At 43.7% G+C, this 137282-nt stretch overlaps 21 protein-coding genes across 38 annotated transcripts; 12 read left to right on the top strand and 9 right to left on the bottom strand.

Moving 5' to 3' along the window:
- Nucleotides 1–20851: 20851 nt before the first annotated feature.
- On the top strand, nt 20852–40141 carry LOC128254247 (origin recognition complex subunit 4). The gene is made up of 3 exons (XM_052983163.1): nt 20852–20856; nt 38565–38789; nt 38858–40141. Exons 2-3 carry the CDS (start codon nt 38598–38600, stop codon nt 40043–40045), a joined length of 1380 nt encoding a protein of 459 aa, XP_052839123.1. The 5' UTR covers nt 20852–20856; nt 38565–38597; the 3' UTR covers nt 40046–40141.
- LOC128254250 (general odorant-binding protein 56a) lies at nt 25184–25887 on the bottom strand. Of its 2 annotated transcripts, XM_052983167.1 has the most exons (3): nt 25769–25887; nt 25422–25707; nt 25184–25353 (listed from the first exon to the last, which is right to left on the bottom strand). In XM_052983167.1, exons 1-3 carry the CDS (start codon nt 25817–25819, stop codon nt 25280–25282), a joined length of 411 nt encoding a protein of 136 aa, XP_052839127.1. In that variant the 5' UTR covers nt 25820–25887; the 3' UTR covers nt 25184–25279. The 2 variants fall into 2 exon arrangements, with proteins under 2 accessions (XP_052839127.1, XP_052839126.1); XM_052983166.1 differs by having other exon boundaries at nt 25185–25707.
- LOC128254246 (glutamate transporter polyphemus) lies at nt 30688–33319 on the bottom strand. Of its 6 annotated transcripts, XM_052983157.1 has the most exons (8): nt 32949–33319; nt 32820–32885; nt 32399–32549; nt 32106–32335; nt 31856–32039; nt 31619–31797; nt 31060–31232; nt 30688–31000 (listed from the first exon to the last, which is right to left on the bottom strand). In XM_052983157.1, exons 1-8 carry the CDS (start codon nt 33020–33022, stop codon nt 30741–30743), a joined length of 1317 nt encoding a protein of 438 aa, XP_052839117.1. In that variant the 5' UTR covers nt 33023–33319; the 3' UTR covers nt 30688–30740. The 6 variants fall into 6 exon arrangements, with proteins under 6 accessions (XP_052839117.1, XP_052839116.1, XP_052839118.1 ...); XM_052983156.1 differs by having other exon boundaries at nt 31856–32335; nt 32949–33317; XM_052983158.1 differs by lacking the exons at nt 32820–32885; nt 32949–33319 and having other exon boundaries at nt 31856–32335; nt 32395–32529.
- Nucleotides 40142–40656: 515 nt separating the features above from the next.
- LOC128253829 (uncharacterized) lies at nt 40657–42018 on the top strand. The gene is made up of 2 exons (XM_052982514.1): nt 40657–41080; nt 41140–42018. The coding sequence occupies exons 1-2, from the start codon at nt 40898–40900 to the stop codon at nt 41569–41571; spliced, it is 615 nt and encodes a 204-aa protein (XP_052838474.1). The 5' UTR covers nt 40657–40897; the 3' UTR covers nt 41572–42018.
- A 1742-nt stretch (nt 42019–43760) lies between these two features.
- LOC128253828 (rhythmically expressed gene 5 protein) lies at nt 43761–49759 on the top strand. Its single transcript, XM_052982513.1, is given in 4 exon segments — nt 43761–44389; nt 48561–48680; nt 48682–48751; nt 48921–49759. Coding segments are annotated over 4 exon segments (840 nt in total). The 5' UTR covers nt 43761–44275; the 3' UTR covers nt 49457–49759.
- An 824-nt stretch (nt 49760–50583) lies between these two features.
- LOC128254424 (NF-kappa-B essential modulator) lies at nt 50584–52977 on the top strand. Of its 6 annotated transcripts, none has more exons than XM_052983531.1 (7): nt 50584–50668; nt 50909–51389; nt 51454–51556; nt 51616–51923; nt 52078–52236; nt 52301–52663; nt 52723–52977. In XM_052983531.1, exons 2-7 carry the CDS (start codon nt 51063–51065, stop codon nt 52849–52851), a joined length of 1389 nt encoding a protein of 462 aa, XP_052839491.1. In that variant the 5' UTR covers nt 50584–50668; nt 50909–51062; the 3' UTR covers nt 52852–52977. The 6 variants fall into 6 exon arrangements, with proteins under 6 accessions (XP_052839491.1, XP_052839485.1, XP_052839488.1 ...); XM_052983525.1 differs by having other exon boundaries at nt 52301–52669; XM_052983528.1 differs by lacking the exon at nt 50584–50668 and adding an exon at nt 50678–50753 and having other exon boundaries at nt 52301–52669.
- LOC128254423 (uncharacterized) lies at nt 52879–54843 on the bottom strand. Its single transcript, XM_052983524.1, has 5 exons — nt 54035–54843; nt 53818–53981; nt 53649–53758; nt 53129–53588; nt 52879–53069 (listed from the first exon to the last, which is right to left on the bottom strand). The coding sequence occupies exons 1-5, from the start codon at nt 54745–54747 to the stop codon at nt 52981–52983; spliced, it is 1536 nt and encodes a 511-aa protein (XP_052839484.1). The 5' UTR covers nt 54748–54843; the 3' UTR covers nt 52879–52980.
- A 16-nt stretch (nt 54844–54859) lies between these two features.
- On the top strand, nt 54860–56676 carry LOC128254425 (tyrosine--tRNA ligase, mitochondrial). Its single transcript, XM_052983532.1, is given in 6 exon segments — nt 54860–55039; nt 55042–55108; nt 55180–55512; nt 55566–56140; nt 56199–56387; nt 56443–56676. Coding segments are annotated over 6 exon segments (1392 nt in total). The 5' UTR covers nt 54860–54972; the 3' UTR covers nt 56604–56676.
- On the bottom strand, nt 56618–57537 carry LOC128254426 (uncharacterized). The gene has a single exon (XM_052983533.1). The coding sequence runs from the start codon at nt 57450–57452 to the stop codon at nt 56691–56693; it is 762 nt and encodes a 253-aa protein (XP_052839493.1). The 5' UTR covers nt 57453–57537; the 3' UTR covers nt 56618–56690.
- Nucleotides 57538–57958: 421 nt separating this feature from the next.
- On the top strand, nt 57959–58502 carry LOC128254427 (larval cuticle protein 9). The gene is made up of 2 exons (XM_052983534.1): nt 57959–58118; nt 58180–58502. Exons 1-2 carry the CDS (start codon nt 58107–58109, stop codon nt 58444–58446), a joined length of 279 nt encoding a protein of 92 aa, XP_052839494.1. The 5' UTR covers nt 57959–58106; the 3' UTR covers nt 58447–58502.
- Nucleotides 58503–58608: 106 nt separating this feature from the next.
- On the top strand, nt 58609–63165 carry LOC128254422 (histone-lysine N-methyltransferase eggless). Its single transcript, XM_052983523.1, has 8 exons — nt 58609–59818; nt 59879–59996; nt 60050–60339; nt 60398–60653; nt 60716–61221; nt 61276–62046; nt 62101–62802; nt 62880–63165. Exons 1-8 carry the CDS (start codon nt 58721–58723, stop codon nt 63084–63086), a joined length of 3948 nt encoding a protein of 1315 aa, XP_052839483.1. The 5' UTR covers nt 58609–58720; the 3' UTR covers nt 63087–63165.
- A 1203-nt stretch (nt 63166–64368) lies between these two features.
- On the top strand, nt 64369–73464 carry LOC128254099 (transient receptor potential cation channel protein painless). The gene is given in 5 exon segments (XM_052982917.1): nt 64369–64491; nt 70248–70477; nt 70554–72477; nt 72480–72550; nt 72623–73464. Coding segments are annotated over 4 exon segments (2751 nt in total). The 5' UTR covers nt 64369–64491; nt 70248–70258; the 3' UTR covers nt 73160–73464.
- Nucleotides 73465–73514: 50 nt separating this feature from the next.
- LOC128254097 (sodium channel protein 60E) lies at nt 73515–110358 on the bottom strand. Its single transcript, XM_052982915.1, has 28 exons — nt 109375–110358; nt 108883–109185; nt 105815–106328; nt 96772–96983; nt 92182–92801; nt 91906–92125; nt 91434–91568; nt 90627–91377; nt 89847–90061; nt 89614–89784; nt 89364–89557; nt 89199–89301; nt 89004–89132; nt 88060–88074; nt 87475–87717; nt 85272–87415; nt 84310–84637; nt 84142–84242; nt 83488–83662; nt 83118–83414; nt 82693–82847; nt 81794–81927; nt 81061–81730; nt 80598–80957; nt 80372–80480; nt 79720–79901; nt 77551–77814; nt 73515–77477 (listed from the first exon to the last, which is right to left on the bottom strand). Exons 3-27 carry the CDS (start codon nt 105849–105851, stop codon nt 77727–77729), a joined length of 7788 nt encoding a protein of 2595 aa, XP_052838875.1. The 5' UTR covers nt 105852–106328; nt 108883–109185; nt 109375–110358; the 3' UTR covers nt 73515–77477; nt 77551–77726.
- LOC128254106 (mitochondrial thiamine pyrophosphate carrier) lies at nt 93043–99206 on the top strand. 2 transcript variants are annotated; one of them, XR_008267514.1, is made up of 4 exons: nt 93043–93203; nt 93322–93412; nt 93518–94315; nt 99070–99084. XR_008267514.1 is itself a non-coding variant. In XM_052982929.1 (2 exons), the coding sequence occupies exon 1, from the start codon at nt 97639–97641 to the stop codon at nt 98605–98607; it is 969 nt and encodes a 322-aa protein (XP_052838889.1). In that variant the 5' UTR covers nt 97474–97638; the 3' UTR covers nt 98608–98629; nt 99070–99206. The 2 variants fall into 2 exon arrangements, 1 of the variants encoding a protein (XP_052838889.1); XM_052982929.1 differs by lacking the exons at nt 93043–93203; nt 93322–93412; nt 93518–94315 and adding an exon at nt 97474–98629 and having other exon boundaries at nt 99070–99206.
- LOC128254105 (uncharacterized) lies at nt 99027–100591 on the bottom strand. The gene is made up of 2 exons (XM_052982928.1): nt 100251–100591; nt 99027–100183 (listed from the first exon to the last, which is right to left on the bottom strand). The coding sequence occupies exons 1-2, from the start codon at nt 100377–100379 to the stop codon at nt 99215–99217; spliced, it is 1098 nt and encodes a 365-aa protein (XP_052838888.1). The 5' UTR covers nt 100380–100591; the 3' UTR covers nt 99027–99214.
- A 152-nt stretch (nt 110359–110510) lies between the features above and the next one.
- Nucleotides 110511–113696, top strand: LOC128254102 (angiotensin-converting enzyme). Its single transcript, XM_052982925.1, has 4 exons — nt 110511–111603; nt 112248–112814; nt 112882–113195; nt 113256–113696. The coding sequence occupies exons 1-4, from the start codon at nt 110612–110614 to the stop codon at nt 113270–113272; spliced, it is 1890 nt and encodes a 629-aa protein (XP_052838885.1). The 5' UTR covers nt 110511–110611; the 3' UTR covers nt 113273–113696.
- A 76-nt stretch (nt 113697–113772) lies between these two features.
- On the bottom strand, nt 113773–121384 carry LOC128254101 (sodium/potassium-transporting ATPase subunit beta-1-interacting protein). Of its 6 annotated transcripts, XM_052982924.1 has the most exons (8): nt 120720–121114; nt 119756–120174; nt 119550–119687; nt 119403–119483; nt 118899–119090; nt 118777–118837; nt 117910–117964; nt 115049–115196 (listed from the first exon to the last, which is right to left on the bottom strand). In XM_052982924.1, exons 2-8 carry the CDS (start codon nt 119813–119815, stop codon nt 115184–115186), a joined length of 600 nt encoding a protein of 199 aa, XP_052838884.1. In that variant the 5' UTR covers nt 119816–120174; nt 120720–121114; the 3' UTR covers nt 115049–115183. The 6 variants fall into 6 exon arrangements, with proteins under 6 accessions (XP_052838880.1, XP_052838883.1, XP_052838881.1 ...); XM_052982920.1 differs by lacking the exon at nt 117910–117964 and having other exon boundaries at nt 113773–115196; nt 120720–121121; XM_052982919.1 differs by lacking the exons at nt 115049–115196; nt 120720–121114 and adding an exon at nt 121290–121384 and having other exon boundaries at nt 116030–117964.
- A 482-nt stretch (nt 121385–121866) lies between these two features.
- Nucleotides 121867–126423, bottom strand: LOC128254103 (uncharacterized). Its single transcript, XM_052982926.1, has 3 exons — nt 125814–126423; nt 124067–125006; nt 121867–124010 (listed from the first exon to the last, which is right to left on the bottom strand). Exons 1-3 carry the CDS (start codon nt 125905–125907, stop codon nt 123458–123460), a joined length of 1587 nt encoding a protein of 528 aa, XP_052838886.1. The 5' UTR covers nt 125908–126423; the 3' UTR covers nt 121867–123457.
- Nucleotides 126424–127226: 803 nt separating this feature from the next.
- LOC128254108 (leptin receptor gene-related protein) lies at nt 127227–128036 on the top strand. Its single transcript, XM_052982930.1, has 3 exons — nt 127227–127381; nt 127441–127696; nt 127760–128036. The coding sequence occupies exons 1-3, from the start codon at nt 127284–127286 to the stop codon at nt 127865–127867; spliced, it is 462 nt and encodes a 153-aa protein (XP_052838890.1). The 5' UTR covers nt 127227–127283; the 3' UTR covers nt 127868–128036.
- A 55-nt stretch (nt 128037–128091) lies between these two features.
- Nucleotides 128092–131570, top strand: LOC128254098 (TBC1 domain family member 31). Its single transcript, XM_052982916.1, is given in 6 exon segments — nt 128092–128169; nt 128234–128582; nt 128639–128752; nt 128809–130126; nt 130128–131228; nt 131297–131570. Coding segments are annotated over 5 exon segments (2982 nt in total). The 5' UTR covers nt 128092–128169; nt 128234–128292; the 3' UTR covers nt 131456–131570.
- Nucleotides 131425–132831, bottom strand: LOC128254104 (cyclic AMP-dependent transcription factor ATF-7). Its single transcript, XM_052982927.1, has 2 exons — nt 131718–132831; nt 131425–131658 (listed from the first exon to the last, which is right to left on the bottom strand). Exons 1-2 carry the CDS (start codon nt 132736–132738, stop codon nt 131558–131560), a joined length of 1122 nt encoding a protein of 373 aa, XP_052838887.1. The 5' UTR covers nt 132739–132831; the 3' UTR covers nt 131425–131557.
- Nucleotides 132832–137282: the final 4451 nt, after the last annotated feature.

Below are 137282 nucleotides of genomic sequence, written 5' to 3'. Positions count from 1 at the left end.
AAATTATAATACCCTCTGCAAGGGTATAAAAAAACAATTTTACCAAGAATAGGACTAATATTATTGAATATATGTGTAGAAGTAAAATGAATGATTTAAAATATTTTACAACTTAATATGCCACATAGCAATAAACTTGTTAACTGTTAAAATATATACATTTTTGGGACAGAAAATAAAGAAAAATTAAAAAAACGGATTTAAATAAATATAATATTATATTGCAAATTTAAAAAGAAATATCACATGATTTTTGAAATCTAGTGCTTTTTGTAAAATTTCCCGGATTGAATTATATAACAGAATGTCAATGTAAAAATTCATTTAAACTTTTTAAATTATATTATTTCTTCTAACTGTGTATGATTAAAATATGGTGTGTTGCATACTTTTAGACAACCATAAAAGTGAATTAAGAATTTTTGTAGCACTGCCGTAGATTAAATTCCATATATGGAATCCCAATATAAGTAAATTCAAATATGCAATTTAAATACCTACCAATATTTAAGTTTTTCTTGCCGTGTATGATTAAAATATTTTGCTTAAGACTTCACATTTTGTCATTTTATGTGTCCTGCGCCCACGGCTCAGTTTTTGAGTTTTTGGTGTTTAGTTACATGTTTGTCTTTCGAGGAGGCGGAGCTCCGTTGATGAAGTGCCGGCTAGCTTTAATGTGGGCAATATATTTTTATGATTTCCCCGCCGCTTCGAAAATTTTGATGAGATTTGCCTGGGCAAACTTTCTCTGTTTCCTTTGTTTTTTATTTACGCTCATTTCACATAATGCGGGAAGTTTGATGTGTTGTGATTTGCTTTTGATTGTTGGTATATTTCTAGAGGGGGGCGGATAAAGAGACCCAGAGATGGCAATTAGTTGGAAAAGAAAGCGCGGAAGGAAAGAAACAGCGAAAAGTGAGTGTGAATATTTTAGCTAAATTTTGCAGAACGAAACCGCAGCGCAAATAAATGCGAAAATCCCCAACCCCTAGCCCTCCCTTCGGTTCGCCCTCTTTTTCGCCTCGTATGGGACAATGTAACATGCAAATTTTGTGGTGAAAAACTGCACAAAAAGCGGAGCAAGAAGCAGCAGCAACTATTTGCGCAAACAGAACAAGCGAACGAACAGCTTGTCTAATTGTAATCCGAGTTGTAAGTCGTTTAAAACAGACAACGAATGTTGGCAGCAGAAAGGCGGCAGGAGGGGCGGCTGGCGGCAGGGGGCGTGGCAGGAGCTGGACGAACGCTGGAGTACTCGAATTAATTACCCTCGGAAGTTGCTTGGTTAACAACGCGCAGCGAAATGGAACGGCACACGGAAATGCCCAGAGCAGCGAGAACAGAGAGCAGAGTGCACTGGAAAAACAGTCTCCAAAAATGTAAATTCAATTCAATGAAAAAGCATTAGACAAAACTTATCTTCGTACATGTTTTCGATGTAAAAACCATTTTATTATAATCACTTAATATATAAATACAAATTTGTAATTTATTATTATCCAATTTCATTTAAAAAAAAATTTATTAATCATTAGGTAACTAATTAAAAAGACCCTGAACGCGTTCAAAACGGTAATCAATGATTTTAAATCTTCAGACATTTAAAATGCATGGTGGTTTTCTATAGAAATACAAGGAAATAAGGATGACGGAGAATTATTGAGCTTAAGAATACTTTACAATTTCCAATTCTTAAATTTATAGATTAATAATTAAGATCCATCCGTATGGTACTTGCCACTTAATTGACATTCAGTTTTTAACACTTATATTGTGACGCATTCATCTCAGTGCACTTTCCAAATCGGACACTCTGCTGTGTGGACTTTGCGTTCGGGAATGTCATCATCACTGGCACTGGCGATGGCTATGGCACTGGATCTGGGCCTGGTCCTTATAGTACTGGCTCTGTTTCTGGCCAGGACTTGTGGCCGCAATGCAATGAAATTGCGACCACACCGTCGCCATCCACATCCCCATTCCCAGTCTTCCACTCCGAATCTCTTTCGCACGTCGTGCAAATGAATGCAGCGGAAATGAAATGAATTCGTTAGAGCCGCAAAAACGCAGCCAACGAGCTGCAATGAGAGCTGTGAACATTTCACAAACGGTTTGCAATTAATGAGTGCGGACGTTCCAAAAAACAAAAAAAAAAACATACCAGGGAAACATCTATAAAAGCTATGCGTGAAGTGGGCCTTGGATTGTGGGCTGTGGGCGTTGAGATGTGGGCGTGGCTGTCAGGATAGCTTTCGACCTGTCAGAAACATCAATCGGCAACTTATCGCTTTGACATTATGGCAGTGTTATGGCATAAGAAGTCCGAGATGGTCTATTTCACAGTTGCGTATACGGAATAGTTGAGAGCCCATTCAAGCCCAAGTTCTTCTCTTTGAACAGAGCTTAACATAATGAGCTCAAATTAAAATCTTGTTAAAAGTGCAAAAGGCGCAGACACCGAAGACACAAAAAAAGGAGCGAAGGAAAAAAATTATAGAAATTATTCACGACATTTGCACGGCGCTGAGACACTGGAACTTAGACTGAGTCTGAGACTCTCCACTCGCTGCCTGCACTTGACTTCCAGTTAATCCCGGCAAGCTACTTAAAAGTCATTGCAGCAACAAAAGCAGCAACAGGATGAGCACAAAGTGCAGAAGGGGAGATGTGAAGATGCAGCTGCAAAGGAAAACTTAATTAGAAAATTATGCGCGCAAGTCGAAAGAGCAGCATTAGGGATGCGGACGAGCGACACTAAGCCTCACCCTCACCCACCTCCATTTCCATTTTCCAATTCCCATTCCCATCCCAGCTCACTGATTTGCATATTAAATGTCGAGAAGTGATTTTCTAATGAATCAAAAACCATCAAATTCGGCTGCATTCCACTTGACTTCACGGTGAACGAGTATCTCCTGCAGTTTTAATGATGGCTTCGCATTAATGGCTGTCAAAATTGTTGCTCCTTACCCTGCACTTAGACACCAGCACACACACACTATCCCACGACTCGAGAGATGCTGCAAAAGTTGTGCGGATCTACTTATGGAAGTTGTTGGCTTAAGCTTTTTGGCTCGTCCTCGCAGAGCACTCGTGTCTGGGTGTAAGTATATATCTTCTGGCATCTACCACTTTTTTGCCGGCTTTATCAAAGCCAAAGTCATGCGAATGGGACTGATAAACATACACAAGTACAGTGTCTTACAGGTATATATGGACAACTTCCTTAGTAACATTAAAATTGAAAAAATTTTAAGTTAATTGTATATATAAACATATAAAAACAGTGCACTACCCACTACTAAGTAATACTACCCCAACTTAAGGCCTTTTCTTTTATAACTTTAATTTTCAAGCTTGAGCCATATTTATTTAGCTTTAGTTATATTAGTTTCTGGATAATACAAACTTTTGTCAATTGATTTATGGTTTCGTAACAGACTGTTGCTGTGGATACACTTATGTGTATAATCTGAATTTGGCAGGACTAACTTTTCTACCAGTTGGGCGCCGGGAAACGATAATTTCACACACGACAACAACGAATCATAATTTTCTCGCATTGATGTTGATTAAGTTGTGCTTATAGTTTGCCATCAACCTTTTCATCCGCTTTTCACCTGAAAGACAGTTTGCGCGTCAAGCTGACTGACGACATCCTTACGTGCCGAAAAAAAGTGGCGAAAACTTTCCCAAGAGGACGGGTGCGTGAATTTTCCGGAATATAAGGACAGCAAGATAGCGGAGTGCTAGGCCAAAAGACAGTCGCATCAGAAGCCAATGAGGGCAGACATTAAAATTCATTTAATGGTCAATGCACTCGCATGGGGGCGTCATCGTCATCGTCGGGATCAAAACCAGACGAGCAGCTGACTAAGTTTTAATTGAACTTTAGTGAGTTCCAAAGCGCAACTCCAACTTCCAACTTCGCAACAGCAAAGCCACAAAAGCGATGCACAAGCACAGAGACAGAACAAGAATAAAAGAAAGAAAGAGAGCGAGCAGCGCTAAAAAATGGAAATGAAAAAGGGATACAGCCAGGTAACAGGCAATATTACTTTAATGGAATAATTAAGCATGTTTGCCCGGCACAATGGCCAAGTTTGTTTTCTTAGTCTTTGTGAAAGAGCCATTGTTTCGGTTTGTAGAAGAGAGAAGTAAGACGAAGAGGCAGCCAATGGCCCGCAGCAGAAAATCCTGGCATCCTTTTTAGCCATATTCAATATGCAGGCCGCAGCGCAAGTCGCAATCGCAGTCAGCGCCAGATTCTCGGCCATAATCATAGTGAATGACAAATAATTGAGGTTAGTTTAGCCATTGACCTGTGGGATCTACAAGGAGATGGAGCCAACGATGGCTCACTCCCAAGGAGTGAGAACTACTAGGCGATGTCAAACACGTTTCAGGGCTCATGAGCAGGCCAAGTGTTGATGGGCGGTTGGCCAGTGGGTGGAACCACCAGAAACCACACGTGCTGACGTCGCCGACGTTGCCGATGCCACTGGGACACTTGCAAAAATATTTAAGTACACCCCAAAAAATAAAACGGTCCAAAAGGGACCATAACGGATTAGTCCAATAAAAGACCAGCCCCAATTTAAAACTGAACTTATTAAATTAAAAAAGCTATTATAGGAAGGCATTAATATTCCCAATAGTGAAGGCAATGCTTTTTTAGAAATACTTTCAAAACTTAAACATAAATGCATTTAAGGGCAATTAGGTGTATTTTCTTTGAGTGCAGTTTTCCCACCGCAGCTGCTATCGCGTCTTCTTCTTCCACTGCCGCTGATCCAATACAAAGGCGAACAATTTTCTAAAGAAAAACTTTTTGTAACGGAAAAAGCAAAAGTTTTGCCTTCGACACCGCAACGAGGATTGTGCTTAGCAGGCCATACAAAAGTGTGAAGCAGACAGCCCAGAGAGAGAGAGAGAGAGAGAGGGTAAAAAGGATGGAGAAAGAGACGGCACGAAGGATAGAGTGCATCGCACTTCCTGCTCCTCGCCGACTGCTAATCCATAGTCATAGTCACACTTGGCTAGTGATAGTTTTAGGCGTACGTGTGGAACGTTTCAATTTAGTCCGACGGAGTCGCGTGCGCAGCAAAAATTGAATTTATTATCATTGGAATTGATTGTAAGGAGCCGCATCAGCATCAGCTCCAGCTATAGCGTCTATTTCTTTGCCAGCAGCCACTTTTCCCACAAAGCAGGTCTAATAAGTGCGAGAGCTGCGGTCACAAAGTGTCAAATTTACAACTGACTTTGATTTCGGTTAATGAAGGGGAGGTCGTAATCGAAATATCTTCGATTCATCTGCGAGTTTTACACTCTATATGGAGGAAGTTTTCGCTGAAAAGAGGGATTTAAGGGATTTTGAATGAATAAATTAAATGAACACAGCTTGGGAGAAGCAGCATTATGTGTTATTTATTTAATTAAGATTATATGAATGCGGCTTTTTACATATTGAGTTATTACAAATATTATTTAAATCAGTAAGCGTAACGGAAAAGGCGGTTAATGGCGAACTTATTGGTTTTCTTATAACAAACACAAATAATATAAATACAAACTCTATTCCACTAAAATAAATGAACATTTTTATTGGCTTTGATTTATTGTGAATAATTGCATGGTTTACATTAGTATAAATATAAAAGAGATATTACTTTCAAAAAATATATTATTATATATATATATTTTTGGAATCCACCATTTCCACTGTTTATATACAACAAACAAAATATAAAAACTGTATGCAATAACAAACATAAACTATGTGCCTACGATTTAAGGAATGAACACTCTGTTGTGTACACTTTGGCAAAATTGTTTTCATTGGTAAAAATAACAATATTGAAAATATTGAAATGTATATGCAATTGTTATGGTGAAACGAAACCTGTTCAATAAACACCCCGGAATTTATTGGTTCACTGTACACCTACCACTTTGCTGACCCCAGTTCGATTGTTTTAAAAAAATTTATTTTCGTTGAGGTGAGGATCGACTGCCCCTTTTTTGGACTTTCGCTGATTGCACTGAAATCAGACGAGGGGGAGGGAAAAGGGGGGCAGAGAGCGGTTTCCTTTCGGAAGTTGTGTTCACTTTGGCAGCCCGGCCAAAGTCGTTAAAGCTTCATTTCCGGCGCAGTCATGCATGTAACCGAGCATTGACCGTAAAGTGGGCCAGAAATTGGGGGCTAGACAGTGGAGATTCGGGACTGATGAGCATCCATTGTCCTTTCTCGTGCTGCGTGGGCTCCTTTGGATGGCTGTTTGGCCGGTGCTCCGTTCGCCGCCCCTTAAAGTACATAAATTATGCAATTTAAATTAATTAAAAGACTCGTCAATCCGACACGTGCGCATTAGCAGCTTCAGTTGCAGCGCCAATTTCCGTGCGCCAACTGGCGGGGACTAGCCGGAAAATGAGAGCCGGGAAAGTCCCGTGCCGAGTGCGATTACTGCCAACACTTTCATTAAAATTATTACGGCACAAAATGCTTTTTGCTGTTTGCAATTGTTGCCACTCGTCTGCGCTGAACCTGAAGTTGCACCTATAGCCGTAGCCCCCCTCGTTTCTCCCTCGGCATTTACATGCGGCACATTGCGTTGCTTGCATTGTTGTTTTCTTTTTGTTGTTGCTCATGATGTTGTTGTTGTTACTTTCGGCCGAAGGCGGCAAACGGAATATCCATCGATACACTTGGACGAAAGTTGTAACCCAATTGGTAAGAAATTTAATTTGCCGTATGCAATCAAATCGATTTTGAAAGACATTGCTATTCCATAAATAAAAGGTAAGAACATTTACTGTTCTAAGACGCCTTAGGTTTTAATCCCTCAAAAACTTATAAAAGAATGTCTATTACTATTTAACAAGCAAATTTATTGAGATTCATGTGGCAAATGTAATCACATCTACACAATTTAATAAATTGTCAGAAAATTTTAAAATTATAGATAACAAATATTGATAGCTTAAGAGTACCTACAAACACTTTTAAAATCTGTCAAGAAATACAAAAAACTCTTAAAAAACTCAAAAATTAACATTTATTTTGGGAGTACATATCCAGAAAAATAAATAAATAAAATCATAATATTTATATATTAATTAAAAAATTTGTTGGGACTGTGTATTCTACAATTAAGTTTTTTAAATGTGAATTGTTGCTTTTTTATTTAGGTGCATACATTTGGGTACTCAAAAATTAACTTACAATTATTTGACTATCTTAGGACCTTACTATATCATGTACAACAATATGCTTATGACTCATTCTTTTTTAAGAAATACTTTATCGAGTTCTCACTTCTGTGTTTTCTCTCAGTGCAGATGCCAGTGGAGTTTCCAGTGAGAATTGAGGGGAAATTCAGAGTGTGTGTGTGTGTGTGGCTGAGGTGTTTGTCTGCGGTGCTGCGTGTGCTGATTGCTTGGCTCCTGCCAATGCCAACGGCGGTCGGCAAGGGTGCTGGCGTTGGTACTGGCCAAAAGGAAAAGGGAAGGTAGATCGGAGAAGAGGGGAAACTCGGGAAGGGCGCTACATGAAAATGCAATGTGCTCGAAATGAAAACATTAAAAATTTAATTGCGATAATACAAGCGCATAAAATGTTAATGGAGTGTATGTAATCTGACACAGCAGACGACGAGTACTACGAGGACTTTGAGGCAAGGACTCGTCGGGGTAGCGAAGTGGAACGCAATGAAATAGCCAAAAGGAAGCAGCTGTAATGAAGGATAAAAGAAATTAAAATGCTTTGTATGTTTGCTTGTTGGCAACAAGGATCTGTTCTGTGGAGCTGCTGTGGATGCAGCTCCCGTGGAAGCTGGAATCTCCATCAGAAAACGCCACTCGCAATGTCAGCTCGGTTTGTACTTAGTCCGCCCAAAATCGGGCTTCCACCGACTGGACACTGGACCCGCAATCCTGGACTCCGGATGATGTGCTGCTTTCAACGCCAAAAACCAACGAAATGCCAGCTATGCGCATTAAAGTTTCTGCAACCCGAGGATCTCGAAACGGGAAAGAAGCGAAATAAGTCGGTCGAAGATGCTTGCATAAAGAAATACAAATGCAAGCCAAATAAGAAACGTTAAAAACAAGCTGTTCAGAAAAATGTTGACCCACAGGAATTGCGAATTGTCTTAGGAATACCCTGGAAAAGGAGAAAAACTTTTTAATTTCGTTTACTTAAGATCTTAGATTGCAAAAGATTGATGGGAAAAATGGGCATATGATATCAAATTGCTTAAACAACCTATTAATAAAAACAAAGAAAAATGTAATAAGCATTTTATGAAATACCCAGATACTTATATAGAAATTAAAAAAACATGGTACTGTGAGTTATTTTTAAAAGCTACAATTTTGAAAATTAGTTCCAATAAATATTGAACTTATATGGTATATATACTCTAAAAACAACTATAATATTCGAAGAAAATTGCGTTGTAAAATATGGTTTAAAGAACAACGTCCTTTCCAACCTTTGTACCCAATATTCCCCCATTGCAATGGGTTGGCCGACAAGTTGAAGCATTGCAAATTCAACTCGACAGCGTAGTCAAAGGTGCTTCGTCGCTTCTTGTATTGGCAAAACAAAAACAGGAAGTGCTCTGCGTTGCGCTTAAGTACTTCCGCTGCCTCATTGTTGCCGTACACCTGCAAAAGGAGGAGGAGGGGGCGAAGTGAAGTGAAGTGAAAGCTCGCAGGTGGAAATTCCGACTCCGCAGAGAGTGCAAATAGTTCTCGCATTCGCCATAATTGCCGCGGGCTGTTTTCCCTCCATCTTTTGGGGCAGAAGCGGCAGAACAGCAGCAACAATCAAAAAGTTATAGAGCACAAGCGTACACTCCTGGCGGATTCTTGCATATATATGGACTTTTGCATATCGAACGCTGACAGAAAAGGTTTTGTAACCCGCGGCTGGGCAAACAAATTGCAGGGGAGCAGCATTCTATAATCAGTAATGCCCCAAACAGATTCGCAAACGCCAACCGATGTTCTGTATATATAGAATGGAGCCAAACTCTGTGGCAACTTCATTTTAGCCATATGCCAGGACCACCTTTTTAAAATGCAAAACAAAACTTTCGGTTAACAATACTAATCCGGCAATTTATGCAAGGGATTTCGACAGCTGGACCACAGCTGCTTAAACAAACTTAGTGGCCTGGGGCAAACTAAAAGCACACCCCCTGCAGAAGGCAGATAGCAGATAGAGGTACGAAATACGGAATGCGACAAATACAAAGCGCCGGCTCCGGGTGGCTATCATAAATAAATGGCCGTTGTTAGGGTCTGGCCGAAAATGCCGGGGACGTGGACGTGGCTGGCCGAAAGATGCCCCAAATTATGCCAACAGCAGCAGCTAACTAAAAAAAATTATAAAATAAAGAAGAAAGCCGAAAACAAAGCAGCAAAATTATATGAGGCTTACGGAACTTTGCATCGCCCATTTTCCCACCAACGCCCCCAAAAGTCTGGCGGTGATGCATGGCGTATACGCAACTTTTGATGCCGCTCAATGTAAATTTTCCCTCGTTAGCCACGCCCCCCGCGCCCCCGCGTTAGGAAAAACAATTCATTATAGAATTAGAAAGTAATTCGAACGGAAATTTTACTTGTGGACCGTTGCACAGCAAAGTTGCCCCGTCGCGGGGGCCAAAGGAATATCGTTATCTGTGTGGCCAAAAACTGAGAGAGGGTGCGCACCGCGCACCTCAACATAAAATTTAAGGCGATTAAAATGTCAAACACGACAAAGCGTGCGGTATTAAAAATGCCAACAACGTGGCAACAGCCAGTACAGTGAGGATGGAGAGGGGTTGAGGGGATGGCACCCATGATACCCTGTCAAAATACCCTAGGCCATATAGGATATCAACACTTTAGGGATGGGCTCGTATTTGGTGTATTAAAATTTCCACAGTATAATATTATTTTGCTTTCACTTTGCTTACAAATTAAACGAATTTTTTTTTATTTGAAACTTTTTTGGCTTCCTATTCGCATTGTTTACGACTCCACTCTTTCTCTATTTTAACATATTTATTTTATTCATTTCTTATTCTCTTCAGAAATTTAAAAAAATAAGTAAAATATATATTCTTCACTTTATAAAAATAAATATTAAATCTTAAAATTATCTAGTAGCCTTAACTGTCCCAAGATATTTTTGTTAGTATATACTTTTTATGAACTAGATATTTAGGCTACAAGATTTATTCAAGATTTAATTCTTAATTTAGGAAGGTAAACAGAAAATTCTAAAACGTTTCAGATGCCATTTGAAATTTATGTTATTAAATAACAGATACCTAGGGTATTTTAAGCCTCGTTTATAGCTTCTGCTTTCCCCACAATTTCCCAGCTGTTTTTCTTTTCTATTTTCGGTGAATGTGTGTGGGCCGTGGCCACTGGTCCCTTCAATTTTTAGCTCCTGTTTGCCTTTGCATAAAATTCCCTTACTGTTGCCCTCGTTTTTGGCGCCACTGTTGGCTGTTGGTTGTCCGCTGTTTGCGCTCAGTGTTAAGTGCTTAACGGCATGTCAGCACTGCTGGTCAGACAGAAGTCGGAGGGTCTTAAAAATCGAAAGCTCGCTTTCGGTTTTTGCCTGTCAATTAGTTTTCCAGAAAGTGGCGAGACAACTTCAAGCGGAGCTCCGGCACACAGAAAACTGAAAGCAGAGAACTGAAAACGGAAAACACTTTAACTCCGTTGGTGATACGCGGTTTTTGTTGGCCATCCGCTGCTGAATGGCGCGAAAGAAATTTCGCAAATTGTGTGACAGCGTGTAAAGTTGGCACTTTCACACATAACTCATAACTTTGGTGGCAAAACTTTCGCTTGCCAGTGGTACGCGGTACGAAGTAGGGGGGCAATTCGCTGGGAGCCAAAACATTGGCGACTATTTGGACGCTCATGTTCGACTATTTATCTCGACAAGTGTATGTGGCAATGTGAACAGCTAAATTCTGTCTGGTTAGCCATCTCTTTCGCTCAGCGTCCCTCCCTCTCTTTCACACCTTCTCCGGCTTTCTCTGTCTTTTTCCTATGTGGTGGAGTTTTGACAGCGCATATAAAAGACCATAAAGCAAAAGTTTTGCTCAACTTTCAGCGCTGTAACGCTCAACTTTAACGCCTACAAAGCGACGCTGTAACCACTGCATTTGGCTGGATAGATAGAGACGGTTATAGGAGTAAGGAGTGAGACGGTCATAGACGAAAAGAAGGAGACGTGGTGGTCTAAACTATAAACTCTTTGCGGTATTAGAAACGCAGAGCGTAGCGCAGATTTTTTGTCCTCCTCCTTCTACTTTGTTTTTGCCTATTTTTGCGACTTTACTTTGTGTGTATGTGTGTGTGTGTGTGCGTTTGTCCCAAACAAACGTCAAAAGCAGCAGAAAGAGAGAGCACGACAAAGATGGAACGAGAAAGAAGATGGAAGGAACGACCCATGAATTATGAAAATTTAAAACGTTACCAGCATCAACGCAATGAAACTTTTTTGCAGCTTTACCGCTTTTTAGCCGTTGTGACTCTTTACGCTTGAAATTAACTGGCAAATGCCGAGTTTCAATTGGCAGGCACACAAGGCATAAGTGCCTCCACCTCACCTTACCAAAGCCACCCACTAAAGAACGCCCAACCACCCACAGCTGACATCAATCATTGCCTACTTATGGGAATTAGGAATGGCGAACATAAACCTACTTTAAGTCCATTAAAATCACGCTTAAAAATACAAGATTTATTATGCTTTTTTATTTATTTTATTCAATCATATGCTTTAAAATATAACTTTAAACAAAATTTAACTTTAAAATCTCAGAAGATGCTCTTGATTTGTTTGAAGGAACTTCGTTTTATCAAAACATATTAAAGGAAAATAACATTTAGAAAAATAGTATTAAATATTAGTATTTTAGTCATAAGTTCATTGAATGTTTTACTGCGTAAGACTGAGAAAAAATAAGTTAAAGAAGCTGTAACTGCATTTCGTGCCGCCTCTTCTAATGAAGTAATAGAAAATGCAAAGTGCTGCATAAAAAATGATGCACATTTCTCAAAACGCAATTATGTCGGTTGTCTAACAGCAATGGCCATGGCGTAGGAGTAAGAGCGATGGCAATGCTAGGAAACGCGGAAAATGCGGAAAAATGGGTAAAGGAGAAAAAGCCATCATCATCCTGGGGTGCTGCAGCTAATAATAATAACAGCTCATGAGCACTGACATTTGACAAATGGCGAAAAACAAACGAGGAGTGCCCCAGACACAGCCAGTTACGCCCATCCATTTAGCATGCAAATGCAGTAGTGCAGCTGCAACTCCCCTATAAACCATTCCAGTTTGCCATCTTTGCCCATTAACTTAACCAAAAAGGGGAGCAGAGGACGCGGAACGGAGCTCCCGGTGGACACAAAAGACTCAAGTTGATCGGCCATATTGACAATGCCTTGTCGCACAAATTGTTTATTACCGGAATCGTCCGGGCAATGTCTGCCAGTTCAACTTTACAACTTCTGAGCTTCTGGGCCATGCAGCCACCCAAAAACCCACTTCCATCCAGTCTCAGTTTCAAATCAAAATGACAACGAAGCTTCTTTTCATTGTTGTCGCTGTCGATGACACAACACAAACAGAAAACAAACAAAAAAGCTGGCTAACAACTGAAAAGCGTGGAGAACTTCCATCCGCAGTGTTGATTTTTCTTTTTGGCTCCCATTGCTCTGGTTGTGTATTTATTAAAAAACTTTTGTAATTATTGCAATGCGTCTTCTGCCATCGGACACCTGAGCGCCGGACAATTGTCTGTTTGAAGTTAAGTATATATATATTTGATAGCTATACAGGCCAAATTGGATGTTAATATACTTTAAAATAACCTGATCTTTGACTGGGATCTAAAGGGCATTCATATATCAATAATTGTTAAACAACTTTATAAATCATTTCAAAAACCCATTAATTAAATAATATTCTTATAAAGAAATTCACAAGACATCATTACATTCTGTGCATTTAAGACTAACTAAATTCTTTCGACTTAACAGATTTAATTAAAGTTTCGTTATACAGCATTTAGAGAACAGGTGAAAGCACTTTTCATTTGCAAAATTATGACAATTTCCTCAATGAATGATGCTGTGAACTACAAGGAAAATAACTAGTTTAATAGCAACATAAAGTGAAACACAGAGCAGCAACATCTATTGCAACTAGCGCTCATTGCCCATCAAGGCAGCAACTTTCGACACTACATGAGTTTAATTTTTAGCATTTTTTTCCTTGTTCCCTTGGCTCTCTACTAGGGCCAAACTATTGTAATTATTTTGAACAGCCAATAAGGGCAATGAAGCCGCACCAACAGCAAAGTGCAACAGCAACATCGGCTAATGGTGCAACAACGGAGCCTTGTTTGTCCTTGTAGCAAAGAATTTTCCAAACTTGTGCAGCACCATGTCTATATAGTGTCCGTTAGTCTCCCCTTGACATTACATTCTCTCGCCCCACCCTCATATTTTTAGCCTAAGCCTCTCCTTTTGCCCCATCACTGAAATTTGTTTGTTTATTTCCTTTCTGTGCGGAGCATTTTGTGCAACATTTCTGGCCAAATTACTTGAACAAACTTTAAGGATGGGAGTCTCTCGGTATACTATATTCCTGAATGGATTGGCACCCTCTCGCTTTATCGCAAGGCAAACATTCCGGCAGGCAAAAGTTTAGCTTAAGGCTGCCCAAAAATGTAGTTTGATTTTGGGGCTCTCCATTTAAGGTAAATGTATTTATTTAAATATTAAATAATTATTGCCTTTTAAGTGACCTAAAGGCTTGGCTTTCATAAACCATTTGTTATATATTTTTTATGTTTGGCTTTACTATAGTCTTACGTGTATTTTTTGTACCCTCATTATTTTATCATATCATTAAATTTAGGGTCAAAGAACTTTAGAGTCCCACAATATTTACGAAACTATAGTTCTAATAGGATTATATCTCATTTAGGAATACCCCACAAAACTGTCATTATTTAAAAATTTAATATTATTTAAGTATCATTTGAAATGGTTATTTCCACTATTTAAATATTTATGTGAAACAGATTGATTACTTCCATTGCAAATTTATAATTATTGTAACTAAAGTTTCACAAGCATGTGTATTTTGTGGCTTTTCCTGGAAAATTTCCTTTACCGTATATTTGAAATACGCTCAATTTCAGCATCTCATTAACTGCAGAGCCAGAGAAAAATTCCAGCTCGCTAACAGGCGGCTATGGGAAATCGCACACATGTAGCCGTATACGGCAGCTAATTAATTTTAATAAATTGGCCGCGGATTCATCCGCACAGATATGGAAGCCAGATATATAAATATGTATAGCAACTCGATTGTCTCAAGGACTTGCATTATTTTTAGGGATGAGCCTCCATGCCAAACCGAAAATTAAATAAATCTTGTGCCGTCAAATTAGCGCACGCAAGCTGAAAGAGTATGTGTGTGTGTGTGTGTGTGTTTTCTTCTGTATGTGTGTGCTAGCCAAGTTAACTGTGTGCTTTTCTTCTTCCCCATTTTCACCAATTTCCACACGAAAAACACCTCCCCAAAAATCCCAGCGACTGACAAAGTGGCGCATATGAATATTTATGTTGGCGAAATTGATGCCGCTACAATTACCGTTACCGCTAACTACACACATATTCGCACACTGAACAGGCTAAAACACACACACCCTTACACACACACAACTACAAATACAACTGTGAACTGCCAATTTACGGCACTTTGGCCGTAAAGTTTTTGCCTCTGCGCCTATAAATTATTGACAGCTTGTAAATTTCACTAAAGTCACTTGTGGTTCACACTCCCTCTCCACTTTAGCCATTAAATCTGGTAGATATACTACATATATTCTATAGTATACGCCTAAGCAAATGCTGGCACAAAGATTTATCTCCATCGGAATCTTTAATGTCCAGTTCTAGGTTATTTTTCAACCCTTTTGTCTAATGCAAACGAAATTTCCATATAAAGTGTGTAGAAAAAAAAATGAAAACATTGTTGGACCTCGGGAAAATCCCGGAGCGTTAATTTCTTTCGCTTCCGCTCGCTTTTAGTGGACTTAATTCCATTTGGGAGCTGGGAGGATGGAGATGAGGATACCGCTCGCATGAGCAGCGGATGATGTCGCTATTAAGGACACATTAGCTGGACACTTTTCTGGAATTATGTGGCGGTCGGACGTGCATGCTAATGTCCTGTGAGCGAGAGAGATTGCATTAAATGCCAACGCATATGCACACACTATCGCGCCATCTCTTTCCGCTTTTGGCCTGCCATCTCTTTCTATTGGCTGGCGACTATGACGACTTGGCCGGGAACTGGGTTAAGTTTTTAGGCACTTCAAACGTCATCGATGGGGCCTTTTTGGCCCTGTTCAACGCCGCTGAACGCCTGTTCCAATGGCAGCCAAGACAACATGGCGTCGTTTTGCAAAATGCCTCGGAAAAAGAGAGAGGGAAAACGGAAAACCGAAAACCGAAGCTTTCTCTTCGCATATAATTGAAATAATGCTGTCGAGCAAATTGCAGAATTGATTTCGTTTTATGTCGTCTTTAGCCGGCATATTTAAGCGAAATTAATGGTTTTTCCGGCATGACGACACGAACAGGAAAATCGTAGTTGCCGTATAAGAGAAAGCTAAGAGAAAGCATCGGAGAAAAGCTAAGAGAGACCCAGAAAAGCTCTTCATTTTGTGCTATAAACATTCTGTGCTGTCTACGATATCCTTCGGAATATAACACTTTTGCACAGCCAACATTTATGTTAATGTTAAGAAGGAAAATATATTTTTTCCGCTTTTTAGGAAACCCATCATCACCACACACAGACAATACATTTTCAATTTGTTTGCCTGCCTGACTTCCGGCTTGTCCCTGATGTCAAATTTGCATACTCAACGTTAATTAAAAACAACAAACATGCCCAAATCAGATTCGATATATTTTTCGGTTTGTTTTTCTTTCCCCGCCGAACAACTTTAATTTACAACTTGGCAAATGAGCTTGCCAAGTGGCTGGCAAAGTTGCTCCTTTTTTATACGCCTGGCTGGAGCAATCGGGAAACTGGGAAACTTGAAGAAGGCAACGCACAAACCGGAAATAATAATCAACAACAAACATTCACTTGGTGAGTTTGAGATGTCTATGAACTGCCACGACAATGTTTTCATTATATATGAGCGTGCGAGTGGATGTGTGCTGGCGTGGCGTGGCAAACAAACGAATATTGTTGATGAATACTCGACATCACGTACGCCCGAGAAATGTACGTGTTTCCATTGTAAGGAAAGCAGGCAAGACAAGTCTTCTTCCCTTGCCGGTTTTTCCGAATTTTCCACCGACACTTGGGGGGGTGGAGGGGAATGGGTTACCAGGGAGGCAGACAAAAGAGTAGCATAAATTTGAGCGTCTACGAATGTGAACTAAAAATGGGGCTTGGGCCAACAAAAATATGACGAAAAAAAATGAAGACACTCGCGGTTATGCGGATCCAAGTGCCAACAAGCCGAAGAGACAAGTTTCGTGGTACACTTCAAAAAAATAATTTAATAATCTCAAGGAAGGTATAAAAAATATTTAAAGAATTATATGAGCTGAAGGCCTTGTTAGATCTTAGTTTGAACTATTATATCATTTGTTATATAAGTAAATAGATAAATACATTGAAAAAATAAAATAAATTTCATTATAGTCTAAAAATTTAGATTTGATTAAAAAAATATAAGAGTAGCTATTGATTATCATTTACAAAAATTATTTGTTTGACTTAAAATGTATTCACAAACTTGACATATTGTCTAACTTTACTTCAAAGAAAAGTCCAAAAGTAGTAAAGACCAGTTTTAGTAAGAATATTTGTTTGATCTAAGCTATTTATTTAAAAATATTTAAAGTTGTGAAATATTGTAATATTTTGGAACATAATGTTATATAAGATTATTAAATAAAACAAACACTTAACTGATATATACAAATAATGTTGACTATGATAGTTACAAAACTGTGTGTTTTTTAACCCAAATAAATTTAATTCTAGTGCCTTTCCTATTGAACAAATGTTTTCAGTTAGGTTTTATATATTTTCCGTGTAGGGCTTGTGCAAATGTGGGCAATACAAAATGCCATTTATCATATTCGTACGGGCTTTTGCTTCCCCAGTTTCCCAGTTTCTGGATCATGAGCGTTTTATTGCAATTAATCATTGAGCGCACGCACGCACACAGAGCCCCTCAGACAGACACACACGCCCAAATACAGATACGCGCACGCACACATTTACAACTCGTTACAAGTCCGCCGCATTTTCCCCCAAAAAACTCCTTTCCTTTCCACCCATTTCCCATACTTTTCTCTACTTTCCTTTCCCTGCCAACATGTTAAGTTGATAAACTGCGCTTCCCTCTATTAACTGCTCCTGATTGCTGTTGTTGTTGCTGTTTTTATTATTTGTTGTGCACAACATGTCGCAGTTGCCGCAACCACCCACCTCCTCCTGCCATCCATAAAACTCCCCCAAGATCCTTGGCGTGGAGATAGCTTTATCACAATTAAAGGAGCTCAGTCAGGAAGTCGTGAGGGAAGCAGGCCAGGTGTCTACTGCTGTCCCACTCACTCCTCTATCGCCCTCTCTTTCTATGTGTGCTTTTGTTTATTACGCAATTTGTTTAGTTTTACTCAGCATATGGCAACTGGAATCAATATTTATACGGTGTAACAAAGGGGAAATGCGATCTAGATTTAGTTTAGCAGGAAGTGATTTAAATAGCTAAGGCAACATATGATTTTTAAACTTAAATACTTATTTTCATACTCGAATTGGTTTGGTTTCCATTAATCACTTTATTATAAGTGGTAATGATTTAAAATCATGTTAAAATGTGTTATGTGTAGTGTAAAAAGGAATTTGAAATCACTATAGATTTATGTGGTCTCCACAAAGATTTAAATGCGCTAATGATGCTCAAATCGGAGCTAATTAGAATCGTAATTCAATTATTTCCCATCCTTAAAAATAAACACCCAATCAGTGTCAGAGAAGAAAACTCAACCTGAGGTTATTTTAATTAAAATCATATTAGACAAACCTCAATGGCAGCACTTTATGCCCACTCCGGCCATAATTAACCAAGTAAATTCATCTTTTGTTTGGCGAACTGGTCAGGGACAAGTGGCAGCCAACAATAACATTTCATTAAACCCATTAGCAAAGCCAAATATTTGCGCAATTAATTAGTTTTAATTACAATTGCCGGATACTTTGGCCAGCGGCAGTGCATACACGTCGTATGCGCAATATAATTCATACGCCCCCGCGCCAAAGTGGAAGCAAATCAGAATAATTAAATTTAAACACTGCGAAAAGCGAAAAGAATCAGCGAAGCGCATGGCATGGCCCAGGCATTAAATTCAACTTTAAATGGATTTGCGAGCAGCAAATTAAATCCCCAAAGAAGTAAGACAAATGAGAAACTAGAGCTGGAGCTGGAGCTGGAGCTGGAGGGGCAAAAGTTGAAGCGAAAAATAGCAAATAATAGTGACATGACGAAATACAATCATAATCATGGCACAATGCGACCGCACAACAACAAACTGCCGGGGAATAAAAAGCAAAAAAAGCAAAATGAAGGAAAACTTTTGCCATAAACAACCAGCCGAGAGGGAGAGGGCGAATAACAAGCAGAATAATGGAGCTTGGCTGCCAGCTGAAGCTGAAAGAAAAACTAAGATACCATGGCCAAGGAATGATGAAGAAGTGGTAGAAGAAGTAGTAGTGGTACGAGCAGTAGTAGTGCTAGCAGGACGACCACAACACAAATAATAATGGCATATAAATGAAGTAACAAACATTGTTTTCCTTTGACATAACTCATTAACCAGCGGAGACGACGAAAACGGCACAAGGAATGCAGCCAACCGATGCGATGAGATGCGATGATGACGATGGTGCTCCAAATGCCAGGCTACAAGGACTCCCGCATTCCTGCATTCAATGCAGCACATTCCTGTCTGGCTGAAGCTGCTCGAACTGCTCCTGCTGCAGATCACGTGCCGGGCTCAAATTAATGGCAACTGGTGGCCAACTCATTTTAATAGACCTCAAATCCACCAGCCAGAATTCCCAACTAAAATTTCTTAATTAATACAATAAGCAGGAATAAATGCCGGGATGCTGGGCTCTCAACTGCTGGGCCACAAATGTCTGCAATTATTTTTGCATGGCATGCAAAAGGGGGCACAGCAGAGCACAGCAGCTGGCAAAAATCTAAAACCCAACATCGCGACCACAACCGCAACAAGCCGTCAAGCGGAGACTATGCCCCTCTCTTTCCGCCCGTCTCCTGCCAACTCCCTCCCGCTTTTGGTCCCGTCCCTGTTGTCTTTGCCATGTCAGCAACTTTCACCACAAACCGTCTCCTGTAAATGAAGAAATTCCTCGTGTCGCCCTGTTGTCTTCAGCTGTCTTCTTCTCAAACTCAAACTCCGACCAAAACTCAGACTCTCAGCTGGAGCTTCAAGCTGATTGAGGTTTTGGTACACCGAGAAAAAAGAGCACTGCTTAACCAAGTAAGTTTTGAACACTTGCGTTTCAAAATAGCTGCTTATAATCTAAAATATTATGGCGTACATTTAAAGACATTTATAAATTAATTATTATCAAAAAACTTTATTTAACCAAATTTTCCAGCATACTTTTAGATGTGTTTTAATTTTTTGTCTATCACTCTAAAAACAAATTTAAACACCTAAATCTATCCAAAATTTTTAAAAATTAAAAAAAAAAAATAAACAAATATAAGTAAGTTGCATTAATATTTTAGGCAAAGAACATTAATTGTTCGTTGATTTTAATGCAAATAATCAAACGAATTAAAGTTACTCAATGAACTTTAACGCAGATGAATTTATAGAGTAAAATTATAAATAAAAAGAAAACGCTTTTGTAAAATTATGTATTGTTTAAGAGTGCACTAATAAATTATAATTTTTTTAAAAAATGTACACATGTAGTCTGTTATTTTAAGATGCCTACTTCAACACATATTAAACTCTAAATTAAGAAGACACTGCTTTTAAATAACGCTTTCTAGCTTTAGTTTGTACTTATTAATTTTTAATATTATAGGTAATTCACACATGAGTCGTAATTTTATTCCAAAGATACAGAATTTCCGCGAAAATTTCCATTGGCGTGATCTTTTTTCTCCGTGCATCTATCTTATGACAAATGAAACTTCAAGATGGGTAGCTTGAGATGCAGTTCCGTTGATTTGACTGCCATGAAATGGCAGAAAGCGAATCGTTATCCTGGGGGCCACCTAATTAGACCTTAAGCTTTCGGACTCAATCAGCGTGTAAGCAATTGCCAATACGTGATTTGCCAAAACAAAAACTTTCACACACGCGCTCCTGTCAATGTGGGCGCCGAAAATGGGGAGGGGCAGATCACAGCTGCGTAATCGATTTTCAAGTGTGAAAAGCAGGGTCCTACTTTTTTAGCCGAAAGCTATTTGCGGCTATTTTTTAATCTACACTCGAACGCCTTTCTGGCATGCGGCCGTATTTGCACAACGTGATGAGATTTTGCGGTCCATGCCTCACATACCCTAACTCAAGTCAACTTTCTGGCCGCCCGGAGAACTCTATTTACATTTTTTTGTTGGCATATCGATCTTTGGCCAAAATCTTTTACTCCCTTTATGGCTCAAACTCGGGTTTGGTGGTTTCTCTTAACGCCCGAAAGCAGACAACAGCAACTGCCTCTAAGCTCGAGTAATTTTTTGTTGCCCCGTTGATTCTTTTTCTTGCTTTCTATTTTCATTTTTTTTTTGTCGTGATTTTTTGTTTGCTGGGGTGATGCGGATGGGTCTACAACACGCAACAGCTGCCAGCAGCCGGCGGAAGGCGGAAAACTTTTCTCTCTGCCAGCCAACAAACAGCAGGCGGCTGGGAAAATGCAAAGAAACCCAAACAAGTATCGGAAAACCAATTTGGAAAAAAGCATAAGCCTGGAAGTTAAGGATTATTATCAACATCAGATGGGCTACCAGCAATGAGAATATTATGAAGTGATTATTATTACGAAAAGTCTATACAACTAATTTTTGTCTACCTTAAGGTTCTAAAACTCTAGCATGCCTCAATATAATTTAATAATAAGGTTCTTAAAATGCATCTTTTTAATATCAACTGTATCTAAATTGTATACAGGTGTATTACTTTCCTGCTTTTATATAAGAATATTTAATAGAAAACATAGATTTCTAGACTTTCATCACTCAGGGTTTTTCCTAAAGCTTTTGATGATGATTATTATTTCTGAACGATCTTTTGCGAGCCTTGACGGCAAGATTAAAAAATTAAATTATTAGACAAAGCTATAAAATAGTATTATTCATTTTCACTCTAGGTATATTGTTTATGAGAATAGACCCTTCCTGTTTTAATATAATTTATTACATTTTTCAGACAATAAAGACTAAAGACTTTCCTTGGCTGAAATTTTCTTAAAGAACAAAAAACTGTTGGACATGACAGAACTTTTTCTGAGACGTAAGTATAATTGACCCCGTTCCCTTCATTTTTCCCCCTGTGTCACATGCTAACCTAGCTTCATTGCCATATTTTTTGGGGATTTTCTATTAGGACATTGCATATCAAGGCAATGGCAAAGGCAAAGTTTAGTCTAATGCTCTTAACGCTCATGTCTAACCTCCTTCCCACTCCTTCCGGCCATCATTTCTTTGCAGCTGCGGTGTGGATTTGTCGCCTGTCTGTTTGCCATCGTCTTAGCCCACTGCCCCCGCCCACCGATCCCGCCCATCATCTCACAATTCCCTACTTAACACATCCACTAACGACAGACGTCGCGCAACTTTCGACATGTCTCCCCAGTTGTAAGGCGCTGAGAGTGGTTCCATGTCCGAGAGAGAGTGCCTAGTTTTCCCCGCTCCTGTCTCATCACACTGGAAAAAAAAATAATTTTCCAGACTAATGTATCACTTATCAAAATATCACGTAAATTGATGAAATATTAAAAAAAATGATCCTCAAACTATTATGTTTTCAGCGATTTTTATGTTTATATCGAAACTCGAAACACTTTTAAGCACTAAATAACAGCTTTCATTCATTTTCGTCCTCACTCTTTTTTTTTATAAAAAAAACTTGTTATTTTCTTTCAGTGCACTTTCCCAGTTGTCTGACAGATGATACATAATTTGATATAAATGCATTTTATTATGCAACTGCTCATTGGGACTGCCGCCCTTGCTGCGGTGAATTTATGTTTTTGCCGTAAATCAAATGAATAATTTAAGCTCTCTGCATGGCCAGTGTCTGTCACTTAAAAATGTCAGGGCTGCCATCAAAAATTTCCGTCGTTCGTCGTTCATCGTTCATTTTTTCCATATCTGATTTATATCAGCCGCAGCGGGGTGGTCGTAGCCGGGAAAAATGGGCAATGTAAGCTTTGCGTAATTGCATTAAATGGCATGGAACCGAATCCATCATACAACAGAACAAGAAATGGCCTGCCAGAAAGAGAAAGAGTGGTTGGAGAGGGACGGCATAAAATGGGTAAGCAAAAACAAGAAAGAAAATAAGATTTTAAAAGACCGAAGATGAAAACACCCTTCTAAATCCTTCAAAATTCAATTACATTTTTGATGTTATAAAAACTTTTAAGGTTGTAATTTATTATTTAACGTAATTATTTTTAAGGCCTCTTGAAACTGCATAATTTTTATAAATAATATATTTTTCCAGTTAAATTATTTAATTCATTCAATTCAAGAATTATTTTAATTATTTTTAGCAACTGATAAGACTCTTGAAAATGTTTGTTTAAGTTATCTTACTCTTTGCCAGTGAATAAATATTCTCTGTTTGTTTAAGTTATCTTACCCTTTGCCAGTGAATAAATATTCTCTTCATGTTCAACATCAGCGCACAAAATTCCAATTTATTTTAATTGATTTATTAATGATTGAAATGTTGCATAAATGTAGCAATATAAATGTATTTTTCGGCTACACCGAATCTCATTTTGACAGACCCTCGACACTTTTTATCTGTTTCGATGTCTGATGAGTGAAATCAATTTTCAAGATGAGCCGAGGGCTCAGACATAAAACAATGCAAATTACAAATTACCAAAAAGATCAATAGAAAACTAAAAAATAATCATGTGTAAGGAAAAGAAAACTTCAACAGTCATGTGTTTGTTCATCAAATTATTTCGCATGTACATTTACAAGAGTGTAAAAAAGTTTTTCATTTTCTTTTTGAAAAACTATTTGCATACAAGCCCTTTGGAGAGGTTTTTTCTCAATTAAAAAGCCTTCAAAGGATAAGAAATGTAAGCCTGAGGACAAACACAAGGGTAAAAAGAGGAAAGCCCTATCCAATTGCTACTTTTTCCACCACTCTTTGCTCTTAGATTGCACATTTGCGGATTGGCCTCAAGATTGGACATAATTATGCAATTTCCTCTTTAACGCTCAGCCAGACAGACACAAAAAGAGTTAAATTCAATAAAATTTACATTTAACCACAAAAACAGCGCGACTTCGCCAAACTCCAGAAGTCGAGTCGAGTCGCGTCGAGAAACAAAAGTAGGCAAAAGTTAAGATGAAAGTCGAACAAAGAGATGGTAAAGCAGCAGAGACTTATGTAAATTGAAATTCAAGAGCAGAAAAACCAAAAACAACAAAGGCAGGCGGGGAAAAAAAGCGGGAAAAACGAGAGCATCAAAAGCTGAAAAACCGACTGAAAAGACAAAAAGAAATTTTCATTCATTTCGAATTACGCTGTATGAGTGTCAAAATGGCGGTGGCAAATTCTCTTCCCTGGCATAATTGAAGGCTTAAGGGGGGAGGTTGTTGTTGTTTTTTTCTTTTTTTTTTTGGGGGTGGAGGGAGTGGGGTTGGGCGCCTGGAGGTCACCCGACAATTGGCCGGGCTTTTGTCACTTGTCGCTTCTGCTGGCGGGGCAGACCGAAAATTCAATTTCATGCCGCGTGACACAAAGACAAAGCCAAAGCCAAGGCCCGAGCCACCAAAGGCAGACATTTTCCCGGGAAAAATGAGGGAGGGAAAAGCAGCGCTGCAGTCGGGAAGACGACGAAAAGTTGACATTCAAAAATGTGCACACTTCGCTCAAAAGAATTTCAAATTAGCCACTTTTGCTTAACAATTGGCGCAGGCAGCAAATTAAAAGGCAGCCAAGTGGGAGTGGCACCGCAAAATAAATGCAAAAACCGAGAAAGTCGAGAGTTTAGGTGGTCAGAGAGCATCAGGCGACAATTTAAAGTCAAGTGCCGCGTTTCCCAAGTATTGCGCGTAAAAAAAATAAGAGGAAAATAATAATTGCCGCACAAAATGCACTCGAAATCGCAGACAAGTGGGCAAAATGGTCCCTGCCGGTGGTGGTCCTAAATGGTCTGAGGCAAACTCCCAACTTCGATCTGGCATTAGCGTCATTTACACATCTGTGTGCGCCGCGAACTGCGCTTAGTTAAGAATGCTCCACAGCTACACTGCTCCGCCATCGTTTGCGCCCTAAGTGGCTAAATTTCCATGGAAAAGCGAAGTAACCGCAGGAAAAACCCCAATCGAAGCCAAAACGCTAATGGTCACAGTCAAGTCGAGTGCCCGACCTTGGTCATATGGAAATTTAAGCCGCCACATGCATACCAGTATCACAGAAGTCCAAGAACACCATATATTACAAATTTTGGGTGCAGAAAAATATTTATACACCTGTTTCCCAACATTGTATAAATCTGTACTCTAAAAAGATAAATTTATTGTTTGTAATTATAATACAGATCTCTTTAATCTGTCGATAAAAGTATATTAATTGTAATTATTAAAGCAAAGAAAAATGTTGCTGAAAATCATTAAAACCATATAGAAACATCTAACGCATTGAATCTGCGGACTCAGCTGTGGTGGTGACCTCGAAATATTTACTGGCCAAGCAGATTAGAGATAATTTGTATTTAATTCGCTATAACACAAGTCCAGTAAAGAAGAATAATAAATCAACAATTTTCAAAAATTGTTTACAAGTCGCTTCACTCTGAAGATAAAAGTAGATATATTTATTGAAACTTTTTTAAAAGCAAATAAAATAACATGTGTGATTTTAGTAAAGCCCATATACCACCACCAAATGTTATAAGAAAAAGCCCTAAGGCATTGGATCATCGGAATCGGATAGAGTGGTGACCTCCACATCCTTGGTAGCCAAAGAGTTCTGCTGCTGCTGCTTCAGCTCCTGCCGACACAAGTGGATTTTGAAGGCGGTCTCGCATTTGTTACTGCCCCGGATCATGTGGCACTCACGTTCTGGCCAGATGTCCGGATTACTGGCGTCCGAGAGCAGTCCATAGAAATCGCGCTCCACAAAGACACCATCGTGCATGAGACCCATTTGCTCATACAAACAATGAGTGAAACACTGGATGGATTCCGAGGGATCCGAAAAGTCCTCCTGCTGGAGTTTGTGCAAATCCCGTAGAGAGATATCCGTTTGATCGCCACAAAGTCGGATCATATCCTCCGTAAACGGTTTGGGAGATTCATCAGCCACAGTAAGTCCCAAATTAATATTTACCTTGGCAAAACGGGACTGAAAAAAAAATTTTAATTATCAATCAAATCATTTTCCTAAATATCCTGTTTTAACTCACCTCGCTCAGAGCCAAAAATTGAAGAACTACCAGCACCAAACCTCGATTCATTTTGTATTTTCAACTGATTCCATTGAGTTATCACCCAAAACTCACTGCTTTTATAGGCCTTATCTTTCGATCATTAGTGGGTCTGCAAAACTTTTTAATTGCAAATATCAATTCAATGAGCCGAACAGAATTCGCGGTTTTTCGGTGGCCAACAACCTGAACAAGTTGGGGCGCAGTTTGAATAACGCAAGAGTAACAAACCAAGCCAAGCAGAACTCAAATCGAAGCCGCATGCCAATTGGCATAACGAAAGTATCTTGAAAACTGCTTCAACAAATTCCGAGTGCCAGGCAAGTTCTCCTTTCGGCCGAAAACCCAAAAAAATACACAAGTTGCAAAACAAATTTTTAAAAACAAAACAAGAAGAAATCGACAAGGAAATTAAGATGTTGCAAGCCGAAGGCTAAATACTTTAAATTACCGAATAAATTAGGGACACTGGATTTTTATATTTGGGAAACTACAGGAATCTATAGAGATTAAGAAAGTATTTAAGTAAAATTAAGTGAAAAGTAAATTGAGCTTGTTTTATAATATTAATATTTTTAAGTGTTGCAAGGAATGGCAATCTAATGATTTTTTGGCACCACGAATTTAATCTCCAAATCGACAAACTCTTTCCAAACTAAAATACTAATAACCAAAGTACAGTCAACAACTTTGGATATTTATACTCGAGTGTGTGTGTGGGAGTTTTGGGCACTTCCGTTTGGCTGTTGCTCCATTTTGACTGCGACTATTTCCGCTGGTCGCATTAACTGCAGGCGCATAACTTTTCCAATTTGCTTTCGGCAATTATTGATATAAGCCAGCAAAAGCAAAAGCAACAGCAACAGCAACTTCAACGAGCTTCTGTCTGCCACTTCAGTCGACCGGCCGTCTTCCCTCTCTTTCGCACGTCTTTTATCCGTCTCTTTCGGGTGCAGCCTTCCCCGCTTATTGGCCATCTCTTTCCAACACCCAATCACGTTTGCACTGGTCCAAGCATATTTTCCTGCATTCTTGCGCATATTTGTGCAACATTCCAAAAATTCTTGAACAAAGTTTCGTTATTATTGCCGTTTTGCCGACTCTTGGGCTCTCGCAACTCGAAGGCTGCCACTTTGATTACTTTTGCAGTTGCCTTTAGATGCAATTAGTTGGTTCATTAGAAAAACAACAACTCCTCCGCCCGATAGGAATTCACACACTTAATTAGCAGCCTCGAGGGGAAGGAGAACCCAACTCTTTACTCTCACTGATTGCAGTCGGGTGCACTCGGGAAAAGCAATTTCCTTATATGTCCTATGGTCCCCAAAGATTGCTTGTCTTTAAGACTGTTCATAGTTTGACTGATGAATGTCCTAAATAAAAATTTCAATGTGAAAATCTGTAGTTTTTATAGCTCCTTCGCATAATACTATTAATATTTTTTTTAATGTACAAATAGTTTCACTTCAGATTACTTTTTTTTTAATTTAAAAAACCTTTGAAGTATTCTTTAGTATAGTATTATCTTACTTACTTACTTTAAATAGCTTACGGGTCGAAAATTCTTTCGAGTGCAGGCGAGAGCTTGTATCTTTGTATCTTGAAGACAGCCGGACTGCTTGAATATGCAAATCGGTCAGCAAACTCGAGCTGAGTGATTTGGTCAACTCTTTTGGCCCTCTGGGCTAGGACTCGCCAACTCCCTGTTAAAGAATTTAGCATGCAAGTGGTCATGTGACCCGAAGCTATGAGCCAGCTCTGTTGCATATTTGTTGCATAATGCCAACTTATGCACTGGCACATTGTTGACCAGTTGTCCAGAATCTCTTCACTCTCTCTATATATCCTATATCTAACATCCCGAATCCTCCGACCCTCGGCTTACATTATTTGCCGCTGTGTCCACTGGCAAAGCGTTTTGGGTTGAAAAATCTACAAATCGCATGCCGCAAACAAAAGCAAATGCCAGCACAGGGATGTGGATAGTTGGAAGGATGGATGGATGGATGGATGAAAGGATGAATGGATGGATGACTGAACGTTTAGAAGGATAGATTGTTAGAGGGCTGGCATACCGGCATTATTCCACGTCAGTGGCCAGTGCACATTTCAAATTGGAAAGGAACGCTGCAAATACTGGGAGGAACTGGGCTAAAATTCTCAGGCAAACTCTCATTCAATACGAAATAAATAAGTAAATAGTTGAGATGGCCTCGCCGCTGTGACAATTCGGCCTTCTTTCTTTTATCCCAACATCATACCTCCTGCTCTCTTTGCGGTTTAATTTTCCCATCCTGTCGGCATGCAAATCACATACAATCAGAATGAAGTAAACGTGGGCCAAAGGCAAATATGACATTTCAGTCAGCCAAGTAAATAAATGTTAGGCGGCACAAATGGAACGTGCCAAAGCCGCTGGAAGAGTACGAGACCTCAGACACTCGACCCCGAACCAACCTTCCATCTTCATCTCCATCTGGCCCCCAGGATCCCAGTTTATCCTTGCCTTTTGCACCTGTCAATCCTCCGCAAACAACTGTGAGCAGTCATTTCCCAGCCCGAGAAATGTGAAGCTCTTCGGTTGGATTTTTATGCTTGCGAGTGTCTGGTTAAACAAGAATGACCTGTTTTCGAGATTTAATATTGAGAATAGGCAAAAGGTCATTTTCTGCAAAATTGGTTTGAAAGTTTTTAGAAATAGGTTTGCCTAATTGAAGTGGTAAATAATATTAAATGTGGGATTGTGTGTAGTACAACTTTCAAATAATCATATTAAGTTCTTTAAACCATCTTGAATATCATTTTAGATGAGGAAAAAATAGAAAGTAAGTCTTAAATTAAATAGAAATTAAAATCCTCACTTTTCCTCACTTTAGATTACTTTCTATTATTTATTTAACATAGAGATAAAGAAAAAAATGAACAGTAAAAAACAGTATATTAATACGACTATTGCATTTAAAATGGTAACATATAAATTAAACATTAAATCATAATCAACGTGGAAAATACTTGATTTGAAATAGTTCCTATAAATATGGTTCAAATTTAAATACAAATTTAAGATATTTAAATCTATTCTCAAATAAATTAAATGATAAATTTTTAAAATGTTGTATATTTATAATAATTATTAATTATATTTATAATTATTAATTATTAGTATTCATAGCTATTATTGTCTTAATTTATTGTTTTTCTTTATATCTTATAGATAAACAACGCTGATCACAATAAGTTTTGATTGACAATACCATTTTTTAATTATTTTACTTTTTATTGAAGGTCCCATTTTGCTACAATTTTTTAGGCTTATATTCCAGAAATTGTATGTTCCTGCATGCAGTCTTGTAGACTTCCACCATATCTCTTCTTCAGCTGTACATCCTTCCATCCTCAGAGTCGTCTTCTACTACTTCGTTTTCCTTTCTTTTTAGCCTACAAATAATTGTATTAAAATGGGAATTTTTTCAATTTGAGAGTTTGGCCTGACAGGACTCGACTCGACTCGAGTCGACGCTACTCCGAGTCTAGCGGACATGTGACAGGCGAGACAGTCGGGAATGAAGTTGTGGCACGCATTGTCTGGAGACTGCAAGGAGAGGGGCCAGCGACATTTTAGCCACCAACCTAGCCATGTGGGACTTGCTTCGCCAGTTTTTCCGCCCCGCTTTTCCCAGTTTGCAGCGAATTGTTTGATAATGACACTGACATGATGCTGCACTGACAACTAGGCAAGAAACTGGCTGCAGCCGCAGGAGTTCTGGAGTCCTAAAGTCCTGCAATCCACCCAACCAACAAACCAGCAAACCTCCCACTTTCGCGTCCTGTCTGGCCCACGGAATTATATACGAAAATTAGTTGAAGCGGCGCGCCGCTGGCAAATTTTGTATGTGAGCTTTTCCTTTTGCCTGATCTCATTTCGTGTTTCCTTTCTTATTTTTTTGCAGGACGTTTTTTCGTTGATTTGCTTTTCGGTTTTGGGCCTTATTTTTGGGGGCCAGTGCAAGCGGCGCTCTAAATTAAGTTTTAAGCAACATGTCTGCAAAAATCATGCCCCAGGATACTCGTACTCGTCCTTATTCTCCCCATTCCAACATACTGGCTGCTGTCGCTGGCAGTCGCAACGTTTTATTCTCGGCTTGCCTCCTTTTTTCTTGTATTTCTATTTGAAGAATGGAAATTGTGTTTTGTGTGTGATTGCTGCAGTAGTGGTCTTCCTTCTCCTTCGTGCAGTTCCTTGAGGAGCTGCAGGACTATTTTTTCGTATTTATTTTTATTTGCTGTACTTCGCTGGCCGCGCTATTTACACTGGCGCAGTCAACAGTCGCCGTCGTCGGCAGTTGCTTTTCCTGTGCCTATTTATATATAAAAGATACAAACACATATATATATATATATATATGTATATATATATTTGCAGGGATTGTACTTCTTCTTGGCTCGGAATTTGTATTTGTGTATTTGTCTTTTAGTTTATTGTGCGGCAGCTAGGCAACTTTGCCTTTTGTATTTGCGCTCCATTGAGGCAAGGAATTCAATTTTAAAATCCCCCAAACCCAAACCAGGAAACGAAGCAGGGACTTGTGGTCCTGGCTGCATTTGATTACAGCTCCAGCTACCCGTGCCTTGGGCTTCGTTTTAAATGATCGGCGGTTCCTGAGGCACGGCTTAGCTAATTAAACGTGGCGTATACTTGATGTGCGAGTCGAGTATACGCCACGTTGGGCAAACAAGAAGCGGACGCCGGAGCTTAGACAACAGACTTAACAGGGGATAAGCCAGCAGCCGGCAAACACACCAGCAAACACTTGGCTCCCAATTAATTAAAAGACACCGAACAAGCAGCTAAATATTGGGTCCTTAAACGAAAAAAGCTGGAAACTAAGACGGACAACTTGGAAAATCCGATTTTATTGACAGCAATGTGCAGCGGAAGCTGGGAATAACTCTACAAATTGCTGACCGTTGTGCGAAAATCGCGGATCAGTTGAATCATGGCCACTGTGCAGCCCACTGTGCCAAAGATGAGACCAATCAGTATGAGCAGTATATCGCGAATCAGCTTCCACATCAGTGGACCATATCCTACGCCATAGTTGAGAAATAAATCGATCAAGGCCGGGCAAAGAAGGTTCAGGTTACTCAGCGAAAAAGCTCCTTCCAATTCCGTGAGAGCCGCTAGGTTGGGCACACCCACAGCCACTGCACCTGCAGAAGTATGTTAATAAATGTTTTTAAATTATTTATATTTTTAATTATATACTAACCTGTCAGCAACAAAAAGGTTAAGCGCACTATATACTCAATCAAGCTTTGATGCTTGCGTCTCTCAGTGGAATTGCCATAGTCGCTAAATACTACAGTGATCACCACAAAACCATTAAGCGGATAGCTGAGAAAAATTCCCAAGGCTATGCAAACCTTTATGATCTGGGAAAGGCTAAGAGAGGGGAAAAATATATCATGATTAAATATATTGAATTAACATTATTGACTTTGGAAGGAAATTAATAGACAAAGTGATCTAACATAAAACAAAAGCCAAAAAAATATATGAAGAAAATATATAGTTATATAGCTTTCATACACTTAACAAAAAAACTTTTGTTATATTTATATATTAAATATATTTGAGTCGTATGTATAGAGCACAAAATGGAAAATGGTTCAAAAGATAAAGTAATTTAGCATAAAACAAAAGCCCGTAGTTATTGTTTATTGAAAAAACTAAAACACAATAAAAATGTAATTAGCTGAAGAGTTTAGATTAAATTAGGCTCTTAAAGTACCTCCAATGAAATTAAACTTTTAGTTAATAATACTTACACTTCGTTCTTGGGAATATTTAGGGTGATACTGGCCTGGACATTTTCGCCAAACCGCCAATATCCCATTACGCCAAAGAACATGTTAGAGAGCAGGATTAAAAAGACCGCGAGGTTAAGGACTCCAAAAATTCCCAGATAGCTCTGCGGATGAGCCATATGGGCCTCAACGACCAGCATCTAAGTATTACCCTCTTACTAAAATTATAACAATTTATTAAGAATTTATTTAACTTACAGAACCGACGGCTGTTAGGGAAAAGGCGGCAATGGCAAAGAATTCAATCCATTCGACAGGAGGCGTAGCCAATTCACGATCATTAATAACGGGCAAACCACTAAACAAATAGTACATGATCAGTGAAAAACCTGCATAAAGCAGGAAATTGGAAACCAAATTCAAGGGTACCAGGTACTTTAGCCTGCGGATCATGAAAAGCGGCAGAAGTAGCAAAGAGGCGCCCAGAACATAATACCGCTCATTGTACTTATCACCATAATAGTCGCCGATCTCCTTGAAGTTCTTGGCCACGAAAACCAGGTAAACGGTGCACAAGAGAAACTGCCCGAAGACCAGAACGCAGGAGGTCAGGAATCCGGCTGCTCGGCCGAAGCACTGCACCCACTTTGGACCCTCCTCGTAGGCAATTCTCACCGCCTCCGGCATGGAAACCTGCGGAACCTGTCGCCTACGACAGCACTCCGTCATTCCAGATATCTAAGGGATATCTGCAGATATTTAAAACGGGAATCAAGGGTACCGAGGTAGCCACTTACAGACCAGCAAGTGGATGGAGTACGTCAGCAGGATCATCAGCAGGACGGACATCACAGCACCCACCACGAATCCCGAGCAGCGGAATGCCAGCGGCATGGCCAGAATTCCCGTTCCAATCACACATTTTAACAGGGAAATAAACGCATCGCAGTTGCTGGGTTTTAAATTTGAAGAGTAAATGTGTAAGTTATATGTAAACTAAATATTAATAATTTTTAATTTTGCATTCGGAAGATATCAGGAACCCCAAATATAACGTTTTATCAGGATTATAAACCCAAGGTAGATAAGTACAAAACTTTATGCATTGATTTAAATTAAGACAAATAATGTATGTTCTTGATATAAAATGGTGACCAAATAAAAATCAATCAAAATTTTATGATTTGCTTCCTTTCCTTGTTAAAGGTATAATAATACTCACGTCAATGGCACCTCCACGCTTCGCTTCTCGTAGGGATTGTAGATGTAAAATGAGGTCATGGACTGGCTGCAATGTACCCAAGGATTACCCTCGAGGAAAGGATCAACATACTTGCAAGACTCAACTCACACTATGGTCAGCGGCTCATTGTGATGGCCAGAATCGTCTCGTTTTTTGGCCTGATTCTGCTGCTTCGGCTCCATTGCCAGATTTCAGCGGCGTCCAGCAGGAGCGGCCACATCAGCGACAATGGCGTCCAAGGACAAAGGGCTACAAAAACACAAAAAGGCAAGGAAAATTGTCTCGCACTTTTGACAACAATTCCAAATTAGTAAAGTTCATTGCGTAGCCCCATTTTCCATTCACATTTCCTTTTTCCGTTTCTGCATTTTAGCTGTGCAGCTGCGCACATTCAATTCACTTACGCTGCAACTTAGATTGCCGCAGCCCAATCAAAATGGTTGCACATGCGCGCCCATTATCATAATAAGCGCAACTTATTGCCCGATTCACGGTCCTGCAGCGCATAAACTTCCTTAACAAACGGCAGATTGGTCCTGCGGTCGCAGGACAAAGATTCCTGAGGCAAGGAGGGAGTAGAACTTGCGGTCCCGGTGACAGTTTTCCATGGCTTACTACGGTTAGCCTTTGTTATGATGAAAACAGCAAGCTAATTAATAACTTCTGTTTGGGAATTTCACTGTGTTTACCAAATGCTTGTGTTTCTACCAAAAAATAACATTATTATCAAATGACAAGAAATACACAATTTTTTTAAAAGAATTTCTTACAATATTTCAAAATATTTTTCAATAATATACAATTTAACAAAAGTGACCAAAAAAATTTTTTTTATAAATGGCTAAAACTTACAACGTACCTTAAATGTTTTATCAAATCTTAACTGTAAATGAGCGTAAATTAATTTAATTGAGCAAAAACTTCGGCATTGAATATGTTTGTATTTCGGCACTGAATATTTTGTTATTGGAATTTCCAGAAAATTGTGTATGTGTACTAAATATATAATTATGTTAGCAATAGCATTAAAATTGTTTGGAACTTACATTTTTGTTATTCTTAGAATTTGGTGAAATATCTTATAAATACATTTTATACATATTTTTGTTTTGTAGGTTATATACCGCTTATACTTTCTAATTAAGCATTTCAATTAAAGCACGTTTTATGCATATTATAAGCTTAATTAATATATTTGTAAATTGCATGAGAGCTTTGCTAATAAGAGACTATTTAAGAATGTGTTATAAGCATTAGATACTCATTCTATAACAGGCTCCTTCCTTAACAAAATAGATATAAGATCTTAAAATCCCAATTAGCCTTTTCAGGCGTATTCCCCCTTGGCCAGGCTTCACTGTAGCCCTTCGGCTGATGGTAATCTCCGGCTGCATCGCCCTTGCCTCCTGGCTGAATATCCTGCGATTCTCGCCGGAGGACGATTGTCAAGCCAGAATGCGCACTTCCGCGTCCGCATTTAGTTGGTTGTTGTGTCTCTGGGTGAGTTTAACAGTAAATTGAATTAAAATTTATTGTGCAAATTGCAGAATTCCGAAATCGCGCTGCGCTGCACACAGCGAACTCTTGCCGAGACAGCGGCGCAAATCCAATACAAATAAAATTAAGTAAAAATGCACAGAGCTCGGGTTGTAAAGGGGCTACCAGGGGGATATAAATATATATACATATATATATATATATTTATATATATATGTATGTGGAGCGTCTCTGTGTTGGCACAGTAATATGCAAATGCGATATTGTCGCTGGGCGACATTTACAACAATTACAATAACAACGAAGGCACCTAACTGCGTGCGACATGTGACACGATATTCAAATAAAGGCGGACGGGGGCGGGGCCATTTATAGCATATATTTTGCATAAAGGGAAATATGCAGCAGGAGCTGTAACTGCTGGAAAAGCTGGTTGGGAAACGAAGAAGAAAGAAAAACGGGAAACGACCGAGAGCAGAGCGCAGCGCAGAAATCAAATAAAACAAATTTGGAATTTTACAGCAGACAAGGAACCGAGCGGCACCATCGAAGGAACCAAAGAACTGCTTATGTGCGACAATGTCCTGCTCCTGTTACCCATCCTTCGTCCATAGTTTCCCTTTCGTCCTGGATTCTAGAGCCCGGATCCTGCCTCCACATCCACATGTTTCTTAAACTGTCAGCAATGTGCGAGTACGAGTGCGACTACTGCCAGTGTGTATGTTATGGAAACAAACAGACTGACATTCAATTTAAATTCCTATACAAATAATTGCATGGCATTGGCGTGGGTCAGAGTGGTGCAATAAAAGGAATCGTTTTGCATTCGGGCTTGGGCTTGGGTTTGAACAGGGGGTTAACTGTGATTGCTGCCGCCTGCTAACGATAGATTGCAGCTCCCGGATAAACCCCTAACCTGAACTAAGCTCGATTTTTCACAATATTTATGCACAAAGCGAAACCAGGACACTAGGGATCCAAACATCCAAGTGACTGAGCGTAATGTTGTTATTGCTGGAGGCAAAAATTAACTTTTTCCTGCACGGGAAGAAATCTTATTACGATTGGTCGCTGAATAAATATTAATGCAATTAAAATTTTTTTTTAGATTGACAATATTTTTTGCTTGATAAATTAATTAGTTGCCATTAATCTTAACCAGTCGCTAATATATTTTAGATAATCTACTTAGACAGATCATGTTTTCTAAACTTTTATATATGTATAATTATATTTAATAATACTATACCTTAAAAACGGGTTCCATTTTTAATTAATCATATTACTTACATTTTGATAAACAATACTTTGTAGACTTCTATGATAGGCACATAACAAGCACTCTTGAATGATCTATTAATTACACAAACGACTACTCAATAAGTATTTATTTAGTTTTAAGTATTATTAAATCTGCTTATTTAACTCGCGTTCTTTTATTAAATAATCTTAAATCATGTAAATTCCCTTGCTTTCTAAGAAACTGCGCCTATATTCTTTTAATAATGTTATAGTTAAATCATAATCTTGGAGCTCCCTGGATTTGCCTTGCTCAATGTCAATGGCCAGACTCGACTTGGGTTCTGATGTAGCAGAAAGTCATCTGGCAAATAATTATAAATTCCCGGCGCTACTTGTCTGCCTGGCTACTCGCTGGATTTTATACCCCGCGCCATTATCCGTGGCTCATCATCAGCTAAACCGAAAATAAATGCCATTTCGAACGAATTTCTCAATGCAGCGCACGCACAGGACGACAAGCCGGGACCACGGCCACAAGGATGTGCTGGCTTTTGTCCTTGCCAATTGCCGCCCACCTGAATCACGTCAAGTGATGGGATAGGTACTATTTGTAACAGCTACAATAAAATAAACTACACTATTTAATCTTTAAAAAAAATTGCTGCGAAAAATAAATTAAAGTTTTTATATTTTTATATTTTAAATTATGTTGATTTTTACTTACCTAAAGACGCACTGATTTTGGGTAACTAAAATGTACACAAAAAAAATATATTGAACTTGCAATAACCTATAAGTCATAATTCTGTACGCAGCTTCGTTGTCTTCGGTAAATTATTTTACGTTGATTTTATCCATCTAAAGAGGTACTGAAATAAGGTACCTCCAAGTGTACCCAGATAAAGCAGCCAGAAATTGTGTCATCACTGCTGCCCTTACTCCTAACTCACCTGTCGTGGGGGTGGCATCCGAAAACATTATCGCCGCGCTTATCGCGTCGTCATCATCGGCGTTATCAACAGCTTAGCATCGCCGCAAAAACTTTGCAAATGCGCCACGTTCCCTTGCAGCGACTGCCACGCCCCCTAGCCCGCTCCACCGCTTCACCGCCCCCCGTTCACCATTCCGTGCGCCTCAATAATTTTGATCAGATTTTCTGACGCGCTTGTCCGACGCTGGTGTCGTGCTTCCTACAATATTTTTGCATTTATAATGCAATTCATCGTTCATTTTTCATACTTGCACAAAGTGGATTTTTATTAGATTCCCTTTATTCTCCGCTCTGCTCTGCTATTTTTTTTTAGCTTCTTTTGTTTTTGCCCCTTGGTTGCTTTGTGAACTTTGTTTTTGCTATGCGTAGCCTGCACTTTGCCCGGTTTTAATGTGGTCTGGCCATATGGAGCGTTGGGCAGCTTGAAATTTCAATATCATCGAACTGGGGATGAGCAACAGAAACCAATAAATTTTCAAAAACGATAAGAATGCACTCGCATGGGAAACTATTGTCAGTGGAGTTTTGGGGGGGTGGAGATGGGGGGAAACTACCCATTTGCTAAATTTAAAATATAGTTTTCTTCCAAGCATTTCAAATGGAATTGAATTCCTTATGAGAAGTCGCCATTGGCGACTTGGGATTATATAAACTAAACTAAATTCTGTAATATTATTATTTACTTTCAATAAATTTGATCAATTGTTTTTAGGTTTTTTTTTTAATCGGCATCCCCATTTTACTGTCATTCCTTCGAAAGGAATTTACATGCTCTCCGTTTTTAATAACTGCACAAGTTCAAAGTGCGTGGCTTCATTTATTATGCATATTTTCCGCATAATTTGTCAATGCTGTTCGCTGGTTGTACGGGGCCGTCGAGGAAAAACTATTTGGAAAACAAACGCAAAACAGCCCGCCACTCCACTCCACTCCACACACATTTCGAATTTTCTATTAAATAAACTGTCAGTCATTGACGTTGGTGCGTTGCCGACGTGCGGATGCGAAAGTCATACCCGATGATGTTCCAAATAATTGCACTTGCGAGTGGTGGGGTCGGTTCGTACTATTTGTTCATAGAACACAGCTTTCTTTGGGATGGGAAATATTAACGGCATTTTTAGTGAGCGGCATGCAGACAAAGGATAAGAATAGCGGCCATGCCACCGCAGCATACAGCATATTATTTGCCCGTCTGGGTCGTAATTGAATGTTACACGTAAAATATTGCAAGGAAAGTGAGTTGGGTTCATTACGGGGTCACACAACGTGAGCTGCGGAGCCACATACCGCATTTTCAACGCATTGACAATGAGTGGCAGGAAAAAATATTAGGAAGAAGGAGGTTTTAGGAAACCCGTTGAATTTTTTTCAATTTTTTAGCACATTGAAGGCAACAAACAATCCAATAACAAATTCGCGTTATTGGGGTATCGCCTTTTTGATAAGTTGAAAATAGGCTTTAAGAGAAAACTAAGCTTATGGTTATATCATAAATACAATAACTTAAAATTATACATTTTGTAATTTTAAATTTGATTATTTTTACACATGAAATATTAAAAAAAACAAAAAGTATTTCTGCCTATTTGATTTATGAATTTCGTTTTCGAAATCAAATTTCTTTGAGAAGAATTATTTCCTTAAAAGTGCTGGTTTTGAAAATTCGCACTTCACTAAAATTACATGAAAACCGGATACTGTGAGAAAAGTTATGGCTTCATAAATTGTAACATAGTTCTGTAAACTGAATATAATTGTTTTTAAAGTTGGTTTTCATTTGAATCTGCTATCATAACTTCTAGGTTTAGTATATTTATTGGTATATTAAAACTGAAGTGTCTCGACTAGCAAAGTTTGTAACCCCGCCGTTAGTCACCACTACTTTCTTTCGGAGTTTTTCACATACTTTTATACATTTAGAGCAAATTGAGCGACGGTCACACTATTCTTAATGTTTACATTTGTCCAATTTGGCGCGTTTTAATTTTTTGATTACTTTTAAACTTAAGAGACCAACGAAAAAGATGCCAGAGGCGGATCAGGATCTGGCCAAGACTCGGCGCTTCCTGAAGGAGCGCCTGCAGCGGGACTACACCACACTGAGGGGCTACGCGGAAGAGCGCTCCAACGTGCGCCAACTGCTGCAACGCACAGCGGAAATGGGTGAATCTAATTCCCTGCTGCTCATTGGACCACGAGGATCCGGGAAGACCACGGTATGCATGCAGGATCTAGTGGAGTCTCCTGGCTGTTAATCCCCTTAACACCAATCCCTATCCACCAGCTCATCAACGCCGTGCTGACGGATCTGCTGGCCAACAAATCGTTCGTGGATAACACTCTAATTGTCCACCTGGATGGGAATCTGCACACAGATGACCGCGTGGCCCTTAAATCCATTACGGTGCAAATGCAGCTGGAGAATGCCGCAGACGGACGTGTCTTCGGCTCCTTTGCCGAAAATCTGGCCTTCTTGCTGCAGTGCCTCAAGGCGGGTGGCAAGCAATCGAAGAGCGTGGTCTTTATACTGGAAGAATTCGACCTGTTCTGCGCCCACCACAACCAGACGCTCCTGTACAACCTCTTCGATGTCTCCCAATCCGCCCAGGCGCCCATCTGTGTGCTGGGCGTCACCTGCCGCCTGGATGTGATTGAGTTGCTGGAGAAGCGGGTCAAGTCGCGTTTTTCGCACCGCCAGGTCTTCCTGTTTCCCAGCTCGGAACGCTTCGAGGAGTATGTGGCACTGTGCCGCGAGCTGTTGTCCCTGCCCAGCGGCTCTGCCCTTCAGGAGGCGGTCAAACGCATTGGTGGCCTGCAAAAGATCCGGTCGGAGGCGCTTTGCTTTGCGCGCAATCACTTCGACCCCAATGAGTACTCCTTCTCGCCGCGAGTTCGTGAAACTTGGAACAAGCATGTGGCCAAGGTACTGGCCAGCCAACAGGCACAGCGCACCCTGCAGACGCTCTACGACTTCGACATCAGCGAGGCCTTCCTCAAGGGCTACCTGTTTCGCCTGGTGGCCCAGCTTCGTTCCCAATCCCCTTACATTACTGCCGAAAAAATGGCCGCTCTGGGTTCGCAGTTCGAAGGCGACGACAAGATCGAGCTGCTCTGCGGGCTTTCCGTTCTGGAATTGTGCCTCATCATTGCCATCAAGCACCACTCGGAGATCTACGATCGCGACCCCTTCAACTTTGAGATAATCTTCGCCCGCTTCTCCAAGTTCGCCAAGGTGTCCACCACGATGCAGGGCGTGGAGCGATCGATTGTTTTAAAGGCCTTTGAGCATCTGCGCATCGGGGAGCTGATCATGCCGCTTTCCGGCGGAGCAGGAGGCGGCGTGGGCAAGGTCCAGAAGGAGTTCGAGATGCACAAGTTGGCCCTGACCTATGGGCAGATCCAGCAGGCGGTGCAGCGATACCAGGCACTGCCCACCGAGGTGGCCCAGTGGGCGCAGAGCTCACTGATCTAGCACTTACTCATTCCCTTAATTTAATTCATAACCCCTTTAATTGAACACATTAATTCCTTAGTTGTTTGTATTTATTTATTATTTCTAGCAAAGTTTAAACTTAGTTGTTTTAAATATCGAAGGAGATTGAGCTTATTATAAGAAGAGCTTAATACTTACACCTTTAATTACAATAAAGTTGAAACCTAATTGGTTTACTTATCAAACTTAAAACAAGATGATTCGTTCCAATGAAATAAATCTTGATCATATAAACTTATAAATTTAAGAATAGCTGGACCTGAATCTTCTTCATAATCTTTATATCACTTTTAAATATCAGACTAAAGTAAAAATTTCACTAAACAGTCTCACATTTCTAAATTTTATACCTTCATCTCTTATATTTATTTAATTCTTTAATAAAGCTTAAAGTTAACTGTTTTAAAATTTTTTTAAGGCAAAAACCCAGATTACAAACAAAAAATTGATAATTCTAAATTTTTCCGTAATTTTCAAAATTTTATAAACATATTTATCGCCCTTAAAAAGTTGACCTCTGTTTTATAAAAAATTATTATTTAATATTAAACTTTTCACTTTATTTTTAACTAAACCATCTTGTTTTGAGTTTTTTTATCCCTTTCCTATTTTTACTATGATAAAATGGCTTTCAAAACGTAATTATCCAATATATATTAGCATTTAGCATTTAGGTCACCTGAGTACACTTTTTATCAATTCCAAACTAAATCGATCGATAATGCAAATTCCTGGAAGCACCCGCATTTTAAGAAAAATGAGGGTGGATCTCAATATATAAAGGCCCCAAATTGTGAGGCATAAGTCAGGTCAAGTGTGAACGGCGACAGCATGAGATTCCTTAGCATTCTGGCAATTTCGCTTCTGGTAGCTTTGGTGGCCATCAGCCAGGCGGATGACAGTCCAGGATTCTTCCTGAAGATCACCAAGAACGTGCCGCGACTGGGAAAACGAGGCGAGAACTTTGTTATGAAGAACTTGAAGACCATTCCCAGAATAGGACGAAGTGGGCAGGTGAGTTAAAACCGAAAGCATTCGACTATGACTTTTTTAAATCCGCAAATTAATTGCAGACCTCTGTGACTCCACTGTTGGCCTGGCTCTGGGATCTGGACACGACTCCCAGCAAGCGGCGACTGCCCTCCGGGGGGGATGCGGTGGCAAAGGAGCAGGAACTCAATGTGGTGCAGCCCGTCAACTCCAATACACTGCTGGAGTTGCTCGACAACAATGCCATCCCCAGCGAGCAGGTGAAGTTCGTCCACTGGCGGGACTTTGATCGTGCCCTCCAGGCGGACCCCGATCTGTACGCCAAGGTCATCCAGTTGGGCCGTCGTCCGGATCAGCACCTCAAGCAGTCCCTCAGCTTCGGCAGCTTTGTGCCCATCTTCGGCGACGATCAGAACCCGGCCTTCATGATGTACAAGAACAACGAGGATCAGGAGCTGTACGGTGGCGGTGGCAATCGCTACGATCGCAACTTCCTGAAGTACAACACCCTGTGAGGGGAGGAGCAGGAAGACTTCGCCCAAATTGACAACAAAAGCTATTTAGTCGTGGAATCCAACAGGTTTTTATACTCCAAAATCAAAGATGTATGGAACTGTGTTTTAAATTTTATAAACTTATTAGTACTTTCCTAGTAGCAAATATATATTCTGAATCTCTAATAGGTTCATGCAATCACATTTAATGTTAAACCTTTTTTCTCACAAAGAGAAATTTTGAAATTTTGGGAAGCCTATTTAGGAGTACCTTTATACATTTAAGGTCTTCTTGCTTTTAATTTTTTTTTTGAATGGGAACTTAAATGTTGGATAATAACTTTGGACAATTTCACTTTTCATAAAATGAACCATCCAAAATTTTGAAAACTTAGAAAGCCGATTTAGGAGCTAAAATTTTGAAATTTTCAGAACAGCTTTATGTACTAGACTTTAAGCAGTTGAAAACTATCTGCCTTTATATGTTTATTTTTTTTTATTGCACTTTCAAAATTATATTTTACATAGTTATAAAGGAACTTGGCATTCGCTAGAATGTTAAAATAATTTAATTCGAAGTTGATGTTTAATAAGAAGAGATATTTAAACAAAGGTATTTAATTTAAAAAATATATTTCTAATAAAGGTTATAGAGTAGCTAAAATAAAAACCTGAACTTCTAATTTAGTTTAGGTCTGATGGTAGGTTTTTAGCGGAGTTTTCCGAAAAGTCAACTATGGTTTGTTCATGTGCTCAAGTTAACCAGCTGAAGACTCCTTTAATCTGCTTTAAGATGTTTGGTCTTAACTTCAATTTAATTTTGATTTATAATCGTGGTTTCTTAATTTTAAAATAATTATCGCGTTTCTGGGGATGACAAGAGAAAACCATGAGAGATCATTTCTGGGTGGGATGGACTGGAGCGGAGCCTTTCGTTATCGTCATCCCGGAAGGAATGGGAGCAGCACATTAACGGCGCTTCTTTGGCCAGGTCCACTCCATTGTAATACTGAAATCCATAATCGGGGGAAGTCAACAACCCAACAGCTTTCGCCTCAATTCCCTCTCTTTTTCGTTCGCAAGCGGGTGAGTCAATGGAGCGTTCTGGGCCTTATCAAATTTATGGGGCTCGCTGATGTGTTAGGAATTTCCAGCGATCGCATTCTTCTGCTCCCTTTTACCGACTTTTACCGGTTAACTGAATTAAGCGATCTGCCCGCGAATTGAATACACAAACAGGATCATGGCGCCGTCGCATCTTAGAGTTTGATGTGTTTATTTTGTTTAATTAGCAGGCCGCTGTTATATTTAAGCGACATGCTGTTGTTGACCAGCATTCGCAAACAATTTAGTAATCCCCGCGGCCCATAAACAATCATAAGTTACAAGCCGGGCTCAGAGACTCCGCGACTCACCAACAGACGCGATGACGACGCAAACTTGACTTTGAAATATTTGCAATGCCCCGCCGATGTTCGCCTCAATGCGCGTTTTTATTGTTTCTGGCCTTTTCGATTGTTTACTCTGTTTTTCAATTTCTATTTCCAGTGCAAGCGTAGAACAAGTTTGCTGGGAGGCCCCAGCGGCTTAGCCAAATAAAACTCGTTAGGGGGTTTTCAAAACTTTTCCTGATGATACCTTGCCTTTTTCGTTTTGTATCAAAATTTAGTTAAGGTTAAACTTGTAAGCAATTCTGCCAGTGGAACAACATTAAATACCCATGGAACCACGACTTAAGTAAAATAAAACTTTCTACTATTTCTGTACATTTAAATATATTTTGCTAAAAATAAACATGTACATATGTATATTCAAATTTATTTATCAAATTTGTAATTCTTAAAGATGAAGTCAACAGCGTAATTCTATGAAATAAAATGGGAATCCTAATATTTTCGATTTAAACTCTTTTTGTTTTGAAAGATTTTTGCAAAAGCTCGTTATGCTTTACTTCTTTGTCTGTATTTACAAAATTTGCAAAATATCTTATAATGTGAAGTCTTTAAAATGAAATCTAAGACTTAATTTAAGCCATGAATAGGGGTTCCCGGTATTTTGATGGGGATGTGATCTAAGCCTCTGCTCTCTCTTGGCCTCTCCCGCTCTCCATCTCACTTTCGCTCCGCCGCTCTCTCTTCGGCGCTCTCCCGCTCGCCAAAGCCGCTCTCCAGTCCGCTCAGAGCTTAAATACGTGTGCCGCTTCAGCGGCGTCCGAAGACGACTCACAGACTTCGCCGCGATCGGTTGTGTATTTGATAGATATTGTTTTTTGCTCTGTTTCCGATTCGCTTGGAATTCGCCGTTTTCGCGATCGAATAGTAGGCAGGCGCCTCCAAATCCGCTCCCCCGCCTTTCGCCGCGAAACCGAAGTGTGAAACAAGCTTTTGCGTTCCAAGCTGAGACGAACGCACACACGTACACCCAAATTATTAACAAAAAAAATCAAAATAAGAAAAAACAGCGATAATACAAATTGGCCACGCTAGTTGTTTGGGTTAAATCTATTAATTGCGTCGGACAGAAGAAAGTCCACTGCGCCAGACCGAAGTGATAATCCATCAAAAGCGCTTTTATTGGGCCCTAAAAACAGAAAAAGAAAGTCGCCCCACAAAGGTTACACAACCAAAGCGAGCAATTGACCCACAGATCACGGATCAGAGATCAACGATTGCGGATCACGTATTTTCCCCCCCTCTGAACTTTTTTCGGTGTGTGTGGAGCAACTATGACGACTGCGGCGAAAGTAATCTTGGCCTGCTGCCTGCTGGGCGCCGTCCATATGCAAATCACCTCGTCATCGGCCATTCCCATTTGGGAGTTTTTGACCCGCAACGAGAAGGTAAGAGAAATTGCGCATACGACGCGTGTGCCAGCTGCAGGTTGCGCATACGCCGAGTGTACGACTCCACTTACATACGGCAATTGTCCTTGGCATTGCGCATCTGTCGAGCTTGTTAAGTCTGTTGAATCTGTTCAATCTGTCGAATCTAGCGCAGCGCTGAATACTTGATCAGCAGAGCATAATCGTTATTAATAACGATATTTGATATTGATATGGTGATGTTGTGATAACTTCAATGAGTTCGCATATTAACGGCGCTTTGCCCGCTTCTGTTTTTTTTCGCGGTTTCACTCTGCTTCACTCTGCCAGCAGACCATCGAAAAAACAAAAGGAATGAATATGAAAATGAATATGAATGGTTGACAAGACTTGGACCATTGTCAGCGAGCGGTATTCGCTGGCTTATTTGCATAACTGTACCGCGTCGATTGGCATCGTAACCAACATAACACAATAAATACTCGAGCTAAAAAAAACTGAAGAAGAACGGTCCTTGGCATAAATAGACGCCGATCTTGACATTGGGCGTTATCATAGTCGAGTCAAGTCTGGCGAGGATTGTGGTGCCTAGGAATACCGGTCTATTTCGAGCACAATCTCGAGACGAGTCGTAGCAAGTGTTGCCAAAATATCGGCAATCTGGTTTCTCAACCAATGAAGCGAAAGGTTACGCTTGTGGGGGCTCAGATCTCAGATCTAGCCACGATTAGTCAGCCAATCCCCCAAAAAACAGAAACTAAACTCAGCCGAGCGCAAAGCAAACATTAATTTCCATTTATGAAATAACAACAGTTTCAATTTACATTCGCAAGTGCTGTAAATTGCTAGCGAAAAACAAAAAACTAAAAGCTTTTCACTTTTCTGCCCAAATGTTTGTGCAACAAAGCGTGACAACGTTGCGGCAATTTTCTCCTCAGTTTTTGTTTATTTTGTGTTTTTTGGTTAATGAACTCCACCGCCAAAGTGGTTTTTGTTTCGCTTATAATTAGCCGATGGACTTTAATTTATATATAGCAATTTGCCCGTCATTAGATCTTTTTGCCCGCTTTTGCTTTTGCTTTTGCTATAGCTTTTGCTGGCAGCGCATCAATCTGAGCCGCTATTTTTGACCGCTAAGCACGCGAACTGCGCCTTAAAAATCCCCCAGATCGAAACAATAGAGCCCAGAATATAATATGTAACCCGATCCAGCCAGAAGTGATTGAAAGCCACATCCGGCACCCCCACACGAGTCTGCTGAAATGGGAAAACAATTTCTAAAAAAAAGGCAATTAAGTGCCGAAAAATAGAAACGCAATTTGCGTCTTGCTCTGGGATATTGATGATGTTCGTATTGTATGTACTATAGTATCAACGATTGGCAATTAATGTAAATTTCTAATGATCACTTATTTATAGAAGATGCTTCAGCTTCCTGTTTTCAGGTAATTTTTTACCGCTTCCCCCAAGTGAGCGCAGCTATTTAAGCGCTTTCGTTTTTCGATTGCAAAAAATAAAGCTCAGCAAACTTTTTGTTGTTGCCCTTTATGTTTTTATGGGTGTAAACGCGTTTAGCCGGTTTGCGGTTCGAACTTCAATAAATAAATTATGTTCGCATTACTTTTTTTGGCGTATTTTACGTAAAGTATGTTGGGATATACTACTATAAACAGTAATCGCAATGGAAACCCGCATCGGAACCCTTTTTTCCCAGACGATGCCCAATCGAACCGGAGTCATTACGGCGTCGCTTTTTATTTTGTTATTTTGTATGTTATGAAATGTTTCATTTTCGTGGCGCGTTTTTTGTTGATTTCTTTTGTTGGCAATTTAGATGTTTCATAATGTAACCCGCGCATATCAACAGGTTATTGAACTGCTGATCCGGAGATGGTATGTGTACGAAGGTATAGGGCAGGGTATCGGAGTCTGAAGTTACGCCCATATTTGTGGTTCGGGAAGCGACCACACGAGACAGCTCTTAATGGCCCCATCTTTTTGTGAGTCTCGCTTTTCGGGGGTTTCTCACATTGATTGAATACCATATTTCCCATATCCCATGAGGAAGTCGAAGTTAAGATAGTGTTTTGGGCCAAGATCAGAGTGCCGCACTAGACTTTCATTGAGTGCAATCGATGTCAGCTTAGTCACTTAGCTGGAAGGCTAATGAATTACAGCCTGTCCCCGACGATCTCGAATCTACATATCTTTATAAATACGAGAGCTTATGTATATTATATAAGCACATTAAGTACGTGACTTTGACAACTCCCGTAAAGGCTTTTTTTGAATTTTTGCCCACTAAGCCATAAATAATTTAGATATACCATATATATATTTATTTATATATATTTATTTTGTGAATTCTGGCTAATTATTTAATTGTGCCAGGGCCTGGACCGTAAAATCTTGACAGAGTTATTCGAATCAGATAAAGTGTGCTTACATTTTTGTATAAAGACAGTGCGCGTCATAGCTGTGGGTCTGGCAGGGAACAAATGAATCAAAACAAACGAGACAAATTGGTTAAATAAATCGTTTTGCTTTACAAAATATTTAAATAAAAGCACACATGCAAGAGGGGAGGGGTGCGATAATATCAATTGCATTTTACAGTTTGCACACGTTTGTGGGTAACGGTAATTGGTAATGTGAGCCAACAACTCGCCAACTGGCCAACTTTGGCCCGAACCAAACCGAACCGAACTGATCCGATGCATTATGCAAACGGCGTAAAATTGTAAAACCCCCAAGTTGAGCCAATGCAAATGAAGCTCTTCGTCTTCGCTTCTCGAGTTGTTCAAGTTGATGGAAGCAGATCAAGGGTGTCTGTTTCTAGAAGGAGACACTGGATCCTCCCCAACTTGGCCCACTTTCCTACCCACTTTCTTTGTTCTGCTCTTTACCACTGTTTCTCAGTTATTTGTTTGTCTGCCCATCGAGGTGCTAAATCGTGAGAATTGCCGGATTCGGATTTTCTGGGGAGTTTCTGCGATTGATTATCACTTGACGTCACTTGCGCGGCTAAAGAAATTCCACAGAGCTGCACATATAGTAGATGTGTCACCGATCTGTAGAACATTCGGCGCTAATTAAAAGTCCATTCAACGCTCCGCTGGCCACAGAGAATAGACAATGAGCTGATGTTTTGGCCGCTGAACCGTAAATTCATACCACACCATAGCAAACCGTACCCATCCGAACTGGGCCACATACCAGGCCATCAAACTCGCGCCCTGGGAGGCAGTAGTTGCCCAACTCCCTCCCAGGTTGGGCTGTCGAAATGCATTTCGTTTGTGCAACGAAAGTGCAACTGCAATCATCTCCCCCTGACACACACGCACCTTGCGAAATCCTCCCACTAAGTAGTATGTTGTACCAGGTAGCTCCACCTCTGCCCTCTGCTCACTGATGGCCCCATATCTGAGCCAATCTCCCTTCGGCACCGAGAAAATCTTTGTATTAAAAATTCACTTCTGAGAATCAAACATTTTCTACAATTACATTTTTTTATTATAGTCATGTATTCAATTTAATAAATTTTTGAGAAGGCACTACAAATTTAATAAAAATTTATTTATTCAATACTCAAATTAAAAACATAGTTTTCAGTACTCAAAAATACTCAAAGAAAATTTGCTCATAATATTTATGAAGGGGTAAGTCACAAAAAAAAAGCTAAGCAAACCATGAAGAATGTTATTTAGAATTTATTTTAAAATCAAAATATATATATTTTTTAATAATTGCAAATTTTTAATGTAAGCATTTTTGTTACGGTAAATTTTTAATTTTAAAGAAAATAAATTCTGTAAAGTTTGATAAGCCTAAATTAGCTTATTGGCATTTTTGCTATACAAATCTTGAAAAATATTAGCCAGAAATTTATTAAAAAATTCAAATTTAAAAATGTTTGATAAGCTTTTTTTATCAATCAAATATTTATAGATTCAGATTAATTGTTGCTAAAGTTTTAAATATAGAAGTCTAATTTATTCTGAAGCAAAAATCTCTAACTGGTTTCTAAAGTATAAGTTTAAGTGGGTTAGTTTTGGATGACTCATTTTCTTAAGAGCTTTGCTTTGGTATTGTGTTCTTAATTTGGAGTTTGGACTTATATAAAGCACTTAGGCAAATATAACCGAAGTGAAATATGTTTTAAAGTTCGTTATTTTTGTTTTCTCTGCAGATGTCCCACCTGTACTCCACATTCGCCCAATTAGTTAGCGTGCACTGCAAGTCGACTGCCGCCGTTGGAGGACTGCCGGTGAACCAGTGCAAGCACAATCTGCTCACGTATGGATCCGCCTAAGCTGCAGACGCTCTCCGACGCCCAACTGGAGTCGCTCGATCCGTATCAGCGCGATGCCAACGAGCTGAGTAAGTGCCTCTATCGGCTAGTTGTCTCTAGCTCTTAGTTGCTAGCTGCTAGCTGCTTTCTGCGTGGGGGAGATCGATCGATTTCCGCCTCAGAACTTCCGCAGTGCGCAGTCGCGACGTGCTGGACGTGAGATTTTTGACCACCCGCCTGTGCTCTTCTCTTCCGCAGTCTGGTCATCGATTATGCGGGCGCATCCGAGTGGAGCCAGCCTCGTGACCACCAGGCAGCCCCTGCAGCAGCCACTGCCCACGCCGCCAGCCTCCTCGCTGATCATCCTGACGCGCCAGCAGTTGCCACAGCCCAGCGCCGGCTCCAATCCGATCTTCGAGAGCGGCGAGCAGAAGCACAAATACGCCATGGACATGGACATGGCCTATGGCTACCCCTCCAGCAGTGAGCTGCCAGTGGCCGCTGCCCTGACCAGTGAGGCACCCAAGAGCTATCTCACCGGACCGCTGGTGATCCGTGTGCGTCCCGATGGCTCCCCAGTGGAGGAGGATCGCCGTATGCCTCTGCCCCGCGACGAGGATCTTCCCTACTTCCGTCTTGGCCTGGCAGCCGCCGGTGCCCAGCAGCCCAACAGGCACCGCAAGATTGCCACCATCAGTGCTTTGAAGCAGCAGCATTTCGCCTCCATCCTGCAGCGCGATCTGCAGCCACCGCATCAGGTGCAGAGGCGTCTGTTCCGCCAGCAGCAGGCGTAAGATCCTGGCCAGAGGATCCCTAGTTTCCTAAGTACATGTTTGTATGCCGTGTGAATGTGATAGATGATCGTTGCACCTTCGAGTGCGAGAGAGATAGAGCGAGAGAGAGAGAGAGAGAGTATGGATGAATAGTTGTAGCCGTTTGAGGAGTTTTCTTGAATGCACTTTTGAGCTTTAATGGAATTTCGTATCATAGCCATTTAAGTTTTCTTTAATTTTATTTATTCGCGTGCATTAGCCGTAAGATCAAACAGAGATTCTTGAGTAATAAACCGCATGATGATTATCATTGTTACGAACATATAGTATGTGTGCATTAATTCTGAATTGCGGGGATCTCTGCACAAAAGCCAGCGAACCGGTTGGTTATGCTAATATCGAAAGTCGCATCTCCTCCAGACACCAGCCAGCAGTCACCAGTTCCTTGTCGCGATCTCCACTCACACCCATAATTAACACGCGAAAGCCTTATTAACCCACATCCAACGAACAATGGAATTACTGGATGGAGGGGCGTACTGAATCCGGTTTGGCGGGTTCAGAACGCACTCAGGGGTCGACATTAGCCCCGGCCATTAGAATTTGCGAATTTCGGCAATTACAATTCGGTGTAATTTCGCTGGCAACTGGTTTATCCGGCCTTTTTTACTGAACGGGGCCCATCAATCTCGGCTCTGCAACAAAGGCAGATTAATTGCAATGCACGTCACTGCATTTCAATGAATGATGCGGGGAATTTCCACCAGCCACTTGCAATTCATGCACCTTAATTAGCACGAGTTTTAGGCGTGAAAGTTGAAAGATTAAAAGGGGGAGTTTTGAATTTAGATAGACGAGCCCGCTAAAATAATTATCGGAGGCACAACACTTATCGATTGGTAGTAGGGACTTACTCCGCAGGTAGCAAAGACTCGATCCACAAATAGCAGTATGCTTAGACTTTATTTAAGCAGTGTGTCGCTCGACATTCAAGAATTGCAAGCAGTGATCACTGGCCACATTTTCTCTCCTATCGATAATAAGCGGGGACTTACACCGCAAAGCCAAGACACAATTAACAAAAAAAAATATATTTTTAATTTATAAAAAAGAATACACACATCGAGTTAACCCGCCTAAACATCGATATAACCGATGTTTGAAAACATCGATGACATCGTTGTTATCTTCGATGTTTCCCCACCTCTAGGCGCTGGGAATAATAGAAAAAAGGTAAATAAGACGCAAAAATAACTGTTCCACGGAAAACAGGAACTTTCCCGGTATCAGCAAATCATCCGAGTAAAGACCGATAAGGGTAGATTTTTTTAGTTCTACTTATTTCATGAGTTTGCCCTGTGACGTGGAGTAGGTGATTTCCAAACGGCCAATGATTCATTACCTCTGCCTTATTGCTCATATAATGTACATATATCCTTACATTTGCATGTGCGTCTGTTTGTGTTTTTTTAGATATACATTCGATTCGAAAAAAAAACATCTGGCTTTTCGTTTCGCCGCTGCGGAATTCATCGATTTGTCAATCCGGCCGCAGTCGGGTACGGAATTTAGAAAGCGGGGATTCCCAGGCAATCTGTGCCCGCAGTAGTCTGATCGTCGATCGTCGATGATCAAAGCCAGTAGTCAAAGTCAGTGCTATTGCGACAACGAGGGCGCCATGTCGGAAGAAGAGTCGTTCGTCATCCTGGGCAGCTCGCCGTACTCCTCGCTGGTCCCCGACGGTGGATCCTTAGCCTTCGATGGCTTGGACGACGTCCAGGAGGCCAAAGAACCGATTGCCTCCACCAGCAGTCAGCAGCCAGCAATAGTGGAAAGTGCCCCCATCAGCATGACTTCCTCGCAGCAGCCCAAATCGCTGGAATCCCGATCATCGCAGCACCAGTCCCTGGCGGCCAGCTTTATAATGGGCGAAGTCCAATCAGATGTATTGAAGGTTGGAGTCTGAAGTAATCCCGGCTAGCCTTTGATCCCTATCCTTTTAATTCAAACACCCACAGAACAGTGTTTATTCGCAATTTCCCAGCCTCTGCTCGCTGCAGGCTTCCGCCGAGGATGTGGTCAAGCTGCAGAACATGATGACCGAATATGTAACCCTAAAGAGTGAGTTAAACTAACTATAAAGGAGTTATAATCAGAGATAAACCCCTATTATCCGATAGACACACTTGACAAGGTCAACCACACCATGCTGAACTATCACAAGCTGACGCAGCAGTGGCGCCAGGAGGCCGCCGACAGGGAGCAGGATTACAAAAGGCAGCTTGAGGAGTGTCAGGAGCAGTTCGAGCAACTGCGCGAGGAGAACCAGAAGCTGAAGGAGGATTTGGAGACCAAAATCGTGCAGATCGAGGTGGTGCAGGACTTTAGCCAGAAGGAGCAGAGTGAACTGCGGATGAGCATATCCGAGAAAACGTCTCTCATTGACAACATGCGCGTGGAAATCGACAAGTTGCAGCAGCTCAAGATGGTACGTAGTTCGCCGAATTGGACCAAGCGATAGTGCACAGCCCCGGACACAGGCTTGCATTCATAAGCACACTTCACTATCTACACTTTGAACTGCGCAGTATCTTGCTTCGAATGAATGAAGTAACAACTTCTCCCTTTTCGCGATATTACAGCACTCGTTCGAGTTTGTACCTGAGGATGGAGGCAAAACCGAAGCGGATCCGGACAAGGCTTTGAACTATGTGCAGAGGGACGAACACGATCGCCAAGTGCGGGACCTGCAGCGCCAGCTCTCTAAGCTGGTGGCAGAGAACCTTCAGATCACCGACATGGTTTGTATTTTCGCAGGCCTTTACTTTGAATCTATTTAACCAACATTTGATTGTTAACTTGCAGAAGAATACCTATATCGAGGAGATCGACTGCTTGAAGGTGAACCTGACCAGTGCCCAGGAGCTGATAGCCAAAATGCAGCGCGACATTGACGAACTGAAGGCCAGGGACATCCAGAAACAGGAAGTGATCGATCATCTGCAGACCCAGAATGACATCTATCGCAGGGACTTTGAAATGGAGCGGGCGGATCGCGAGAAAAATGCCGGCGAGAAGGATCAGTATCTAATGGATCTAAAGGCGCTGCAGAGGAGAAACCAGGAGCTAATCGAAGCTCTGGCCGAGTCGCACAAGGCCAGCAAGTCGGCCTCGCCCGCTTCTTCGCTGAGTTCGAGCAGAAGCAGTCTGCGCGAGGAGCAAAGACCTGTAAGAGTATGTTGCCTTCGTTGCTCCTCCAGTTCAAATACTTATTTTCCTTTCAATAGGTTCTCGATCCCACTGGCGCAGCTTCGAGGACAGCGGAACCCATTCTGCGCTGTCCCATCTGCTCAAAGTCCTTCAATGCGATCAGCGTTCTGCAGAGCCACGTCAACGATTGCTTAGACAAGAACTAAACACAATTACAAATTACAATATTAATCTATTTTTGTAGTATAAAATTTATTAATTAAGCTCAAATGTTTGCCACCAGGCCAATTGCACATTATATGAAAAACACTAAATTACAGTTTCGTTAACAATCCCTAGAGTTTGCTTCGAATGGGCGGCATTTCCAGCGACCAGACGCGGCGCACATCCTGACTGGCCACCAGATTGCTGAGCACTTTTACATCTGCAACGAGTTAAGAGATAAATTAAAGTGCTATTTGTTAAGTTTTTGGAAATGCCTACCGTTGGTGCGGGCAAACTGTTGTAAAGTGTTGCGTATCTCACAAATGGGAATGGCTGTGTTGATATTGGGGTAAACAATGTCGTCCAGTTTTATGTTGGACACACACACGCCCAGGATGCAGCCGTTCTGATCAAACATGGGCCCTCCACTTTGGCCCGCCTGCACGCTGCCATCGGACATGATGGCCCCAGCGTCGCACTTGATGATCCGGCCTTGGAAAATCGAGGGATTGAAGTCGTGCTTGTAGCTGAAGTTCACGAAGTAGGGAAACCCAGCGTTGTAGACCATCTGGCCCAGAGTGGCCGGACTCCTGGCCAGACGCACGCAGCAACGCTCCGGCACATCCTGTGGAGCTGTGAGCAGCGCCAAGTCGAAGGGTCGATCGCTGTCCGGATTACACCATATCACCTCCGACTGGAACTCGCGATCGGCTGATCGGCAATTGACCTTCTCGTTGCTCTAAATATATATGCAATTATTAAATGGGCTTAGATGGAGGGAGGGGAACCCCATATTTACCTGCCCCACCACATGCGCACAGGTGAGGATGAAGTGCTTGTTGTGCACTTTTATAAAAGTGCCGGTGCCTTGTTGACCCGCCGACTCAATGACCACAATTGTGCGCTCCCCTTTGTGATAATTATGTGATTACTACTTAGATCATCTCCTATGATTAGTCTAATCTTACAGGCAAAGTTCGAGGGCTCCCGACTGAGCTGGAATGTGGAGATGGACATGCCCAGCTGCTCCATGAAGTTCTTTAAAAGGTAGCCAAAATTCGCGGCCAGGGTGAGATTGACATTCTCCTGCTGCCTTTGAAACGAGGTGCATATCACAATGCCAATGAGGCGACTGTAAAACAGATATTTTAAGAACATATCGTTGTTATGCAATTTAGCACCCACAGTTTGTTGTTGAACACGGCGGAACCCTCACAACCCAGTGGCAAGGCGTTGGAGATGGCGAAAAGGCAGCCACTGCGTCCCATCACATTGGAAACCTTGCCGATGCTGATGGTTTTGTAGAAGTTCTCCAGGCCGAAGGGTGAGCACATGACCAGCACGTCGTCCAGCGTCTGCATGGGCTGCAGGTGGCGCAAGTAATTGCCAATGTGGGCCAGGAATCGCTTGAAGGACTCCTCTTTTTCAGGCTTCCGCAGGCCCAGCACCACGAAGCTGGAGCGGAGCACTTCGTTCTCATCCCCGGAGTCCGCGGTTAGCAGGATGTGGTGCAGATTCCGGGACACTTCGGCGGCGCAGAACACGTACAACGGATGGGCCGTGAAGCGGGAGAGGATGTGGGTTTGCCTGGATCCAGAGGCACCATTCTGGTTTGGCCTGGGCCTTCGCTGCTGCGGATCAAAGGTGACCAGGAAGTTGAGCGACCGGATGCGCCGAGCCTCCTCCTCCTCCTCGCTCTGGACATTCAGCAGCTGGCCCCGCTGCAGTCTGGCAATGATCTCTTTGTTCTCCGCGCCTTTGTCCCCATCGAAAAGCAGGTGGGGTTGCAGAATGCTCCCAGAACTGATGATCACTTCGTTATTTATGATGATCGCCGACTGCTTCGTGGCCGGCGGACTGGTGACCTCCAGCAGGGCGTGGCGTATCTTCAGCAGCATTATCTCCGGAATTGATTAGTACAAACCCTTCGTCATGCTTAATTATTAAATTTTTTTGTTTATGCTTCGGATTTGCCATTCACAGTGGTAGGCTGACCCTCAGCTGATTGCAGTCCACAGCAATCCAAACTTGCCATTCGCAGCGACGCGCGTCCAACAGCTGATGGACTCCAACCTCAAAAAGTTTTGCTGCTAGAATTTGAATTTTTTGTGGAGCTTTGCATAATGTTGCCGCTGCGCTGGAGTTTGCTAAAGCCGCTCCAGAATGGATACCGGCAGGGTCGTCGTTACCTGGCCAGAAGAACCTCCTGGAGCTCGCGGATCGCGGATTTTTCCAAGGCATTTTCCCGGACACAGCGGCGTAAGATTCTGGGTCACCACCTAAAATACCTTTAACACCTATTTTATTTATTAAAACTCTTGCGCCCACAGGCCCAAAATGAAACAGCTCTTCACCAGTGGACAGCAGAGCATCTATGCAGGATTCGATCCCACCGCCGACAGCCTGCACGTGGGTAATCTCCTCGTGATTATGGGCCTCATCCACTGCCAGAGATCGGGTCACAGGCCAATTGCCCTGGTTGGAGGAGCCACTGGTCTCATTGGGGATCCCAGTGGACGCAAGACGGAGCGCAATCAACTGGGCGAGTCGGTGATCGAGACCAATCTGAGGGCTATCGAGCAGCAGCTGAGACAGGTTTTCGAGAATCACGAAAAGTGCCTCTGGGACACGAGCAAACACAAATCTCCACTACCTCCACTAAAGTGGGTATAAATCTCATTTTAGGATGTTTTAATCCAATGCTAATCCCCTGTAGAATCGTTAACAATGCCGACTGGTATGCCGACCTGCAGCTCATTGACTTCGTGGCCAATATGGGTCGCCACTTCCGCATGGGTTCCATGCTATCCAGATCATCGGTCCAGTCGCGTCTGGAATCGGAGGACGGCATGAGCTTCACCGAGTTCACCTACCAGATCTTCCAGGCCTACGATTGGCTGCATCTGTTAAGGCGCCACAACTGCTGTTTCCAAATGGGCGGCTCCGACCAGACGGGCAACCTGATGACCGGTCACGAGCTCATCAGTCGCGTGGAGCGCAAGCGGGAGGTCTTCGGACTCACCCTGCCTCTGGTCACCACGGAGGAGGGCGACAAGTTTGGCAAATCGGCGGGCAATGCCGTGTGGCTGGACGGGAACAAGACCTCGCCCTTCGCCCTCTACCAGTTCTTCCTGCGCATGCCAGACTCCGAAGTGGAGAAGCTCCTCAAGCTGTTCACCTTCATCCCGCTGCCGCAAATCGAACAGTTAATGAGCGAACACACGAGGGAGCCGGAGAAGCGCAAGGCGCAGACCCTACTGGCCGAGGATGTAACCCTATTGGTCCATGGAGGTACCATCTAAACTCTGATTTATAGTATTTCCATTTAATCCGGTTTTTGTGTTTGTAGAAAATGGACTGAAGCAGGCGGAGCGTGTGACCAATGCCTTGTACAAGGGCAATGTGGAGGGATTGGCGGAGCTGAACCTCGCTGAGATCCAACAGACCTTCCAGGGAGCCACCATGGTAGATCTGATGACCGAGCCCGGAATGTCCATCCTGGAGTTGGCCATGAAGGCCAAGTGCTTTCCCACCGAGAGTGAGTTTCCTTTCAAAACTTAAACGTAGCGAAGTATTAATTGTGCTTTTCTCAGCTGATGCCGTGCGCATTATAAACGCAGGTGGATTCTATGTCAACCAGAAGCGAGTGCAGAACATTGCCGAGGTGCTCACCACGGGAATACACATCCTGCGGAACGGAGTGTCCCTGCTGCGCGTGGGCAAACGCAACTTCTACATCGTGCGCTGGCAATAGCCCACAAAAAACAATTGTTATCCGGTAATTGTAACTTGTAATTTGTGTTAAATAATCATAGGTTGTACAGCTACATCTAAAAACTATTTATGTGGGCCGGGGGGCGGGCTTCTTGCGCCACCTCTTCCGCGCCAGCATCTCCTTGGCCTTCTCCTTCTTCAGGTCCTTGTCGTAGAACTTGCCGCTCTTGGTGAAGGTCTTCTGCTCGTTGCGCATCTCGGCCAGCTTGCGGTTCTTCTGCTTGATGATATTCTTCTTGTTGGCCGACTTCTTTTTGCCCGCCTCCGAGATCTGCACCTTGATGTGGCGACCCTGCAGCTCCGTGTTGTGCAGCTGGAAGGCCTTCTGGAAGCTGGGCAGGTCGGTCATCTCCACGAAGGCGAAGCCGCCACGCCGCTTTTTGGGTATGCGGATGGACTTGACCGACCCCGCCGCCGAAAAGTGCAGCTCCAGGTCGTCCTTTGTGGTCTCGAAATTCAAGTTCGTCACATACAGAACATGTCTGTTGGTCTTGGAGGCTCCGCGCAGCAGGGAGCTCAACTGATTACTGGTTATTTGGCCATTTTCCGCTACTTCGTCGTCCTCCTCCTCATCCTCGGAACCGGAGGCAGCACTGCCTTCACCTTCTCCTGCAGCTGCCTCTTCCTTTTCGCTATTGCTGTCCTCCGGATCGCTGGGATTCCGGCCGTCCTCCTCCTTGTCCACATACGTGCCCTCGAAGATCTCCTTGCGTTTCTGGTCGTCGAAGTTGCCCAGCAGGTCGGCGCTGTCGTCGTTGACTGTCCGCCGCACCCTCTTAGGATTGATGAAGGACTCCACCTCGTAGTCGCTGCCAGAATCGCTGGCCATCGCTATATTTCTGGGACTGATCCTTGGGATTCCGTCTCTGAATTTCACCAACACGTGTGATTTCCCTGCGAATGCCAAGACAGTGCTGGAAAGCGGGGAGATACCGAAGTTCGAAATCATTTTCAGCACTGGTTAACTGCCCGCACTGAAATTAAAATTTCCAGGGTCATCCCATTGATTTTGCAGAGTTTTCGGTGCTTGATCAGAAACCGGTTGCATCTGCGGGAGCCACAGCGGTCAGATAGTGGAGTTATCTCCAAATTATGCAAATCGGCGATAACATCAAATAAATAGCAATTAATTTGCGTTATGCGGCGCTTATCAGGCAAAACTTGATCGTGCGCCGCGCTGACAATTGATGAACGGCCGGCAAAACGGGAATATTCCGCGCAGATCACCATAGATAAGTCCAACGAATATGATACTCCGAGCGGGCGATGGCGATAATTAATGCCTGCAGAATGACTGCATCAATGTCTTTTGTTTAATTAAGATAAACGTCTGCTTGGAGCCAGTTATGAAGGAAATTTATACGATTGGTCATTCCGGCCGGTAAAATGTCAAGAGAATGAGAGCTATAAAAGCGCAGTATTTGTCTGTTGTTAGTCAGATTTGTTTCGCAATCGATCAGCACACCCATCCTTTGAACCAAACATGAAGTTCGTGGTAAGTGGTGGTTGTTTTTAAAATAAATGACAATATATTTTTAAAAACTGATATTCTTCAGATTGTTCTCGCCTGCCTTCTGGCCGTGGCTTTTGCCAACGAGGAGGCCGATGTCCTAAAGAGCGACTCGGAGGTGAACGTGCTGGACTTCAACTACGCCTACGAGCTGTCCAACCACATTCGTGCCGTCCAATCTGGAGCTCTGAAGGAGCACGACAACTGGGTGGTTTCCGGCGAGTACGAGTACGTGGCCCCCAATGGCAAGACCGTCAAGGTCGTCTACACCGCCGACGACACCGGCTACCACCCAAAGGTTGTCGAGGCCTAATCAATGCGACACTTCTCTTAGCCCGAAATAAAATTTAAATACATTGCAGCAACGTATTAATTTGAATTTCCGTTATTTCTGGGGTACTACATAGTTCTCTGTGAATTGCCACTCTTCTTCTTACTGCCGCTAGTGCTGGAAAATTATTCGCGAATTGTATACAATACAGACGAACCAGTCTGGCAACGCCAGACCGTGTACAATCAATTGCATTATCGCTCCGTTTAATTTATTTAAATATATGCTTAATTAACCAATTAATGGTTTAAAAAACATGGCCACGGAATCGACAGCCATGGACTGTGCGGAGAGCACTGAAAATCCAGCGGAGGAAGCCCAGGAAACACCTGCGAAGCTGGAACAAGAAGCCGGTTCCCCGACGGTGGCAGAAAAACACAGTGCATGTTCCACTGTGGCGGAAAAAAAGGAGGAAAAAGCTGCAGAAGATGTGGAAATGCAGGACCTGACTCTGGAGGATCCAGCTCCCAGTAGTCCCTTGGGGGCAACCGCAGTAACCAGCGAGAAGCCCAAGGAGGAGGGAAAGGAAGCGGGGGTGGAGAACAAGGAGGTGGAGGAGCAACCCAAGGATGATGAGGGCAAAGAAAGTATTACTATCGATATTCCCAGTAGTCCAGTGCCAGTTGCAGAACCGGAAAATGCAGACGAAGCCACGGATAAGCCTCCATTAGAGGTGGATTCGGACAGCAGTGTGGAGCTCATCGAGAGTCCTGGTCCAGTGAAGTCCCCTGCCTCCCACGACACGGCTGAGGACCAGGAAAAGTCAGACAACAATGAAAAACCGTCAGAAACAGAGGCCAAGGAGGCCGAGGATTTGGCAGATAGCAGCATCGAACTCATCAGCAGTCCCACCTCGGAAAGTTCTCCCGAAAAAGAAGTCGAAAACAAGGAACAAGACGAGCAGAAAGATCAGCTGGAGTCAGATGATCATAAAGAGCAAACAAACCTTCCCATAATGGATGTGGATGAAGGGGAATCCTCAAAACCTTCAGCAGACAAAACCGAAGAAATGGTTTGTGAGGAAAAACCACAAGAGTCCGCAGATCAAAGCATGCATACACCCATGGAAATTGAGGTACAACCCAGTGCAGATAAAAAGGATGACATCCTGGAAGTGGAACTGGAGAAACCCACTGTTGCAAAGGAATCTGAAGATGAGCAGCTAAGCGAACTGCCTTCGGATGGGGACATTTTCTACGGCAAGGACTGCATCAACTGCAACTGCAAACGGCTGCACAAGCAATACGTGCTGACCAACATGGCCACGTTGAACTTCTACAAGGTGGCCCGGAAGTCGTCCAAGCAGCAGTTCCTCTGTATGGGCTGCCACGACACCGCCATGGATTTGTATGAGGTTGGGTCACTTAATCACAGCCCAAAAATAAACCATTATAAAGTATATCTATCTTTTAAGGATTATGCTGGCCATTTGGTGGCCAAGCAACCGCTGCTACTGAAGGAATTTGACCAGGACCACGCCGACTTTGTGGCTCTGGACAGCAGCGATGAGGAGGAGGAGGAGAAGCCGCCAGGTGAGACTATCACTCGAATATTTCCATAACCCACTTACAAGTATTGCTTGCAGAAAAATCAGATTTCTCTAAAAACGAACTGCAACTGATTGAGGACGAGCTGGAAGATGCCATCAAGAGTGTGCTGCTCAAAGTGGAGTTCAAGAATCAGCTCTCCTGGTCAAAGACCATCCTGCAGGCCAAGGCGGATCGCCTGGAGCGCCAGTTTGCCCTGGCAGATGCGGAATTCGAAAAGGTTCAGAGCACCGCGGACAAGATGCACTGCGCCCTGTACAATTCCTGCCCTGTGGTGCACAAACATCTGCCGCCGCTGGAAATCGAAGCACTCGTGACGGACTACGTGGTGAGTTAGGGGAAAATGCAGTTTATCCTGTGTTAATATCCATATTTATGTATTTCAGCACCAAGTCCCGCCTGCTGGCGAAATTGTGCGGCCACCAATTCAGTTGGGTGAGACCTATTACGCGGTGAAGAACAAGGCCATTGCCAGCTGGGTGTCCATTAAAGTGATCGAGTTCACCGAGAGCACCGCCATCAACGGCAACACCATGAAGAGCTTCAAGATTAGGTACCTCAACATGCCCTACCAGATGATCAAAACGGTGACGGCCAAGCACATTGCCTACTTTGAGCCGCCGCCAGTGCGCCTCACCATTGGTTAGTGAGCAGTGCATTTGGGTTGGTTATCCACCCAGCAGCTAAAAGTTCCCTCATTTCAGGCACCCGCGTGATCGCTTACTTCGACGGAACCACTTTGTCGCGTGGCAAGGAGAAGGGCGTGGTGCAGAGCGCCTTCTATCCGGGCATCATCGCCGAGCCACTAAAGCAGGCCAATCGCTACCGCTACCTGATATTCTACGACGATGGCTACACGCAGTACGTGCCGCACCGCGATGTCCGGCTCGTTTGCCAGGCCTCCGAGAAAGTGTGGGAGGATGTGCATGCGGGTTCGCGGGACTTCATCCAGAAGTACGTGGAGAAGTACTCGGTGGATCGGCCCATGGTGCAGTGCACCCGCGGCCAGAGCATGAACACCGAGTCGAACGGCACCTGGCTGTACGCCCGCGTCATCGACATCGACTGCAGCCTGGTGCTGATGCAGTTCGAGGGCGACAAGAACCACACGGAGTGGATCTACAGGGGCTCCCTGCGTCTGGGTCCGGTCTTCAAGGAGACCCAGAACACCATGAACAGTGCCAGTTCGCAGCAGATGCGGGTGCCAAGGGTAATATATGGTATTTCTTGATATAACCTCCTCTTATCTACTGTACTTTTATAGCGCACGGAGCCCTTCATTCGCTACACCAAGGAAATGGAGTCCAGCAGCCAGGTGAATCAGCAGATGCGTGCCATTGCCCGCAAGAGCAGCTCCTCGGGGCAGAGTGCGGCCACGGCCACGCCCGTGTCCTCGCCAGCTACCCTTTCTGGAGGGCGCTCCACTCCCGGAAGCGCCAGCAGCAGCGCCAGCAACAACGCCAGTGCCGTGCGCCACCTCAACAACTCCACCATCTACGTGGACGACGAGAACAGGCCCAAGGGCCACGTAGTCTACTTCACGGCCAAGCGGAACCTGCCGCCCAAGATGTACAGGAGCCACGAGTGCAACCCCAACTGCCTGTTCAAGATCGTGCACCGCCTGGACAGCTACAGTCCGCTGGCCAAGCCACTGCTCTCCGGCTGGGAGCGGCTTGTCTTCCGCCAGAAGACCAAGAAGTGCGTGGTCTACAAGGGACCTTGTGGCCGGAGCCTGCGCAACCTGGCCGAAGTGCACATCTATCTGCGTGCCACCGAGAATGTGCTGAACGTGGACAACTTTGACTTTACGCCGGACTTGAAGTGCCTGGCTGAGTATTCGATCGACCCCTCGATCGTCAAGGACACGGACATATCCAAGGGGCAGGAGAAGATGGCCATTCCGCTGGTCAACTACTACGACAACACACTGCCGCCGCCGTGCACCTACGCCAAGCAGCGCATTCCCACCGAGGGGGTGCACCTGAATCTGGACGACGAGTTCCTCGTGTGCTGCGACTGCGAGGATGATTGCTCGGTAGGTGGCCACATATGCATGGCTTTAGTTTATATAACAACGTTTTCATTTCAGGACAAGTCCAAGTGCGCCTGCTGGCAACTGACCGTGGCCGGTGTAAGGTACTGCAATCCCAAGAAGCCCATCGAGGAGATCGGCTACCAGTACAAGCGGCTGCACGAGCACGTGCCCACCGGCATCTACGAGTGCAACTCGCGCTGCCGGTGCCGCAAGAACTGCCTGAACCGGGTCGTTCAGTTCTCGCTGGAAATGAAGCTGCAGGTGTTCAAGACCTCGAACCGGGGATGGGGCCTGCGCTGCGTGAACGACATCCCCAAGGGCGCCTTCATCTGCATCTACGCCGGCCACCTGCTCACGGAGACGATGGCCAACGAGGGCGGGCAGGATGCGGGCGACGAGTACTTCGCCGACCTGGACTACATCGAGGTGGCCGAGCAGCTGAAGGAGGGCTACGAGTCCGAGGTGGACCACTCGGAGCCGGACCCGGAGGAGGACAACGGGGGGCCCGATGCCGAGGACGACGACGACTTCCGGCCGAACTACCACTACCAGCGGAAGAGCAAGCGCTCCTCCAGGAGCAGCTCCACGCAGAGCAGCGAGCTGGACTCACAGGAGCGAACGGTGATCAACTTCAACCCCAATGCGGATCTGGACGAGACGGTGCGGGAGAACTCGGTGCGCCGGCTGTTTGGCAAGGACGAGGCGCCCTACATCATGGATGCCAAGACCACTGGCAACCTGGGACGCTACTTCAACGTGAGTGTTTGCTTTTGCTTTTCCCCCGATGATTGATACGAGATTAACCACCTGTTGATGCCCTCCCTCCGTTGCAGCACTCGTGCAACCCCAATCTCTTCGTGCAGAACGTGTTCGTGGACACCCACGACCTGCGCTTCCCCTGGGTGGCCTTCTTCTCGGCCTCGCACATCCGCTCCGGCACCGAGCTGACCTGGAACTACAACTACGAGGTGGGCGTGGTGCCCGGCAAGGTGCTCTATTGCCAGTGCGGCGCTCCCAACTGTCGCATCCGTTTGCTCTAAGTCTAGTTATACATACGTTTAAGCTCAAAGTGAAATGCCCTTTCCTTATTAAAAGAAACCCATTTGAATTGCATGTTTGAATATTAATCGATATCGACTGTTTAAACCGGTTAACAGTCATTAGTTAACAGCGCACAAGAACTGGGTGTTATTTTGTGATGTGACCATTTTCTAACTATGTACCTTTTGGAGATGAAAAAACATCGAATCATCTGAGTAGAAATCAAAAACAGCTCGTATTTACTTTACATTTACATACACTTATTGTACAATTTCCATAACTTATGGTTTTACATCGTGTAGAATGTTTTATTCCCAATGTTATGCCAATAATACAATTAATATAAATTCATAATATTCTGCTGATGCATATAGTGAGGACTCAAACCCATGAAATCAAGGTTTCATTCAGTGCTGCCAATTTTCGATCAGAAAAAAAACTGTTTTTGACAGGATTAAAAGCACTAACAAGCTTTAAATACTTTAAAAAAAACAAGAAACTACCATTTCTTAATTTCATTTTATGAAAAGGTTTATTTTGTAAGACCAATCAGATTTGACGGGAAAAAAGTGGAGTTGGCAGCATTGGTTGTATCAGCTATATTTGTTCCGCGCCAATTTACTTTGAACGTATTTAAAAAACTGTTTTTGTCATAAACTGAAAAGTGATATTCAAAGGAAATGAATCACCGCTCTGATTACACAAACTAATAAGATGCTGTAATTTATCTTAAGCTTAATATGATGACTCGTGGATAAATTATAATGTTTTTTTATAGGAGAACCGCAGCAGTGAAATCAAGTTTTAAGCCATTTAACGTCGATTCAAGGTAAAAAAAAACTGCACAAAATCGCAAAAATATAATAAAACAAGAAAGAACGCTACGTTAGTCAGCTAACAAATTTAAAACTAAAATTACCTTACAAAGCAATAACGGGAATAAAAACCATTTAAATTGCAAGTTTGAATATTAATCGTTATCGACTGTTTAAGCCAGTTAACAGTTATAAATTAACAGCACAAGAACTGGAGTGTTATTTTTGGAGTGACCATTTTGTAACTACCTGTTTGAGTTAAAAACATCGAATCATTAGTGTAAAAATCAAAATAGGCGCTGTTTTACATTACATTTACGTAAATTTTGGTATTATTTTTCTTAATTTTAAGTTATGCTGTGCATACTATACTAAATAAATGTGTGGTAATGTTTAATTACAAATATTATGCCAATGATAAAATGAAATGATTAATTAATATTAGTTCATAATATACTGTTGATACATGTAGTGGGGACTCTAGCCGTTGGTATCTGGTTTCATCAGCTAAATTTTGTGGCCCGCCAATTTACTTCGAAGATCGTTTTAACGGATCGGTTTAGTCGCTGGTTGGATGTTCACGAAGAAGGTACGCACGCGCTGCGTCTGAAATCTTTTAAAGGATTTTAAAAAGCGTTTTCAAAACAAACCCGAAAGTTATATTCAAAGCAAATGAATCACCGCTCTCATTATGCAAATCAATAAGATGCTGTCACGTATCTTAAGCTTAAGATGATGACTCGCGGATAAATTAATGTGTTTTATTAGTTACTGTGAATGAATCATGTGTAATGCAGATACGGGGCAAATCAGTGAAACCGCAGTTGCAAATATCAATCCGTGCTCGGCCCACACAACAAAAAACAGCAGCAGTGAAAAAACAAGTTTTAAAACATTTAACGGCGATCCAAGGTTAAAAAACTGCAGAAAACGGCGCCCACGGCGTAATCGCAAAAATGTATTAAAAAAGCTGCTTTGTTTTAATGACGTCGAGAACAGCTAATAAATTGATTGAGTTGCAGTTGATAAATGATTAATATATGATTAATTTGGAATTTATATATGCGATCTGTGTGACATCATCGGAGTTTTAAAAAACGATTTTCAAGTGCCTGGTGGGCAGATCACGAACTTGAGATCCATGCCCTAAAAGGCAACGCCTGCGGTGGCCACTTTTCGTTTTCTGTGAAATGCTTATGTTGTACATTGTAAAACTCACTATCAAACCAAAAATGTTCTTGCTGACCAGGCGTGTTTAGACCAGAGTCGTCGTGCAGTTGACGACCAGTCAATTGAGCCCAATGTTTACCCAACTGGGATCTGGGTTGGGGATTCAATTCCGTTGAAGCAGTGTCATTTGCATGGAATTAAGGCGTCTAGTGTCTAGTGTTTCCCTTTTCCCCTTTTAGAACTGCTAAATTTGCATTTTTTATTGCCAATTACAATTAAGTAATCCATCGATTAGGCGATATGCGGCGTGTTATGTGGCCTATTCACGAATGCTTGAACCGTGGATTCATATTCATTCATTGTGCCGATGGATTCATTCGCTCGTCGATTAGACTCCGCCCATCAGCTTTTGCTGATTCGTTTTCTACTTTTTGTGGCGCTCAAAGGCGTAGATCCAAAAGGGGCCCAAAATGATTACATACTCAAAAACGAACTCAATCAAAAATAGTTTTAAAAACAGGGTAATTTCGAATGTTTTTAAATTGATAACGACATAAAAAGATTAAATTTATCATATTTGAGTGCGATCGAGACAGATGAAAGCCCTATATTCGACTATATTTCACTAGTGTTGCTAAAACCGAACAAACAATTAATTTTGCTCCGTTTTCCGGGCTGTACACTCTGTCCGAGTGTGTTTAATAAATTATTTGAAATTACTGAATTGTGCGGAGCTCCGATTCTTCCTCTTCACTCTGGACACCCCTCCCAAATCTTTTGTTGTGTAAATGATGTGGGGCAGTCAATTGTTCATGAAGTGCACAGTGGGTATATAGAGCACACACATTTCTACATGAACGAGGGTATCCACTTTAGTTTTAGTTGGACTATTGCCCATGTGTCTGTAAGCTGTTTGTTTGAATTTTTCAGTACGCAGAAAAGTCCGTATTCATCCAAATTCTGCTGCTGCAGCTGTTGGTTTTTCGCGGATGCTTTGCAAACTCAGTTCACGATGAAGTCAGCCCCCGTCAACGTCTATATCCACATCTACAGACCCATCTCCGCTCGCATCCATCTTAATTATGACTTTTTTACGATGACAATTTCGGGCTCAGCTTGGTTCAAGCTTAAGTTTTGTCTTGTACATACAAAAACAACTACAGTTGTGGCCTCAATCACGATCACAGCTTTTTCTTGGCCACTCCTAAGCTTTTTTTAGAATTTCAGTATCTGTGTTTATAAACATAACCGAGCGAACGTAATGTTTTTCATTAAGTGTAGATGTAGAGATCGCACTAAGTTCAGTAAACAAAATATCAAGATTTATAATTGACAAATTTTATGGCCAAGTAAATTTGTTTATTACTTTCTTAGCTCGCCCACTCCACAAACATCAATGTTTTGACGATCGCAATAGCGATGAGCAAAATCCCTGTGCGAAATTTAACACAGCATCACTTGTTCAGTAAATGTAGCGAAAAAGTGCGTCAGCCAGTCTTCATGGATCCTGAGAATTTATCTGTAAACTCTTTTATTTATAAAGTTCGTGGTGTTGCGAATCACCCTTCCGCCAGAAACATTTCCAGACAATCTCCTTTATTTGCTCCCCGTTCTTGTATCCGTACAGTTGAGGTCAAAATAATAGTAGTGGGAAAATGTAGTACTCAATAACATACCTCTCACTGAGCCCGAAATTGTCATCGTACAAAAGTCATAATTAAGATGGATGCGAGCGGAGATGGGTCTGTAGATGTGGCTATAGATGTTGACGGGGGCTGACTTCATGGTGAACTGAGTTTGTAAGGCATCCGAAAAAAAAATTAGAATTAAAAAAAACCTTTGATTTTTTTTTAGTTTTTCAAGCAAAATTAAAACAAATAATAATTTTTTTATTATGTGAGCTTTGTAGTATTAGCTTCACGAAAATTTAAACAATTTTTTAAAAGTTGCTTTCAAATTTTTTTTTATTGCTATTAAGCTAACAAATTATTATTATTTTGACCGCAATTGTGCCTGCTTGCTCTTTGGAGCATTGTCTGGGCTGATTTTGGATTAAGTGACAGGGAGCAAAAAAAATAACAAATTTAAATTGGAAACGTCGATCATATCTTTGACTTCAAGAAATTTATGCAAATATCATACAAAATAATTTAAAAAAAGGGTTCCATTTCAGATTAAGTTTTAATTATTAAATATTTCCTTAACTGCCCATAATTTTAAAGGAGCAAGGGTAGACAAATTACACTTCGAATCGTCTTAAGTAAGTAGAGTATTGAGTACAGTAATTTGACCACCTATAAGAGGCTGGCAGATTTGTATTTTATGCACTACAGTAAACAATTTTGTATATACGATTTCCCTTCTTTGCGATCCCTCTCTACAGCTGAAAGTAGTGCAAAACTTCCGTTAAGTGCAATTGTTTGTTGGTCTTATTGCTTTCCCTGTGCAAACCTGATCGGCAGGTTTTCATCTTGCAACGCATTCCATAAGCCAGAAGCAGTGAAAAGAATTTGTATTTTCAGTCTGCTCACTCTCAAAATCGTTTTTGCTAATTTCTATTACGCCATTCTGTCAACTGGCTTTTAAGACTTTGGGCCTGAGGTGGGCAAACAATAAAGTTGTTTGTCAATTGGTTTTACAAATAGTGGCATAGTGGCCAAATACACAGTCATAAGCCAAACAGAGAAGCCAAACAGAGGGCCAATTAAAGAAGGTGATTGTGCGATTCTTTTTATCTTATCAGACCAAACTTGCCACCTGGGGGGTCATTTACAATCCATAATTTGTTTGCTTATCCCACCAAATAACTTTAGCTGAAGAGCCACCTTCAACAGATGAGTAAACGTCTGTTTCCTGATTACCAATTCTTTGGCCGTTGATAAATAATCAGCAGTCGCGTATTCAAATTAGCCAGATTTCGAGTGTGATTAGACGATTTCTCACACATTTCAAGTATCAGCAGAAAAGAAGAGAGAAGAATCCCACAGAAGAAGCCGCCTTGAAATTTACGCAAGAAGCCGCTTATAAATCTTGCGATTTCAGACCGCCCCCCCTAAGGCTACATCCATAAAGCCCCATCCAGAAGAGTTATCAAAGCGTAAAGCGAAACAAATTGATTGCTAATTGATACTGATGTGTCGATTATTTTATGATTATTCTTTATGATAGTTAGACGTTGATACCCAGACCAAACCAGATTTAAATTTGTCGATCACAAAGATCGCGGTTGTAATGGGTGGTGAGTAATCAGGCAAGATGTTGCTTTTAAGCTATGATGGGCAGAATTTTCGAATAAATTAAAATATTTATTAAAACTAAAAAAAAAACATAGTAAAAATCATATAAAATCTTCAGCGTTATTCAGTAAGGCTCACCCTAAATTTCAAACACATGCTCCTCCAAACTAGAACAATAAATTAAATATTATAATTTGATATACTTAAAAGGAATCAAAGAAAAATTAACAATTATTTTACTTTACTCGATAAACAGTTATACGAAGAAAAATAAAACTTTTTTTTAAAAAGTACTAAAAATGAAAGTATAAAAAAAATTATGATATAACAGTCAAGCTAATTACATTTTTTTTTATAATTAGCTCAGAATAAGAATATATTTAACACAGTCCTTGTTTTTGTGAGTGCTATAAAGGAGTGTTCCAAAGATCCCACAAAATTTCCGTGTCTATAATCCAGAGGTCCTCTGAGTGAAAATTTAAAACATATAATGTACCACTCACTTCACGCCGGGATTCACAGTTCAAAGCGCTTTGTTTTAAAAATTTTTTAGTGTTTTCTTATTGTTTTGTTTGTGTCTACATTTGGGAAAACGTCGATCTCGCCTTCGTTTAAAATTCATCGACATCGTTAGACATATGTAATTTGAGTGCTGATTTCTTGGGAATTTCTCCTCCTCTTCGGTCCCCTATTTTTCCGTGGAAAATGAGCTTCTCCAAAAGCTAAAAGTTTTAATAAAAGAAAATGGGAAACTCTGGGAATCCCATTTGCTTGCGCTTTCCAGACCAGTACTTCTCAAACTGCCTGTACTGAACATAGTTCTGTTAACCAAGCTGTAACAAGTTTGACACCCGCTTTACGAGGCCTGTTAACCTTCTAGTTTATACAGAATGCGATTAATTTGCTTACCTTTTTTTCTTGCAAGCTACAAGCCCATTACACGGACATTCTTTTACAGCCTGAGCTCAACTACTGCCTCCGCCCGCTGCCGACCTTCTATTGTCTTCGCTGGGATTGTTATAATTTAATAACTACATGGGGGGGGGAAGCAAATTAGGACCGATGTCGGTACCACAGATACCACTTAAGACGCTTTCTTTAATTGCCCCCAAAACGGAGATTTGGCTGTCGAGAAACCTGTAGGGCAGCTTTCGGCTCTGGCTTAACTCCAGCTTCATGCCCACTCCATGTGAAAACCATCGTAGCATGAAGTGTTGTCAAAAATCATTCCCATTGTCTTAACTTCTCAAGGTTTTGGACTGGTCAAATCAGAAGTTCGAAGAGCCATGCGGGTTCTTGCATATTTGCCAACTGACCTGACCTTAGCTCATTTGATGCGTGGGGGTAATTACCAAAGAGCCAGCTTTGTTAAATGGCCAAATGTTAAGCTTAGGCATAAGCCAGAACCTGGATCAAAAGACGTTATACACAATAAATAGTCTAAAAACTAAAAATAAAAGCTGATGAACAAGCTCAATAAAACAACATACAACAAAATATAGGTTTCAAATGGTAGTAGCTTTAAATTCAAAATTTGGACATTTAAAACAACTATAGTTGTTGGCTTTCAACAAATTAAATTACGCATTACAATATAGTTGATGTATCTTAAGATGTTTTTATATGTAGTACATATAAAAGGTGAAAATTCAATCAAGAAACGAATATATATATAATATAATATATATCTGTTTTAAAATATATTGGGGGGTCAAAAATATTTAGGCAAAACAAATGAAATTGTGTAAACACTTTTTATAACCCCTGTATTTTAAAGGTAAGACTTGGTAGAGTTTAAAGGACTGTCGTTGTTCTCAATTGAATTTGCTTAATTTTATATTGTGACTATATGGACTTATGCTAAAAATAGTCTAAACTGCCCACACAGAAGCTACTCAACATAGCTAATACGCCCCGTTGCCCGCTTCTCTTATTGCAGAGCCCCGAGAAATGAACATTAACAACTGCGGCTTCACCGATCCGCAGGCTCAGCTGAGCGCAGCTTTGGCCAATAAAGACATCGCTCAGTTCCAGATCGCTTTGCACAATGGTGCAGAGGCCAATAGACTGGACGAGCGCCACACAAGCATCTACGAGAAGGCACTATCCACACCGGGCTGTCGGGATTTCATAGAGGCCTGCATCCACCACGGAAGTAAGGTCACCTATGTATGTACATGTGACAAAAGTGCACCTTAGCATCCTGATTTCAATGCCCAGCTAACCATCTTTCGCATCTCTACAGATCAACAAGAAACTAAACAAGGCCGCCATCAACTATGCTACCGATTCAAGGGATCCCGGCAATCTGGAGGCACTGCTGGAACACCGGCCGGAAAAAGAGTTTCAGGTGGATAGAAAGTACGGCCAGCTCACGCCACTCAACTCGCTGGCCAAGAATCTCACGCAGGAGAATGCCCCGGCGGTGCTAGCCTGCATGCGGCTGCTTCTCAGCAGCGGAGCCTCGCCAAATATAGTCGATCAAGGCGATTTCACGCCGCTGCACCATGTGCTGAGGAACAGAAAGGTGGCAGAGGCCCAGAAGCAGGAGCTGGTGCAGCTCTTCGTGGCCCTGCCAGACCTGGACATTGATAGCTTTCGTGATGGCGAAGTGCGTCGACTGCTGCAGGCCCAGTTCCCGGAACTGCAACTGAAGCAAGAGGGACAGACTGATGCTGTGATCGATGCACAAACGCTTCACAGGACTCTGCGGGACGGAGACGACAGCAGGTTTGAGCAGCAGCTGGCCATGTTTGTGCAGGGCGTGCAGGATAACCAACAGAATGCCCACAAGGAGGAGTGCTACAGCCTGCTGCAGGAGAGCATCAAGCGAGGCAATCAAAATGCATTCGAAGCCATCCTCGCCACTGGCATGGACATCAGCATGGAGCCCGTCAAGACCAACGAGGCCAGTCTCGTCGAGTTGGCCGTCATCTGGGGCAACTGGCAGGCCCTTCAACGACTGCTCGACGATCCAAACTTGCGGCTGAGCCCCACCGCCAGGCTTTTTAATGCGGTCATTGGTCGTTTGGACGAAGCTCCGTACGATAACTTCGACCATTCGCGCTGTTTCGAGCTACTCCTGAACAGTGATCGCGTGGACGTCAACGAGGCGGATACGGGACGTCAGGTGCCACTATTCTACGCGGTTAAATACCGCAACACGCCAGCCATACAGAAACTGCTTAAGCATGGCGCCTACATGGGCGCCAGGAGCGCCTTTGGCACGTTACCCATCCAGGACATACCGCCGGAGGTGCTCGAGGAGCACTTGGACTCCTGCATTACGACGAACGGAGAGAAGCCGGGTGAGCGAAATTTCGAGATCAACTTTGACTTTAAGAATCTGATGCGGCAGGAGAAAGATTTGGCAGTGGGTAATCATCCAGTCACCAGTCAATTCCACGACGAAATGGCCCCCATTGCCTTCATGGCCGAATCGAAGGAACTGCGGCACCTGCTGCAGCATCCGCTGATCTCGAGCTTCCTCTTCCTCAAGTGGCACCGGCTCTCCGTGATCTTCTACCTCAACTTCCTGTTCTACTCGGTGTTCGCCGCCTCCATTATCACTCAAACGCTCCTCAAGTTTCACGAAAGTGATCAGCGTCATCTCACCACCATATTCGGAGTTCTCTCCTGGCTGGGAATCGCCTACCTCATTGTGCGGGAGGTCATTCAGGGGCTAGTGTCGGGGGCTCGGTACTTCTGCTCCATAATTAACATAATGGAGGTCGTGCTGATAGTACTATGCATATGTAGCTGCGTTGCAGACGATTTCGACAAGGAGACACAACGCATTTTGGCCGTCTCAACCATCCTGCTGGTCGCCATGGAGTTCTGCCTGCTGGTGGGCTCCCTGCCAGTGCTGGCCATTTCGACGCACATGCTCATGCTGCGGGAGGTGGCCGGCAGCTTTGTGAAGAGCTTTGCCCTCTACTCGATATTCGTGCTGACCTTCAGTCTGTGCTTCTACATACTCTTCGGCCAGCCGGTGGTTGAGGCTGGTGCCAAGCCCACTGCGGAACCTGCGAAGGATGAAAAGGAGGACGGTGGGGACTTCAACAATTTCACCAAGCCCATCGAGACGCTGATCAAGACCATTGTGATGCTGACGGGCGAGTTTGATGCCGGATCCATAAAGTTTACCAGCATCTACACCTACCTGTTCTTCTGCTGTTCGTGTTCTTCATGACCATTGTGCTGTTCAACCTGCTGAACGGTCTAGCCGTGAGCGATACTCAGGTGGGTTTATCTTTCCAACATCATCCGTCATCCTCCACTTATCCCAAGTATCCATACCTCGTATTCTCTTAGGCTATCAGGGCGCAGGCGGAGCTGAACGGGGCCATTTGCCGGACCAAAGTGCTGAGTCGATATGAAATGGTATTGACTGGCCACGGATGTGCTCCCTGCCTGATGAGCAACCCTCTGCGGAAAGTGTCCCAGCGCTTGATGAACATCTATCCCAACTATTTGAGTCTGCGACAGATCACCGTGCTGCCAAACGATGGCAACAAGGTGCTCATACCCATGAGCGATCCCTTCGAGATGAAGACCCTGAACAGGGACGAGCAGAAGGCCAGCTTCCAGCCACTGCCCACCAGGAATGCGACAGCAGAGCACCAGAAGAAGCTGCTGGACCCGCCGCTGAGAGTCCTGCCCTGCTGCTGTGTATCCACCGGAAGGTGCTCCCAGATGGACGGCCGGACGGTCAAGATGGCCCTGGCGGTGATGGACCAGAAGAACGTTGCGGAGCAGAGGCGAAAGCAGGAGCAGGTCATCGACAAACGGAAGAAGGACATCGACGACAAGTTGGAGCAGATCCTACGGCTGCTGCAGGACCGTAGGTGATGGAGTATAGTGTAAGGGACATTGGACCATCAGTTCTGTTATACGAAAGAAAAAATAAAACCCCTGCATTAGGCTAATCCACTAACTTCGAGATTGATTCGCATTTCACATGCTGTTTAATGAGCCGAGTTAGTCGGAAATTGTTTTTATTAACATACGAATAATGAAATTGAACAAAACCCTTAATAATTGTCAGTAAGTAAGTAGTATATAATGGTTATATAGACAGTAAATATTGTATAAACGAATATCTTTACTGTACCATTTGTACCCGAGTAAATATTTAATTTCAAATGTTAGATTTACGCTTTTTAGAGTTTTCATTTACTTGGTTTTCTTTTGCTTTTTCTTTATCGTTTTTGTTTTGATTTGATATGATTCGGTTCAAAATGTGTGTTAGTCACATATTATGGTTAATGGTTTCTTATTTTATTTATTTCTGCATCGCCCCTGTTGTCTATTATAAATCGTTTATTTAAGTCAGAGATGAACTGAGCGTAGCGGACCAAATCGAATTTGACGGACCTAAAGGGCTAACGAGGCAATCAACGGCAATAGAAATCCGAGAGGAAATTTATGCAAACTAAGCGCCATCTTTCATAATTTGTTAACAATTTTCAGCCTAATTATTGTTTCAAATGACTTCCGACAGCGGCAACTGACCAGAACTCTGATTTGATCCATTGGAGCGTGGTGTGAGGAGCGAACTGAGCGCAGGCAATGATAAGCAAAGCTAGAATACGAATTACTATTTAACTTTAGTTTAGTTACTGCTGTTATTGTTGCAGGACTAGGACTAGGACTAGGACTAGGACCTTAAAAGTGGCAAATAAAAATAATTGACTTAGTTTTCAGAGCGTGTTGAACGACGTCCTACGACTTCTGATTCGTTTTAGCTTCTTAGCTCCTGATTTAAATGGTATTATTCGTCTTCTATTACTGCTGCAGCTGCTGGTAGCGTGGCCTTTGATGAAACGTTTTACTTCTATCGTTCGTATATACTTTAATCTCAACAATAAATATGTATATAAATAAAATCGTGTATTCTGTAAGGCATGTCTAATCAAACCAGCCGCGTTGTAGCTAACTATATAGGTATATATTTTTGTGTACTTTATGTGTTCCAGCATCATCCTAATGTCCTGCCTTTGCGGTGCCGTGAGCTTTAAATGCATAGGACTCGGTTCTGACTCCTCTGTATCCGTTTCCGTTTCCGATTGGTTCGATTTTTGCTACTGGCTTAACTTGACTGGGAGCATAGCTTGATCCACTACGATTACGAGTACGATACGGTTCGATAATATCTAAGAGCTACGTTTTGTTGTTATTACCCCAATTTTTGTGTGCCTGCCTGTTGTTAATTTGAGTTTTAGCTTTAGTTTTTGGTTTGTTAACGATGACGCCTCGAATTCGTGTCTATTTAATTGAATATGCCTCATTCATTTTATTGTCGTTATACTCTATGACTAAATTAAACATCCCACATCATTGCATCGCTCCGATTGGTCTCGTCTCGCTCTCTAATCGTAATATCTTTTTAATCGGGATTTTTTTGTAATTTTCTTTTTTTTTGAAGATAACTAAAGGTAAAACTTCCCTTTTTTTTGTAATTTTTTGTTTGTTTTTTCTTTTGTTTTTGTGGTTGGATGAGGTTCTATTGCTATTTCGTTATCATTATCATAATCGTTTTTCGTTTATGTACAATCGAATACGAGTACGTATCATTATTAAATATCACTTAATTGACGAGTGTTTGGTTTCTGTCTGTTGTTGGATTTGTTTCCTTTGTTAACAATTCTAATTAAAAATTATGACCTTAGTTGTTTTATTTTATGTGTAAAAATTGCAGTTAAAATCACAATTAAGTTGTTGTGTGTACGTTCATTTGGTTGTTTGTTCCTGGAGAAAACGATTTAGTTGGTACCATAGAATTTCAATTTACTATCAATCGCTGTCTGATTGTCTGTTGTTAAGTTATGAAAGTAGAGTAAGAGTAGCGTAGACTCGACTTTTCGTCGATTAAAGTGTGCACAAGTAATTCGGTATTCAGTATTCGGTAATCGGTATTTGTTTATATTCTCCCGCTTGGAGTACATCATATTCACTTCTCAACTTATGTCCTGGTTCGATGTTTAAACTTAATGCGATCACAATGGAGACTTAAAAGAGAGAACAACACTTAAAAAGTAACAAAGTAACAAGGCGAGTTTCTTGGAAACTTGGCCCAACCTAACCATTATTAAAATCGTACAAAGAAGTCGAGTGTAAATTGTAAATCATTGTGCTAAAATAGAGTTATTGTGGAAGCTTGTAGGTTGTTCTTTTCATTGAAGACCACAATGGTTGCATCTTGCTTTGCTTTGCTTTGATTTGATTTAATTTGATTGTTTCGGCTATACTTAATCGGAAATAAACTAAAACTAAGCGCGTAACAATTATAAAAGTTCATCTCGCTGGTACTTAGGTAGGTCTGCTGATTGATTTCGGGTTTACTTGGATTGGTTAGTTAACGATTTCGATAAGAGTGCAGTGTAGTGGTAGTGGCTAGATCCCGACTGGGATTAGGTTTGATTTAAATACGTGAGTGTGTATTGAGTACATCACTTGACATGGTTTTTTGGCTTAGTTTCTACAGATGGATGAGAAAACGAAATGGGATGGGCCATAACATATGTACAATACCATGTAATAATCATAATAATAATAATCAATTCTACTAATACTTCGCTTTTGTACTTCGAACAATCGGTAATGGATAATATTCGATATCGTAATTGTATTGGTAATCGGCAATTTGATGCGCTATCGTAACGAAAAACCTTTATAAATATTTCAATAAATTGTCTCTAACTAATGTCGTATGTCGGTAACTTTAATATTATATTAGCTCTTTAGTTTAAAATACTTCCTTTGGCATATGTACAAAATGTATTTAGATACTATTCACATATACCGTCGTATATGCAGGACGATAATTGAGAAAACAAACACTACAGTTATGAGCCTAGATCTAACCGCGATAGTTAGTTACACATGTAATGTAAGCAAGTAATGCCAATCTCTATGTATTGTATAGTTCAAAAACAACCTTCGAAAATGTTCAAAAAAGTCGGCCCACGTAGAAGGTAGAATATTATATCATATTCTATTCTTTCCTCAGTGGGTCAACCCATTCGACTACAACTAAATCGGGCAGTAAACTACCGACAAATCTCCTCTTCTCAATTCTGATTGTGACAATAACCATATAATGTAGGCGATTCCAATTCCGATTTCGTTACCGTTTCCGATTTCGATACCGACTCCTACGGATTTTTGATTTGATTCGAGTACTACAACGGTTTAATGCACGTTTTTGTTAACATAGTTAATATTGATTTCCTCCTTAGATTGATATTGTATGTTGTATGTATAAATTTGGATAGCTCTCCGTATTTCTATCTGTATATGTGTATATATCGTATGTATATCGTATAAAGCGACTAGTATATAATTATATAGGTAATCGACTATGATAACAAAGAGGCGAGCCCCGCCCCATCTGACTAAGCCTATTTCTAAGCCTAAGAAACTACGAGTTCTGAGACAAATGCACACAGGAATCGGCATCGAATACGCACTCAGACTGGAGGTTGTCAACTAGGACGCCGCACTGCGGGACCTGTCGCTGCCGCGGCCGCTGCCGACGCCATCGACGACGAGGACGAGGAGCTGGTCCTGGCACTGGCACCGGCACTGCTACTGCTGCTGCTACTCTGGCTGCTGCTGCTGTTTGAATCCCGCTGCGGATCGTTGACCGGAGGTCATCTCTGTCTGTCCGGTAGAGCCTGCTCGTCCGGCACTTCTTCCTTCTGCTCCTCCTCCTCTACCAAATGGTCACCAGTGGACTTGTCCGGATTGTAGTCGTAGAACACCTGCGATGTGTCGCCCTGCACATTCACATCGATGGGTAGATCAACATTCTCGATGGCCGCCGCAACACTGAAGTCGCCGCGCGGCGGATCCTTGGGGCTGTCCACCATGATCTGCACCGTGGGCATGGTGCATGTGTCCATGGTGCTCTCCACCGAGCCGGTACTAATGCGTATCTGCGGTGGCGCCTGCTTGCTCAGCCTGTCGAGGCCGCTTACGTTGCCATTTCCGCCAGGAGGCGATGATGGTCTGCTGCCCTCATCGTCCTCCTTGTACTCCTCGCTCTCGCGATGCACCAGGACATGGACCAACGTGGCATTGTCCGGTCGCAGGCTGAGCGAATGGGGATGCATCTGTTGGTCCGGCGATGGCCTGGTCACGATCACCTCGGGGGCTGGCGCCTCGGCTGGAAGACGGCAAAAGAGTGGGACTTTAGTGGGCTGCTCAGGCGGATGATGGCAGGTACAAATCACACATACAGACAAAAGCGTTCTTGTTTACTCTTAAAGCGCTTTGTGCTGACAAACCTCTTTCTAGGGGCGGTTTCTTGCGAATGAAACTAGAGGCGCGCTTACGTGAGGGAGGCGGTCCCACCCCCACCGCCTGGTGTCGTTCGGATCCGCCGTCGGAGGCGGAGGAGCAGGTGGCTGCCGGGTTACAGCCACTGGCGGAGGCTGTGGCGGTGGAGGAGGCCGTGGCAGAGGCGGAGGTTGAGGTGGTGTTGGTCGTGTTGTTCATAGCAGCTGTTGTGGGTGAAAGTCACGCATTAGTGTCGGGCAATTGTGTCAGCACAACGCACAAGTACGAAGGTTGTGTGGACAGATAGGTAGGTCAGATCAGAATAGACAGATAGTTAGACAGTTGATGATGAGTCAAGAACATAAGCTTATAACTAGGAATGCAAGATTGGTTTCGAATGGAATTTGAATGCATCTCAATGGAGGTAAAGCCACAAACATGTGAGATTGATACTGATACTGATGCTGACTGAGATTCAGACAGTGGTGCAGTGGTGGTTGAAGTGCTGGCTATGTACACAGATAGTATTTACAAATTGCGCAATTGAGTCGTGAATGGTTGGTAGGTGTGGATAACTGGGTAACTGGATAACTAGGTCGAGTGGATAGTGAGTAGAGGCACTTGTCAATAATTACTTTTTCTATGTACTGAAGGTGAGGTTAAGCTGTCATCGACAGCATCCTGATGACGCAAAAAGAAATTATAAAAGCTTCGGCGACGACTTGCTCTAGGCGCTTCCACAAATATGCTACCGCTAATAATAGTAATAGTTTAGTAGTTGGAATAACAGTCATAATAACAATCATAAGCATAAATTTCATTTATCTGAATTTGGATGTAGAATGTTAGGGTTCAGGTTTAGAAAGGTCGGTTCACATTAAAAAGGTCGAGACGAAGATTGTTTCGTTTCAACGATAGCTGCAATTTTTTGACGAAATAACAAAGGAAAGAAAGAAAAGCTTTCGATACTAAAGAAGCTGTACATTATTATCATGAAAGGCGGATGAAAATCGATTTCGTATGAGATTTAGTCTTACAGTTCCAATTACCTGGTAAACATGTTTAGTAAGCAACGATTAAACTAAATGAGAGTACTTATTGATAGCCAAACTATATTAACGATCTAGATAAGGGCAAGCAACCAATCAAAATTAACTATAATTGCGCATTCTCGTGTCCATCGCAAATTAATTTCGGCGAGTCGGGTGAAGTCGGAGTGGGTTGAGCTACGGATTGGTTTTCAAAAGGATCCCGGATAGGCCGCTACTTACAAATAATCTTATTATAGGCATTTACTCGAATGTTTGAAAACTGCAGTTATCTGTGTTAGCTTGTTCTGATAGTTGTTGAATAATAGTTGAATTGGAAAGTTGTTGCTGTAGAGAGAGCTTCTGACGGCATATGAGTTTTTGACAGACTTTGCTTGCGTTCGCTTAAATGAGCTGAGTTGGATTGAGAGTCGAGTTTGGATGGAAATACTAGATAGGATACGTATAAGTAGTCGACTGGATAGTTGATTCAATAGATACATATACTTAAGCTAGCTGAATTTACAACGAGTATGGGTGATAACTAAAAACGAAGTTTGTAAGATTGCTTGTTTCATTTGTTGTTGGTACTGATACTGATACTGATTTTGATATTGATATTGATATTGGTTTCTGATTGTTGTCTGTTGTAAGATTTAAGTTTGTACGTATTAAATAGTAGGTTATAGTTTGCCAGCTAAGCTAAGCTAAGCAAATTGCCTTTACCTAGGTAATTCAAGCCACTGGGCTGCGAGCCACTTCTGAGAACGGCAGTGACCATGTCTGCCAGCAGGGACTCATAGTTTAGGGAGATACAAGAGGATTTGCTAGAAATAGGGCTTAAGTTCATATACACTGTGGACACACAAAACGTTAATTTATCGACGGTTATGTTCTTTTCTTGTTGCATGTTATGGTGGCATGAGAGCATGGGAAGCCTTTTGTTTTCGTCTAAAAATTGCATTTCAAATTCATCGCAGCCATGAAACACAAACATACATGGAATGTCTACGTGTCGGTGTGTGTGTTTGTTTGTTGTGTATATGTCGATGTAGTGTGTCGATGTGGGTGGGTTGATGCAGTTGGAGCCAGGATAAATACCGTTTGCCCAGCTCGTCGCTATGCTGCTTGATGTCCTTGACCACATCATCGGCCCCCGAGACGAGCATCAGGGGCAGATTCAGCCAGGGTCCTGCCAGTTCGCTGAGATCGGAGGCGTCTGAGGCACGCGAGGATTTCCGGGACGAGGCCCGACTGGAGCAGGCGGTGCCACGGCGACTCACCTGCGGAGTATCAGAAAGGGTTAAGCGACTTAAAAATTTTTTTTTTTATTATTTTAATTTTTTTTTTTAGTTTTAGATTTATGAAAATATTTCAAGAATGTTGTGTGTTTATAACTTTTTACTAGTATTAATATATTTATGTTTAAAAGTTTTAAGCGTTTTTATCATAACTTCAAAACGACTGCACCAAACTCTGAAATTTGAGTTGAGTTTTCCTTTGTTAATTTCATTTGTTATTATTATTTATTCTAACAAAAAAAATTTGTATGCAAAAATAAAAAAATATATATTTCCTTCTAAGTGTTTTCAAAACGTAAAACTTCGATTGTCTAATGATATTTTTATAATTTTTTGATTTCGAGTGATACAGTATCCAGTATCCAAGGAAATTGAACAGATTACTTTTTAAATGTCTCAAGCTTACCCAAATCTCCCCTTAAGCTGGTGAAACCCCGGGTGCCTGCACTCACCTGAAGGTGGAAGAAGTTCAAGGCTGAGAGCTTCGATTGCCATCCGCCTGGGCTGGAGGTTTGGGTGGCACTGTCGCCGGAGTTGGAGCGCTCCTTCTCCCGCTTGCGCCTGTGAAAATACAACGCCAAATGGTGGTTAGCAAGTCATGGGAATCAGGTAAGGGAGTCGATTGAGATTGAGAATGCTAGGGTGAGGTTATTGGCTGGTGTTTGGTAATTGTAGTACCGCAAATACTCCTTCCAGCCTGTCTGAATGGTCTTGGCCGCCTTTTCCTGGCGCTTCCAGATCCGCGTCGACGAAACAATTTCCAATTCTTTGCGCGTTGGAAACTGTTTCTTGAACTTGACATCCATTTGTTCCTGCAACTGTTTGAAGTTATCGGTCTCCTCGACATGACCTAGCACGTGCTTCACGAGCGCGTGCAAAATGTCGAGGCAGTGTATTTTATTACCCTTAGAGATGGGCAGATTAAATGACACTAAAGCGACATTATTGGGCTTCGAGATGCCCAATGGTGGATCGAGAGAGGCAATAAAATCGGACAGTTGCGAGAAGTGTATAAATTGGGTGGCATGTGGATCATATCTGCAAGTAAATCAGTTCGAACAGTCATCAGTTAGTTGTCTTTGAATAGTTAGACGGCTAATCCTTATTGCCAGCGAGACAGTGAGACAGTGAGTACACATACTTGGACCAGCGAATGTAAAACATTTCCAGATCATCCTCGACAATTCCGATCTCCTCCTCCTGATGGGCCTGGTTAAAGTTCTCCAGGATGATGGCAATGTACATATTGATCACAATCATGTAGCTAATGATGATGAAGCTCGTAAAGTAGGTGATGGCCAGCAGCGGATGGCCGCAGTTGCCGTTCGTTTGTCCGTGGATGAAGGGGTCACAGTCCGGCGGCTGGATCATCAGCGACTCGAGCACATCGTTCCATCCGGCCGAGGTCATCAGCCGGAACAGCAACTGCATGCTCCGTCCAAAAGTCTGGAAGTTTACCATGTCGTCGAGGGCGCCCTGGAGCTTCACATGCCCGAACAGCGACATGCCCAGGATGGCATAAATGAACGTAATCAATCCCAACAGGGCACCAATGTTGAAGAGAGCGGGCAGCGACACCACCAGGGCGAATAACAGCTTCCTGATGCCCTTGGCGGCCTTAATCAGCCGCAGGATGCGCCCAATCCGGAAGACTCGGACCACGCGCAGCAGCGTCGGACTGATGGGCAGGTCGATCATGATGTCCTCCATGAGAATGCCGAAGATGGAGGCCAGCACCAGCAGAAAGTCGAACACGTTCCACGGTACTGTGAAGTAGTGGTAACGCAGGCCCACGATCTTCACAATGGCTTCTGCGGGCGGCGAATGAAATGTCAATCAATCGTTGGGAACTTATAGAGAGTCTAACCACTTACCCAGTCCAAACACTGTGGTGAAGAAGGCGTTGCTCACTTCCAAGATGAAGAACACCGCATGCGGCTGGTCGTAGTGCTCAATGCCCATGGTAAGCATGTTGAGAAATATCAGTACAAAGATCGCAATCTCGAACCTGCACATCACGAAAGTTGATTTTAATTAAAACATGATACTCGACATGACCGACAAACTTCGGCTGGCCGAAAATGCAGTGCTCCTCAGGAATTTAGAAAAAAAGGGGATTATGTACAGGCATTGCGAGGAGCACCATTACATAGAATTATAAAAAGTAGACTAGAGCTAGGTCTAACTATACACATGCTGGATGTACACACAAGGGGTGAAATCCCAAATGGGCGGCTGGAGAAGCCAAAGGACTGCTACTCATCCCACAGATAGAACATGCCCAGAGTGCTTTAGGTCAGATATTTTGAAAAGTATCTAATTCATATCAGTCGTCATTATTAGTACTAATATTAAAAGGTGCTCTACAGAACTTTAAGAAGTATGCATTTGAATATAGGATACAGAATACAGAATACAGAGTACAGAATACAGAGTACATAGTACAGAACACAGAAGATAGAGGCATTTTTGACGGTGTTTGCTTGGGACAAGCACCGGAGATCTGACCAAAAATGCCGGGAATTACAAGTGTTCAAATGAATTTTATCACCAAATCAGAAACATTCTATGGATATGTTGTAGGCCTAACCGACAAAACTACGCGTTAGCATACGAGTTAGTTAGTTAGTACAAGAGTTAGTTAGTTAGATTCAGAGAAGACAGGGCAGAGAGCAGGACTAATAGTAAGTACAAACTATAATTAGATATACGTAATTTGCTGGTCTTAGATTGAGATTGGTTGGTTCATGGGTTGATTGACGGGTTTGTTTACCTTCTCGAATTGGATAAATCATAAAACATAGCTAAAAAATGATTTATAGGTCGCTTAATAACTTTCTGTGGTTTCTTTCGTCCCAATTTTTTCATAGCCGTGTAATAGTGTTTTTGAGATTCGGTGAGAAACATTTCCAACACTCCTCCTTCATACTATAAAAGTGATGAGAATAGAATGAACATTTAATTATATATGTACAATCCACGGTTATGTAACACACTAAGCGATATGCTTAACATATATATATTCTATGAACACAACTGGTCACAACACAGCAACACAATAACTTTGAAGGATTAAAAATACACAACAAAACGCCGTCAATTCAGCTTTTAAATAAAATGAAATAGCTGGATGTACCGATCATATGCATAGGTGATTCACGTGTGTGGATGCAAAGAAGCATAGGCCAACGGACTTACCTTCTTCTTGAGCATGTTAAAGTTATCAATGATAACTCCAATGAACAGATTGAGTGTGAAGAACGATCCGCACACAATAAATATAACAAAATAAATATAAGCATATAGGTTGGCCTCCCGCTGCGGTTGCAGGTCCACTCCGCGGGCATCCACCGCGTCGGCCATCACCTCCATCCAGCCCTCAAAGGTGGCCACTTGCAACAGGGCCAGGTAGCCCATACCCACGTGGTCGAAGGTGATCTTCGAGTTGATCCACGTGTAGTTCTGCTCGATGCAGTCCCACTTATCGTTCACCTCCTGCAATTCATTATTAATTAGCACGACTCCAATGATGGGAGATAGGATAGCTAAGTCGAAAACATCTACTCACAGTTATCGGCAGCAATTCGCCCATCTCATTGACGCACTTGAAAAATTTACCACCAAAGAACTGAACACCCATTATTGAGAAGATCAACCAAAAAACTAAACAAACCAAAAGCACATTGAAAATTGATGGTATTGCATACATGAGAGCGTTTACTACAATCCGCATTCCTTGCCACCTGGAATAGAAACGGACGATGAAAGATGCTAGTCATTACGGGATGGACGCAGGTGGTGCTAAGTGGTCGTGGTCAGATGGATACGTATACAGATGAACTGATGAGTTATTGGCTAACTTAGTATCTATCTATACATATGTACATATCTACATTATACAAAGATAACAGAGGAAGAGGAGACTTCAGCTACTGACTAAACAGATTCGAGGACGAGGACGAGGACGGAGGCGAGGACGATGCAATGCGTGTTCTACTACGAGTACGTATTTCTATTCGAAATCCATAAAGAAGACGAGATTGTATTAAACACTGCACACGGCTCTTGGATCGCATCATCCCCCGGAAAAGAGAGATCAGTAGTAGTAGTGATAGAGAAAGAGGCGGAAGATCCTACGCAGAAAGCTTTCTTCACCAGATGCACGGATGTCTGAGTAGGTTGTGGTGCAGCCTATCGAGGGAACCAGCGACTGTCAACTTACCGAGAGATGGCTCTCAGCGGACGTAGGGCTCGCAATGTGCGCAGCGAGCGCAGTACCTTCAGGTTTTCATTCTCCTCAATGAGCAGCGAGAAAACCGACACCTGTAGAATAATACAACTCGGTTACTTAAGCTCCCTTGCCAAATCCCATCCAAAATCAACTACTTACAAACACTATTATAAAGTCGAGTATGGTCCAGAAGCTGGTAAAGTACTTGGAGAAGCCCAGCGCCAGCCATTTGAGTATCATCTCCACCACGAATATCAGACAGAAGGAGAAGTTGATCCAGTAGAGCACGCGCTTCAGCGTCTTGTTCTTGTCTAAGTTGATGTCCTCGAAGCAGAGCGTGATACTTGACGCAAAGATCAGCACCAGCACAAACCACTCAAAGGCCGGAGTATCGACAACCGTCAAGACAGCCGTCCTCACGCGCGTCCAGTGCTTCGCGCTCTGCGTGTCCATGCAGCTCATAAACCAGGGGCAGCGAAAGTAGAAGCTGAAATCGAGTGTAATTTAGGCTAGTTAAATTCGGAAGTAGGGAAGACTTTTCAAAGCCAATCTTTTTTCATAAAGTGTATAATTTAATTAAAATTTTTCATTAAAAATACCATCGCAATTTATTTTATTTTAAAAAGTGAAAGACAAATAAAGAACAAATTTTATATCAGAGGTTATTTTGCATCCTAGGGGAAAATTCGTCACGAACCAAAACATTAAGATAAATTAGTTTAACCAATAGAGTTTTTTTATCTATTAAAATAATCGGTTTAAGGAAACCATATTTTTCACCCTTAGTTTCCTGTTTTCTTGGCATTTTATTGATCGTTGGCATGCACGTAAATCAAAAATGTGACGAATTTGGTCCATAGTGCGAAGTCTTAAATCATTGGTACAGAATAGTTATAAAATGTATTCCGATTAAAAGAAAATAACAATTACGATTAACATGCATTTAATATGTTATTTCCATTATTACGGCCTTCTTTGCTTCCAATATCTGATAGTAGAGTTCTACTGTCACGGCGGACTAATTAAAAAAAAAATTGGATGTCTCAAACTAATGGATTCACTGATAAAGGCAGGTGGTAAATCTGCCCCACTCTTCTTAAGTTGGTATTTGATATACTTACTGATCGTAGCACTTCTGGGGAAAACAGTCGTCGGGCACCTTGGGCGGCTTGGTGGCCCCATAGCTCGGAAAAGTCATGGGATCATTGTAAGCTCCCTGCGAGTTACGTCTCCCACCGACAGTGAGATCGTCTACGTAGGAAACCAAACAATGCCATGGTTTTTCGGTCAGTCGCGTAAATGCCGACGTCGGCTTTTGGCTGGCCGACTCTGGCGGTTGGTTGGCCGACTGCGACTGCGACAGCTCAGTCTTTTGGGCCGCAGAGCTCGTGTCGGCCGCTCCCGAGCTGTGCGACTCGGTGCGCGCGGACTGGAAGGATGCGGCTTTGTCTAGCGTCGATTGTGGATGCTCCGGACGTCGCCTCGAGTGGGCATGGGCATATCCATGGCCATGGGCTTGGGCTTGGGCTTGGGCATGGGCATTGGCATGGGCATTGTGGCCCTGACCCTGACTCTGAGTGGGTGCTGCTTGGATGCTCGTGGCATGAAAGTGCTGCTGGTGCTCGGTGAGAGCAGCCAGCGGCGGGGTGGTCTTTAGCGATGAAATTTGCGCCAGTGTCGGTGGCTCGATGCTCGATTTCAAGGATGTGGGCGGCGTGGCGGGAGATAGCTTTTGCTTTTGGATGAGCAGATTCTCATACGAATTGGTGCTTTTCAGCGAGAGGCTGTCCAATCGCAACTGGTCGTGTCCGTGGAGAAACTTCCGCGGCATCTTCTCCGACTCGATGCGCAGCGTGGAGATGGGCTTTTCCTCCTCGGGCAGCTCCTCCACACGCTCGATCAGGGAAAGCCGCTTGAAGCGATCAAATTGCACCGTGAACGGATCGATCTTGCGCCGCAGGAAGGGCGATTGACTGCTAGGCTGTGTGGCTGCCACTGCCATGGCTTCCATGGCCACGAAGGGGGCGTGAATTTGATCACAGATTTTGCGTATCTCATTGGAGATACTAAAGTCCTCGTCGATCTTGCGCTGCTTCTCCAGACTACGCCGCTTCAGTTTCACGGACTGCCGCTGAGCGGCTGCGCTGACGGACTGCGAACGCCGTGGCACGCTGGACAGGTCATAGCTGTCGTAGGGATTTAGCGGATGCACCACCTCGTCGGCGGCCGAACGCTCCGAGGCGCCCGTAATGATGGCAATGTGCTCCATTATGGCCTTGGTGGCCTCATCGGCCGCCGGCGAGGGCTCCGACAGATTGGAAAGCTTGCGCTCCAGGGATGTAGTACTGCGCTTGATCTCCTCCAGCTCCTTCTCGAAGCTCTGGATGATGTTGTCAAACTCGGAGTGCTCTATCAGCGCCTCGCTCTCTGGCTGCTGTGCAAACTGACTGGAGGGACGTCGCGATCTCATGGCATTCGAGATGCAGCTCAGGTTCGACCTGGGCTCGTCCTGGTCCTCCTGCAGAAACTGAAAGAGATCCTTTTGGTCGCAGTTGAGCAGTTCCTCGCGCAGATTGCCCTGCTGCGACAGCAGCTCGTCCTGCTCGATCGATATGGAGTTGAGCGAAAGACCGCTCGAATGGCGCCGCATCTCCGCCTCCTCCGACTTGAGCAGCGATCGCTGCGACTGTCCGCTGGACTGGGACAGGCGGTCCAGCGACTTGCGGTAGCTGGGAGAACGCGTCAGCAGGGACTTCTGGTACTTGAGATAGGCCTCGTCGTGCTGCGAGGAGTTGTCGGGTAGCGAGTCGCCACGGTTGAAGGAGCCACAGCCGCTGCGCTGGTCGTTGGCATACGGATCCGTGTCCGTGGAGTTGTACTGGCCCAGCATGCGCAGCTCAATGGATTCCGTGTAGGTGGCCTCTTCCCGGGAATCGTTCAGCTGGGTGCTCACGCCAGAGGAGATTTGGTGCTGCAGTCGGCGCTCCGAATGGCTGAAAGGCGTTAGATTTTGTCCATTGCCATTGCCATTCCCGTTTCCATTCCCATTCCCATTGAGAGGGGGAAAAGCTGCCATCATGGCGCTTTCGTAGGTGGGTGGCAGCGAGTCTGTGGTGGGTGGCAGTGGATGTGCCTCCAGCTGGATCTGCTCTGGCAAGTCTCCTGTGTTATCGTACTCTAGGCCATCCACAATCGTGTGCAGGCCGTCGTGCAGAGGAATTTGGAAGCCAAAATCAGAGCCCGAAACTGGCCGGTTCATAGACTCCTAAAAGGCAAATAGACTTATTTAGTTGCTAGGAAGTAAGATATTTAACCTTAACTCACCTGATAGCTCAGTCTGTGCATCTTGGTCTCGGCCAGCACACCCGCCTTTTCGCCCCTCTCCACTCCCACCGCAGCCTGCTGGGAATGAGCCTGAGCATGCGCCTGCTGGGCATCGAGTACGATCTGCTGGAACTTGTCCGCAAACTTACGCTCCTTGCGATCCTTGCGCTCCTGCCGCTTCTTGCGTATCAGGTCGCGCACGCGTTCGATGCTCCTCGCCAGCTTGGACTCCTCGCCCACTTCCTATTTGGATCAGAGATCGGGCACAGCATTAGCATACAGTCAAAGTAAATGGGGGGAAAACTCAACTGAAGAGTTCGCTACAAGATTTGAGTTTTTGAATAGACATCGATATAAACATTTCACGATTAGGGATCCAATGCATACAGAACTTAGAACTTAGAACGCTAAGGGCAGGCAACACAAAAGATTACAACTTATACTCATTAGCCTGATCAACGTTTGACTACACTATAAGTATTTACACATACAGTATGTCTGGATTGGATTTAGATATGGATTGGTTAACGCAAACGAGGCAAGCAAGTTTAAAGCAAGTAAGAACGGTTTAGTTGAAAAAATTACCTTCTTCTTGAAAATCTGTTTAACGATTTCAGTGTATTTAAATTGTTTTAGATTTGGTTTAGTTTGGTTTGTTCGTGTTTAGTATTTTGTGTTGGGTGTGTTTTGTGTGTGTGAGGTAAGTCAAAATTTAAACCGCATTGTGCAAAGTTGACGACAGAAATTGGGTTAATTGGATTACGCTTAAGTGCATTTTAAAAATTGTTTTTACATGTAGACCTACATTGAGACTTAAACGAGACTTGATGAGGTCTGTTCTGGCCTTGACTTCGATGCAGTTTGAAAGTGTGTCAATGTAAATGTCCTCAGAACAAGCCTCATGAAAACAGATTTCGGACAGAGCCGAACTGAAGAACTCGGCAAAAGGCAAGGAAAACAGTACCTTAATCCCTGTGCAGGGTGTTTATATTATAGGTTACATTTTTTAGTTAGTATAGTATAGTATAGTATGGGATAAACATATAGCACAGTTAGTAACACAATGCAGATAGTGATGCAATTTTGAAGGGGAATTTTAGAAAACATGAAAATGATAATCGATTTTGCTCTTGAAAAGAAAAGAGTGCCACAGATCGGATGGTGTATAATTCAACTGGTACTTCAAATCCAGGGGTGCCACCGCGCGATCAGGATGAAGCTAAGTAGTTCTCACACTCAGAGACACACATAAATACCGAAAACCACATATATATAAAGGTGCAAGACAAATACAACTCAAACATTTAGGTATCGATCTAACCATCGATTTTCTCAATCATTTTAGGGGATCGTTTTATGACACGGAGAGATGGTATTTCTCCCCTGTCGATTTTTGAGCGACTTGAGTTTAGTTGTTCGGTTGTTTAAGAAACTTTGCTGGCACACACATAGACATAAGGACATATACATTCACGAACGTTAAGAAACTGGAATCGGATCACGGTCAATGGGAACAACAGTGGACTTGCCTCTTTTTTCGACTTGAGCTCCTCGGAGTTGAAACTGTTGAGCAACAGGGCCAAGAACAAGTTGAGCACCATAAAATTTCCCATGACGAGTGTCGGCAGAAAGATGGCAAAGCAAGTGGAGGCTCCTTGCTGTGGAATGTTTGAGCAATTTTAACACACTTCAGATATGCATGTAAGTGGGTTGTAAATTCATACCTCCTCCTCGGCTCGCATGCAATCCCAGAGAGGCTCGATCCATTCGCCGCACAAAATGCGAAAGATCATCATGAACGAGTGAAAGAAGTCATTGAAATTCCATCTGCTCAAAAGTATACGCACAATTAGCTTCAAAATTCTTCATTAAAACTCATTATGTCTTGCCTTGGCACTGGATCAGGATCGAACTTCTCGGGCGTATAGTCTTTGGAGAACAATTGCATGCCGATGACGGCGAATATGTAGATGACTATGACCAAAATCAGCGTGAGGTTGCCGAGGGCACCGATCGTTGAGATTATAATGCTTAGGAGCACCTTCATTGTAGTCCACGATTGAGCTAGCTTTAATACCCTCAGCTGTAACAAAAGACCAATAAAAATGAGGCAATTTTTAATTAGAAGTAATAGAATACCAATCGCAAGCCGCGCAAGACACTGAGGCCGTCTACCAGCTCGAAAATAATGTCCAGCAAACTCGCAGTGACTATCAGCAGATCAAAGATGTTCCAGCCGCACAGAAAGAAGTCCTTGGACAGCGCCATTAGCTTCACAATGCACTCGAACGTGAAAATGGACGTAAAGACCTGTGAGGTAAGAGGAATATAAGATCATTCTTTTTTTAGGCTTTGGAGGAGTTCAAACTCACCTTGTTTCCCACATCCAGGGCGTTGCGAAAGCTTTCGCTCATCCCATGGTGTTCCATGGCCAGGAAGGCGGTGTTAAGCACAATGCATAGGGTGATGGCCAGTTCGAACAGCGGATCCCGCACCACTTTATAGAGGCAGTTTTGGAACTGTAGCCAGCTCTCGTAGTCGGTGCACCAGTGCACACAGCGATCACAGTTTCGATCGGGCAAATCATCTGGGAGAGACCATAGAGACACAATAAATCCTGTTTTACAACATGAATAGTAAAAACCTCCGGCAAGCCAATGTTTTAATACCCTTTCAGACAAGAACTGGATCCTAAATAATGATACAAAATATTATATTGTATAAAGCAACAAAAAAAAAAAAACAAGAGTAACGCCTATTTCTTCGAAACAACCAAATTTACCGAATTGTAGCCGAACGTTACCCTTAAATATAGTTATCAGGTCGAAAAATATTTTAAAATGATCAGTGTGCTAGATAATACACTTGTAGGATATAGTCAACCGATTTTGATTCAAAATTAATTTAAAAAACCGCGAAATTTAACAATTCTGATTGTTCAATGCCAGCTATAGGTTATACCCGTTTTCAAACTTAACCTGCTTACATACTACTAATAAGAAAGTCAAATCTCTGGCCTTTAAACTGACTTGGCTAAATCAACTTGTCTAGTAACAATGATCAAGAATATATACACTTTATAGGGACGGACATGTCTCCTTGAGTACAGCTATAAACCAATATCTCTCTTCAAGAGGGTATAAAAAACTTACCGATCACCACCACCTCCGAGGAGAATTCCTGGTGCAGGGCGTACACATTGTGGTTCTTGATGCGGGCTATGTTCCCGTTGCACTTGATGAGGCGCACTTCGCGGGGCGAAAGGGCCAGCTCCACGGTGGACACGTGGCCCAGCTCGTTGGTCGTGTCCTGCTCCTCGTGATCGTCCACCACCCCGGAGTCGTCCTGCGAGGACTCGCGATTCACGCCACTGGAGTTGGAGCTCGCCTGCCGGCTGCTAGCGATGAGTTGACCCTTATAGTCCGAGGGGTACAGCATGTTGGGATTCTTCACACCCCCGCCGCCGCCGCCGGCGTCCTGAAAGCTGATGCGCCCCTTTGGAGTGGGAGCGGTGGCAGTGTTGGTGCTGTCGCCACCGGACGCTTTTGCCAGCTGGTGCTGCTGTTCCATCTGCTGGTACTGTTTCTGCGCCTGCAAGCTGAGTGCTGAGGGGCGTTCCGTGGCGCTGTGGCGGGGACTTGGTCCCGGACTGGGCGTGGCAGAGTGGGACTTGGGCTCATTGCCATTGCTGCCGTTTCCATTGCCATTGCCGGAGCCGCCCTCCTTGCCGCCTTTGCCCTTTTTTCGGCGCGTCTTTTTCTTGCTGTACGAGGCCAGGAGCACGCCCTTCCTGGAGTCGATTTTCTTCTTGTTGTTCTTGTTCAGTTTCTTTACGTTCAGCACCGACGGATCGAAGCTGAACGTGGAGTCGTCTCGATGGTCCAGCAGATCCTTCTTCCGTTCCTATAGGGACATCAACAAGTTGGTAATGCACTAGGATCAGGATAAGATGGTCTCACCTCGTTCGTTATCTCTGCCTCCTCCTCGTAACTCAACGCCACTACGGCCAGCATCAGGTTGATCAGGTAGAACGAGCCAAAGAAAACCACCACCGTGAAAAATGAGACGCTCATGGGACCACAGGTGGCCAGAACCTGAAAAAAGGACTCTGGATTAAATTCTTTTCGGAAAACATTAAGTTCCTTAAGTTATGCATGACTGCATCTGGGAATTAACTCCTCAAAACTGCAATGAATATCTGGGAAATTGTATCCTCAGTGAACTGCGATTTCTTAAGAATTTTTAGTCAGCGCCAAAATTTGAATGGCTAGGTTAATTTCGATCATCCTACCTTTAAGAACTATTAGACTGCCATCGGCAAAAGAACACGCAAATTAAAGAGTTTCTATACATTTTACACTGCTTCAAAGGAGTTAATGAAATCATAGCTCTGCCATCATAATTCATTGATGCAGGACTTGGAATACCCACCATATTGTACACATTCTCCCAGTAGTCCAGCGTGATGAGCTGGAACGTCGTTAGCATGGACCACATGAAGTTATCGAAGTTGGTGTAGCCGTGATTGGGATTCTCGCCGACGCAGAGGCACACGTACTCGAAGGGGCAGTGGCGGGCTCCGGTCAAGTTGCCGCACAGAACGGGCAGTTCATCCTCGTCGTAGAGCCAGTTGTCGGTGTCGTTGACCCACCTGGAATGGATGCACTGTTAGTTTACAATTCTGGAAACCACAGGGATGCTTATTACATGTGCCAATCCGCATGGGAGACGTTCGTCCAGTCGGTGGGCACCTGGCGCACGCACTTGTTGCGCAACTCGCCCATGTAGACCTGCAGGGCGAAGAGCGCAAAGACCATCAGGCAGAAGATGGTCAGGGTCATGACCTCTGCCAGCTGGCGGAAGGAGTGTAGCAGCGCGTTGATGATCGTCTTCAATCCGGGCATGATGGACACCGTTTTGAGGGCGCGCAGCACGCGGAAGGTGCGCAGCCCGGCCAGGTTGCCCACCTCCATGCCGATGGTGGCGTAGCCGCTGGTGATGACCACAAAGTCCAGCCAGTTCCAGGGGTTGCGCAGATACGTGTACTTGTTGAGCAGAAAGCCCTTGGCAATGATCTTGATCACCATTTCGATGGAGTAGATGGCCAGGAAGATGTACTCCGCCTCCTCCACCGTTTCCGTCATGGCCAGGAAGATGCAGTTGAACAGGATGGTGGCCATGACGCAGTAGTCGAAGAACTGGTTCGTCGCGATATAGACGCACACGCGCCGTGCCGGGCTCCATGGGTAGAAAAGGAACAGGCTTTTGGTGCCGGTGAAGCGATGGATGTAGTTCTTGCGGAACCGCTTGGACACCACGCAGAAGGTCTGCAAATGCAACATGCAATTCAAAAACAGGCGGGCAGTGTACAGGGTGCTGTTTGGAGAAGTCTCTGCCCTCCAGTCACCAGTGCGGGCAGGCGTCCCGCACTATGTTCCCCACTTATTTCAATCACTTTCTGCTTTGTCTACCAACAATTTAATATTAAATTTAATTTATAAAACAGCAGCTAAGTGGAATGGGATATGGCAGCCCGGGCTTAAAATTAAATGGCAACGCTGGCCAGCCCAGTGGCAGCGCCACTATCGATAACTATCGTTTACGGCCCTGTGCAACCCTGCAGCGGGCTGTCAAAATCGCCACGCGAGGTTAGCACGCCGACTTCCGTTCGGTACTCGTTCTTTCGTTCTCAAACCGTCGTCCAGACCAGAAGGAAAATGAGAGCTAAGGTAAAAACAGTTCTCCAAGTGATATTCTTGTTCTCTCTGATATAAATATAATACAGTGATTAGTAAATGTTGGCGCCTTTGTGAACCGCAATTAACAGTGTTTTCTCTTGTTTTGCAGTGGCGTAAGAAGCGTATGCGTAGGTTGAAGCGTAAGCGCAGGAAGATGCGTGCAAGGTCCAAGTAATCGCAGCGCCATCGCCCACTAAATGGTGAGTTTCTTTCAACATCCGCTGCCCGCGGGAGCACCCCCATCTTAATCTCCTTCTGTGGCACGCAAGGTTCTAATTTCGGTTTTCTTTCTTATTAAATTGCAGGAACCTTTGATTGATGCCAACCAAAAAGCAACAAACGAAACATGCCGACACTGGGCCAGCCCCTTAAGCAAGGGCCCCCAAAATGTAATTTTGCAAAACCAGTTTTCACACAAACGTACATGTGCATTTAAAATTCACGTTTCCATTTCTCGTAAAAATTGATTCTAATAAATTACTGGATTTTCGCCAAGGTTCCACGAGAAAAAGCATGTGTTATTAATGAGAATGAGAGAGTGGTAGTGGTAAAAGAAGAAGAGAAAATGAGGCGGGCGTGCTCTTTCGACATAACCACATTTGCAAATCGCGTGTGTATATGTGCGTGAGAGCACGTTTTGCCAAAAGTGTTTTTGCCTTTCAGATTGAGTCTGATTAGATTTGGCCAACCGGCAGATTGGATCTATGGATTTCCAATTGGAGACTGGCCGGAGCAGCCTCGTTAAACATTGATGGCCCAGAGAGTGGTTGCTACCAAATCGGTTAATACGATTATATGGCCGCATTCTGATGATGGAGGAGCTGGTGCCCCCAGGGAGCGCGTGTCCTGCGCTCGTCATGCCGTTCCGCTCTTGCACGCACTCCCCACTCGGAATATCGATTTGTTTGCCGCCGGAGGGAAGCCACCCAAGCCGAAACTAAACCTGAAGCAAGTGGTTCATTAGCGCCCTGATTTCTTCAATTATATATGCAGATGAGGCCGAGGATGATGTCCCAGTAAGTCAGTCAGCCAACCAGCGAACCAACCCACTTGTCTGAAGGTCGTTTGTCACTGTAATACACACATAAAAGTCGCTCAGCCGAGTAAGCAGAAATTTTAATGTAACAAGCTAAAATTTCGATTGGGTGGCTGTTTGCCCATTTACCATAGCTAAAAATTTGCATGCCATGCCATTCATTCTATTCCCTTTTCCTTTTCTTTCCACCCAAAATTGTGGTTAGGGATTGTGGCAAGCAGCAGCAGAAGGGAGCTTAAGGATAAGCGTGTGTACTTTTAAGTGCCCGAAATGAAAAGTTGTGTAGGACCTTGTTCAGTTCTGTGTCTTATCATGTCGCCGGAGTGGAGCAGACGGCCTTGTTTGCCAGCAAAGTGCCATTAAATGCAATTAAGCACTTTGATTCTCCTGCTGCAGTGTTTGAGAGCCCACTTTCTTTAGGAGCTATCATAGCTGCGTAGGTTTGCCCAACAAAAATCTCATATTCCAAAGCAATTAACTATGGTTAGCAAAGTTACTCAAAGCAAAGATTGAATTATTTGGACAGTTTTTAGCACACACTGTTAGAGTTGAACGAATAAGTTGATAGGTACTAAAAACATTTTATTACAGAAAGTTTTGAGCAATTGATTGACAAACTTTGGCTTGGCTAGACTAACAATTAACTTTCGACTATGTTATTCAACATTTACTTTAGTTGCTTACGAGCATTTCAGACTGCCATAGAATTGTTAAGAGGGAGAACTATTAAAACCAAAGCCAATGGCTTTGTTTGGCCACTTTTTGACATTTTGTCAGTGATGAGCGAGAAAGGCATTGCTAACTTAATTGGTTTTTATTTTCGACTTTGCTTGACTTCACAAGATGTATTTAATGGGTGGTCATTGTGACTTAAGTTGCTCTGGGAATTAACTGGATTTTGTGAAAAGGATTTTATCAAATCCTTGTGGACAGCTTAAGCAACTAGCCATCTGAGATGGGAAGTGATTTTCAGCAGTGACCCACCCGGAAAGTGCTCATTTGTTTTACTACAGATTTAATTATAGAATGTGGGACAACATTGCAGGAGTCACTGTGACCCAGAGAGGTAGCAACCTTATTCGCAATATGGTTTTGCCGGACTGCAAGCCTCTGGCCAATAAGATTTAATTATAGATTGCCGGGCTATGTGTTTGTCTTGGACTTAGTGGGATATCCAGTCAATCGATAAACACATCACTCCGGCGTCACAGGTACGCTCATCTCACGTCCATTGTACTGCAGCCCTGTTCGGGCTGGTCACTTGCATGTTTATTTAGTCCAGTCCATGCCAGTCCAGAATTATTTTGCCTCGACACGTGGCCCGAAACGATAGCCGCCAAGTCTTGAGTACACTTGCATGTTCGCCTATAATTTGTCCTCTGCGGCTGCTGCGGCAGCAACTCCAACTCCGACTACGGCCAGTTTGTTTGAGTCACGTAAATACGGTTGTCAACTTTGCTGCCCGGAGCCCTGTGCATGACATGACCCATATTTCCAGCGCCGACCACCACATCCACATGCACACAGAAAAATAGCAAATGTAAAGTCAAACATTTAAGTGTTAAACTTTCCCAACTGAGGTCGGTCCTTAACCACTGGAATTCCAAACAATGTCTTTTTGGGAGGAACGTTTGTGGATTTAAGATCAACATTTATAAACTATAAAAATATTCGACCCAAGGGTTAACCACTGAGCTACGGTTTTCTTAAGAAGTAAAGAATCGATTAAAGACAATACAAAAGGTAATCTTAAATTCAGTATATTTTAAAAAAAAACAAAAAAAAATTAAAAATTAATATTTATTTTACCTTTTTAATCTTATTATTCAAATACAAAAATGAAAGCAACAAAATTAATACTTTTTCCACTATTACAATTATTATAAAACTTTTCAAAGTAACAAAAAATTAGGCAACAAATTTAAAAAACAAATGGGTTTCCTTTTGAGTTTTGTTGTAATACTATTTAATGGCTTAACAAATAAAGCAACAAACAACAAAATATTATAATTCTTGTAGAGGAAAGTAATTTTCTATGTTGATTTTACATATGTTTTTTTTTCTGTGTGTACAAACGTGTGCGCAATTGTGTGGTGTGTCCTTTGTTTGAGGTAGTTCCAAAATTTATTCCCACCTTTGAAATTTAACGAGCGCGCGGCATTTACGCTGATTTCCTTTTCGGCTTTTTGAGGGCCCACGAGGGCCGTTCTAGGCGTTTCCATTAACCCCGGTTTCCCTGCCGCCAAAGTGCACTTCCCCACTTGTGCCCACAATGCCGCAAGTGCAACAAAAACCAAGCCAAAGCGAAGCGAAGCTATCAAAACAAAAGCAACAGCCCTGCGCGGCGTTCCATTTCCGCCGCTTGCATTTCATCGCTTCATCCCTTCAACCCCACTAACCGCCAGGAATGCGAAGGAAACCGAATACCGTGGGTCTCGCGGCGTCGTCCGCAGTCCGTGTGACTTTTTAATTAGAGCCAATGGGCGGGCAACTGGGGTGAGGCCGTGGGTAATGAGAACTCACCTCCTCGTAGATGAAGGTGTCAATCTCCTCCAGCGGCTTGCCGTACATGTGCTCCGGAAAGGGTTCGAACTTGCGGGGCAGCACGTCGCCGTCCTCCACGGAGGCCTTGGTGCGCGGATGGAAGCCGTACTCCCGCACCAGCTGGATGTGCCGGTTCTCGTGCTTGACCTGCGACCTCTGCGTATACGCAACGACCTGGTGCTTGGCGACAGCTGCAAGAGATCAGAGTAATTAGTACGGAAAATAATGGTTGATATTTGTTTATGGCTGTTTTTTTTTTAATATTAAAAAGAAACCGTTAATATGCCCCGTACCAGTGATTTGAATCACCTAATAACGAAACTTTTTAAAACATACCTCCCAAGAAACCCTAATTTTGATTAATGTTTAAGTTGTTTTGGGTTAAGGCCATTTTACAAAAATTATAGAGCGGTTGAAAAAAACCTCATCGTTAAATATGGTATACTTTGGTAATAAATGTATGTAGCAAAGGAGTCTTAAGTTATACTGCTACATTACATTGTATTGGACAGGCGTCAAAATTAAATGGAGCCGAATTCAGTTTTGAAACTTTGGCAACATAATCGTAATTAGGTGTACTTACAATTTCAATTAAATACAAAATGGACATTTTTGACCCACCTAAACTGGTGCCCCAATGGAGACCATATATGAAAATAGCTCCCAAAAATTAATCTTTTATATTATTGTCAGAAAAATTTGTTGTATATTAAAGTTTCGACATATAAAATCTATAAATCGAACAGAATATTGAGTTATGGATAGAAACTTCAGCAAAGCCTAGCAAAAATATATGCACCATCTTGCGATTGTCAGCATTTTTGTAGTAGTAGAAACCCAGACCAGATGCCTGAAAACTCGGCTCTAATCCAAGTAATGCAGGCCGTCGGCGGCGGAATTGCCGGAGCTGCCACCCGCACCATAACCCAGCCGCTGGACGTGCTGAAGATTCGCTTCCAGATGCAGGTGGAGCCGGTCACGCACCACAAGGGCTCCAAGTACCGTGGCGTGATCCACGCCATGCGGTCTGTGTACGCCGAGGAAGGAATGCGCGGCATGTTCCGGGGGCACAACTCGGGGCAGGTGTTGAGTATTTGCTACGCCCTAGTGCAGTTTTGGTCCTACGAGCAGCTTCGCTCCAGGGCCCACCATTCCCCCTTCTGGATAGAGCGTCCGTTCCTCATGTTCTTCGTTTGCGGCGGATTGGCCGGTTGTCTGGGAGGCCTGGTCACCCAGCCCCTGGATGTGGTGCGCACGCAGATAGTGGCCGCCGATCCCTCCTCGCATCGCAGTCGGATGAGCACCCTGCATGGACTGCGAAGGGTGTACAGGTTGGAGGGCTGGGCGGGCCTATTCCGGGGATTGCCCTTCACGCTGGTGCAGATCTTCCCGCTGGTGGGCGGCAACTTTGTCATGTACAAGTACCTCAACGCCCTGGTACTGATGGCCCAGCCGCCCGAGCAGCGGCTGGAGATCCACAGCGGCTTCCTCTTGCTCAACGGAGCCCTGTCCGGAGTGGTGTCCAAGATGCTCGTCTATCCGGCGGACCTGCTCAAGAAGCGCATGCAGTTGGTGGCCTTTAAGCACGACAGGAAGAGCTTTGGCCGAAACCCCGACTGCCCCACACTGCTGGGCTGTATTGCCGCCACGTTTCGGGTGGAGGGACTGGGCGGCTTCTACAAGGGCATGTCGCCCACCCTGCTCAAGGCCGGACTGACCAGCGCCGTTTACTTCACCATCTACGACATGTTCAAGCGGCACTACATCGCCCCCATGAGGGAAGCCGACAAGGCGCGGTCAAGACTTGGGAAGTAGTGGTCATAATATAGTTAATCAGGTAAGCACCAAAGCTGGAAATAACGATATAATTATAGTGCCCCGACTATTGAAACAGCTAACCAATTTCAACAACTATCGGGCTTTAGGTGGCGGCATCTGCCGTACTGCAGGGTCACTACTTCCAGCTAATATAAAAAAAAAAACGTTTTTGCTAAAAACTTATAAAATATTGGTTCGATTTGGAACATTTGTCTCGATAGATATTGACCAAATAAACATACACAGATTAATAACTGACCTCTACCATGTTTCAAAGTGACATGACAGACTTTCGCTATTCTATATAAGATTGAAAACGCTTCCTTTCAACCTGTTACACACTTTTCAACAAGTACAATATACTCGTTTTCTCTACGAGTAAAGGGTATAATATGTCCCACCCATTGTCGAATAGCTTGTTTAAATTATTACACTAACATGGTTTATTTTGTACATCAGCATCGCGTGAGGATGTGTGGAATATGGATGAGCGAATCGAGCGAGTCGTATATAAGTTAAGAGTCCCGTGGATGGAGTGAACTGAAGGGCGTAAGCATTGAGCAGTAGACTAGACGACCAGATGGCCAAGGCCGGACAGTGCCGCCTACTTCCAGTTGGAGCTGGATCCCGCCCAGCCGCCGGAAGCTGGCGCCGAGTAGCTGTATCCGTCGCCACCTCCGCCGGAAGATGCGGATCCGCCATAGGAGCCACCTCCTGCGGAAGCAGCGGCAGCGGCCACCACTTGGCTATCGTAGCTGGATCCGCCGCCGCTGCTGTAGCCGCCTCCATGTCCACCACCACTGTATCCTCCGGAGCTGTAAGAGGAGGAACCGCCGGAGCTGTAGGAAGAGCCAGTGCTGTATGAGGAGCCACCGCTGTAGGAGGAACCGCCGGAGTAGCCGCCGGAGTAGCCGCCATCGTATCCGCCAGCTGAGCCACCGCCGTAACCACCGGATGAGCCATGGGAATCACTGCTGCCCACAGCAGCGGCAATCAACTGAGTATCATGGCCTCCGCCGCTGTGTCCACCACCACCGCTGTAGCCTCCATATCCGCCGCTTCCTCCGTGGGCGGAAGCGTCTGAGGTGGCGGCAATGGCAGCGATATTTGCAATGGCATGACCACCGTGTCCGCCGCCGCCGCCTCCGTGGCTGTGCCCATGTCCATGATCAGAGGACGAACCAGCGGCAGCTGCAATGGCTGCAATCTTGGCATCATCGTGACCGCCGGAGCTGTAACCGCCGGAACTGTATCCTCCGGAGCTGTATCCGCCGGAACCATGTCCTCCTCCGCCACTGTGATTCTCTGTGATGACAGCATAGGTGTTCACATGGCCGCCGCCTCCACCGCCAGCGCTGTAACCGCCATCATGCGAGTGAATCTCGTAGCCACCGCCTCCATGACCGCCAAAATCGCCGCCTCCATGGCCTCCGAAGTCACCTCCTCCTCCGTGGCCACCATGGTCGCCATGGTCACCACCGCTTTCGGGCAAATGAATGCGAATGTGGACGTGCTCGCGCCCAAATGTGGGCTTGCCCCAAACAGCCGGACTGGCCAGCAGGAGTGCGCTGATCTGGGATGGGTTGGGAGAATCAAGGGGTTAGGATCCATCGAGACTGATGATGCACATGCAAACTCACTATGAAACGGGCTGCCATTTCGTTGGATTCGTTGACAAGGACTCTGGGATGTGACAACCACTTGCCTCTGGACCGACTGGAAATGATTCGGCAATCGTGACTGCGCGCCGTTTTATACTCGGGAGACATAGGGGTTACATAAGCGATCGCGACGCCGTCGAGCAAGTGCAAAGATAATCTCTTTCGGCGGCGGCGGTGACGAGCAGACGCAGACGCAAACCCACTGGAGCTGGAGCTCCACAACAGCGACCGCGACCCATTGAAGGCCACATCTTCTCTTCTCGACTCTCCACTCTCCCTTTCTGCGGATCGCAAGAGAGTGTTGACCTTTCACATCATCCCCAGCATGTGCCCTTTGCAAGCTCCGTCAGCTCTTCCCACTCACTCACTCCTACACTGAGAGAATGCGGTGAAGCCATTATATGTGTATTCTATGTGAAAATCGATTTTAAAATGATTCGACGTTTTTATATTAAACGGTGTGTTGCTAGCATAAGTGTAGCGGAACTGTTTTGCTTATCATAAGCATTTTCGGACTAATTTCTTACAGACAAAACCTGTTTTTTTGACTATATAGATCGCAAAAAGTCAATTAAAGAAGTTCCCTAGGAACTGTTTTTGAGGTACACAAAAAATTGTAATGTTTTGCTTTTCATTAGCAATTTCCTTTAAAGAAAACCAGTTCTTTTTTTTAAGACTAAATTGAGATTGAAAAAAGTCACTCAAAGAAATTATAAAAATATATTAGGTATGTGGAAAGTCATGTCTATTTATATATTTACAGACATTTGAAAAAAATTTAATATAATTTAACCAAAATTTAATAAAAAGATTCTACGATATAGTATGTTTAGGAATAAATGATCGTAAAAATTACATAATTACAATTTTTCCTACATTTATATGGAAATCTCATTGTTAATGCCATATTTAGTTTAGTATTTCTTTGAGTTAAGGAATTTTTCCTGACATAAAAAAATAGTATCTGGTTTTATCTAAATTTTTTATAATTGTGTCACATTTTATTACAAACACAACATTTTTTAAACTATTATTATCCTGTATCCTACAACATGGCTTTTTACTTAATGCTTAGTAGCATATATTAAAATGCCGACTAAAACAGGTTCGACCTTTAACACGATATTTCTCCCAGTGCACTAACTCACTCTCTCTCCGGAGGAGCATTGGTTGGCTTCTGTGCTCCACTTTCGTTTGAGAGTGAAAATCTGAGTGGCCCTAAGCTGCTGTGGCAGCCGAAAATGGTTAAAATCGAAATTCAAATTGTGGTAATATGCAACTTGACCAGTTCCAGTTTTAGTTTTGGCCCAAAGCTCGTTGTTATTGTTATTGTTACTGCCAGTTTATCACATTGACGATGCTGGCTGTTAACCGTTAGGTATTTTGTTGGGGCTCATGTTATATGGCTGTGGATGGAAGTTTATGCAGATACGAACTTCCTATTGGCAATTCCTTATTGTTGCTCCGGCGGACTTGCATAACGATTGGCCAAGGGTGTGCTGGTGGGTTGGATTGGCTCTTAAATCGTTGGTCATTAACCCATTGCTGGCTGTACCGGAAATAAGCCCGATAATGCTGTTTGCCAGCGCCGAATGATAATTGAGTTATGTTCTACGGCTGGGGGCAGGTCAGAGGCTCTCCTTTTTGAAAGCCAGCGCGGAAAGTGGCTCTCGAGCGATATTGGGTTAAGCATCGCCTGCAGCAGCATCAAAAATATCTTGTCATGCTCCGGCGCAGCAACATTGGCGCAAAAAAAGTACCGTTCCGTGGGTTTTGTTTTTTGCCTCTTACATCAGCAAGACAAGAGGTCATGGCCATTGGCCACCTAACACCATCATCCAACCCACCACCCTGCCACCCCACCACCCATCTCCCAGTTATGCATTCGCCGGTGATTAGCTACAGTTTTCATTAGCATTGAGTGACTGAACCAGCGAGTGGGCCGCAGCTCGCAGCTTTCATCCGAACCACCGGAATCGGGGCCATCCGGCCATTTCGATTACGTCGCTGATTATCATTTCTCATCTGGGCAGCTTGGCAACTTGACAGGCAGATTCCATCGTTGCCGAATAATTAATACACATTTAAACTGTTTCGTATTGTAAACAAAAGCGGCGTGCTTACATAAGGAACTAGCTGCTGCCGCCGTCGCAACAATCCGCTGCCAATCGAACCATAATGACGATCATAATCACGATGCTGTATCCAATGAAGTTCAAACTGGGGACCATTCAAGCTGCATCTCATGATGCTGGATTACATCTTTCGGCGAGGGCTCTGCTCGCGATGATGAAGCTGCCACTGCTGCTGCCGCTGCCGCTGCCGCTGCGATGATGACGGCAATGACGATGGGCAACCGGTTAGCGGTCGCACATTAACATCGGATGCAAGACAAGACGCACATCTTCCCCGTATTGCATAATCGTCCCGGGGCTCGCGACTTGCTACTTGCGACTTGAGACTCGAAACTCCAGACTCGCCGCCGCATCTTCACGCGGAAGCAAAGTCATTCTCAAAGCGCCCAAAAACAAAAAGGAAATTGCACACAGACACAGAAAACTTAAAAGCAACTAACAACGTGCAATGTCGCTGTTTTTCACAAAATACCAGTTGCTCCCACACACGGCGAGAAATATCTTTAGTAACATGATGCATGACAAGAAACGTGAAGATGAAAAGGGGTAAATTTGGTTGAAATAGTTTAACTGTATTACGAAAGTTGCAGCCAAAAATTGAGGAACTAGTTTTAATCAAAACATTGTTTCTTGTATTGAAATCTATTGCATAACCTTCGTTATAGCTCTATAAAAATCTCAACTCTAAACATATAAAGCAATAATTTAAGTGTATAATGCATTATCCGCATTTTGGAGACAAGTGTTAGCCAAAAGTATAGTTTTAGGCAACAATTACTTTGCTAATAAATTTATACTGTTAATTAATTTTCACTCTATTGCCTGAAAATATAATAAACTCCATAAGGGTACATAAAACTTTAACTATAAATATATGAAGAAATATTTGAATATTTGAATTTGAATTAACATTATCCGCATTTTGAAGGAAATTTGCTAGGAAAAAGTTTAATCAAAATAATGGGACTAGCTTTATTAAAAGCATTACACCAACAAAGAATTTATACTTTTCTTGTTCATTATGTTGAATTTTGTTTTGAATACATAATAAACTCCATAAGGGTACATAAAAACGTTGTAAGCATTGTTTAAAACTAAGTAAAATTAAAATTGTTTTTACAACTTGGCACATTTTTAAGACTTCTTCTCCGAGTTGTTTGCCAGTTCATCGTTTCAGTTTAATAACTTTCTTCAAGTGCAGCCATTGTTGCAGTTGCAGTTGCAAGTGGTGTGGCTGCTTCAGTTGCAGTTGCAGCTGCAGCTGCACAGACACAGACCTTTGCACAAGTTCAATGGTGAATGGAAATTGAAATGGGATTTGGACTCGGAGCGGTGGGACTGGGTGAGGTTGGTGGTGGTGGTGGGGCAATTACGACCCTCACAGGCGGGGCACTTTCTATGCGGCGCTCGCTTCACTCGCTTCCTGGCCCTGGCCAAAAACCAAATCCAATTCGAGGCTTACGAGCCGAAATGGAAGGTAGTTGCCCAAGGAGAAGCCAATGCTGATGCTGTTGCCGATGCAGAAACTGCAGCGATGCGGGAAAAAAAACAAAAGTGGAAAAAAAAGCGAATCGGGAGGATAAAGCGAGATACAGATGCAATTGCTCTACATATTTAATTAGTTTCCGTTTCCGTTCATATTCGTAATCCGCAGCAGGCAGCGCCTGCTGGCCTTTGTGCATTGTTCACCTCCCGAACGAATATCCTGCTCCGCTGACAATGGAACCCACCACCCACTCAGTCAGCCACCCACTCCCCCCAAAAGGACAAATTGCGCTCTCTTTGGGCGCCTGCAAAACGGTTGCGTAACTTATGGCCAGTCATCAGCCGAAACTTTTGCGTCCAGCAAAAGCGCTTCCCATTTTCGATTTGTTTATCATTTATTTAAACGGCCTTAGGGTCGGCCTGTCCCTCCATTAAGCTGCTTCGATTCCGTTCTCGTTTTATTGGCCAAGACCCAGACCCAGACCCAGACCCAGACCCCGATCCAGAGCCATGAACATAGCCAGGGCACAAGCAATCGCCGGCACACAATGAGCAATGCTATTTAATTATGTTGATGAGCAGGACCGGACAGGAGGACAGGAGTCCGGGAAGTGGCAGGAAAGCGCACAACACGCACAAAAGGCAAATGCCTTCGCCCTTTCCACCCCCAAAAACCGCCACTCCCACGTCGCCATTCCGTTATCTGGCACTGTGGGGGCTCGCTAAGAAAGTGAACAACCACAGTGCCTGCAATATAACCAATATAACCTGATGATGAATGCTCGTTGTCAAGCTCTTAAGTTTGCCAACTAATATATATTTTTAAGTTATGCAAACTTGCAGTCTACCACTGATTGGAAGCTTAATTAATGAGAATTAAAAGACTTATAGAAAAATTAAGTATAAATAACATATAAACTGTTTATGATCTATCGAGTGCAAAGCTACTCACAGACCTAAAATTATGACTGATAATTTAAAACATTAGATCATTTCTTAAAACCGCACATTGAAGAACACAAAAAAAAATCGGGAATTCTTGAGCTGTAGAAGGTCGAACATGGCATTGCCCTTTAAAATCAATAAAATCTATTTAATAAAGTAGATTTTCTAAGTTTATTAATTAAACAGCCAATTCAGATGTTTGTTAAGAACTTCAAATAATAATCGTGCACAGGGTGGGCCTTATTTGGCTGTCCAAATAACATCGGATGACTTCTGTTACTTCTGTTCTGAAATATACAATTTTTGAATATATAGAGTATACGATGTTTTATGGGCAATCCCTTTTAATTTGAATAAAATACCGTTTAAGACATGTTTATGTGAAATGTTATACTGTCTGTTTAAAATTTTCATGTTCACAATATATGTACTGCCTACGAAGCCTCTGCCTAAACGACATTTTATGTACATGTATAAAGAAAGCTTAAGCCATTGGTAAAGTTTTTGTGTAATATGATCAAGGATAACATACATATGTATTTATAAATGTGTTAAGGGGCAAGGTATCGTGCAATTCGCTGGACATTGCCAACAAACTTTTAGCAGTCCTTTTAAAACCTCCACAACTGTCTGAAAAAAGGTCTTGTGACTTAAGTCAGCCACATCTGTGTGCCGCGACCACTGTGCACGACTTTCGCTTGTTTGGCGTGCAGGTGTCGCTGTCAGGATGTCGGAGGAGAAGGCGAGGGCGAAGGAGCAGGCCTCCTGCCCTCTGACACCTGCGCTCTTGGCCTTTCAATGCATTTGCCCTCGTATACAGATTTGATGGCCTACCCATTACCGAGCCCCCACCAATTCTCCATTCCCCATTTTGGACACGAAAGCATAATATTTATGAGGCCGGGTGGCTTGGAAAACTATCAATAGCGGTAGATAAGTTGGGGTTTGCGGTTCGAGGGCGTTGCGGGGGGTACTCACCTTTCTCATCGTTGGACAGCGTTTGATCATCACTCATCTTGACTGATTGTCGTCGTTTGGTTGGTTGATGCTGTTGGTCCTTCGTCCTTCGTCGAGGTCCTTAGGGCTGCCTCATGTCTCGCTCTCGCTCTCTCTCGTAGCTCTTGGCTTCTCACTCGATTTTCGAACACTGCTCATATGTCTGTCTCACTTTTCAGGCGAGCGGATCGCTCAGTTTACCGTTAATATTGTCACCGTTCCCTTTGTTAACCATTTTGTGCGTAGTATTTACTATTGCTAATGCTGTTTCTTTTGTTGTTGTTGTTGTAGTGCTTATCACGCTGGGGGCTTTCATGATGCCTATTGCTGTTGCTATTGCTATGCTATGCAAATCTTATGACTACGACCGTTTCCAATAATGGCATTTGGCATCGCCTCAGCTCGACGTCTGCTCGCTCCTCCTCACTTTCGTCTATTTCTATTGTGAGCTTTGGCTTTGTTGTGTTGATTATTGCTTTACATTTTGCGAATGCGTCTGTTTTGTAAAAAGAAGAAATGTAAAGAAATTGATGTGAGTGTGGAGAGATTTAAGCTTAAATGTGGGTGGGGTTGGATTGCGAGTAAATTAAATCGCCTTTGCCCGCAATTGCTCTGCGCTGAGTCGTGTAACGGTAATTGGCAGCGCGCTAATCCCCGACAGCTCAAGTCGCTTACACCACCCACACACTCACATACACACACACGACACACTTGGAAAAACAAAAACATAGTGCATTCAAAACATAACAAAATTCCTTTGACTTTGCTTCAAATATGGGTTAGATGTTTTCCTTGAATATAAAACCATGGAAGGTCGCCTTTAAAATAGTAACACATAAACCGAGTAATAAAGTGAATGCCATTGACATCCATGAAAGGAAGCATAGCTTATATATCCTTGTAATGTAAAACTTTTATACCCTTATATCCTTGTGTGAAAACGATTTAGTTTTGTCGGTTCCGAATTTTTTATAATTCAGTTATAATTATTTCTTTAACATAAGCCAATGGAAATGTCACCTTTAATATATTGACATTAAAACCACAAAATAGGGTATTTTTCAAGTAAAAAACTTTTTATAAAAGTAAAATTATGAAAGAACTTGAAATCTTGCTTGAAATCTTTAAAGCTATTTCGTATCTGTAAAGCGAATTTATTAATCGTTTCTAGGGCGCAGCTAGACGACATGAAAAGTAAGACTTTAGAAGACTAGAAAGAATACAAAAGATACAATTTTTAAAATGGAATTTTAAAATCTGGCAGAACAGTTTGTGTAGAATCAGATGGATATTTTGGTCGACAAAGTCTTCAACTTTTAACTAAACTTATTATAATCATTACTATTTCCTGGTGTGTAATGATATTAAATTTAGGTTTCGGAAAAAAAATGTTGCAATCAAAATTTTTAAATTTTAAACAATTTCCTTTTTCAACAAATCTATTCTGATAAGAAACCATTTCCTTTCAGAAGCCAGAAAGTTTTAAAAAAATCTTTTTTCCCGGTGCAGTTCGTATACGTAACGTAACGACTCACTCGACTTACGTGTGTGTAATGTGCGTAACGGAAGAGATAAACACCTGCGGGAGGGGTGCGGCGGGAGGGGAATTGAGACGAGAGCCGGGAAATGAGCGCCGCTTTAAGACATAAAGCTTGAGCGAGATAAAGTTAATTAACATTATGGGCACACACACACACAATTTAGCATCTTCCCGCACACAGACATAAGCAAAGTAAGATACAAGAATTGATAAATGGGCGCCCAACAAAAAGCAATGAGGTTGCGTGGGCAGTGGCGTGGGGGGGCGTGGCAGGGAAATGCTGCTCATTGCTCAGCGCTTTGTTGCTTTTGCTCCCGGCATTGTTGTGCCTGCTCCACATGTAAATATATATATGGGCTATCTGCCTGTGGAAGGCCTGTGCTTTCTGTTGTGTTTTTCGCAAACTTCTTGACACGTCTGCAAGCAACTGGCAGCGAAAATGGAAAAGCGTTAGATGAAGGCGCCCATAAAATATTCAATATCAAGTTTCCACCTCCCCGTTATGGCAGTTGATGTTTGCTGGCGGAAATTCGCTGCCACTGGAAGGGCTGGGCTGGCAGGGATGTGCCATTAGGCCTGGAGGCTGGCTTGCCATACACTCAAAATTAAATCTGAACTAAACTTTTCTAAATCCAAGAAAAGTCGCCAAAAATTAAAACCTAAAATAAAGGACAAATTTCTAGATTTGTATAAATTTGGAACTAATTTTCAGGAGCTATTATCTAAATAATAGTAAATCTTGTTTGAAAATTGCATTTCAATCAACATTCATTAGCACAAAAGCAACAAATACTTTAAGCACTCATAAAACAATATGTTTACATAAATAAAAGCATAGAATCAACATGCTGAAATAACAATTTATCATGAACAAATAATATACATTTTTCTAATTTGTAGAAAAAAAGAAAAAGTTTTCTTGTTTTTTGGGGCTCTCTGACCTAGACTACAAAAACGCGTTATTCATTGTAGAAAAAATTCCCTAGAAGGCAATTAAAGGGCGAATTCCTTGTTTTACGGGCAAATTTTATTTTGAGTGTAGGCTGAGAGGTCCACCTGCATCTGTTGGTCCGAGCACACACAAATCGGCAAAAACACTTTTATTACAACAATAAGAGCGGCGCGCAGGAGGCATTAAACAATGTGTTGTTGGCTCACAATTTTACGGCTGGGTCTTCCCCTTGGGGGGCGGACTCCTCTGTTTCTGTTTCTGGGCGTGGCGTGACCAGCGGTGGGTTTTAAAGTTGGCCCATAAAAGTGCGACTGGCAGAGCTTTGCCAGTTGGCCCCTAAAGTTGTGCTACAAATTTGTATCCTCTCCGTCCCCCTCGCGTTTCGCCATTTTTAGCTCTCGCACGAAAGTAAGAACGAAGCGAAGGGATACGAAACGTAGCGAAGCGAAAGTGTGGCCGCCTAGTTAAGTGCACATCAAGAGCTAATTTATGACCCCCAGTTTGTGGTTACTCCCCATTACCCCACCCTCCCCCTCTAATTTGAATGTTCGATTTTACCTTTAAACATTGGCCATAGGTTGTTTACTATACCCGCTGCAGTTGTTATTCTGGTTGTTGGATGTTCGGGATGATAGCTGGGCTTTATGTAATCGCTTGTGTGCTTTCACTACGGCTATTTCTATATCTATTTTCGTATTTTACTTTCTTGGGCCTGCAATACGCGCACACACACACTCTTGCACTTGCTTTTCACTCTTAAACTTCCACTTCCATTTTTAATTCCATTTCTACATCCACTTCCCAACACTGGCCCAATCACTATACCCGATTCAGTTGTTGTTGTTGTTGTTACTCCTGCTTCTGTGTTTTATTTTATTTTATTTTACATTAATTACATTTTTATTTAGTCGCAACTGTGCAACAATCTGGGTGGGGGGAAGGTGGCGGTGGTGTAGGGGGGTGGGGGAACGGAACCAGCAACAAAAACAGAAACAAACACAAAGCAAAAAAACTTTGGGCACGCACATTGTTTGACACACACACACATACACACTCCAGCGGACTGAGAAGTGTTATTACAATTTACTGTTGATTTCTTTTGCGGCCCTGTAAGTGAGAGCGAACGAGATAGCCTAAGGGCCTCCCTGCCAGTGTGTGTTTGTGTGTGTGTATGCGAAAGCGTGCGAAAGAGCGCGAAAATGTAGGTTAGTTTCCCCCCAGCAGCAGCAACAACAACAACATGCAGCACACATTTCACTCTATTTTTGGGCGCTGAAGAATTTTCCTCGCACTGAATGCACTTGTGCTGGTAGAAACACGCGTACGCCTGTGTGTGTGTGAGTGTGTCGTTTCTACGATATTTTTTCTAGCCTTTTCAGGCCGCTTTCAATGTTTTCCACCGCTTTTCACCATATTTCTGGTGGTTTTTCACTTTTGGTTCACACTAAGACACACTGGGCCACTAGTACGTACGTGCACTCGCATGGCGACTGTTCGGTTCTAAGGTTCGTCGGCGACTGAGCTCGGCTAACGGGTTTTCCTTTCCGTTTGACGTAATCTGCAGGGCGACCGCGTTGCAGAGCGATGAAAAAACACACACAGCAATTTCCCCCGTATTCTGCCAAAAAAGGACTCGTCGGGGAAATGCTCTCTTTCGTTCGCTCTCGCTTGCGCCCCCTCACTTTTTTTGCTTGCAGGTCAGCCGGCATAAACAAATGCCGTGCCACATGCCACACGAGCGAAAGACACGCTTTGGCGAACTTCCCTTTATTCCTCCGATTCAAATTCCGAATCTGAATTTCGTTCGCTGCTGCACCGCGGGCCAAAAAAGGGATCCCCCCCGCCACCACCACCACTCTCCTCTTGCCATGCAGTGAAAATGTCAAAATGATTAAGCTTGAATATGGGCCACTGGCTAACAAAGCCAGCAGCATGCGGACGTTGTTCATCAGTCTAAAATGCTGTAAGGATGGCCGTCCGACCACCTTCCCCTTCGCATGACGATTTTCGCCTTTGGCTGGCACACGCCGCGTATACGTAATGTCGCAACCAGCACGTGACGTATACGCAATGTTGCCTCTCAAGATCACCAGCTGGGGTTCTGCGTTTCGTTTCGCAATTGCAGATAAGCTTAGAGCGCCATACCCAACTATGATAAGCTTGCAGCTCGACTTTCTCGACTCAGTTCTCGTCGAGATTCCGCCAGAGTCGGAAGCAAAGCCCAAGTCGGATAAACAAGCAACCAGATAAGCTTATCAAGGCAAAGCGGAAGCCAGCCTAGGCTAAAATGTTGGGAGTACCCTTTGTGCTGCTCCTAGTGACATTCGGGCACTGCCACTCCAGATCCAATCACACTGCGGGCTATGAACTGGCCACCAATCAGATCCTTGATTCGGCCACCAGCCGCATGCGCAGCGTGTGGGGATTGCAGCGCACCATCTTCCTACAGCTCACGGCCAAGGGAAAGTCACCGCTGGGCGGACAAGTGCTGAACAACAAGCAGGACGTGGAGGCGAAGACCTATCGCCTGCTTTACGAGCTGGCGGCCAACTTGAGTGTGGTGCCAGTGGCGCAACTGGATGACCCACTTCTGCGTCGGCGTGTTCAGCGGATGGCCAAGCTGCAGCTGCAGGGACTGCGGCCTAAGGACTACGAGCAGGCCAAGGACCTGCTGCGGCAGACGCACAGTTTTGTGAGCGGATCGCTGGTCTGTCCCCACGAGGACTGCTCCGCCCATGGCCCGCTGGCCATGTATCCGCAGATCGTGAACAAGAACATGCGCACCAAGCTGTACGAGGATCTGTTCATCAACTGGTTTGCCTGGCGCAAGGCCATCAACGAGAAGGAGACGGCCAAGTCCACATTCATCGATTACGTGCGCCTGCTAAGGATCGCAGCCACCTACAACGGCCATGTGACTCCCTCGCGCACCTGGTACCTCCACTACGACACGGAGAACTTCCAAGCCGAACTGGAGGCGGTCGTATGGGAGATCATGCCACTCTATCGCGAGCTACACGCCTATCTGCGCCACGAGGTGCAGTCCACCTACCCCAAGGCGGACACAAAAAGCGACGGCGCCATATCCGCACCCATCATGGACCAGATCCTGTCGCAGGACTGGTACCCGCACCAGTTCTTCCGCACCCCGCACCAAGGCAAGCAGCATCAACTGCCCTCCGTGCATCGCCGCTTGGAAGAGGTACTGGTCACGCCCGTCAAGATCAACCGCAAGGCAGCCGAATTCTTCGAGTCGCTGGGCCTAAATATTCTGACTCAGTAAGTTGGTACCGAAAAGAAGTTTAAGTTGAAGTTTATATACCGTTGCAGCTTTTACCAATACTAAAATAGGTTTTGAAACGACTATAATTCGATTTTTATGCCTATTACAAATCTTAAAATGATCAATATTTCTGAACAAAATACAAATACATAGTTAATCTTGACCATATGTATAAGTAACAAATAATTTTGATAACGTTAAATGCTCCACATTTTGAAGGACAAAGGTTTAGGATGTTACAATTTAAATGCTAAATTTTTATTTTTGAGTCTCAACTAACAAAAATGGTATACCCCACATTACGATTTATTGTATAAATCTAGAGTGTATACCCGTAAATATCTATAATGACAAATGTATTTACAATATTCTTTATGTATAATGCAATATATTTTTTGTATACCTGCCATACACGTTTATTCAATATTTCAAAACTAATTTTCGGTTACAAGTTTTTAAAACTCTTGAATCTGAATCATTGTTTTGCCAAGACCCAAGCAAAAGTACAAACAAACAAGCAAATAACTTTCCAACAAATTTTCTTTCTTTAATTTTTGTAATTTCTTAAATTACAAATGGCGAGAGCCTTGGATCCCTTAATGTCCTATGTATTAAGCACTCAAAAATTGGTCCTCCCCAGGAATTTCTATGACCTCTACTCCCGGCGAATGCAAGACGACGAGGGAGGGCCGGACTGTAAGTCGCAGGTGTACTATTTTCCGCCGGACGTGGCCCTGCGCTACTGTCCCAAACTGGACTACAAGAAGCTGATGCAGATCCACGGCACAATGGCCGAACTTCAGTACTACCTCTACAAGTTGCAGCTGCCCTTCGGTCTCGACACGGAGCCATGTCCTGGTTTCGGCGCAGCCCTGGGTGAAACGGTTATCCTGGCCTCGGGCACCCCTCGCCACTTGCACCGCCTCCACATCCTGCTGAACGACAGCCTCACGGAGCAGCAGTCCCTCAACCGACTGTTTCGCATGGGCGTTCACACCCTGATCGCAGTGCCGCAGTACTTCATTAACGACAAGTTTCTAGTGGACGTGATGGACGGGCGAATTGGGGTGAAGGACTACAACTGCGCCTACTGGGGTCTCCAGGATAAATTCGCCGGAGTCCAGCCGCCATCAAACCGGAACAACAAGGACTTCGATCTGGACTTTAAGTTCTATCGTGGCATGAACCCTGAAACCTCCAATACCAAGTTTGTTATTGATCATACCTGCTATAGCGATAGTTGAGATTTTATTAACCACTTAACATCTAAACAGAAAATTCCTTGCCGAGATCCTGGGCTTCCAGTTCTATCGCTCCTTCTGCCTGGCAAGTGGCCAATACAGGCCCGGAGATCCTGATTTCCCGCTGCACAACTGCGACTTTTACGACAGCAAGGAGGCGGGCATGAAGATGCGCGAAATGATGAAGCTGGGAGCCACTCGCCACTGGCGCGATGTCATGGAGATTGCCACCGGGGAGCGGAAGTTGAGCGGGCGCGGCATCCTGGAGTACTTTGCCCCACTCTTCACTTGGCTGAAGGAGCGCAACAAGCAGCTGGACATCGAACCAGGCTGGGATGCCGACGAATGTGAGTATGGTGGCGAAAAACTATGATTCACATTACATCAAGTTTCTCATTCGATTGCAGTGTGTCGCAGGGACTAAAATTCCAGTATGTCCAGCATGATATTTCCTTTTATCTAACCGTATCGCATATATAAACACAAAAGAACATAAATAGCAATGAGTTATATGGGCACGACCTATAAATGCACAATCAAGCATTTGTTTTTAAGGGAGGAATATGATTTTTAAAATATTTTGTTTTCAATTTTTTTTCTTTTTCATTAAAGAGTTCATAATATCTCAAGAATGTTAAATTTCTAGTAGATTGGATCAAAATTAAGAAAGGTATGGCTTTTTTTATACTTCTTCACTAGCTTAGACCTCAAATGCTCAAAACTTTTTAAAGTTTTTTTTCCAAAACTCATGTTTTTAAGGTCGGTGACCAGTTTCGAAAAAAAAAATTTTTTTTTGCCTTCTAGGTCAATAAAATATCACAAAAACTTGCCTTTTTTTAACCACACTTTAATTGTTATAGGTTTTTCTTGTAAACATGGCCTGAAGATTTCAACTTTCTTCTTATTAATAAAACCTTTCTCAGATTTAAATAATCCATATTTTTTAGATGTTTATTTACAAAAGGCACTTTGGTAAAACGACAGAAACTTAAGTCTACTTAAGGCACTATTATCGTTTATATTAGGGACCAAGTAAAAACTACTTTTTTGGGACAAAAGCGAAGTGGGCTATTGCGATCGATGGGCGAGAATGAAGACGAAGGACGGACTGGGCGAGTACCACTACACAAGACCGCCGTTTCACATGGTTGTCTCCGAATCGGGCGGTGTATGGTAGTTGAGATTGTAGGCGGGAGGGCCGTTGTTAAGGAAAGCCATCGAGCGAATGCTTTCCCGCGAGGCAGTCCGCTTGGAAAAGGACATGGCGTAGCCAGGCGCCGGATCCATTGGTGGCGGCGGTAGATATTGCTGCTGCTGCTGATGTTGCTGCTGCTGTTGCAGGTGAATGGGATGCTGCTGGTAGAGCGGCGGCGTGCAGGGCGCTTGCGGCGGACTGGCACTGGCGCCGTTCAGTCCGGCAAACACGTTCTCGCCGCCCGCAACATTTCCGTAGGCGGTGGAGAGCGGCCGCGAACCGTGAAAGTTCGAGTAACTGGAGCGCACCGAGGGCGGCCGATTGTTGTATAGCAGTTCATCGGTGGTGGCGTGACCCACGTCGTTTAGGTGCGTGGTGGAGTGTTGATAGCTAGGATTGTAGTGGCCACCGCCGCCCGACGAGTGCAGCGTGGACACTGCACTGGCAGCAGATGGCAATGGCGGTGGCGGCGGAAGTGTAGGCGAACCCGGAGCTTCCAGCACTCCTTGGCCGTTGGTGTTGTAGTAAATGGGGTCCAGCGGAATGTTCTTGCGGTAGCTATTGTAGTAGTGGCGGTTGCTCTTGCCCAGACTGCCCAACTGGCTGCCGGACGCATTGGTGTTGTTCACAAAGTCGTTGTTCAGCGTGTGCAGGTTGGAGGCGGTCAGCGAGAGTTTGTCCTGGCGGTGGAAAGAGCCCAGGTGCGGCTGGTGCTGGTGCTGCTGCTGCTGGTGTTGCAACTGCTGGTCGATGATCTTGGTCACCGGATTCTGATGGTACTTGCGTCGCGAGCTGCGAGTGCTGCTCCGCACATAGCTGCCGCTGCTACTGTCCGCTCCGCCGTGTCCGCCATGTCCGTGCTTGGATCTCAGTGTGCCGCTGGAGCCGTGATGCGAACGCCTGGTGCTGCCGCTGCCGCCGCCGGCTCCACTGGACTGCCTGCCATGGGTGCCGCGCGCCATCACCGAGCGCCTCTTCACTCGCCGCGGAGTCATCGGCTTCGGACTCAGCTCGCCGCCATCCTGGTCGCCGCGCGGATCGCCCAGTCCCAGTCCCATGGAGTGGGAGCCATGCCGGATGGTGTCGCTGCTGCTGCCGAATTCGATGGAGTACAGCGACTGGCGATGCTTGGACTGCTTGCTAATATGCTTCACTGCGCCAAGGGGGAGAACAAGATTGGATCAGTAGGAGATTCGTTCAGATCGGTAAGCCGCAAAAATAATGTTCAAAGTTACCTGGGGTTAGCTTTGAGTGTGTGTTTGTGCTTGGAGCTGTTAAACAAGTTGGATTAGCTACGTTCGGAGATAGTCGATAGTTAGGCGGTTGGTTAGAGCCACAAATGCTACAGAAAGCCAGCTACCAGTGAGAAAAACAACTTAGCAGGATAGATAGAGATCGATCGGCTACGAAGAAGAGAGAACCTCGGTTTGGTGTAAATGAACATTTTTATTGGGAACGCTTTAAATCTCGTCGAGGGAATTGGCACCAGTCATCAGCGCAATTCGCATGGCTAAAGATCAAGATCGGGCATCTATCTAAACAGTAAATAGTGTCTATGCTACATGGATTGGGAACTGCTCTGCTAATGCATTTGTGTGGCCTCAAGCTTAATACTAGACTTAACAATTTCAATAGACGTTTTATCTTTACGCTTGTATAACGAATCTCGCACTTAACTCAATAGGCAACTTCTTGTTTGTGCTCGACACCTAACAACGTTTGCGTCGCAGCACATTTCAAAGTTTGTGGTAAATGTATAGTATTTCGTATATATCGTATATTAGTTAAACAACAAAAGGCAGCTCTTGGGGAGGCTGCGCACTCCCGCACATAACATCAGTATATTTGTATATCTTGTATACTCTAATCTCTATTCCGACATTCATCCAAGGCATCTGGTTGCAATTGGCGCTAAATTTAATTTATCTCGCTTGCACTTTCAACAAATTTTCATATCCTTTGCTTGATAACGATTTTTGTGACATATTCGTTTTTTTTTTGTTAAATAATCGTTTTGTTTTTTGTCGTTCATGTTTATGTTTTTGTTTTCGTTTATCACAGATCAACATAAAATTGTTAGGCTTTGCATTCTGTCGCGACTTTCCTTTTCACGCCTTCTATCACAATTCTGGGAAAGTCTACTGTTTGCACTTATGTATGTGAATGATTACTTAGTGTATACATAATTAAAGTCAGCTCTGCAAGGCATCATCCGAATAGTTAAACGCTCACATGGTTAGCTAGGCTTAGGCCCTATAGCTAGCCGACTGGTTAGGCACAACAAAGAAACAGCAACACCTGTGTGTGTGTGTGTATAGGTATGTATGTATGTAGGGTTGTGTGATCGAGTGATCCTGGTAGAGTTAGTAACAGGCAGAGAGCTTCAGTAAGGAAGAGAGCGGATGAGCAAGTGCAGCGGGACGTACTTAAGTCTTGGGGTCTGGGTTTTGCTCTAGGCCTGCACGCCCACAATCGAGTTGCAGAATGAGCGGGGACGGGACTTTTGGCCGTTGGCACTGCGACCACTACGGCGGTTCACGTGCGGAGCAGCCTCAGCTTCCGCCAGCTGCTGCTGGTGCTGCTCCACCAGACGATCGTCGCTCTGGGCGCGCACCACATATCCGGGCGGAGGAGCACGAATCTGGTCGCAGAAGTTCACGGGAATCGGTGGCCTGGGCCGGCGATTACTGCGACGGACCATGGGCGAGCCATGGGGAACGGGAAGGGGATGCGGAAGGGGTGGCCCAGGCTGGCCCAGCTTGCTGGGCATTGCATAGCGCTCCACCACCTCTGGCGAGAGATCGAGGTAGGGCGCCTGGCCCAAGCGCTGATGGATTTGAGGCCGTGCCACCACCGGCGGAGGCGGGGGCGTCAGCATTTGATCGTGATCGTGATCTAGCTCGGACTCGCCATCCGCATCCGCTTCCTCGTCAAACTGCATATCCAAACAGCTATGCATGGGCACCGTGGGCAGGGGAATGTGCGTGGGTCGCCGGGCCAGACGAATCGGAGGAGAGGGCAGACCATTGTGGTCGTAGGGATAAGCATTGTTATTCGGACTAGAGCGAGAGTTAGCTTGGAAGACATTGTTGTTGTCGCCCAGGAAGAGGCTGTTCGGAGTGGGACTCTGGAAGGGAACGTATGTTACGCCATGTTCGCCCGGAGCAAACTGCTGCAGGGAAAAGATGTCCTCCTCGTCCTCCTCGAGGCTGCGCGACAGGCGCTCGAGCGGACGGACAGGCGAGGTCAGAGCCAAATCTACTGCTGCTCCCGATGCAGGAACGCCAGACTTGGGCGGCTTGGGCTTGTGGTGGATGCGGGCAAAGTGTGAGCTGCCCTGGAGCGAGTCGGGGCTCTGGAAGATACTGTAGTTGCTATTGCTCAGCGAGTTGCCGGCCAAGTACGGATTGGAGTTTTGCAATGAGGCGTACGACAGCGAGGGCGTGGTCTGGGGCGACATGGGACAGGGGCTGACCGGGGTTTTAGAATGCTGGTGACCGTGCCCGTGCCGGTGGCGCCGCAGGCTGCTGCAGTTGCTCCCGTCGTGGGTTAAATGGTTGGTCGAAGGTTGGTGACTGTGGTTGAGGTTGTGGTTGTGGGGTTGGAATGATGCGCTGTGGTTATTTGTCGTGTTTGTCGGCAGCAGCAGCGAAGGCGCACGCTGGTGGAGATTATTGTTCAGTGTATTATTGTTGCTGCCGCTCAACTGGTTGTTCTTGTTGAAGTGGTGTAGTTTGGGTTGCTGTTGTTGCTGATGATGATAGAGTTTCAGTGAGTTCTGCTGCGGCTGCTGCAGTTGCAGATGCTTGTTTGATTGCATGGTGGCGCTTGCGGAAGTTGTGGGTATACTTGTATAGCTCACGTACATTGGATGCACCACGGTGTGCTGTGGACTCTTCGCGTCGCCGTTCATGAAATCGACTGCAAACCAGAAATTGATTAGGATGCTTTAACAGTAACCAGAAGTATACATCAGATATCGGAGGACACTGTGCAGCAGCCACAAGTTTTGAACTTAATACAAAAAAGGTCAACTCAAGTAATACATTTTGGTTCTTATGTGTATAATTTATAAACATGTATGTAGTTTGTTAGCATAACTATCAGTCATTGGTTTAACTTTCACAAAGTTTTCCATTAGTAATTACATTGAAATTGAAAGAACCTATCTCAATGTTGTTCTACTATGTTTTGTGCTGCACAGTGTCGCTGTCGATAAGCAAATTCAATATTGTGGTTTTATTGATTATGAGTGAATGACTTAGACATAACATGGATTACAATACGAATATATATGGCATGTATGTATGTTCTCATAGGCATATGTATAGTTGCTCACAGTTCACATGGACACATCACAACAGTGGTTAATATTGAATACAATACAAGTTTAAATCGAAATAGCCATTTTATGTGGGTACAATCGCATTCAAGGGTGCGGGTATTGGGTGGGGAGGCCAGAGCTTACATACGACAACCTGATATTTTCGACAAAAACAATAAACAGCGGCAGGCTTCTCGATGCCACTTCATATAACTTCGTAAACATTCGTTACACACAAAGGAGGTAATGCAGGTAAAGTGAGGAGGGAAAACATTTACCATAGACACAGTGCACAGTGAGACCCCAAAGTGAAAGATTATGGGAGGGATGAGAAGCGGTTAGCAATGACCGTACCCGGTTAGTGGGAATTATGATAAATGCTTGCTTGCATACAGAGAGCGCCACTTACATCTGTCGTCCTCATCGAGAAATATGCAACTGATCAGAATCGCACCGAGTATGCCGAGCAGCTGTGGAATTGGGTGAGACAATTTACACGATTCAAAGCACTTAAGCCAGTTGTCCACTTACCGCCAACGCGCATTGCACCCCCGAGTGGGTGATCTCCACCAGCGGGTAGTCCAGCAGGCAGCCCTCCACGTGCTCCGGCCTCTGGGGCTGAAGCGGATCATCTGCGGTCATGCTGTATGTGGGCTTGCAGCCGTATCCATTCGCCTCGAACCAGGAGACGCTTCCTGTGCCCAGGTTGAGCAGGTCACTGTTCTGTGGGGCGAGATTGAAAAAGAAGATGGTATGTTTAGAGCAGTTTACACAGTTTATTTTTGTCTATCTATTCTATTTATTTTTGTAGTTGCACACAGTATAGGGAGATGTGACATAGGTTTCGGATCTTCTTTGCAATACAGATAAGACCGAGGTAAGCTATCAACATTAAATTGACTTCTTTTTCATCGCTAATCCAAATAAAATGTGTCTTGCCTTCTCCTAGACCTCAACACTGACATGTGTGTTGGTAAAAGCACTGCCGTTATTCAGTTTTAAGCACCCCTGTTTTGGAAAGACCCATTTACTCACCCTGTCCAGCTGCCCCACATTCAAGTAGAAGCAAATGAGGAAGGCGTTCCAGCCGATCCACAGGAAGTTCCATATTAGATACTGCAAGCGGGTACACAAAATAAATTGAGGTTATCGCTGAGATATGGTAATCAGGAAGGCACTTACGGTGATGATGTATTTAACGCGAAAGTGGTAAGCGCCGTAGAACCCGAATATGATAAACAGAATGTCGAAAAAGTTCACCAGGATGGGCGCCCACATGTATCCGAGGAAGTCGAATACCTGGCGCTCGATAATCGTTATCTGCGGATCGATTGGAAGTCGTCATTATCGCGATCGTAATCAGACCGAGCCGCGGAGTTTTTACTCACCACTTGCAGGAAGCATATTGACAGCAAAAAGTGTCGCCGCGTACACGAGCACGAGCCCATCACATCGTCATTCCATTCAGAATTTGAATAATAAATAATTCCACTCTCCCTCCGTCGCTGCTATCTGCTTTTCCAGCTAGCTAGCTGTGTATTCCAGTCTGTCGTCGCCTTATCGGGACTGGAACTGGTGACTATCGGCGGCTATGGACGTAGCTCCTTGTGGCATTTCCGCGTCGCCTTCCCCTGCAGACCTGCTGCAAGTCAAGCGTGGCAAGTGCCGCTCTGGCTGTTGGCCTCTCGCTCGCACCTAACTAACGCACAGGTACTAGGTACTGGTGTTTCCAGGGGCCGGGACCGGGGGTGGAAGTGGAAGCGAGAAAGAATGCAGCTGCACCGACGAGGAGCGAGCAAAACCTGATCTGTGTGAACCGAGAACAAATAAAGAGAAATTAAACCAAATGAACCGCGCTACCGAGAGAAACTCTGCCTTAGTAGTGCTGTGAAGGGGTACTTGTTATGTGTACCTTGGTAAATTGCAAGGTAATTGCAAAACTATGTACCTAGAAAAAATAAAAAGTACAAAAGATTTTGGACTTACGTATCTTATATCCTTTTTATAAGAAAACAAAGTTTTTATGTCGTGTAAATGCAACAACAATTAACATAAAGGAATAGCTTACGAAATTAATCATTCTGTTAATTTTCGTTTGGTAAAAAATATCTTTGAGCCCTGAGTCTTTCTGCACTTAGAAATAATTAAAAATTTTAGAAACCTGTGTTGTGAGGACAAATATATATGCATAATTATACCAACACGAAAGTTTTTAAGTTTTCGTTTTTAGAAAGCAATTTAAATTCTGAGTTTTATTTTTATTTATTTGAATTCCAGGTAAGATAAAGTAATAAATTTTTGGACCTAGGTACACCTATCTAGGTACCCCCCAACACTGCTCCTCACACTCACTCGCGCACGGGAATGCTCCCTACCAACACAATCAAAACGGGGCGCTCACGTAACGTACACCAAACCAAAACTATGTATTTTCGCCTATTTCATCTGGGCGTTCACATATTGTCGATTTCAACAGCGTCTGCTTAGTGTCCAGGTCAAGTATGAGCAATTAATTAATTAGCTCACAGCAGCATCTCCATTACGCCATGTCTATATTTGTGGCCCCCACACAGATACATATGCGATCAGTGATTGGAAGTTGTCCCGGTGATGATGACCGGTAATCAAATTAAACAGTAATTCAACTGACAACGCATGTCGCGCATTGTTTGTCACTGGAATATGACTCAAACACAAAACTCAATTCCGTTTGTTTTCCGCTTGCGACACGGAAGCCCCACTCACACACACTCGCACACACATTCCCACTCACTCACGCACACACACAGGAGCAAGAGATATGCTTCCACTTTCCATATGCTTGAAAACGCTCCAGCGCTGTGATATCAGCCCCAATTCACTTTACATAATGCGCAGCCACGGCGATTTATTATCTCGGAAATTAACGCTTTTCGGACTTACGTCAATAATAAGTGCGCGAAGCAACGGGCAAAAACAATTGAAAACTAAGTCAGAGTGACCGTGTCGGGGTCGTGAAGGTATACCATGAGACAACGGAGAATATACTTAAACTAACTGAAAACATACCAGACAATCAGAAAATACCAAATTCCCACTGAGCACCGACCAACAGGGCCTTGAGCGGCCTTTTTAGGGGGATTTCACCTATAACTGTTATAGGACTGTAATGAAATTATATAACTTATAACAAATTTATTTATTTAAGCAAAAATAAAGACTAAATTTTTAAGCCTGCCGAAGGATAAGGATAATAAGGATAATCTCCCCATAGGTTCCGACCATTGATCAGTTTTGGAATCCATTTTTTTTGTAATGCACTGAATACGTATAGTAGGTTGAAGTTGGTTAACATCGGTTTTGTTTTGGTTTTTCGTCAGTTTCTCCCAAAATAAGACCATTTTATATCGTCTTCTAGGGTTTATAATGGGTTTGAAAGAAACCTAGTGAAAGTTCCCATTTCCCCAATACTTTTTTCCTAGGAGGTATTTTTCAAACCGAATGAAACGAAAGGGCAGAGTTTTCGGTTAGTTAAGTTTATTCTGTATGCATATTGTATAATTTGTGTTGTTACGGTTATCATACATAAATACATTAAATTATGCTCTGTATTCACAATACATGTGGGTTCTGTTCTCCTCCTCTCGAAATTTTGCATTTCCAGTTCTCGTTTAGAGTTTGGATTATTTTCGCGTGTCTGTGGACAAACACCATAAAATATATATTTCAAACTCAACATTACGCTCCACGTACATTCATATGCTACGCGCATTTTATTGTGGCTAAGTCAGTTTCGATTTCGAATTCAAATTCAATTTTCAATGCTCCAAGATGCTTTGCATTTTCGACTAGTCAATAGTAATATAATTCATGCTCTGTTTAGTTTAGCTAGTTTTTGAACTCGCAAGTTCTTCAATTCTGTCGTATTCAGTGTATTGTTTCGGCCGCAATGGTTCCTAACTTTCATCCTACGCCCAATGTTTCATGTTTATTTACAGCAATTGAGAATATAATATAGTAAAATGTTTGCTACAGTTTCCTTTAGCGGTTTTTGGGGGCTGGGAATCGAATCGTTTCCGTTGATAGTTTAGTTTCCTTTGCTAATATCTCACTAATCAGTAAATATATTTCTTCGTTTCTTTTTGTACAATAGACGAGTGTTATCCTTGTGTGTTATCAGTCGTTTTTCATTTACTTTACATGAATGTGCAGGGAAATTATTGTTAAGTTTTACTTGTAAATAATCCTCTTCTCCGGTCGCCGCGCATCCTTCTCTACTAAATATGTATGTTTGCATGCATATGCATACAGGTTTGGTTACCAGAATTGTATTTCTAAATTGACACAGATAATTTAGGATCGATCACAAAGCGTAGTAAAAATGAGAAAAGATAGTACACCACACAGACAGGTAAGTAAAAAGGTTTTCCGCCTCCGTGTATATGATACAATAATTACATGAATATATATCTATGTATATATATAAATATGTATGTGTGTGTGTATACAAATATTTATAATAATATAATATGTTGGTTAGCTTTGGTTGCTTGTCCTCTCCATCCTCCTTAGCTTCTCTCTCCTTTCTCTTTTATCTAGGCTTTAAACTGTGCCAACAAATCGGAAATCGCAGGGACCAAAACAGTTTGATATACAATAACTCGACGTAATATGCCTGTTGCACATTCGTCCCGCTGCCACACAAAACGGAATTACATATCCCGGTAATTCCGGTAATAGAATCAGCAGCATTGTGCAAGTGACAGCGGGTGAAAAGTGGGTGGATTGGATGGGACACGTGGGATTGCAGAATAATCACGGTTCAGTGGCTCAGGCGTGCTGGGAGCTATTCTTATTGCATAGCGATGCGATTACGTTACATTAGAGGACTTATGAATATAGGGAAGAATAGAGACAGTGTCGTCATGTGTGTTTGCTCCTGGAATTAGATTCCCTGGACTATTTGTTAGGAATACATATAGTGTTATATGCTTCTACACATAGTCTGATCTGCTTTTGTTTCTGAATCGGCATGAGAGGCTACGTCTGTTGGCTGACAATGGATCAGTCAAACTTTACCAATTGCCCCAAGAGGGAAATCGTGGTGGTCCTTACTTCTTGCTCTTGCGCTTCTGCTTGGGCTCCTCGCCTCCGGTTGTTGCGGATTGTGTTGCGGCTGCAGCTGCCGCAGCGGTGGCCACGGCATTCAGGAGATTCATGTTCGGCTTGACCGTTCCCTTGCCCTTTTGGGTGGCCGGCTGCTGGGGAGTGGCCTGCGTTATGTTGTTGTTGGTTGCTCCAGCATTGGCCGCTCCAGCAGCGGACTGAGCCGACAGGTTGTTGGCCGGCGTGGCCGGCGTTTCGTCCAGGAAGAGCGGATTCTTCACCTCCATTTCGCCGGTGGGCGCCAGGCCAGGACACTCGTACACCGTGTAGTCGCCCTCCTCGTTGTCGTCGTCGCTCTCCACGTCGGACATACCGCAGCTGCCATCAGTGGCTTGGTTTTCCATGGCAATGATCTGCTGCTTCTGGTGCTGGTAGTGGTACATCTGTGCGCTCTGGGCCAGCTTCCTGTCGCCGGACGGTGAAACATCCTTGTTGGGCCCGGTCACTCCATAGGCGGGGTAATCCACATCGGCAGCCGCCTTGTGGCGATTATGGAACCTGTGGCAAGAAGGTTAGTTACATTCTGATATCCTCTTTACAACTAGATTACTTACCAAGTCACTCCAAGGGCCAGCAGTCCCACGGTCACCGCTGCACTAACTCCTGCTATCAGGGCCACTATGTACACCCCCATCTCGCTGTTTATGCCCAAGTGCTGGCGCAGCACAATCTGTTCCTGGCTGGCATCGCCTGGGCCATTCAGCAGGGTCAGGTGAGCAGGGACCTTGCTCTGCTTCTGCAGCTTGTTAATCAGTGCATTCAGTTCGTGGGGCGATTGTTCTTTACCTGGGGGAAGATTAACACCCGCCACGGCTGCGGCGGCCACGGACTGCGGTTTGATGCGGTGGAAATTGGCATTGGCGGCGTCCAGCAGTTTGGGCGGTTCAACGGGCACGGGAGCCGGTACTGGCAAAGTAATCTTGGTCTTCGCCACCTCGGGCGTGGGCTCAACCGGAGAATACTCCTCGTAGTCCTCCAAGGCCCGGGAGTCCAGCTCGCCGGAAGGATCGTTTGGGTTGTCGAAGAAGCGGGCATCGTTGGGCCCCACGGCAAAGGGAATCCGCTCGCGTAGCACGCTGTTGCGATTGGGGGCATTTGGGCCCATGGGGGAAAGCGGCGGCAGATTGGGCAGGCGGGGCAGGTAGAGGGGACTCTGTACATTCGGCACCGCATCCAGCGTACTGCCGTAGCTGGCCTCCGCCTCAGCGTTGTCGTACTGGTCGTACTGTTGGTTCAGGTTGTTTCCGTTGGCCTCGTAGTCCTCCGCTGCCTCCCGCTGCACTTCAAGCTCCTGCTGACGCTGGCGGTACCGCTCCCGCTCCAGCAGATCCCGCTGGCGGTCCATCTTCAGGTTGATCTCGTGCAGCTGCTGGTCGAACTGCTGCTGCAGCCGGCGACGGGCATACTGCTCCATCATCTGGGCCAGGAAAGCGTATTCCTGTTCGGCCTGTCTATCTCCCAGTACGGGCTCTTGAATAGGTCGGCGGCGCAGTCCTGCAAGGATTCGAATTCGGATTGGATCAATTGATTAGTGGGCGCGGGCAAGGAGATTATGTTAATGTTAATGTTAATGAGCCTTGCCTGCGTGTCAGCGGTTGGAAAATAGCAAGACTGGCCGAAAATAGCACCACACTAATGGTGGTTGCCCCCCTCGAAGAACAGAAAGGATTCGAAATAGACAAACAAAAGTCCGTTTTATTGCCCAGAGGTTAAAAATAGACCAATTACACACGCGCCCAGGTCAAAGCAAGCAATTGCGGTAGAGTGAGGGAGACCAATATACAGACGGCGGACTGAGAACTAAGGCCTGTGACGTGTTTGGAAACTTTATTGTTGTTTTACTTGTTAGCCCCAATATTGTTGCGCTCAAATCAAGGAAGTAAGATGTGTACATGTGTATGTACGCGTTGGTCGGTATGGTCAGCATATATGTACTCCTTCTGCTTTTTATAGTTAATACATTTGTACGTATTATAAATCAAATATTGACCTGTTAAGATTTTGCGAAGAGGAAGCTCAAAGGACTTCCTTCCATGTAGTTGTAACAGTAGCTGTGTGTGTTTATGACGCTGCAGTTGACTTGATTTTAAATTTAACCGAAGCGGAGAGCGTGGGTGCTTGGATTTGATTCGGGAAGTCTTCGCAGGACATATACTATGCATGTATCTAGAGCAGGGGATACACAACGAAGTGACACCACTCCTCTTCCCTTCGAGTCCCCACTGCGCCATTCAGCATGCTCCAAACTTAAAAATTAGACTGGGTGGGGATGGGAGGGTAGTGTGCTATTTTTAGGCTTACCTGGGTAAACGGACATTTCGCAATGACCCAATATGCAGCAGAGTACCGTTGCAGCGAGTGCAAAGCTAACGGTTAATTCCAGGCGGGCCGCCATCTTGCACTTGACACTAATACACAAATTGCACTTTGTGAAAATTCTCTGTCTCTGTCTTTGTTCGGAAATTGCGAATGGAAATTGGTCCTAGCAAAGCACTGCCATATGGCCGGTTGATGGGGCTTTGGCCAAAACGACGACGTCGTCGACGGGGTTTATTGATTTTCGACTCCCACACTGGCAGCTGCTGGTGGTTCGCCCTTCTCACTTTACCCCCACTTTCCTTTGCACTTTTCGCGTGGGTGTGCAATATTTCTCGAGATTAACGTTAGTTAACGGCACTTTCCAAGTCCCTTTCAATACTTAACCCTTCAATGGGTACACTTTGCACTTATACCGGCTGCCGAAAATGTCAAGTGGTGCACTTTTCTCACAGATTGCAGGCAACAAACTTCAGATATGGACAATATGGTCATATGGATGTATGGATAAATGCGTTGCTGCTCCGTCGACGTATACCGTTATACTGAAGAAACTGAGAAACTGAATGAGCCTGGCGGCGGCAAAGGCCCACAAAAGAAGAAGCAGAAGCTGTGACGCAAATGTTATCTCCGCCCCCGCGCTGTTAAATGTTGCGGGCAGCTTTTTTGAGGGCAGGCCCCGCAGCAACAACAACTACACAAACAGACACAGTGGGCCCGAGAGGCGCCTGCGCACAGTGGAAAGTCTGGAAAGCTCGTCACGTCCGTGGTTCTTTGAATAAACACGGGGGCATTCATAAAGAGTCGAGGCGAACTCGATTCTCGGCCAGCTAGCAGGTGGCTGCCACTCACAAATCCTCAATGCCCCACGGGCCCACTCCCACACTTTTTCAGTTCGGGAACGCGCATTATTTTTATCAATGAATTGGCAGCTGAGCTTTTCTGGCCCGAGAATGAATGCGGGAGATATGGAGGGTTTTAAAGTGCGGGTAAGGATCTTCAGTGGCTATAACAATTTAACTATAAAATGGTGTAAAAATTAACAAATATTTCAGATTCATATGAATAAAAATCTCAAACAACGATTATTTAGGAGTTAATAAAAATAAACATCTCAAGTAAAGAATATTTGTGAGTTTTGTTAATAAAAGCTATAATCGTTACAGTCCCTGATCTAGAAGTAGTGAATCTATTTTTAAGTATTATTATATAACTAAAGGGTCTTTAATTATATTTAAGGAATCTTCATAAAATATTAGATGTCCTTTTTAACGGTACAGCTGCGGTATATCGAATGCGTTATTTTTAGTATTTTAAGGCGGTCAGTATATTTCAACAGTCCAGCTGCGGCCCTACTGATGAACTGGTTCACCTGGAACTACACATCTGAGTCACTTTTAGTAGCCACAAAGGAAAAATTATAAACAAATACAATGGCCACCTTAAAGGGTAATTATGCAAGGTCCTATAAAGGCAAAACTAATGATCAACGTTTCCCATTTTACCACAAATCATATGGAACGCGTTTTAATGCCGGAAACCACCCACACAGCGTAAGTCTACGCCCACCCCCGCAGACGTGCGCCTGATAACGATTTCCCTCATTTTGCAGCCTCATCATCTGTGCATTCCTCACGTGCATGGGTCTGACCTTCCTGATCCTGGCCTGCGCCGTGCCCACCCCCAAGATATTCTACCCCTTCTTCGTGCTCCTCTTCTACGCACTGTCCGTGCTGCCGGTGTTCATAGCCAAGCGGACAACGCCGGGCAACGAGACCAATCCGAAGTCGGAGTTTGCCCTCTTCCTCACCGCTGGCATGGTGCTGAGCGCCTTTGCCCTGCCCATCGTCCTCGCCCACGCCTCGGTGGTCAGTTGATACAGCTTCCATAGTTTAAAATGATCTTGATACTCACACTATCTTCCCGTACAGATCACCTGGATGGCGAGCATCCTGACAATAATTAGCAATATCATTAACTACGGCACCATCTTTGGGTACGCCATGCGCGATGACGAGCCCTACGGCTCCATGTTCTAGAGGGGAGGATCCATAGTGTAGATGCCCAGTAACTAGTCCCGGAATGCATTTGGGCTCTGTGGTTACTGGCTTTTATCCGTAAGCACGTTTATCCGCTGTCATCAATTAATCTCATATTATAAATTGTATTCAAAAATCAAACGCAAACAAAATAAACAGATAAACACTATTGGTTCCGGTTCATTTGCTGGTTCGATAACCAAACAGCTCCTCGATAGCCAGTAGTTCATTTCAGGGGCATAACAAAAAGGGATTAGTCCGAAAAAAACATTTATAAATAATAGAGTTATAAAATTAAATTGGTATGGCTAATTGTGCAATTAGTTATCTTCGATTGCTTAATATCATTGCTCTGTAAATTATTAGACTACGCACATGCACATCCATGTACAAATGAAAAACTAGTCTTAATTTGTACTTTTAAAATGGATGGACTGGTAAAGTCAGAAATAAAGAAGGAGGACATCACGGGAATTCCTTCTCTGACTCTGCATGGCATCGAAATCACTCAACAGCAGGACGCATTAGATGGAGGAGAGGTAGACTTTGAAGAGGACCTGACCGAGGAGGACCTGGAGCTGGAGTCCACTTTCCAGGATGTGGACACCGAAGACTCGGATGTGACCCTCACCCAAGCCGAAAGTCGGCGCAGTTTGCCCCTGAGCGATGTTCCAATGCGCAAGTATCCTTTCAAGCTGAAGCAAAACGAATTCGGGTGAGTGTGCGCATCAGCAAGGGGAATCCCGGAATCAAGGACTTCCCTACTTCCAGGAACATCCTGACCGTGCACCACACGGTAAAAGAAGCGGGCCAGCAGTTGCGCATCCAGATAGCCGCCTGCTGTTTCAACGAGCTGAGCAACAAACTGGTGGTCATTGACAAGCGGTAAGTACTTCGTCGAACTAAATCAGCAATTCATCTTGACATTTCTCCTTTTCCAGTGGCAATGTGTTTGTCTTTGACTTTGTGCACAAGCGCTACTGGCGTTTGGGTCTGCGGATGCCCAAGGCCAAGCTGATTCGTCCCTCACCTTTGCACACAAGCGACTACATTGTGGGCAATAAGGTGGGCCACCTTTATATCATAGACGTGGACAACTCGATACTGGGCGCCCATGGAGAGGTGGGCAGTGACCCACTGGAGGAGTTGAGCTGGAGCAATCGTCTGCAGAATCCCCGCTCCGCCAATGCACTAATGCGCTTTGGCGGGGAGGCTGTCCTGGTGAATCTGCACACGCTGGAGGTGTCCCATCAGCTGGACTTCGATGAGTCGCGGTACACCCTGAAATTTGCCGCCTTCCTGCCAAGCTCCGATCAGTTCTTCATTGGCTTCTCCAACGATTCGCTGCATGTGTGGTCATCGCACTCACTGGGCACTTTGCGGATGGCGCAACCGATCAAAGCCCGCAATCGCAGGCTGAGACTGCTGCCAGCGGGAGAATCCATTCCGCAGTTTGCACTTCGTTCCCCGGATGAAAGTGACTTTGAGGATGACTTGACGTTCGACTGCCAGGACTATGACTTTGCCGATGGACTGCTACTGGGCTTTTGTTTCACCCCCGATGGCAACAAGATGTGTCTGAGCACCTTGGATGGCTACTTATTGGTCTTGAGTGTGGCCTCTTTCGATCTGGAGAAGCTGTATCGCCTGAACGACTTTATTCTTCGCCAAATGGCCTTCCTGGCGCAGCCCAAGGAGCGCATAGTGTTTGGTGTAACGGCCCGGAATCAAGCCGTCATGTTGGATTTGAGCAACACAGATCACAAGCTCATCGTACAACGCTCCAATGCAATCAGTCTGAGCCTGAGTCGGGATGGCAAGCTGCTGAGTGTTACCTCGCTCTGTGGCGAGGTGAATGTGTGGTCCACCTGTCGACTGTTCAACGCCTTGCAAGCCCAAACCCGCTGCCTCAACCAGATGAAGACCACATTCAAACAACCGAAAGCCCTGCCGCTGTGCAGTGTCGCTGGAGGAGGCATGAACCAGGAACTGCGGCATCTTCTCAAGCCAGAGCGGCTGAGAGCCATGCTCAAGGAGTACGGCTGCTATCCGGAGAAGTATAGGTTCCTTATTTGGACATCCTTTCTGGAACTGCCCTGCAACGGGCCACAGTTCCAGGCGCTAATCAAACTGGGACCACCTTTGATGGTCAGAAATCAGGCCAAGAAGCTGAAGATTCGCAACGAGGCGCAGCGGCGTTTGGTGATCAAGATCTGGAGCTCCCTGGCCCAGTGGTGCAAGGTCCTGGCCCACGCGGACTTTCATGCCGCACCTCATTTACCCGTTTGTGAAACAGCTGCCCAAAAACAGTCTCGTTTGCTTCGAGGTGGTCGCCACTCTGGTCCTGAACCACTTTCAGCTGTGGTTTGAGTTCCATCCGTTGCCGCCGTCCAATTACCTGGCCATGTGCGAGAATATCCTGCAGCACTGCGACGCACAGCTCTGCAAGTTTTACAAATCTCAAGAAATCCTGGCCAAGGACTACGCCTGGTCCCTGCTAAGCACTGCCTTTTCGGAGGTCCTGGAGGAGCAGCAGTGGCTGTCGCTGTGGGACAACATCGTATCGGAACAGCCCTGGTTCCCCGTCTTCCTGGTGGTGGCCTACAATCTGATCCACCGTGAGGTCATCATACGACTGCCGGACAAGCGATCCGTACTCTCGTTCTTTCACGAGCAGAACCCCGTGGACATTGGCAAACTTCTGTCGAAGGCGCGCAGACTAATTGCCAAATGTGAGCTGGCCTTGCACCCGCAGCGTTTTATGCAACGCTTCAATGCCATTCCGAAGGGCGTGTATCCCAAGTTCCTCAAGTATCCCAGCGAGTGGATCGAGCAGCAGGAGGAGCAGACAGCGTCCCTGATGAAGCACAACCAGGAGATGGATGCCCGCATACGCCATCTAGAGCTGGAGGAGGTCCAGATCATGGAACGCCTCGAGAACGGCATTAAGCAGGAGGAGCATACACGTCGCCTCAAGGAGATGGAGAAGCTGTACCAGGACACCATCCACCGCGAGGAGGAGCGCATCACCTGCCAGCGCAAGATGCTGCTCACCTACCAAATGGAGGTGCGCCGGCGCAAGAGCGAGGTCATCACCAAGCTGCAGGAGTCCGAGCAGCGGCGCAAGGTGATGGAGATGGAGAAGGACATTGACCTACTGATGCACGGCATCGAACGGGAGCGTCGGCGCCACAACCAGCAAATGCAGCTGGCCGAGGATGAGATACGCAACCAAGAGATGGAGCTCATCGCCCAGCGCTACTATTCGGATTCAGCGGGTGCCCCGCTGGCCCAGAAGTACTATGACAACATTCAGAAGCTGTGCACTCAGCGGGATCAACTGCAGCAGAACTTGCGTGATGTTCGTGTTTATACTTCCTACAATCTGATTGTTCTGTATTCTTAAATGTTTTCTTTTCTTTCCACCAGATGACCATGGAGCATCTGCGCACTCCAGCATCGGCATCGGCGCAATATAATCCCCAGCTGGTGGACATCGAGAACTCCATTCTAGAAATCCAGCGCGAGTTTACGGAAATCATAACCACAGAGACGACTACTAGGGGATGTAGAAGCAATTTTTCTTAAACATTAGCAAACAGAAATTAAGGCATTTTTGTACAATTAATTATCTAAGCTAGGGTTATTTACATGGCACCGGAAAATAAATAAATAAACAGGGCATCCTGGTTACTTTTTAGCCGCACTGGCAGACGAAGGCACTAACATGTTGGGCACATTGATGAGCAGGTGTATGCTGGATGGCGGAATCTGCAGCTGGTTGGCCACAACTACAAAATGGGTTATTTAGTCAAATCGAAGGTTTTAGCAAAGAATGTAATGAGCTTACCGCCAGCTATGCTGTGACTTCTCTGCTGCTGCAGCTCCTTTTCCAGCCGGGCAATCCTCTCGTGCAGCTCTAGGTTCTCCTGCTGCAGCTGGGCATTTCGCTTGCGTAGATCCTTGTGCTCGTTTCGCATCTTGTTGCGGTAACGACAGGCTGCTGCACGCCGTCGCTCCATGCAGTCCTCGTCCCGAATGCCATCCTTGGGTTTCCCAGCTGCCTTGGGTGGCGTGGAGAAGTTGCGTCTTGCGCCGTTGTTGCTGTGCAGAATGGCTTTTAAACGCTCCTTAATGGGCAGTTGTGATGTGGGCGTCAGGCTGGCGCTGCTGGGCTCGGGCGCTGGTGGGTTGCAGGTGACCAGAATGGGCTCCGGCCTTCTACTGGCCCTATCCGATCCTGGTGCACTTGGCTTGGGCAGTATGTAGGGACGAATAGTGGATTTCCCCTTGTGAGAGTCCGCTGTGGCCAGGGGAAGGGCAGACGACTGGGCAGGCAACACCCAGGTGATGACCTGCGGTTGGATCAACTGCAGGGGCGGCGGACCCTCTGGACAGACTTCCAGAGGAGGCGTTTTTCCAGTGGTGGCCAGCAGCTGCTCCACATCTACGTTGCTGCAGCTGTCGCTCCTCGAGACCGGGTTGCCAGACGTGGTCTCCAGTGGATACACCTGCGGTGTGTGCAGGGACTCGCTGTCCAGGGGAGGCGCCTCCGGGCGACTGGGAGTGCCGCCGCAGACATTCTGCTCCGCAGCACGCTGGAAACCAATGTCAAAGGGATTCACGTGCTGCAGGTCCTCGAAGAGGCCCACCTCGTCGCAGTTCTTAATCAGGCGCGTGGGCGTGGGCGTCTGGTCGGCGACGAACAGGTTCTCCTCCGACTTCTGGCCCAGCGAAAGCTCCAGGGAGATGTCATGTTTTGCCTGTGGTCGGAAGTTCTGGTAGCAGGACACGTCCCCATCGGCGGCTTTTGGTTCGAAGTCGGCGAAGGAAACGCTGGCCAGGTCCTCCATGCCTGCGGCGGTGTCCATGGTCAGTGGTTACATCAAAAATCAATTGTTATTTACAAAACAACTATTTTATCAAAACACTTTAAGTGATGTTCGTCTGCCTAGAGCTGTCAAACCATCGATGGCACTATCGATAGTATCGCCATCATAAAACACCACCACTTCGTTTTTGTAAGATTAAAGGTAAACATAATGTTAGTAGATACGTTGTTATTTTTGAAAATTTCTTTAATTTAAATCGAATTAATAAGAATACCCTAAATTGTTAAGCTTTTCTAAAAAAGAAACACCCCTGATGCTTAAAATTGTAAAATTAAAGCTGGACTGCTTCAGAAAAATCGATAGCTAGTAATTCGATGACAACGTTATCAAACGGTAAAAAAGCCCGCGAAATTTTTAAAATTTTAACTTAACTCGAGCTAAATGATTGGAATCGGAAATACCCTTTGATGCGTAAAGCAGCTTAAAGTCTCTCGTTCTGGGCTAAAATTGCCTCCATTGTTATTATGCAACCACTCTCTAAGGCAACAACTTTTGACATTCAGCACTTCCGCCCAAAATTGCGTTGCCATCGCATCCCAAAAATGCCTGCGAGTCTTTCGCAGCACGTAGAAGCAATCATATGTGAAGAGGGGGAGAAAACCCAAAAGCAAAAACCAAAAAAACAACGAAAACATTTTTGGCAGCCAAGAAAACCCCATAATTTAAAATTTGTATCTTTTAAATTAGATTTCTCATTGAAGGAAGCAGCAGAAAACCGAAAACAGACAGCACACAAAACACGCAAAATGTTTTCGAGTCGAGTCCGGTCGCATTTTGGGAAACATGCACGCAATGAAACGAGCAATTTTCTAAAACTCAACTCTCAGCCCTACAAAAAGCCGCAAACTTGTCTTGTGGGTCAAGTTCAGTGTTCAAATCGTTCCCAAGCGACAAGATGGAGGACCCCCTCCTCATCCATCCTCCCGTTTCCGAGGAGGGCCTGAGCCTGGGCCTGGGACACAAGATGCACAGCATGAAAATTAAGAAAAAGTGATGCGTAATTACAGTCATTCTCCTTCACTGCAGCCAAGCGGGCTATTCCCGATCTCGATCCCATCCCATCTTATTCTATCCCATCCCATCCCAACCCAGCCACGCTGCATGCAACAGACGCGCGTTTTTGGACAGCGTGGTCCATGGAGTTGGGTTCCAGCCAGGCTCAGTTCGGGTTCGGGTTCGGTACTGGGATCTTCGTTCTGGGCTCTCTACTCTGGCTGCCGGTAGAAACAATCAGTTTGAAGTTCGTTCGCATAATTATGGGCAATTTTCAAAGAACATGCGTTCCGATGAACATCTCTCTCTTGCTCGCATTCAAAGTATCATCTCCACCCCTTGACTCCTTTTCCCCACAGCCCCCCTCCTTTCCAGCAACTACTTTTTTTATTGTCCGTCGGCGGTTTGTGGTTAGGATTGAGCGGATCACCCGAAAAGTTACCCATGATTTACATTTACACTCGTCCAGAGCTTCACTATAGAATCATATTATAGAATTATATTTACTTTCACTCTATATAATCTAAAAGTTTACACAACTTGTTGTTAAATAACAGATTTCATTACTGAAATGTTAGATTTGTAGTTTGAAATTCTTATTATTTTTAAACACGGAATCCTTAATTAAAAACAATTAAGTTAGTCACACCCTATATTATGTACAAAGTTTCAAAATTTGTTGATTCTTTTTCAAACGCAATAAATCCATGGGTAGGTAATTGAATTTACTGAAAGGTGCCCTCTGCCGAATTATTCTTCTACTTTTGAAAACAGATCTCAAAGAGTTATATGCTGGGGCTTGATTTATATTTATCTGAAATACAATTTTTAATAACTATATCCCGAATAGTTACCCAATTTATACTTTACACTCGCAAAATTGTTAAATACTGAATTTTAAGTTAAAATTATTTAAGCTATTCATATATTTACTTACTTAATAACACCCTACAATATTTAAAAGATTAAAAATGTATTGATAATAGATAGTTGCCTTTCCCAACGAAATTAGTTCATAGGCAAAAGCTTTTGTTTCTTACCGAAATTTGACACAAATTTTGTTAATTCAATAATAGTTAGACTTAATGCTTAGCTTATTATAATTTTGTGGAAGAAAATTTGTTTCCAACAAATTACTTGAAATCGAAAGTGATCTAGCAATTAGATTTACTGAGATGTGACCACTACAAAAACCAGAAAAAGACTGGTTGTCTATTTATCTGAATTACAACTTTTATTTTAGTTAAATCAATTTTTGTTTGTCATTCATATTGTATCCCAGAAGGCATTTCTCAAAGGAATGATATGTGAAAGGTTTATTTTTGTATGATCTAACCAAACCTAGCCATGTTATGATGTGCTGAAGAATTTAGTTCAATTGACTAACCACTTATGTTGGTTTCAAATTTTTCAACTTAGTGTCCAGAAAATTTGCCCCAGGACATCTGTAGACGAGTCAAGGACCGCAGTCCCTCAAAACGGCATGTGCAGGACGCAGGATCCCGTATGGTCGTCGAGCCAGAGGATCCCTTCGACTTTTTTAAATATGCAAAAAATGAGTTCCTAGAACGCCCAACATTTGTTTTCTCCTGCTGAAATTCAACTTTTCCCGCTGCGTTTTGGACACTTTGTTTGTTTGCCATTTCCCCAGCGGCATTTTGCATATAATTTATTAAAAGTTTGGTTGCCTCATTTTTGGCTCCTTTCAGGGAGGACTTACTAAATGTCGAGAGGTAGACCACCAAGCGGTCTTATTTATTTTCCGGCGGTATCTCAATATCTTTATCGAAAGGTGGACACTGAACTGTTTCGAAGGCCTATAAAACTCTTGGCTGTTTCGGCAGTTTGTACTGTATATACATATATATTGTTTTATGCAACTTCCACGGCCCGGGGCCCCGAATAAAACTTCCTGTGCCGCCGCGGCGCGAAATGATTTCTGCTTTTCCGACGGCACACACAGAATTGCCTCCGAGATACAGATACATTTTGCTGCCGCCGCCGCTGCTTGGCGCTCAATAATAATTTCATAATTATGGGTTATCTGGCAAGTGGCATTCGTAAATAATAAAAAACTAAGAGGGTAAAAAACTACGATTCGCGGCAAAATATAAAACCAAAAAGCTGCACACAGAGAAACAAATTAAGTAAAATGTGCCTTTTAATTGGTAGAACTCTGCCAACCTATAAAAATATGCAATGAACTGTTTTTTAGGCACTCAGAAAAAATAGTACATGTCCAATCATTTTGTACTACAGCTATTTTAATCGTGGTTTCTTTTCTTGTAAAATTCATTTATTTTGTATTTTTTACTGGTATTTTTCTATTATTTATTAATGGAAGACACCTTCATTTAAAAAGTAGTGCAATTTACTGTCCAGCTTTTCAGTCTTTACTAAGAATTGAATCTAAACTGGGATACCGAAGGATACCCAAGAATGATTTTTTGACTCTTAATAATTTGTGGACTTAAAAACCACAATTATTAAATGCTAAAAAATAGATCGGGATTTGAACTCAAAAGACCACATATACTAGCCCGACACTCTAACCACTAAGTCATGGTCTATTAAAATAGGTTACTGCCAATTCAGAGTTGTATTTTTACAAGGACAAAAATTATACTATTTTTTACTATTTTAATTGTAATTATACTGTTTTTTCTGCGTGTGTGGGGAATGGAGAGTCGGAGTTTGGTTGCGCTCCAGCGTGGCCGAGATTGATTGTCGCTAATGGGCGTGCGGTTCCAGCGAAATGCTGGAAACCACTTCGCCTTCGGTTTCTGGGCTGTCTGGAGTCCCTGTACCCTGTACTGTAATTGTTTTAATTGCCCTTAAGAGTTGCAGGTCGCTGGATCCGAAAGCGCGAAAGTAGACCAGGCGGCATTAGAAAGAATCGCTTGGTTTCGGTGGCTGTGGCTAGGGCCGTGGCTGTTTGTCTTGAACCGGGGCCAATTAAATGTGACCTTGGAGTTGGAGCTCCCGCGCTCCACTCATAGGCAACTGGCATCGCTGCATCGATTATCTAACGGTGGAGCCTTTTAGCTCGTGCTGCGAACGCGCCGTTCGCCGGACCATTATGGATCATAAGCCACAAGGATGGCTTGTCGGCGCTGCTCTCATCACGCCGTGATTCGCTGGATGATGGATTGCGTTCACTTTTGATGGATCTGCCACTTTCAGCTCGAAATTTAATGCTCACGTCCGAGAGGCGCTGCCTAATTGCCCAGGCCATCGTCGTCCAGCAAATTGTGATCCCCAGATCCCCCTCCGCGATCATTTCCATTTCCGTTAAGGCCGCTGGCCAAACTAACTTGGTCCAAAACTTTCGCTTTTGCCGCGGACTCCGCAGACTTTTCCTTGGTCTTCGACTGAAGACGGCCTCTAGCATCCTGCCCAGGAGGTGCATCCTTCGACTTGGACACCTTAATTGGCGTCTGGAGGCGGGACAGCTTGTGTCCAACATGTGCCAGGCACATTCTATTCGAAAGAAAGCTTAGAACTCAAGGGCGTGTTTGGCTTAAAAAGCC

This window comes from Drosophila gunungcola, assembly GCF_025200985.1.
Source record: "Drosophila gunungcola strain Sukarami chromosome 2R unlocalized genomic scaffold, Dgunungcola_SK_2 000004F, whole genome shotgun sequence".
In the NCBI taxonomy this organism is placed as follows: Eukaryota; Metazoa; Arthropoda; class Insecta; order Diptera; family Drosophilidae; genus Drosophila; species Drosophila gunungcola.
The sequence above is the reverse complement of the archived record's forward strand: the minus strand, read 5'-3'. Positions and strand labels throughout refer to the sequence as shown.

Bases quoted from the DNA above. Each gene is read 5' to 3' on its own strand.
- LOC128254250 (XM_052983166.1), bottom strand. From the start codon at position 25,819: ATGAATCGAGGTTTGGTGCTGGTAGTTCTTCAATTTTTGGCTCTGAGC. The intron at 25,708-25,768 runs GTGAGTTAAAAC...TTTTTTTTTCAG, and splicing joins AATTTTTGGCTCTGAGCGAG to TCCCGTTTTGCCAAGGTAAA.
- LOC128254246 (XM_052983156.1), bottom strand. From the start codon at position 33,022: ATGGAGCCGAAGCAGCAGAATCAGGCCAAAAAACGAGACGATTCTGGC. The intron at 32,336-32,398 runs GTCTGTAAGTGG...GATATCCCTTAG, and splicing joins CGTACTCCATCCACTTGCTG to ATATCTGGAATGACGGAGTG. The intron at 31,001-31,059 runs GTTAGTATATAA...ATACTTCTGCAG, and splicing joins AACCTTTTTGTTGCTGACAG to GTGCAGTGGCTGTGGGTGTG.
- LOC128254247 (XM_052983163.1), top strand. From the start codon at position 38,598: ATGCCAGAGGCGGATCAGGATCTGGCCAAGACTCGGCGCTTCCTGAAG. The intron at 38,790-38,857 runs GTATGCATGCAG...CCTATCCACCAG, and splicing joins GAGGATCCGGGAAGACCACG to CTCATCAACGCCGTGCTGAC.
- LOC128253829 (XM_052982514.1), top strand. From the start codon at position 40,898: ATGAGATTCCTTAGCATTCTGGCAATTTCGCTTCTGGTAGCTTTGGTG. The intron at 41,081-41,139 runs GTGAGTTAAAAC...AATTAATTGCAG, and splicing joins GAATAGGACGAAGTGGGCAG to ACCTCTGTGACTCCACTGTT.
- LOC128254424 (XM_052983525.1), top strand. From the start codon at position 51,063: ATGATCAAAGCCAGTAGTCAAAGTCAGTGCTATTGCGACAACGAGGGC. The intron at 51,557-51,615 runs GTGAGTTAAACT...ATTATCCGATAG, and splicing joins CGAATATGTAACCCTAAAGA to ACACACTTGACAAGGTCAAC. The intron at 51,924-52,077 runs GTACGTAGTTCG...GCGATATTACAG, and splicing joins AGTTGCAGCAGCTCAAGATG to CACTCGTTCGAGTTTGTACC.
- LOC128254423 (XM_052983524.1), bottom strand. From the start codon at position 54,747: ATGCTGCTGAAGATACGCCACGCCCTGCTGGAGGTCACCAGTCCGCCG. The intron at 53,589-53,648 runs GTAAATATGGGG...ATATATATTTAG, and splicing joins GTGCGCATGTGGTGGGGCAG to AGCAACGAGAAGGTCAATTG. The intron at 53,070-53,128 runs GTAGGCATTTCC...AACTCGTTGCAG, and splicing joins ACAGTTTGCCCGCACCAACG to ATGTAAAAGTGCTCAGCAAT.
- LOC128254426 (XM_052983533.1), bottom strand. From the start codon at position 57,452: ATGGCCAGCGATTCTGGCAGCGACTACGAGGTGGAGTCCTTCATCAAT.
- LOC128254422 (XM_052983523.1), top strand. From the start codon at position 58,721: ATGGCCACGGAATCGACAGCCATGGACTGTGCGGAGAGCACTGAAAAT. The intron at 61,222-61,275 runs GTAATATATGGT...GTACTTTTATAG, and splicing joins AGCAGATGCGGGTGCCAAGG to CGCACGGAGCCCTTCATTCG. The intron at 62,047-62,100 runs GTAGGTGGCCAC...TTTTCATTTCAG, and splicing joins ACTGCGAGGATGATTGCTCG to GACAAGTCCAAGTGCGCCTG.
- LOC128254106 (XM_052982929.1), top strand. From the start codon at position 97,639: ATGCCTGAAAACTCGGCTCTAATCCAAGTAATGCAGGCCGTCGGCGGC.
- LOC128254105 (XM_052982928.1), bottom strand. From the start codon at position 100,379: ATGTCTCCCGAGTATAAAACGGCGCGCAGTCACGATTGCCGAATCATT. The intron at 100,184-100,250 runs GTGAGTTTGCAT...AACCCATCCCAG, and splicing joins AAATGGCAGCCCGTTTCATA to ATCAGCGCACTCCTGCTGGC.
- LOC128254097 (XM_052982915.1), bottom strand. From the start codon at position 105,851: ATGAGTGATGATCAAACGCTGTCCAACGATGAGAAAG. The intron at 91,569-91,905 runs GTGGGTATTCCA...TCCTTTTTTCAG, and splicing joins GGGAGAATGTGTACAATATG to GTTCTGGCCACCTGTGGTCC. The intron at 82,848-83,117 runs GTAAGTCCGTTG...TCACTTTTATAG, and splicing joins TTAACATGCTCAAGAAGAAG to TATGAAGGAGGAGTGTTGGA.
- LOC128254102 (XM_052982925.1), top strand. From the start codon at position 110,612: ATGTTGGGAGTACCCTTTGTGCTGCTCCTAGTGACATTCGGGCACTGC. The intron at 111,604-112,247 runs GTAAGTTGGTAC...GGTCCTCCCCAG, and splicing joins GGCCTAAATATTCTGACTCA to GAATTTCTATGACCTCTACT. The intron at 112,815-112,881 runs GTTTGTTATTGA...ACATCTAAACAG, and splicing joins CCTGAAACCTCCAATACCAA to AAAATTCCTTGCCGAGATCC.
- LOC128254101 (XM_052982919.1), bottom strand. From the start codon at position 119,815: ATGGGCTCGTGCTCGTGTACGCGGCGACACTTTTTGCTGTCAATATGC. The intron at 119,484-119,549 runs GTAAGTGCCTTC...ACCCGCTTGCAG, and splicing joins GCGTTAAATACATCATCACC to TATCTAATATGGAACTTCCT. The intron at 118,838-118,898 runs GTAAGTGGACAA...CCAATTCCACAG, and splicing joins GGGTGCAATGCGCGTTGGCG to CTGCTCGGCATACTCGGTGC.
- LOC128254103 (XM_052982926.1), bottom strand. From the start codon at position 125,907: ATGGCGGCCCGCCTGGAATTAACCGTTAGCTTTGCACTCGCTGCAACG. The intron at 125,007-125,813 runs GTAAGCCTAAAA...GAATCCTTGCAG, and splicing joins CGAAATGTCCGTTTACCCAG to GACTGCGCCGCCGACCTATT. The intron at 124,011-124,066 runs GTAAGTAATCTA...TTCTTGCCACAG, and splicing joins CTGGCCCTTGGAGTGACTTG to GTTCCATAATCGCCACAAGG.
- LOC128254108 (XM_052982930.1), top strand. From the start codon at position 127,284: ATGCAAGGTCCTATAAAGGCAAAACTAATGATCAACGTTTCCCATTTT. The intron at 127,382-127,440 runs GTAAGTCTACGC...CTCATTTTGCAG, and splicing joins CCGGAAACCACCCACACAGC to CCTCATCATCTGTGCATTCC. The intron at 127,697-127,759 runs GTCAGTTGATAC...CTTCCCGTACAG, and splicing joins TCCTCGCCCACGCCTCGGTG to ATCACCTGGATGGCGAGCAT.
- LOC128254104 (XM_052982927.1), bottom strand. From the start codon at position 132,738: ATGGACACCGCCGCAGGCATGGAGGACCTGGCCAGCGTTTCCTTCGCC. The intron at 131,659-131,717 runs GTAAGCTCATTA...CCCATTTTGTAG, and splicing joins AAGTCACAGCATAGCTGGCG to TTGTGGCCAACCAGCTGCAG.